The sequence below is a fragment of the Thamnophis elegans genome, chromosome 12, assembly GCF_009769535.1.
Source record: "Thamnophis elegans isolate rThaEle1 chromosome 12, rThaEle1.pri, whole genome shotgun sequence".
NCBI classification, from domain to species: Eukaryota; Metazoa; Chordata; class Lepidosauria; order Squamata; family Colubridae; genus Thamnophis; species Thamnophis elegans.
Genome location: NC_045552.1, coordinates 14,630,627 through 14,768,669, shown reverse-complemented (window position 1 = coordinate 14,768,669; position 138,043 = coordinate 14,630,627). Strand labels below are relative to the sequence as shown.

At 42.5% G+C, this 138,043-nt stretch overlaps 1 protein-coding gene across 1 annotated transcript; it reads left to right on the top strand.

The window, feature by feature from the left end:
* Positions 1-17,115: 17,115 nt before the first annotated feature.
* Positions 17,116-86,047, top strand: LOC116516210 (receptor-type tyrosine-protein phosphatase U-like). The gene is made up of 15 exons (XM_032228633.1): positions 17,116-17,240; positions 22,950-23,022; positions 26,743-26,819; positions 30,353-30,389; positions 31,131-31,228; positions 31,331-31,447; positions 43,418-43,572; positions 51,234-51,369; positions 53,056-53,205; positions 54,366-54,542; positions 58,293-58,433; positions 65,522-65,647; positions 69,626-69,783; positions 76,967-77,102; positions 83,912-86,047. Exons 1-15 carry the CDS (start codon positions 17,199-17,201, stop codon positions 83,972-83,974), a joined length of 1,686 nt encoding a protein of 561 aa, XP_032084524.1. The 5' UTR covers positions 17,116-17,198; the 3' UTR covers positions 83,975-86,047.
* Positions 86,048-138,043: the final 51,996 nt, after the last annotated feature.

Below are 138,043 nucleotides of genomic sequence, written 5' to 3'. Positions count from 1 at the left end.
GGGCCCACACAGAAGCTTGGGGAGGGGGGAAAAAGGGCCTCCTGGAAAGCATCCAGAGCCTGGGGAAGGCAAAAATCCCCCCCCCCCGCTGTGGCGCAAGAAGCTGACTAGGCCAGGGGCCATCAATCTGCGGCTCTGAAGCCGCATGTGGCTCTTTCCTCCCTCTTCTGCAGCTCCATTACTGGTTGGCACCACAATTTTGAGAGGAGCTTCTGGTGGGGGGAGAGAAGCACAGTGCGCCAGGAGAAGACTCTATGGCAAGGGGAGGGTTTTCCAGTTGTCTCCACAATTGATAGGGCTTTCAGTTATGACAGGTAGAGGAAAAAGTACACCGCGCTAGGAGGAGACTGTATGGTGGGGGAACTGAACTTCTGGTCAGCTCCAGAATTGAACAGGGGGCTTCCAGTTAGGACCTTTGTGGCTCCTGGTGTTTTCTTTTCTGTGGGAAACATAGTCCAAATGGCTCTTTGAGTGTTTAAGTTTGTCAACCCCTGGACTAGGCCATGCCCACCATGGCCACACCCACCCAGCAACTGAGCAGAGAACCCGTTGCTGAAATTTTTGAAGCCCACCCCTGGATGGGTGATTGTCACTGGGTAAGGAAAGGAAGGTAGCTCCTGTCTTGAACTGTCCTGCATTAAGTAGGGTGAACAAGCCTGCTGATATGTTACTGTAAATGACTAACTCCAGTGAGAATTAGGGGGTTACCTGGAACCCTTTGGCTCTGGTTACCTTGAGACAGGGGCCAGGAAATCTATCTTCTTTACCCTTTCTTGCTCATACATATCCAGGCTTTACACATACCAGGGTGGTTTTCTTCTTTCCATTGATAATCGAGGTGGTAAGGAAAAATGGATATGATTCTGAACTGTGTAGAGTGGTCTTAAGTAACAAATTGAGCCAAGTATACTTTAAAGCAGTGTTTTTAAAGCTGGCTGGGGAATTCCCGGAATTGAAGTCTATTCATCTTAAAGCTGGTGGAGAAACATTGCTTTAAAAGGTTACCTGAGCATACACAGTGAGTTTTGGCTTGCTCTATAGCAGCAGAGTTTACTTCAGGATACACCATTTGAATGCATAGGATCCTGCATTATATGCCCATAGGATTCTGATTCACTTTTACAGTCAATACAATTCAATTTCGCAGCTACTAAGATTGTTGGCCGAGCAGGTACAAAAATAGCCAGGGAAATGATTGGAACCTGGGAAACGGGCCCCTTGTCCGTCAACACCAATAGGAAGGCACAACATAAAGATGACCCATAGAATAGTCCAAAGCACATATTCCAGTAGAGGGAAGTTCCCTGAGGATGGACTCCAGCACAAGTCCAAAAGCTTGGAAAAGTAACCCCCCTCCCCGGTCCTGGTGACCCACCCAGATTGGAACTTGCAACATTTTCCTGGGACATGTATATTTGCCTTCATTCATGATAGTCAATATTCTTTGGAATTCTGGGTAATTTCTCCTGATTTGGGTAGCAGCCTGCAGCCAACCGGTATATGATATGAGGATCAAGATCTACCTATCTCTTCAGAGATGTAGAGTTTGCTTTCTGTGCATGCAAATCAGTGGTGGGTTTCAAAAAATTTTCAAACCTACTCTGTGGGTGTGGTCTCTTTGTGGGAGTGGCTTGCTGGCCATTTGACCTCGTGGGAGTGGCTTGACGGCCATGTGTTCTCTCTCTCTCTCTCTCTCTCTCCTTCCTTTTGTCTCTCTGTCCCTTTTTCCTTTTTTTCTTTCATCTCTCACTTTTCTTTCTTTTTTTCTTTTTTTTCTTTATTTATTTCTTCCTTTCTTTCTCTGTGAGTCTGTGTGTGTGTGTGTGTGTGTGTGTGTGTGTGTGTCAGTGGTGGGTTTCAAAAAATTTTGGAACCTTTTCTGTAGGTGTGGCCTGCTTTCTGGGTCCACTGGTGGAACCTCTTCTAACCGGTTCGGTAGATTTGACGAACTGGTTCTACCGAACTGGTGCGAACTGGTAGGAACCCACCTCTGATGCAAATGGGTAAAAACTGATCAAAATCTGGCCACAGGAGCAGCAGGGAAACTGAGCAAGTGCATAATTTATCCCTCAGTACCTTCCCTAAAATTGCAAATACGAGGTACATATAATTGAAATTAAAGAGCATGGAAAGAGATGGGATGTGAATGGAAAATGAATAGATTTTTCGAATGGCACTTTTGGATGAAGTTTTTCCCTTTTAATTCTAGAGTCTTTCCCTACAGGGTTAAGTAAATTATTTTGTTACTGAGATCAAACCTAGTGAATGCTGTAGGTTTATTTCCTCTTGGTACACACACAACTCACACTGTCTACCTTTTTCCTAAAAATAATATGTGCTATTTAACGTGGGCATGCTTAGCACCGTTTTTTCCTTGGTGGCATCACAGATGGATTTCATTTTGGCTGTATCTTTATTTAAATCATGAAATCATTTCTTAAAAATATAGTTAGGTAAAGTATTCGTAAGCCTGGGAATGAAATAGATAATCTTTATTATCTCACTGATTTTCTTGAGGAGAACAATTTGCATTATAATTGATATAATTCAGTTGCTCATTTGGTTAAAACTTCACAGTGTTTTCTGTCTTCCACTTAAAATCTAATTTGCATTAGGAATTGTGAGTAGGCATCGCATGTACTGTAAGACATATAAGACCAAAACAAATCCAATACCAACATCAGCAGGAATAACAAAAAGGGTACTAGTGTCACAGAATTATAAAATTGGAAGGGATTATTACAAGGATTGTCTAGTCCAATGTTTCCCAACCTTGGGACTTTAAAAAGTGTGGACTTCAACTCCCAGAATTATCTAGACAGCATGAGGTTAAGTCCACACATCTTAAAGTCCCCACTGGTTGGGCACACTGATCTAGTCCAATTCTTTGCACTGTGAGAAAAGAAAAGAAATACAGTGATACCATTCATGAGATGTGGCCATGCAGCATCTATAAAGATCTAGAAATTGGGAGCCTATAGCCTCTGGTAGTGTTCTGACCCAGCCTTAGCAGAAGCAAGAAACAGACTCCTTGTCATGAAAACCCCCTCTTTACTTACCTCTTGTGAATGAATTGTATTCACCCACCAAAAAGTCCAGGCAACAGTCCTTCAAGGAGTTAACTGCAGTACAGACCTTATCAGTTCCTTGCAATAATTGCAAGGCAGTGAGCTTCCAGCTGCAAATTAAGTTCTGGCAAGCAGTCTTTGTGGCACAAAACACCATGAACAAAATCTTCAGAAATATGAGCTGTTGTCTCCTACAATGACCATGCCCCTTTCCTTCTATTTATTCCCCAGCCAGGGAGGGGCCATTCAGCATGCATGTGTGCTTTGCTTCCAGTGTCAACTCCTTGTCCTCCATTGTTCTCCTCTCCTAACTGCTCTGCGCATATGCACATCTGGAACAGGCCCAAGCTGTTCTTCCTCATCACTCATCTCAAAGGCAGCTGCCTCTCCGGTGGCTGGGAAATGTTGGACAGCCCTGGCTATATCTGCGTCCGACACAGAACATCCATCAAAGCCTTCCCCAGACTCCAGCACTGGCCCAAGTTCCTCCCCAACCTCCTCATCATCTGAGCCTGCCGCCTGCTCTGCTGACAGCTGGTAGGCCACAACAGGTAGGAAGGGTAGGGTAGACTAGAGTAGGTAGAGAATGCCTGGAGATCATTATGAACTTAAATCTCTGGTCTGCAAGGCACATTCAATGCAAAACTCAAAATCTTCATGGAAAAGATTATGATGGAGCAAGGCTATTTGTATTCATGAGGATCTTTGTAAATCTGCTTCTTATTTCTGTGGCACTTTGACTTCTCTTTCTTTTTATGTTGTGGAACAGTCTGGGCACCAGAGAAAATGCTCTCTTGAACATTGTTCAGACTCTCCAAAGAGATCCATTTCCCCCTTCCTTTCTAATCTAATCTAGGATGCTAATACTACTTTTTTTCCCCAGAAATGACAGGGGTGAGGCCACATGTTTTCCTCACCTGCATTCTTACTTTTGCCATTTTTCTCCTGTAACCTCTTCAAATGGGTACTTTTAGGATGATACTTTTGGTGCTTACTGTTTTTTTTTTTTAAAGCAGAAACCAAGCTGATGATTTTAATATTGGAAATGCTGTTTGCAGAGTTGGTGTGATCTGGCCATCCATTCTTATCAAATGTTTGGCTTTTGGCCTGCACCCCCTGGAACATATTATAACCCTGGCTGGAAGATTTGGTTAACCTGGCATTCTCTCATGGATCCCCCAAGCTGTTTTCAACATGGTTTGCTTTAGCACCATACGACTGGTTGCATTCTGAAAAGCTTTCTGAAATGACTGACCCTTGCCTTAAGAAATAATAGTGGCCAAGAAAATTTAGCAACCATTCAATTTCAAAACAGGAGTCTTTACTGTGAATAGAATAGAATAACAGAGTTGGAAAGGACCTTGGAGGTCTTCTAGTCCAACCTCTTGCCTAGGACAAATGGTTATCCAACATCTTTTTAAAAACTTCCAGTGTTGGAGCTTTCACAACTTCTGGAGGCAAGTTGTTCCACTGATTAATTGTTCTAACGGTCAGGAAATTACTCCTTAGTTCTAGGTTGCTTCTCTCCTTGATTAGTTCCCATCCATTGCTTCTTGTCCTGCCCTCAGGTGCCTTGGAGAATAGTTTGACTCCTTCTTCTTTGTGGCAATCCCTGAAATATTGGAAGACTGCTATCATGTCTCCCCTACTCCTTCCTTTCATTAAACTAGATATACCCAATACTACTGTTCTTCATATGTTTTAGCCTCCAGTCACCTAATCATCTTTGTTGCTCTTCTCTGCACGCTTTCTAGAGTCTCCACATATTTTGGTACAGCATGGTCTCAAATCTCATCTATCATACCTTGCTTAGGAAATAAAATGTCACAATGCAGCTTGGAGCAAAGCATTGTGGGATAAGAGAAATCCCAGCGAGCCTTGGGAATGTCAATGTTTAGCAAAACAGATTTACGAGAAGTGGCTTATGGATAGTCCAGGAGGAAGTATCTACAGCTGATTATCTTATGCTAGCCCTTCACTTAAATGACTTATAGGATGTTTCTCTCCTGCTGCCTTCCCAGTGCCCCAAGCTTTGCTTTCTTTTTATCTACTCATAGTTTACTATTTGATGTCTGGAGTGGCTTTTTTTTTTTATGGTTTTGTACCATTTTGCTTCTTTTACTATGTGACAATGGGTGTTTGCATCAATCAGGTTTGCTGGGCAATTCTGCACCTCAGGTTACCAAGCTTCCTACCCCACCCTAGCAAACAATAATTTTTCCAATTGTTTCTGCCTGTCTAGTCTGTTAAGGCAGAGTGAGTGTACTCCAGATCCCCTCAAATGATGTCATCTTTTAACTGTTTCAATATTTGCATGTTCAAATGTTGCAAGTTGCTCAAAACCTTTAACAATAACTTTCCTTGGCTCACAAGCAGTGCTGGGATTCAGCCACTTTGCACCTATTCGGGAGAACCAATTGTTATTTTTCTCTGAACTGGTTGTTGGAAGAAATCTCATTTTGTGTTTTTTTCCACTTTAGAGAGCTAAAGGAACTAAAGCTAAAGGAAACATTCTGGTGTTGTTTCTAGCCTAATCTTTATTGACCTGCTTACAGAAACTGCCTCTCCAGTTAACCCTCATTACATTGTAACAGCTAAGGCAAAGTGCCCATTGATATGAGTGATGTTGAGTTGGCCACGCCCACCCAGTTACATGACCGCCGAGCCACACCTACCCAGCTGATCATTAGGGCAGAGAACGGGTTGTTAAATTATTTGAATCCCACCACTGCTCCCAAGTCAAGGAATGTAATTGTTGATCATGCTGAAAGTCATCTCTTTCCTTTGGCTAGGGCAGTGTTTTTCAACCACTGTGCCGCGGCACACTAGTGTGCCGTGACATAGTGTAAGGTGTGCCGTGGGAAAAACACCTGCCTATAGTCAATATAGGCACAGAGTTAAATTTTTAAAAGATTTTCTAATGGTGGTGTGCCTCGTGATTTTTTTCATGAAAAAAGTGTGCCTTTGCACAAAAAAGGTTGAAAAACACTGGGCTAGGGGTCCTGTTTAATGCTTATGCCACAACCTCTAGCCTCTCACATCACAATGCTCAGCAGTGAGGCTACTTTCCTAGCTGTAGGCTTACCTTAGTGGTTTTTCAGCAATGGCCTTTGAGATGTTACCAGTATTACAACTCTCATCTCTCATCTCTGGTCATGTTCACTGGGGGCTCTTAAGACTTCCACTTCATTAAGATTTGGTGAATCATAGGTTCCTCATTCAGACATCACATAAGGTGGTACGGTAATGCCTGCCATCCCAGTTGTCATGGGAGTCATCTATTGATCTGTTTGTCAATCACATTTATATTTGGCTAACTTCAGTCTTTGCAAGTTGCTTCCAGGGGACTGGTGATTGGAATCAGAGGTCATTTCTTCAACTGCTTCTTCTGGATTTCTTTCATGGTGTCTATTTTAAGCTCATCCCTTACTTTCCATCTCCTCTTCTTTCTTTTCATTCTTGTCTCTTTGCCCTTTGATCTTTGGATAGCAAAGATTCTCTAGCTTGACAAAGATGTGCCTTGCTAGACTCACTAATGCTTTCTATTCCTGCAGCTCTTATTCATACCTTTCACCTTTGTTTGTCCAATTTCTTATCAGTAAGGTGGTCTTGATAGAAGCTGGTCACAGTGGGGTTTTATTAATAAATAACTTTGAATGGCTTAACATACAAATCTTATGCAAATACAATTTTTAAAAAAATAAATAGAATAACATACTGTATCTTGAAGGCACAAATTGATTTTAAAAACAAAGAGAGTTCTAGATATATTCCTACATCTGTTTCTATATTCAACCATTTCTTTATTTGGCTGTCTTTTCAAATTTGGTCAGTTTGGGGACATAATACAAACAGTTCCCCAAAACTGGATTCTTCTTGGGTACTGTGGTATAAAACATTCTCCTTTTGGTTCTTAAATTAAGCTGATGAAAGAATCTTGTTAAACAAGGATGATGAAGAGTCTAGAGGCTAAATCCTACATTGAATGATTAAGGGAACTAGGTATGTCTAGTGATCGTTCAGTAGTTAAGATACTGAGCTTGTCGATCGGAAAGATCGGGAGTTCGGCGGTTCGAATCTCTAGTGCTGCGTAATGGAGTGAGCTCCCATTACTTGTCCCAGCTTCTGCCAACCTAGCAGTTCAAAAGCATGTAAAATGCAAGTAGAAAAATAGGGACCACCTTTGGTGGGAAGGGAACAGCATTCCATGCGCCTTTGGTGTTTAGTCATGCTAGCCACATGACCATGGAGACATCTTCAGACAGTGCTGGCTCTTTGGCTTTGAAATGGAGATGAGCATTGCCCCCTAGAGTCAGGAACGACTAGCACATATGTGCGAGGGGAACCTTTACCTTTAGCCTAATGAAGGCGGACTTGAGGGACTGTCAGAGAGAAAAGGGGATTAACTTGTTCCCCAAAGTACTAGAGGACAGGAAGAAGCATTGGGTGGAAGCTTGTTAAAGAGGGATCTAACTTGGAACTAAGGAGAAATTTTCTATCATGAGAGCAGGTGATCAGTGAAACAGCTTGCCTTTTGGATGCTCCATCATTGGAAGTTTTCAAGAAAAGATTGGACAATCATCTGTCCACCCTGAGTATCTCGGGAATAGGGCGGCATACAAATTGAATAAACTACAACTACAACTATGATATAAGGTCTCCTGCCTTGGGCAGGGACTGGACTAGAAGACCTCCAAGGTCCCTTCAATCTCTACAATTCTTTTTTTTTTCCCTAAGAGAAGAGAATTTTTGGGGAAAAAATCTCATGCCTAGAGTAGGAAGTTCTTGGATGCAGTAGGAACACAGAGCTGTGAGATCTGGATGGGAATGGTGGGTCTTTCATTACAGAATTCTCTTCCATTCTGCAACCTTGTGGGCTGTTGATACCTTCATTCAGTTCCAAAGCAGACATCAAATGGGGACTCCTCTCATGCACTTTTGTTCAGCTAGGAAAGACAGGGCAGCTAAGCAAGCTGCAGAGTGACAGAAAGTTATATGTATTCATCCATGACAGGGGTTGAAGCCCCTGTCACTTTCAAGAATAAAGAAATAAATTCATGAGGTGAATAAAATGGAAAAACAGAAGCACCTTCTTTTTTTCCCTTCACATGGGAAGAAAACTTTGAGAAATTTCATGAGAAAACTGTCAAGCGCCAGGGAAATTAGAAGATCCAGGCAGTTACAAGATTTATTGCAAGCTTAAGCTCTCTACAAGAATCTGAACTACTAACGGCCAAAGGAAATTGGAAGTAAATAAGAGTTAAAAGAATTCAAGGTGGGCTGCATTTTTAAATCTCTTGTGGGCCTGAAGAGATTCAACACTAATGACAGGTTTGACCCCTCCCTCAAACTCAGCCTGGTCATCTCCTACAACAACTTTATTTAGTTGCAGGATAGTGTTCTGACCTAGGCATCCCCAAAAAGCATGAGGGAGAGTCCTGGTCCCGACAAAATCCCTTTTATTAAATGAATGTGAATTTCTCTCATTTACATTCAGCAAATGCCTGGTAAACAGTCTTTCAAAGGAGTAATTATAACTACAGACCTTATCTATCTTGGAAAGCTGCCATGTGAATATTTTCCAAATGAGGTGCTGTGGAAGGAAGGACTGGGCACAGAGTCTCTGAGATTCATGGACAGATTTTCACACTCCTGAACTGACTCTAATGACCAAATGACCGAATTGTTTCCTGCAAAATCCCGCTCCCCTTTCACTCCTCTTTTATTTCCTATGGGAGGGGCCAATCACCTTCCACCTGTGACTTTACTCACAAGTCTACCATGATTTCTGAGTTGTTCTTTTCTTCTGGTAGCTCTGCGCATGCGCACACTGGAAACAGGCTCTAGCTGTTCACTGCTGTCTGGCTCTGTAGGCACCTGATCACTGCCAGACAGCCTCGGCCCTGCCTCTGCCTCTGTTGCAGAGCCCTCGCCTGAGTCTTCCCCAGCCTCCAGGACTGGCCCATGCTCCTCCCCAACCTCCTCACTGTCTGACTCTGCTGCCAGCTCCGCTGTCAACTGGCAGGCCGCAACAAATAGCTTCTTCACATCTCAGCTAATCTTTAACATTGAAGGCCCTATGCTACAGCCACAAGAAGTTGCCAGCTCCTCAAACAATAGCCTAGCTTTCCTGAGAATTGTGCCACTTAATTCTCTCCTAGGAGAGCAATTGCTGCCCCTTAAAGCAACAATAGGTCTTTTTGAGTAGATAGAAATAAAATAATAAAAAAAGAGGAAGGACCTTTCAAGAGAGCAGAATGAGCCAAATCAATCCCTGGGCCCGGTGTGTCGGCAGGAAAGCAGTCTATACATGCAACCGACATAACATTGAACGTGCGTGTCTAGTATTCCTCATGGACTGCTTTTCTGTAATTGACTTTTGACTGTGCCCTGAGCTCTCATGAGCCTTTTAAGATTTAACGAAGCAGAGCGTTCGCATTAGGCCGAGACTGGCAATTTCACACCCGCGCGTGCATTTCTGTGCTGATTTAGTTGTAAAGTAATTTATTTCTGTTCCCTAGTTTCAGCCATATGCTAATAACATCTGTTAGTGGAGCTTCAAGATGCTTCCTTGCTCACGTCTTCTCTCTGCAGACTACAAGATTAATATAGCTCCTGCCATTGTCTTGTGGATAATGGAAGCCCAGAGGGGGAATCTCCCTCTTTTATGGATCTACACAAGACTATTATTTTATGTTTGTGGCTGGGCCACGGTGAGGTTTTCATGGGTGTTTTTTTTTTTTTTTAAAAAAAAGCATGCTCTTAACCAGACCGGCAATTTCTCTATCTTGAGCATCTGAGAGCTTTCAGTCCAATTTCGCTGCGATTCATTTGTAATCTATTGAAGGCAGTGTGACAGCACCTGCTTTGCTTGGCAGAGAGTTTAATGTTAGTCTTGGGAAGCCTGTAGAGAAAGTAGTTTCTTGAAATGGTTGCCAGAACGGCTGTGGCCATTTTGCGCTGCGTGCTGGATTGGAAAGCAGAGGTGTGTCCCTAATTTTTATTTTTAAATGAGAATGGAAATTTAGATCTCGGCATATATATTTTTTGCTGCAGTAGTAAAGACTTGGCATGTGATAGGATGGAAATGATAATTTGCTCATACCATCTAACTTGCTTTGGATGGATGAATTCTGGGCCAAGTGCAATTTAATTTTCAAACTTCCTTATCAACTACTTATTAGATATCAGATACAATCATTTTCTGTGTTTCCCTGGAAATAAGTCAGGGTCTTATTTTCTTTTTACCCCTGAAATAAGCGCTTAGCCTTATTTTGAGGAGGTCTTATTATTTTGAGGTGCAGGAGGCAGCGAGCATGGTCACCTCATGGCTGCTGCTGTGTTGCTGTGTTTTCAGCGAGTGCTTATTTTGCGGGGAGGGCTTATTGTAGTGCATGTGTTCAAAATCCCGATTGGACTTATTATCCAGGTAGGTCATCTTATTTTCAGGTAATCAGGTATATCTTTTCGTTTACTGTGGAGAGTGTACAATATATTAGTGGTATCCAAGTTCGTTCTTTGCTTACTAAGATTTAGCCCAACATTTTTTTTAAAAAAAAGGATGATGTAGGTAATCAAAATTTGTATACCACTCAACTTTCAATTATTCCACATGCCATCATAAAAAATAAAGATGTTAGATCAGCCCAATGTTTGTTTGGAAGCTTCCCAAAAAATAAATTCATGAAAGTGGTACTGGAAAGATCTCACAATTAGAAATCTGCTCATTAGGCCACAAAGATGGAAACCCCTGACTTACTACATTTCCACCCAATAGATTTTGAGAGATCTAGGACAACTCTCCATGGCAAACTCACCACAGCTAACTTGCTGCAGCCAGCCCACCATCGCCAACTCACCACAGGGAAAACCTACTATGGGACAATTCAACATTGTATTAATTGTTTCATTCAGTTTTTTATTATTATTATTATTGGTGTCTATGTTTTTTTAAAAAAATATTGTAACTCTTGTATTTCTGGATTGACTTTCTTTATTCTGTTATAATTGGAGCCATGGTGGCACAGTGGTTAGAATGCAATATTACAGGCTAATTCTGCTAACTGCCAGGAGTTTGATCCTCACCAGGCTCAGTGTTGACTTAGCCTTCCAACCTTCCAAGGTCAGTAAAATGAGAACTTAGATTGTTGGGGAAAATATGCTGACTCTGAAAACCACTCAGAGAGTGCTGTAAAGCACCATGAAGTGGTATATAAGTCTAAGTGCTATTGCTATTGGCCAGGGTTCTGTTAAAATTAAGTTAACTTTCGTATTCGTTGAATTGCCCTGCAGTGAGTTTTCCTGCAGTGAACTGGTCCCAGGGAGCTGGCCATGGTGAATTAGCTGTAGTGAGCTGCCCCATTCCAGATTTTGAGAAGGTATATGTAGCTTTTTCAAGCAGAATTCAGCATTTCCATAATTATAATTGTTTGGTTTATTCTCATCTTCTGTATGGTTTGCTTTCTACAGTAACTATGCTTGATAATGCTCACTGCTCACAACCATAAAAATAAAAATATGGAAAACTTGTTGAGGGGTTCTTTTACCTGTAATTTTAATCTGATATTTTAATAGAAACCATGAAGCCTAAAGTCAGGAAAGAATTTCCTTTATGTTCTTCCTTCTTAACTGAGGCTCAGGATCAAATGGACAGATCGAAGAGACCTTGCCAATTGCTGAGAAAATGCTAGCAGCATGCTCTCAAATCAATCTGCAATTTGATTTATTCTTCTTTCAAAATCCAGATTGTTTAAACCATGGTTGAAGAGTCTGGCCTATGTATAACTCTAGAATAACTAGGATTCTGAAATATTGCACTCCCCTACATTATTAAATGAATTGGTATCCCTGCCAGGAATAAACCTAAATAATAATTATGTAAATCATTAATAACAGATGGTGATTGGAGTCTTTGAGAAGTGACTAGATTGATGGGTTTAGCTATTTCCCAAAATGTGCTTTGTGCTTAAATGTTGCCAGCCCACTGGCAAAGCCAGAGTGAATTTTGACAGGGCTTCCACTTTGGCTCCACAAGTCATGAGTGGAAGCCTGTTTCAAGTTTTTTTTCCCAGTCTTGGCTTGCTGTTTTACCTGCACCTGTAGGCCCTCTGCAAGCTTGCCCAGTCAAAACAGGAGCAGAATTGGACAGCATTCCCACTTTGCTTGGACAGGTCCAGTCAGCTTTAAGGGAACAAAATGGCAACCGACTGCCAACCCCCTGGGAGTTTTGACCAACTGAGGCTCTCCACACTAAGCCAAAATAGGTGGGCTCACACAACTAGTTTCGCTGCAAAAATCAACTCAATTATGCTTAGTAATAAATATGACTCAGGCTGACAAAAGGTATCCTGTTTCCCCGAAAATAAGACCTCCCCAGATAATAAGCCCAATTGGGCTTTTGAGTGCATGCGCTAAAATAAGCCCTGCCCCCCAAATAAGCCCTCCTTTAAAATATTGCAACACAACAGCAGCCATGAGGTGACCACACTCACCGCCTCCTGCACCTCAAAATAATAAGATCTCCCCAAAAATAAGGCCAAGTGCTTATTTCGGCGGTCAAAAGAAAATAGGACCATGTCTTATTTTCGGGGAAACACGGTAGTGCAACTATCTTTTCTATGTGTAGTGAAAGAAACACAGAGATCAGATAGGTTGCCGCTTATCTGACAGTGCCGTGGCTGTGGTTTTCCCCCCTATCTCCCAAAGTCTTCTCCACTCACACCATTGCAAATATCTTCTTGTGGCTGCTTCCAAGATTGGCAGAGGAAGCACCTGGGCTTTGCTTACCCCCGGACTTCCTCTGCACCCATTGTTCTGTGGCTCTATCTTCTGATCCTGGAAATCATAAGGAAAAAGACATGGGTTGAGGGATGGTGTTTCCAAGCAGATGTATCCACAGTGGACCTATAAGACTGAACCTCACAGCATTCATAAGATAACATATTGCTAAGGCAAGCAGTTCTAGGACTGCAATAGGCAGCGAAATAACACCTCTGCAAGAAATGAACAAAGCTGCCATACCGAGAGGTGTGCTAAAACAGAAACTGGAAGATTAGGAAAAATGTATACAACAGGAAGAGTATAACAGCAAGTATAATGATTGTGACAGGGACGCAATGGCTCAGTGGCTAAGATGTTGAGCTTATCGATCAGAAAGGTCGGTAGTTTGGCGGTTCGAATCCCTAGTGCCTCGTAATGGTGTGAGCTCCTGTTATTTGCCCAAGCTTCTGCCAACCTAGCAGTATGAAAGCATGTAAAAATGCAAGTAGAAAAATAGGAACTACCTTTGGGGGGAAGGTAACAGCGTTTCATGCATCTTCGGCATTTAGTCATGCCAACCACATGACCACAGAGATGTCTTTAGACAATGCTGGCTCTTTGGCTTTGAAACGGAGATGAGCACCACCCCCTAGAGTCAGGAATGACTAGCACGTATGTGCAAGGGGAACCTTTACTTTACTATAATGATTGTATTATCAAGATTAGGGCTATTAGAAAAAAATGATAGAGGATGAATTCTCAAATAATCTCCTGTGATCCTGAATAGAATTTCTAACTCTACGTAGATATTAAGGGTGAACATCTGCACCTCTTAGCAACGTACTGCATATCCCTCAACACTTCGGTGTCTCCTGATAAACATCTCAAGATTGCATTGCTGCACTTTGGTGATCAAAATCAGGTTTATCTCTTTGATATGCAGCATTTCTTTCCCAATAAATTGTCCTCCATTATAAAATTTTATTTTTATAAAGTTTTATCCAACACTGGAGGTTTTTAAGAAGCGATCGGACAACCATTTCTCTGAAATAGGATGGGGTTTCCTGCCTCAGCAGGGGGTTAGACTGGAAATCCTCCAAGGTCCCTTCCAACTCTGTTATTCTGTTAACTCTCTTCCAAGGAACCCCTAGTCACCTTTTGAACTCATCTATTATATCCCCCATCTTCTTCAATCATTTTTGCTTGGTCGGGTATCCTGGAAAATGAAGTCTTAAAATGGCTGCAGTTGGGAAAGGAATGGAATGGAATAGGAATAGAATTCTTTGTTGGCCAAGTGTGATTGTGTCCACACAAGGAATTTGTCTCTGGTACATAAGCTCTCAGTTTCCATAACAACAAGTGACAAATTATGACCGTAATCATAATATACAATCATCATAAATCATAAGATGCAAACTCAGTGATGATCATAGTTATTAGTTATGGTCATATGAATAAAAATTTCGATTGCACTGCGGTTGAGAAAAGCATTACCCCCAAGTGCAGTACCCCAGTTCACATCTTACCAAGCATCAGACTGTGGGTTTGGAAAGGATTCATGCACACGAAGTAACCGTATAACAGTTCCAAACTTTGCAAAAAGTCTCCTTCCCCCTTCACCATTTTTTTTAGTAAACTTACCTTCAGTCCTGGTCAGTGACCATAATTAAAATCCTTTGATGTGTATTTTGCTTTCTTTTATAATTCTTGACCCACTTTCACATTATGTTGAAGGAGGTTATCCTTTTCTAATTGGAGGTAGGAATTGGGCAGGCAGAACCAAGGAATTTACCTGCTTGGCATGATGAGAGCTTGTTCCTTTTTCAGAGTAATTGGTATAAAAGCCTAGAACTACTCAGAGAATTGTTAAGACAATTCCATTCAGGATGAGGAGGTCATATAGATGTCAGTAGCATCACATTATTGCCATTATAATAGTGATTGGGGCTTTATCCCAGAGGATAAATTGCTTTTATGGACAGCTCAGTTAATGTTCTGACATGACATTAAAATGTTATCTTGCTAATGCAAACATTTCTGCAAGCTTTTTCTGGGTGGACTAGAGGAGGAACTAAATGGACTTGCAGAATTTGGTGTTTTCCTCCAAAATGACCATAGTGTTTTGCAGTGATTTCATCTCTGTGAGGCCAAAATTTAAAACGGGACTAAGCAATCTGGAGTCCTCTGGAAATTTTTGAGTGATGTTGTTAGTTGGGAAGTCATGTCTGACCCAATCCGACCCCATGGAAAATGTTCCTCCAGGCCTTCCTATCCTCTACCATCCTTTGGAGTCCATTTAAGCTCACACCTACAGCTTCAGTGACTCTATCCAGCCACCTCATTCTCTGTTGTTCCCTTCTTCTTTTGCCCTCAATTGTTCCCAGCATTAGCTCTTCTCCAGTGAGTCCTTCCTTCTATTTAGGTGGCTAAAGTATTTGAGTTTCATCTTCAGGATCTGGCTTTCTAAAGAGCAGTCAGAATTGATCTCCTCTAGGACTGACCGGTTTGATTGCCTTGCAGTCCAAGGGATTCGCAGGAGTCTTCTCCAGCATCATCATAGTTCAAAGGCCTCAATTCTTTGGTGCTTAGCCTTTCTTATGGTCCAACTTTCACAGCCATCCATTGCAACTGGGAAAACCATAGCCTTGATTATACGCACTTTTGTTGGCAGGGTGATATCTCTGCTTTTTAGTATGCTGTCTAGATTTGCCATAGCTTTCCTCCCCAGGAGCAAGCATCTTTTAATTTCTTGGCTGTAGTCCCCATTTGCAGTGATCTTGGAGACCAGGAAAATAAAATCTGTCACTGCCTCCATTTCTTCCCCATCTATTTGCCAGGAATTGAGAGGGCTGAATGCCATGATCTTAGTTTTCTCAATGTTGAGTTTCAAGCCAACTTTTGCATTCTCCTTCTTCACCCGCATCAAGAGGCTCTTTAGTTCCTCTTCACTTTCTGCCATTAGAGTGCTATCATCTGCATAACTGAGGTTTTTGATATTTCTCCCTGCAATTTTATTTCCAACTTTTGAATGATATTTCCAGTCAATTCCAGAACAATCAAGGGTCAAAAATGCTGAGAGTGAAAGATAAAAAAAAATCCCTAAAGATTGTTTACTTCTAATATTTAAAAAAAGGCTTTCCAACTATGATATCACATTGATTCACTTGTTTGTACAATGCTAGAGGTGAATATTGATAGGAAAAAAAAACGTTGAATTCACATTCATTTTTTTCAAAATGCATCTATTAACTTCAACCTTACGGAGAAACAACTTTTCTAGAAATAAGTTGGATTGAATGACAAGTGTTACTTCCATCCTAGATCCTTGTAAGAAAATTCATTCACATACAGTGTGTTTGTCCCAACAGGCATATTTCTCATAACCAGGTTTTGCTCATTTAGAGGTTTTGTATATTCCCCTTTTGCTAATGTAGACATTTTTGTAAACACATTATACACAGTTCTTGTTGATAAAATGGCACTGCAAACTCTAGCAGCATGCTAATATTGATGAAAAGTTGCAGTCTGGTTAATGGACAAGTTTGGAAAATATGCATTGGTGGTTTAAACAGATTTCTCACTTATCAGTTCACCACTTCATAGATGGATTCTGACTGATGAAAAAGTAATTAAAAAATTATATGGATATTTATTAGAGGTTAAATTACAAGACGAACAAGTTAAAGAAACCATGATAGCTTGGGGGGAAAACTTTGGGCATGAGATTGATTTAGAGAAACAGCAGAAATTGTGGTCTCAAAATTATAAAATGACAATGTCAACTGCATATAGAGAAAATTTATATAAGATGTTTTACAGGTGGTATCTACCCCCAACGAGAATTGCAAGAATGTCCAAGAATAAATCAGAAAAGTGTTGGAAATGTCATCAGACACCAGGCTCATATTACCACATGTGGCGGACTTGTATTGAAGCTAAAAGATACTGAACTAAAATTCACATGTGGTTGGAGAAAATGATACACAAATACATAGATCTTAAACCAGATATTTTTTTTATTGGGAATTATACCAGAAATCTATAACAAACTTAAAATATTTGATTGTAAACATTTTAACAGCAGCTAGAATCGTATTTGCAAAAAACTGGAAAAATGAAACAATACCAAAAGAAAAAAAAATAGATGGATTGTGGTCGATTCCTGTTCTTCTGAGAATCTATTGCTTTGTGTTTATATGATGTTGTATTCTTTCTTTTCCAGGTGATCAACGTTCCAACATCGTCAACGAGTCCAGCAGCCTATTAGGGGGGTCCCCTCGAAGGCCGTGTGGACGCAAGGGCTCCCCCTATCACACTGGACAGCTTCACCCTGCTGTCCGAGTGGCTGATCTTCTCCAGCACATCAATCAAATGAAAACAGCAGAAGGGTACGGCTTCAAGCAAGAATATGAGGTGAGAAAAGACACAAAAGTAAGAAAGCTCACTCCCTCTGTCCATTCACTTCCCATGCATTCCACCTCATATAATGTAGATGGAATTTGGTTCAATTTAGGAAAAACATTTTTTTTAAAAAAAAACCGCTCCCCCCCCCCCCAATTCAATGGAAGGAAAATGGTTAGAATGGAAAAATATGAAAGAAGGTTTTTGACATGCTTGCAAGAATTAATAACATAGTATGTTGTAGAAAAGACGGGACATACAAGCCAGCTCTTCAGAGAAGGAAAAGTTTATTTGCGCAGGTTCATAGCAAAGAATAAATGGCCTGAACACTGAGTGAAATTCAGGAACTTCCTTACATAGTTTATCACTTCCAGCCAAAGCCATCTGTTAGTTTTGGAAACACCCCTCAAGATTTGCCCTTGAGTTACAGAAAGTATTTCTACAGGATGTCATAATACATGGGTCAGCTAACGGACATGCATAGCTCGTATTTTGAGGAACTAACAATATGTGTCTACCAAACAGATTAACAGCCAAGCCAGCAGATGGGCTAAAATATATGCTTCACTTCAGCATATTTCATGTGTAAACTTCCTTCTAATCTGTGTCTAACCGCACTATGTCCTAAAAGCAAACCTTGCAATTTCTATATGAACAATTGAAACTTAATATCATGAAACCCTAGTTTGGTTCAGGCTTGAGGCCTACTTCAGTTCAGCCTGCCACCTTAGTACGTTCTCTCTTGGGTGAAGCCTCCTTCTCTGTCATCTGCCTTTTCTGGAGAAATCTTCCTTTTGTTGGATTCTGTGTCCCACTGCTGACTTTGGAAAGGATACAAGCAGTCCAAAGCCACCGTGACATGATACCCAGAATATCTCATGGGTAGGATGAGGCCGAAAGGACATTGTGTCCTCCTGAAGCCACCATCACTGTCTCTTCTTCTGTATCCAGACAGAGGATTTTCTGCTACTCCATTTCAAGATGTTGTCACAAACTGCATTTCTTGGTTGCATAAAATTGCTGTCTTAACACCTTCTTCTCCAGGATTACTGGTCTGGGCTACTCTGACAAACCTGGGGTGGTTAAAATACAGTAATTGAAAAGCTGTTATGCATTTCCCAAACCAGTTGTTCGAAAAGCACTCAGAAATAAGAAACAGGGAATGAAACACATTATTTTCTTCCATTTTTACTCTGTTACTTTCAGCAGGAGGCGTTTCTATGATATCACACCAGCATCAATGGAACCTGCTTATGAAATAAAAGAATTTTTTTTTAAAAAAAACCTGGAATGCATATTTAAACATTATACTGTAAGGGTAAGAGGTGGTGATATCCAAAAGCCCAGGAATCCAGTCCGACCTCAACACTGGGAAGTGAATAGCCCAATGTTTTATTGAACGGAAAGTTTGTGTGGTGGTGGGGGAAAGGATCTAGATTTAAAACCTGGTGCAAACATTTCTAAAGGGTTTCGTTTATGCGTCTACCTTGTGGGCAATTAAGCAATAGACCTAGCTGTGTTGTGACAATGACCAAGAGCAGACAATCTTTGGTTTGACGGAAGTGCGACATATTTCCTCATTTTTCTACAAAGGTGTATGTTTCTCTTGTCTACCTTTTGGCTAATGAAGAGAGCCAGTTTGGTCTAGAGCCAGGATGGAGAACCTATGGCACCCATGCTACAGGTGGCACATGGAGCCCTCTCTGTGGGCATGTGAGCCCAGCACAGACGTCTCCCGCTGACCAGCTGATTTTCAGGTTTGCCCTGCAGGCGGGAAACATGTGCGCATACCTTTCTCCTCACTTTCTGCAGCCCATGCCTTCCCAGATCTCTGGAGATTCCCCCCAGCATTGTTTTGAGTTGAGAGGCTTTCCCCTCCTCTCAGTGCTGTTTTGGGATGGGAGGCCAAAAAGGGGGGGGGTGTTGTGTGTGCATGTGCAGAGCAAGCATGGGGGGTGGTCACACGTGTATGCGCATGGAGTGTGGGGTTTGCAGGGGTCACACCTGGATGTGCAGGGGGGTGGGGTGCGCTGGAGGGGCATTGAATTATAGGCATGGGGATGCATGTGTGCACCACAGCATGAGTGTGTGTATGGGTGTGTGTGTACTTTTGGCACCAGAGGAAAAAAAAGGTTAGCCATCACTGGTCTAGAGGTTAAGGCACCTGGCTAGAAGCCAGGTGACAGGGAGTTCTAATCCTGTCTTAGCCACCAAAGCCAACTGGGTCATCTTGGGCCAGTCACTCACTTTCTCTCAGTCTAACTCACCTCAAAAGCTCATTGGGAAAAATAGAAGGAGAAAGGTATGTTGGACATGTTTGCCACTTTCAGTTGGTGATTAGAAAAAAGAGAAAGGGAGAGGGAGGGAGGGAGGGAGAGAGAGAGAGGAAGGAAGGGAATGGAAGAAGGAAGGAAGGAAGGAAGGAAGGAAGACTCAGGGGATGTGGTAAAAACTGTAGTTCTTCAGTCATAAGGATGGGATGGTCTTCCAGAGGCTACTGCACTGCACTCCCATCATTCCTGTCTGTTACAGTAATTGTGCGGTTAAAGAAACCCAGTGCCACCAGGGAAAAGTCATTGTGAAAGAGTGATTGAAATTCCGCACATTGAAACTAAGTGGTAGTAGGTCATAACAGAGGCGTGCATTCTCCCTGACGCAGTTCCTTGTTGTGTGCCCTATGATTTAAATTTCAGATAAATGTCTTTCTCTGCTGCCCTCTTGCTCAGTCAGCTAGGTATCCCAGGGCACTGCCAGGGTTGAAGGGGATCCTGCGGAAGATGCCCCAGGAGCCAGCCTCATCTCTGTAACCATCAAGCATTCTGTGCCCTGGTTTCTCTACCCCACCCCCATTTGCCCTTCTAGCACATTTTCATTCCCTTTGATATAACAGGTAAAAAAACTTTGAACGTACCTGAGAGCTAAACTTTAGTTGTACTTGAAATCTTAATTTCTCCAGAGGGGCTCAAATAGTGGGAAGGAGACATCACAGTTCCTTGGTTAATTCCTCCAGGTTACGGGACTGTGGAACAATGCCCAAAGTTTCTCTCTTAATGGTACCCAGGGGAATAGCCAGTAATCACTGTGATCTCCTGTTGGTGTGCAACGTATTTTTCCTGTGGTACAGGCAATGAGAAGAGAATGGGATATTGGTTCCATTCTTATTTATTTTATAGAGGTCTCTCCTCTTTTTCTTTCTTTCTTTTTTAAAGAAAATCCTATTTTAGCAAGGCTTGATTAATTTTGGATAACTTCTCTTCCATTAAATCATTTCCAGGCAATTTTTGATACAGTGCTTATGTCTTGCGACATTCCTTCTGCAGTGGGGTGACATTTAACCAATTTAAATAGTGTGGGTTTGCTTTGGGAGATCAGTATATTTTTAACAGAGTGTCTTAATGTTGTCTTGGCCACTAACTGTAAGATGGTATTTGGATATTACTATCTCTGTTGGTACGGCTTGTTCCTATAATAGTCTAACACGGGGGTGTAATCCGCTTATCAAAGGCAAAAGGTTCGTAGAACTGGGCACAAATCACTTGGCCTTGCTTAACAATGGAAATTCTGGCTTATGAAATTCTGTTCATAAGTCAAGGACTCACTGTAGACCTCTGCAAAACGATTGTGCTTTGCTTTGCTCTGTGGAGGTGATACAGTTTACCTCCGCGGGTGCATGAGTGATGTAGGGGATAGCCTTCATACGTCATGTATGCAACAAAATTGGTTATTGATGTGTTTTGAAGGCATATTTTTGAGGTCCCACGTGCATGGCCAGGAATTGTGGAAGAGGCTTATGAGCATGTGCTGCACCAGTGCGAAAACTTTTCTGAGAGCACCAGGAGAGGCATTTCCGCTAAAAAGTAGCCTCTTCTGGAATCTGAAGATCTGTCGGAGCTCACTTTGCCTTTTAACACAGAGACCTGTGTCACTTGTAACGCAGCTTCAAGAAGGTCTTCTGATAAAAGCATCCTTGAGTGAAGTACCTGTTAGACTTAACACGCAGCAGTAAACCTCTGCTCTCCAAATTCTTCTTTACCCAACAACATGCATACAACATGTGCTCACTATCGTAACTGAGCTAAGCAGATTGCTTAATTGCCCACAAGTAGAAGCAGAAGCAAAAGAAGAAGGGGACAACAAGAGAATGAGGTGGCTGGATGGAGTCACCGAAGCAGTAGGTGTGAGCTTAAATGTACTCTGGGGGATGGTAAAGGACAGGAAGGTCTGGAGGAATGTTGTCGATGGGGTCGCGATGGGTTGGACACGACTTCTCAATTAACAATAGCAAGAAGCAGAACCCTAAAATGAAGTCCTTCGTAGATGTCTGCAGCAGAAATAAAGAACAAAAATAGCAGAATAGCAGGCTTGGAAGGGAACTTGGAGGTCTTCTAGTCCAACCCTCTGCTCAAGCAGGAAACCCTCTATCATTTCAGACAAATGATTGCCCAATCTGTTCTTAAAAACCTCCATTGATTGAGCATCCATGACTTCTGAAGACAAGCCATTCCACGGATTAATAATTCTAATTGTCAGGAAATTTCTCCTTAGTTCTAGGTTGCTTCTCTCCTTGATTAGTTTCCACCCATTGCTTCTTGTTCTGCCCTCAGGTGCTTTGGAGAATAGGTTGACCCTTCTCTTCTTTGTGGAAGCCCCTGAGATATTGGAAGACTGCTATCATGTCTCTCCTAGTCCTTCTTTTCATTAAACTGGACCTACCCAGTTCCTGCGACTGTTCTTCATATGTTTTCCTCTCCAGTCCTCTGATCATCTTTGTTGCTCTTCTCTGCACTCTTTCTAGAGTCTCAACTTTTTTTTTTAATATGCAATACTCTAAGTATGGTCTTACCAAGGTTATAGACTTGGGCCTTTTCCTCCACACCTTTCCTTCCATAAAAAAATGGGCTGTTCTCTTCCCAGCATTGAGATTGGGAGACATCTGCTACTGTAATATATAAAGATTAGCTGTGCTTCACGACCAAACTATGTGATCAGGCTATGCAGGAGAAATTCGGTTCACAATACGTTGCCTCAGTGGTGGTCGGTGACTGAAACACATAAGGGAATATCTCTCCCACTGTCTTGAGTCCAGAAGTAGTTCCATAAGTGGAAGGCATAGACATTTTGGTGAGGTACTGATGTTTAATACTGTAAGGAGTCCCAGAGCGCTCCTGAGTGAAGGAGTGCAACGTCTGCCAATTTGAACTGAGGTAACGGAATGTGAAGCAATTGGCAGTTGGCACAGAGTTCTTTTCAGGTGGGGTGGGGGAGTAGAACTCCTTAGCATCAGAGCGTGTTAATTACTGTAGAAGAAATACTAATGATCTGATGGCCATTTCGAAAAATCCTTTCTTGCAAGCACCTAGAAGCCAAGAGGAACATATATGGCAAATTTCAGGTTTGTAGGCTTTACAGTTCTGGAGATTTCGTGATGTGTGAGTGGTATTTGCCTTTTATATACAGTATATAGATTTGGTCTAACATGATGAATCCTTTGCAACTTTAGTTCTTAATAGCCGCCCTCTCTTTTGAAGCTGTGCATAGTCTGGATGTAGGCATGCAAGCATCAGTCTATCAAATGAACTCTACACTTGGTAACCAGTTTTGAATCAGTGTAATGATGCTAACCTCAAGAGAAACTATTGTTATCTGTACTGCTGGTGGAAATGCTGTGTGCTTATTCCTAAGGGTACTTGATGCACATAACATCTCTTCTCTTCCTCCTAGAGTTTCTTTGAAGGCTGGGATGCTTCAAAGAAGAAAGAAAAGACCAAAGGGAGACAAGATCACATGCCCACCTGTAAGTGGCTGAGACAAAAACCTTTCCTTAAAAGAAAGAAACAAAAGAAAGAAAATCAATAATCCTTTCTTTAATGCTAGGAGAGTTGAAATGCCCTGAAACTCTTCAGAGTTTCCACAGTATGGATTTGGTTTGAGTCTTACTCTGAATCTTGGCCTGTCAAATTTGCAGCAGCTAGATTTTGATCTGGTATTGATGCCATTTGCAAAAAACAATGACGTGAAAATATTAAAGTGAGTGTGGGACACTGGGATAGGATGGGGTGCCTATTTCCCAGTTTCCATCACAAGTATGAAAACACATGAAAAAAATGGCACAAATACATGGATATAAATAAGCAAAACATAGCCATAAATACATAAAAGGAGTACATATAAATGGGACAGTAGGACAGGGATGGTAGGCATGCTGGCGCGCTTATGCACGCCCCCTTAGGGACCTCTTAAGAAACGTGTAAGGTCCACGGTAGACAGCTTAAGGTAAAAGGTTTGGGGGTTAGAGAAACTGATTAGTTGGGTGTTCCACATGTTTAGTACTCTATTGCTGAAATCGTTTTTCCTGCAATCAAGATCAGAATGGATTACATTTAGTTTGTATCTATTGATAGCCCTTGTGTCATTGCAGTTGAAGTAAAAGTAGTCATTAACAGGAAGGACGTTGTGGCAGATTATTTTGCGCACTAAGCTCAGGTTGGAACATAGATGGCGTAGAGATTGATTATGATCTCCTTTCAATGAAACATGCTCTTTGTGGGCGCAGGTGGTTGAAGTCGCAGATTTCACTATACCATAGAGTCTCTTGCCCGAACTATGCATTCTAAGCCATGATTTATAAGTTAAGATGTTGTGCCATGGACCATACCACTCGGTTAAAGCAAACCATGGCTTAGCATGGTGTAACTCAGCTTGTGCAAGACAAAAAGAGACATCAAATGATGATAGCATTTGGTATTCAATGCATTTTTTTTAAAAAAAAAAAATTAAATGAGTAACCAGGGATATCCTCTCTCTCTGGGGACCGGAAGGATGAATGCAATTTATTGTGAATTTCTGCTATAAAATATCTCCTCCAGCAGCTGCTTTTTCATTGCCACGCTGGCTATTTTTATTGCTCCTAATTATAGCTGTCTATCTGCTGTTTTCCCAAATTGAAATTCCATGTTATCACAGAGGCAAAAAAAATGAGAGCAAAAGTGTTCAAAATGACTTAGGCAAAGCCAAGCACCAATTTTACTCCACTCCCTAGCCAGCATTTCTGGAAGAAAGGGCTAAAAAGGAGCAGATTGGCTGTTGACCTAATAGCACAAGGGGTATTTGTCTTTCTGCTGTGTGTAGGACAAAATGGCACATCTCATTTTGATACTGCCCTTCTCTTCCATTCTGCCACAGTCATAGTGCAGACTGGCATGCATCTACTCTCTCTCTCTGGGTGGGAGTATATATTCTTGGGGACATATGCTGCATTGCATCTCAGTTTGTGTTGCTCTGACAGTGAAGCATATGGATTTTGCAGAACACATTAGTGGGCGAGAGAAAGAGAGATTCTTCAGGATGAGAGAAACTGGCTGAAGGGGGTGTAACTGTAAGATCTGATGAAAGGTACATTACAGTAGAGCAGAAGCAAACACATCCTGTTCTCCTTACTCTTGCTGTGAGTCCAAGTATGACTGTTAGCTCAAAAGAGGCACTCCCTCTAAAGTCTATGGGGTGATTATGAAGTCTCTTAAAAGGAATCCTGCTGTGTCCTTAGCATTTGCAGCTTCAATGACTGATGCAACCAACTGGAGATCCTTAGGTTGCCAAATGTGACACCATTTAAAGAGGAGAAGCCATCACTTGGCTGGGGAGATCCCTCAAATTCTGCTGAAATATTAAGGTCTTTCTGAAAATATACTCAGTGCTAAGGGAAGGACTAGAGACGCAGTGGCTCAGTGCTAAGACGCTGAGCTTGTCTATCAGAAAGGTCAGCAGTTCAGCGGTTCGAATCCTTCGCACTGTGTAACGGAATGAGCTCCCGTTACTTGTCCCAGCTTCTGCCAACCTAGCAGTTGGAAAGCATGTGAAAACGCAAGTAGAAAAATAGGAACCACCTTTGGCAGTTACATTCCGTGCACCTTCAGTGTTTAGTCATGCGGGCCACATGACCACAGAGACGTCTTTGGACAGCGCTGGCTCTTTGGCTTTGAAATGGAGATGAACACCGCCCTCTAGAGTCAGGAACAACTAGCACATATGTGCAAGGGGAACCTTTACCTTTAAGAGAAGGACTATTGTGTGTGGATGATGATGATGATGATAATGAAACCCATGATGATATACGACTCAATAAAAATAAAGTATGTAACCCTAGATATAGATTATAGCCCAAATGTCAAGTAAAATAACATGTTTTTACTTGCTACCTAAGCCCTGATAAGATGGAAGCCAAGTCTGCAGAGATTCTCAGTCATCCAGGTCATGTTTGTTCCAAAGGTGCTTTTTCAGGAGGCATCTGGACTTTCTTGCTTTTTCTTTTGAAGATGTTGTGCTTCTCATCCAAGAAACTTCTTCAGCCCTGACAGGATAGTCCTTACATTCCCCATTATGCCACTATATACTTGGATGAGAAACAAATACATCTTCAAAAGAAAAAAACAAGAAAGGCCAGTTGCCTCCTGAAAAAGCACCTTTGGAATGGAAGCCAAATGTTGTGCCCTGGAAAAGTATTTGTGGTGGAATATAATCTGGATTCTCAGAAAGGGATGTTGCCTTCCAGAGGATCAAATTTAGATAATTTGGGTCAAGATAGCTCCTTCCCATAAGTTCTCATTAAAGATGCAAATAGTTGCTTTAAATTGGCAAGATATCTGCCTATACTTGAGGAACAATAAAGGACACTGCTTAGAAGTAACAGTGTCTGCCTTTCTTGTTTTTTGAAGCCTGACAGATATCAATCTATTAAAGAAATATATTTAAAGGGATTTCTACACCAAATTGCATGGATTAGCAAGTGACAAAGTGTGAGACTGCAAGTCAGATTAGAGTATTGTTGCAATTTTCCACAGTGGATTTTTGGAAGAACAGTTGAGTGGCAAGCCAACATTCACAAATCCTAGAAAATGTAAAAAGTGACTTTATTGCTGGAGTCTTTGAATCCCATCTCTCTGCTTAACTAGAATTTCTAGAAATTTATTGAATGGAGGAAGGGGAAACTATTTGAATTCGATATATGAGTATATAAAGATGTCTCAATGCTCTTCTGCCTATTTCCCCCCGAATGCCATCACTCTGCTAAACAACTAATTCCCACAACACTGTCAAACTATTTACTAAGACTGTATTACTATTACTATACTTCTCATCCTTCCTATTACCTATCTCCTCCCACTTATGACTATAACCACGTTGCTTGTATTTTTACAATTTATATTTTTTTGTTTGTTTCCTAGTATGATTTGAATTGCTTATTAGTAACCTATGACTATCACTAAGTGTTGCATTTTATTATTCTTGATTAATCTATTTTTCTTGTTTTTCCTTTTATGTACACTGAGAGCACCAAAGACAAATTCATTGTGTATCCAATCACACTTGGCCAATAAAGAATTCTGTTCCTGTTCCTATTCCTATTCCTATTCCTATTCCTATTCCTATGCCTATGCCTATGCCTATGCCTATGCCTATGCCTATGCCTATTCTATTCTATTCTATTCTAAACAGTCATATCTGATTTTCTTTCCAGATGACCGACACCGGGTTAAGCTCCATCCACTTCTTGGTGATCCCAATTCTGACTATATCAATGCCAACTACATTGATGTAAGTATGTCAGTTTCTCTTGTTTCTGTTATGCATTTTTTTTGCCTTAGAAACTTATTTGGTTGTTTGATACAGAAGGTTGTTTCCCTTTTGTTACACCCCAAGTCTCTGTTTCATATATGCATCCTTAGAAGTTCTTCTTCTCCTACTCCTTCCTCCTTTTCATGCTATATCTATTCCTGTTGACTTTTTGGAATCCTCTTTGGTTCATTCGCACAAGAATGAAATCTTTACAGGGCAGGAATAAATCAGAAGATTAAAAGTATATGCAGTATATAATTAAAACCATTCATGTGTCTCAAGGGATGAGCTTGTTTTCCAAAGCAACCCTTAGATTAACTTGGACTTCCCCGATGTTCTTCCTGATGAAAAAAATTAAAAAACACTAATAACTTTACTGAAATAATATCAACAACCACATCAAGTCACAGAAGCACATGGATGGAAACCCTGTGCCCCAGAATTAATGTTAGAAATTATTTGATTTTGGAAATAATGCTGTCACTAGAATAAGGGGAAAAAATGATTGATGAATGCCATCACTAGTCCAAAATATTGCAAAGTCCATGGATATTGGAAGGTTTTGTCAATGTTTGGGTATCTGAATTTGACGTATAATGACATTTGGGTTCAATATATAAACCCTTACCTTGTTATTCGATTTTATTAATTAATGTACCATAAATATTTGCTTCCCTGGATGCAATCCTTTTCTACTCTTTGATAGTGTTTTGCTGAACAAGTATTAAAATCCTGTCTGCTGACATCCAAGAGGGATGATGTTTTAGAAGTTCTCCGTTTTCAAAGGTCACATTGAGCGTTCACATTTCGGATTCAAAATGCAAATAGTCAAAAGGAGACAACGTTCAAAAGTACATTTTAAATGTTTCTGAATGGGAAAGTTCAATGAGTCATACTAAACCCATCACTCTTTCCTGTTGCGGCTGCTGCTCCTTCTCTACCCATCAGTGTTGCTCTTTAATGCACCCCCTTTACTAATGGGTCTATTCTTCCTTTGCTCTTGTCTGGCTAATCTGTCTGTCTCTGATTTCTTTTTCTCTCAAAACCTGTGGGCTTGCTAAGATTCGGATAAACCGAGAAGTAAGTATATGTCGTGTTCTTCTTTCTTTTCCCATTTCTCCTCCAGTCAAGATTACATAATTGTTCATTTTGGAGCAAAGGGATTTTCCTACCTCACCCTATCCCACCACAACCAATAGGATTTCATCATGTCTGTAATTCACATAGTGAATTACAGATTGTGGACGATAGTGTCAGGTATTTCTCCAAGCGCCGTCTGAAACCCCATTGGGTCCATTAGGCGCCTGGGGCGGAACCACCTAATTGGTTCCTCCTCCCTACAGTGGAGGATTGGCTTCCGAAAGTCAAGCCTCAGCAGGAAGTGATCAGACCATGACAAGGGCAAAGTTTTAATGCCCTTCAACTCTAGATCACATCTCCACTGCTCCGACAGAAATACAAGGTCAAGTGTGTGACCCGCTGAATGAGTCGAACCTCGAATTACTTGGGTCAAGTCCATGGCTGTCATGGAAGCCATGAACTCCTGCGCCCCATCAGAGCATTCACCAAGTGTAGGCAGGTTGAAATCCCCCAGAACCATAAGCCTGGGGAACTCTACCGCCAACTCGGCAACTGACTCGAGGAGCGAGGGGAGGGAATTGTGTGGCTTGCTAAGCAAATCCAGCTTCCCACCACTGATCGTGCTTGTTGGAAACCAGCTGAGAAGGCTGCAAATAACAATCACATCACCTTGGGACTCTGCAACCATCATATGCCAGTTACCAAGTGTCCAAATTTTGATCACGTGACACTAGGGAATGCTGTGACAGTCATGAATAGACCGTGAATGGAATGAATGAACCAGTCATAAGTCATTTTTTCCAGGACTGTTGTAACTCTGAACAGTTGCTAAGTGGAATGGTTGTAAAACAAGGACTAATTGTAATGACTTCTCTGTGTCATGCTGCTACATGCAGTGTTTTTGACCTGTGATTTGCTTCTGCTTTTAATTACTCATTCCAATGGCCTGTGTATTCTGGGATGAATGGGTACATTTCCCCGAGAGATGATTTGAGGTTCATTACCATACGTTGAAGCTCTGTGTCCAGTGGAGCCCAGCATGCATAATTGTGTTTGAAAATATTTGTTAGAGCAGGGGTACACAACTGTGGGTCAGAGATCGCATTTGGCATGACAGAGTAGTGGTCCCACTCATTAAAGTGGTGAGTTGATCCTGAATTATCATTATATACCCTATGAGTGAGATGGGTGGAATCTTATTTGATTAAAAAAAATGATATTGCTCCTTTCCATATAGCTAACACAATTACACCCCGACTGTATATTTAATCATTTCTCCCACTGTCACATTGCAAGTTGTTACTTAATAGTGAAGCTCTAGGAGGGGAAGGCTTATGCCCAGGATTTTTGGGTGGTTTCATACAGAGGCTCTAGAACAGGGGTATCAAACTCAAAGCCCGTGGGCCAGATCTGGGCTGGTTTTTTTTTTTTTTTGCTTAAATCCAGCCTGCAGGACTAGCCTGGAAATATCAAATGACCGACCCGTGGTGCCTCTGCTGGCTAAAACGAGCCATGTTTTTGGCCAGCAGAGTGCTGCTGGAGGCCAGGGAGGCTGAAAACAGGCTTCAAGACTCGTTTTCAGCCTGTTTTCTGCCTGGCAGTGTGCTGCAGGAGGCTGTTGAGGCTGAAAACTGGGCAGAGGGGTCCTGCATGGCTCCCCTGTCCCCTATTTTGGCCAGCAGGGTACTGCAAGTGGTGTCCATCCCATCCCCCCACCCCTCATGCTCCCCACCACCCTCCACCCCTGCTACTGGCCTGTGGAAGAGAACTACAATGCTGATCCGGTCCTTGAAGAAATCCAATTTGACATTCCTGGTCTAGAACCTCTGGTTACTCACCTCAGCCTAGAAATTGCTGTCCTAAGAAAGATGCCCGCGTTGCTTTCCTAACAGCAACCTGCATTTCCTTCCAGCTTTTCTAGGGTGAAGTTGATGAGGTATTTATTGGACCTCAGAGCAACCCATTCTGGCTGCATTAAATAGCTCTTGGCTGTAAGTGTGATGTCAGGAGGAGAAAGTGTCTACCTCTGTACAAAAGAGAAAGACAGATGGTTGCAAAGTAACTGCTAGGGGATACATATTGGATGCGAACAGCACAAACAATTATGAAGAGTGTACGTTGGGAAGACGGTTTGGAAATACCCATTCTGTGGTGGGACAGGGAGGCTACGAGTGATAGTTAGGGTTTGGAAGATGTTTTGGTTGAGCTACATTTCTTAAACCGAAATCAAATGGAACATTATCTTCCCTGCCTGTACCCCACCTTAAACGTGTGTAGAATTTGGAATAACTGTTGTAAGAAGAAAACAAGAGGTTTCAATTTTTAGAGTAGCAAACCTTGGGGTATATAGAAATGGATAAAACCAACTCCTTCCTTCCTTCCTTCCTTCCTTCCTTCCTTCCTTCCTATAATGCATTTTTTTTTCTTTACAGGGCTACCAAAGGTCTAACCACTTCATAGCCACGCAAGGTAAGACCTTCATACCTACTACTTGGATATGGCTTTTTAGCATGCTTTCTCCTTTTTCCCCCCTTTCCAATTATTTTTTACATATATGGAAAGGAGGCAGCACAAGAAGATGTGCTGAATACCAAGATGTTCCCAAAATATTTCATGTTCAAGCTTTTTCAGTGCGTTAGAAAATATTCCAAAACTGCTTTGAGATTATATATTGGGTAAAATAAGCCGTGGTGATGCAGTGGTTAGAATATAGCATTGCGGGGAAACTCTGCCCACAGTAAGGAGTTCGATCCTGGCTGTCTCAAGGTTGACTCAGTCTTCCATTCTTCTGAGGTCAGTAAAATGAGGGTCCAAATTGTTGAGGGCCATATGCTGACATCAGAGAGTGTTGTAAAGCATTTGGTGTGGTATATAAGTCTAAGTGCTTGGAGTGGTGCGGTGGACTAGAGGCGGAGCTCTCGCCTCACAATTAGGAGGCTGTGAGTTCAATCCTAAATGGAGGCACACATTTTTCTCTCTGGGCACAATGAGAATATATTTGCTGAACAAAACTCCATACTGGTGACAGGAAGAGTATCTGGCCATTAAACATTCCTCTAGCTTCATTCAGTTGCCCAGACTCCACCATGCAAGAGATTATGGGGTTGTTTAAAGATGATGATAAGTGCTATTGCTAAAATAACCATGGTATTTAAATAAGTCCTTTATCTCTGTTTCAACCTTTTTGGGGGATTTTTCTCTGTGCTCTAGGCCCCAAACAGGAGATGGTCTATGATTTTTGGCGGATGGTGTGGCAGGAACACTGTTCCAGCATAGTGATGATAACAAAGCTGGTAGAAGTGGGAAGGGTAAGTGATGGTTCTTGGTTTCCTCTTCACCAAGTGGCTTCAGATGATGCTTACCTCCTCCACGACATACTTAACCATAATCTGGTTTATTATTGCATGCAGGTTAAGTGCGCCAAGTATTGGCCAGATGACTCAGAGATGTATGGAGACATTAAAATTACCCAGATGAAATCAGAGACTCTGGCAGAATACGTGGTGAGGACATTCGGCATGGAAAGGGTAAGATTTGCTAGGATACCCCTCTGTCTATAAACGTGTTTTATTTTATCCATGTTAATATTTGGACATTTATTTAATTTATGTATAAGTTGTCAGGATTCCAAATAGCATCCAAAATTAAATCAGAGTCCAAGGCAAAGTATTGCTCAAAGTTCCAATTTATTAAGAGAGTCATGTTGGCACAACTGGGAAAACCCGAATCTGAAAGCTTCCCGGTTTTCCCCACCCAATTGAAAGTTCACAATCTTGCCCCCATATGCACAAGTCCATCACCTGGTCCAATCTTCCACTGCCATGCTGTCAGTTCCACCCATTCAGTTCTGGTCAGGTGCAGAGATGCAGAGACAAGGATGACCTTGGCTTTCTAGAAAGGAATTTTATTTTGGCTGCATAGCATTTAACTCCGCACAATCCCCCCTCCCATTTTCCCACAATAGAAAAGACATAGTGGAATAATAGAAAGTGTGGCAGGCCAAAGATCCAAAAGGAATATGGCTGCAGGCCTGTCATAGGTCTTATGTGGACTATCTCATACTGTATGACTCCAGGTAGCACATAATAATGTACTACATCAGGACTACTTCTTCCTTCTCTTATTTTATTCAAAAACACCAGTTTTAAAAATGAAACAAGCCCTGAAGTATGCTTGCCAGTGGGTAATTAATCATTTTAAAAAAATAGCATTAGTTTGGTAGAGAATTTGGAGTTTGAATATAAGGGATATATGATTTATGTGATGATTGAATATATAATCATAAATATGACTCCAAGTTGGTGCCCCTAAACCAGTATTTCTCAATCTTAGTAATTTTAAGTTGTATGGACTTCATCTCCCAGAATTCCTGCAATTGTATATAGGAATGACCTCGGGAGATGGGTGAAGAGACTAAGGGAGCAGTCAAATAAAAAGCAGTATATTCTGCAGCAGGAATTTGGGTGGGACAGGTGGCTCAATGTTCTGACATAGGCTTCCCAAAAGCACAAAGCCGACTCCTCATCCTGATAAAACCCCTTTTATTTAGTGTAAAGGGAATTCCGCTCCAGCAAAGTCCCGCTAACGGTCTTTCAAGAGATTTCACAAATATAGACCTTTATCAGGCTTGGAGAGCAGCCAGGCCAATATCTTCCAAACGCCACTCTGTAGCAGACAATACTTGGCAAGTCAGGAACAGATCTTCACCCTAATGAATTGAACTAATTGTCTCCTGCAAACTCCACTCCCCTTTTGCTCCTTGTTATTCCCTGTGCGAGGGGCCATTCACCATCCACCTGTGGCCTTACACCCAAGTCGATGCTTGTTCCTTAGCCGATCCCTTCTCCCGGCAGCTCTGTGCACACTGGGAACAGGCTCCAGTTGTTCTTCTGCCTCACTGATGTCAAACTCTGAAGGCAGCTGATAACTGTCAGACGGCCCTGGCCCCATCTCTGCCTCCAATGCAGAGGACTCGTCGAGCCTTCCCCAGACTCCAGGATTGGCCATGTTCCTCCCCAGTCTCCCCATTGTCTGAATCTGCTGCCAGATCCTCTGACTGCTGGCAGGCCACAACACTCAGAATAGACCCTCCCTAGTTTCTTGGGCTGTAAAAGCAATGGGCAGGGCTGCTATCAAACTAGCAAGATTTTGCATAGGTAGGGAATTCTGGGAACTTATATATCTTAAAGTTGCAGAGGTTGAGAAACATTGCTTATAAAGAACTTAAGCCCATGATTATGGCTTGGCATAAATGGCAACTACATGACACTTGGATATTGCAACCTTGTAAATATACAGCAATAGCCATAGTGCTTAGACTTATATCTTGCTTTACAGTGCTTTACAACCCCCTCTAAGTGGTTTACAGAGTCAACCTATTTCCCCAACAACAATCTGAGTCCTCATTTTCATTTCATTTTTTTTCTTTTTTTTTTTTTAATTTTATTAAAGCTTATAGGCCGCCCTTTTCCCTGAGGGGACTCAGGGCGGCTTACAAATCATGGGAAGGGGAGTGCAAGACAAAAAAACGTAAAACTGTGCGTGAATAATAAGAAAAGAAAATAACAATAAAACACAACTTTCATTCAACATTCGGGTGGGGCGGATTAGAATCTTATCCCCAGGCCTGACGGGATAGCCAGATCTTAAGGGCTGTGCGGAAGGTCTGGACGGTGGTGAGGGTACGAATCTCCAAGGGGAGATCGTTCCACAGGGTCGGAGCTGCTACTGAGAAGGCTCTCCTCCGCGTAGTCGCCAGTCGGCACTGACTGGCGGATGGAACTCGGAGGAGGCCTAATCTGTGCGATCTGATAGGTCGAAGGGAGGTAATCGGCAGGAGGCGGTCTCTCAAGTACGCAGATCCACTACCATGGAGAGATTTATGGATGGTAAGTAGCACCTTGAAGCGCACCCGGAGATCAACAGGTAGCCAGCGCAGCTCGCGGAGGATAGGTGTTATGTGGGCGAACCGTGGTGCGCCCACAATCACTCGCACGGCCGCATTCTGGACTAGCTGAAGTCGCCGGATGCTCTTCAAGGGCAGCCCCATGTAGAGCACGTTGCAGTATTCCAGCCTGGAGATCACAAGGGCTCGAGTGATTGTTGTGAGGGCCTCCCGGTTCAGGTAGGGTCGCAATTGGCGCACCAGGCGAACCTGGGCGAATGCCCCCCTGGTCACAGCCGATAAGTGATGGTCAAAAGTCAGCTGTGGGTCCAGGAGGACTCCCAAGTTGCGAACCCTATCTGAGGGGTGTAAAATTTGACCCCCCAGCCTGAGCGATGGAACACTGGCTAAATTATTGGGAGGGAAACACAACAGCCACTCGGTCTTGTCCGGGTTGAGTACCAGTTTGTTAGCACTCATCCAGTTCTTAACGGCCTCAAGGCCCCGGCTCATCACGTCCACCGCTTCATTGAGTTGGCACGGGGCGGACAGATACAACTGTGTGTCGTCCGCGTATTGGTGGTATTTTATCCCGTGCCTTCGAATGATCTCACCCAGCGGTTTCATGTAGATGTTAAATAGTAGGGGGGATAAGACCGAACCCTGCGGCACCCCATATGTTAGGGGCCTCGGGGACGATCTCTGCCCCCCCACTAACACCGACTGCGACCTGTCTGAGAGGTAGGAGGAGAACCACCATAAGACAGTGCCTCCCACCCCCACCTCCCACAGTCGTCGCAGAAGGATACCATGGTCGATGGTATCGAAAGCCGCCGAGAGGTCAAGGAGAACCAGGATGGATGCATGGCCTCCATCCCTGGCTCTCCAGAGATCATCGGTTTTACTCACCTTGGAGGGCTGAGTCAACCTTGAGCCTGATGAGATTCGAACTGCCAAATTGCAGGCAGCCGGGCAGGCAGCAGAAATAGCCTGCAGTACTGCACTCTAACCACGGCGCCACCACCACTCATACCATTAGTTTACTTAGCATAGTAGGCAAATTTTATGCCTGGTATACTGTACGTGGATAAAACTACAAGTAGAACAGAAAAGCATCTTAATAGACGAATAAGATTGTCAACACTCAGTTGGAGTTTGGTTCTAAGCCGTCCAGTGAAAAAAGTAGAACTCTCTTCTTAAAAAAAAAAATCACCCTGTATTTTTTTGTCTTTGTAGACTTCGAGTCAGCATTGCATCCATTCTCAAAAGAAAGAAATTGCAGGAGACAGGTGTTGATAATGCCTCTTTCCATTAATACACAATTTGTTTCCTGATATTGAATGTAATAGCCAAGGCTAGCTGTCAGGCAGGATCCCTAATTGAAAAGATGTCAAGCAAGGCTGCTTGTAAAACCCATCGTTGTTTAATACACCACACACAGAGACGTACATACATACATTCTTTATTTACAGATTTTGCCTCTTGCCAAACGTATTATCACCTACGTTGTCTAGCAGGACAACTGCTCCCTAATATTGCTTTTTTTTAATTTCCCAGACATAAGTGGACTGAGGAGAAGGTTAAGGGCTCTGGTTTCCTATTGTACAGAAGACCCCCCCGAATATGAATGAGTCTAATATGAAGGATGTAGTTTTGGCCAAGGGACTGATTAAACACAGGTGCCAGATTAACAGGCAGGCAATACAAATGAAACGAACGAATAGAACCAACGGGATTGTTATAAGTTTTGGGAGAACTGTTTCATGCCTTAGGATTGTGGAATTTGATCATGGAATTGGAGACTTCCATACTGCTTCAGCGCTAAAAGTTTGTAGTGCCATGGGCTTACTGCTGTTGCTGTATGGGGTTATGTTTATTAAAGAACCTACAGTAGTGATGGCTAATCTTTTTGTTGTTGTGTGCCAAAAGGGCACGTATGACAGAGCGCATGCGCGCACCCATACCCATAATGCAATGCACATGTGACACCCCCATGCCCCGCTCCTGCACATGTATGCATAATTCTCCCCTCCGCTCCCTCATTCCCTCGCACATGCATGCGAACCTCCATGCCCCGTTTTGAGCCTAGCAAGCCTCCCTGAAGCTTCCTGGGACCAAAAACTATGCTCCCCCCACCCCCTGAGCATGCACATGTGACTCCCCTACCCCCACACATGCACACAGAGAACCGAAAATAAGCCAGCAGGAGGCATGCGTTGGCAGAGCTGACCTGGAGTGATGGCTCATGTGCCCGCAGAGAGGGCACTGCATCCCACCCGTGGCACATGTGCCATAGGTTTGCAATCATGGACCTAGAGGTTGTCAAAATATTTCTCTCAATGCTCTATTCTTTCCCAAAATGTGTTGCAAACACCATACTTCACTTGGAAGCAGCACAGGCCTCTGGGAGGCTATAGTCTAGATTATAATGGTTTTTTTTTATCCCCTTAAATTAATATTTTTTAGCAGGAAACCTAGCCGCGCTTATTTTTCTGTTCATATGGGTGGCTTCTTGCTCTGAATATATTGGTAAGATTTGATCTCTTCCCTAGTTGCTTAGCATATCTGGGATTTAGCAAGGCTAGAGAAATGGATTGTGTTTGTTGATTTGATAAGTAACGCAGCCAGTTACTATCAGATTCCATCTCTTTTCCTCTAGGATCTCAGTGTTGATAAGCATACTACTTCCATTAGCTGGTTTTGATCTGTTGCTGATAGTAATGGAAGGGAGGCGTGTGTTTCCGAAACATACCAGTGAAAGGTTGCATCTTGGGTACTGATTAGAAGAGAATATTTGTAGTTCAGAGTTTAACTACATTATCCTTTGTAGTCTCTGTGCTTGTTTTCTTGCAGGCATTTCATTGCCAAACTAGTTAATCAATGCATTGATGGTGTTATCTAGTTTGGTAATGAAACATCTGCAAGAACACAACCAAGATCAGAGACTACAGCTGTCCTAAGCGTGTTTAATCGAGGAGAACCCATAATCCACTTTTTTCTATGGGACTGGAAATAGAGGACTTCTCTTATAGAACCTTGAGCTCTCAAAGTATGCTGGCGACTTCTATGTGTTTTATGCTGTTAGCAGAGAGACATATCCATCACACCTATAAGATTTGCTGTGTTTTGTGCTAAAGTGCGATCTTCAAAGACAACCAGATTGTCCGTTGCTGAATGCAATCAGTGGTTTGCGATCGTTCTTCTCCTTTTTTTTTCTTTGAATTCGGTTTTTAACTTTTATCCAGTCTATTTTATTTCCTGCCTTTTACATAGTGAATCTATACACTTTTGATAACACTAGTTTTGCGGCCGTAATAAAAAGAAATGAATGCGGTGTCAAAGGAACACGTTCTTTTTTTTCTTTTGGTGTATTCAAACTGTTGCTTGGAGATCTTGCACCAATCGTGTTCTTTCTCCAGACAGGGATCATTCAATTGTGGGCAAGCTGCCTTGACAAACCCTTCCCCTGGAAGGAACGGCAAGAGCCAAAAGCTTTAATGTAAAGGATTGCAAGAAGGGAAGGTTTAATGTAAAATAGACAGACTGTTTTTGGTTCAGTGAACACATTTGGAGTTTTGAAAGGCGGCCGTCTCTATTCTTATAAAAGGGCTATCATGAGACCCCTTTTTTGTTCACAGAATGACTTCCATGGTTAAATGTAGCAAGTCATTGACTGTCCATTTACCAGGGTATCTCAGTCAAATAGTAGAAACATGGTAGACTTACCTGGAATTGGAAGCTAAGTAGGTCAGATCAGGAATGTCAGCGTTCCAAATATCATCCAGAATTAAATCAGAGTCCAAGGCAGAGCTTTCCTCAAAGTTCCAATTTAATAAGAGAGACATGTTGGCACATCTGTGGAAAACCCGAATCTGAAAGCTTCCTGGGTTTTCCACCCAGTTGAAAGTTCAAGACCTTGCCCCCACACCCACAAGTTCATCACATCCTCTGCCACGCTGGCATTTCCACCCATCTAGTTCCGTTCAGGTGCAGTGGAGACAAAGGATGACCTTGGGCTTCTAGAAAGGAATGTTTTATTTTGACCACAACACATTCTACAATTCTACTCCTTACTATTCCCCCTCCCAATTACCCCACTAAGGAAACAGCATAAAAATAATAGAGAGTGTGGCAGGCCAAAGATCCTAAAAAGAATATGATTTCAGGCCTGACAAGGATAATATTTGGGTAGCAAACCACTAAGAGACCACTGGAAAATTCCATGGCTGTCAAAAAAACATTCCTAGAAAAATTCAGCCCTCTGATACCTTGGTTGGCAGGGCAATCTTGACAACATTATGGGCCCCAGCCAAAGCAGTGTACCGGGGCCCCTACAATAACTACTCACAGGAATAAAAATGTAAATGGTCAATGAAATTAAACCTATATTTGCATGTTAGTATTAATTTTAAAAAGGCAGTAAAATGTAATAAATATGTTGCTGTATTTATATGATACAAGGGGCTGTTGGAAGAAATGTCTTTCTGGGTTCAGTTCCAAGTGGGGAAAAAGACACTGGAAACATGGAGGCTGCTTGGAAAGATGGTTTTTAATGGTGGACAGGACCACGTGGCTTGAGTTCCTGAACACAAAAGGGGGGGGTCACATGCTTCCAGATGTTGGGTGAAGAAGAAAAAGAGCGAGAGATGCTGAAAGTTCCTGGTTTTATGCCCTCACTGGGCTTTGACCTTGAGCTTGTATTCAGACTCCCATGGGGCCATGCAGGAGCAGCTCTCTAGGTTGTACTTTGAGTCCAAGTTTGGTTGCCTTTCTGGCTGATGTAATTTTCCCAGGGGCCTTATGGTGAGTTTCTGTAGAAGGCTAATCCTGCCTTCTTTATGTAGAGTAGACTAGCTCAGGTTTTAATGGCTCATTGACAATAGTGAGTCTGTTTCCTACCTAAAACCATGTTTCTCCATTTCTTATCCAGAGAAATAAAATATTCTGCCTTTTCAATATTTTCCAGGATATTTCATTTTTCTAGGAGTGGGGTGGGTTTTAACTTCCTAAAGTGCATTGAAGGGTTGACATACACAGATTAGTATGGGGCCCCTATGCTCGTGGGGCCCATGGGCAAGTGCCCATCAGGCCCATGTGTTTTGGTTGAGTCCATAGAGACTAGGAGTTAAGCTATTTACCGTACTTTTCAGAGTTAAGTCACACTCCCCCCTCCCCAAAAGAGGGTAGAAATGTTGGTGTGTCTTATACATGGAATACGGGCATTTTTTGCCTCCCAAAACCCTGCCCCATGGGTCCGTTTTTGGCTAAAACGGAATACGGTTTGTGAGCCCAGCAGAGAGCTCCTGGGGCTGGAGAGAGCAAAAACCAGACACACAGAGGCCAAAAACATTTTTTTCTTTTTTTCTCTTTGAAATCTTGGTGCGTTTTATACTCCAGTGCGTTTTATAGTCTGAAAAAATATGGTAATCTTGGAAATCTTGCTTTTTTCAGGGATTTTGCGATATCCCCGAGATCAGCAAGATGTATTCTTCCTGTTCACCATCTCTTCAGGACAATTTAGGTCCGATTGAACCCCCCAGTAGCTAAAAGTACCGGCTGCAGTCTCAGAGCATCGAGACTGCACGTCTGTACCATGAAGACATTCAATCTTGGAAATCTTAACTTGGTGACAAAATTCTCAGTTTACTTGCTACTGCTGTTCCTTCTTCCTTCTCGCCTTTTGTTACTCTTTCTTGTTGTTTCAGGTGCGTTAAGCCTTTCCCATGGCTTTAACTCCACTTTCTTCTCTTTTATACATCCCAAGATGGTGAATAATCTGGTGATGGTCTTGAGACTGTATCAGTGGTGGGATTCAAATAATTTACCAACCAGTTCTCTGCCCTAATGGCCAGCTGGGTAGGCGGGGCTCAGTGGTCATGTGAGCATTTGGGCGTGGCCAAGTCAATGTCACTCAGGTCAATGAGCACTTCGCCTTAGTTGTTACAATGGTAATAAGGGTTAACTGGAGAGGCAGTTTCTGTAAGCAGGGCAATACAGATTAGGCTAGAAACAACACCAGAATGTTTCCTTCCTGCCTTCCTTACAAGATTATCCCTGTAAAGTGGGAAAAAACAAAATATTTCTTCCAACAACTAGTTCTCTGAACTGCTTAGAAAGTTACCAACTGGTTCTCCCGAATAGGTGCGAACTGGCTGAATCCCACCACTGGACTGTATGAAATGGCCCAGATCTTCTAACACACATTTTAATGCATTAACCTCTCATGTTGATCAGTTTCATGCCATCTGAGTCTTCTTGTACAGCTTTTAGAAACTCCGTCAAAGGTCATTGTCTTAGCAAATAATATTGTAGAGTACCCCTTTATTTACATGGACATTCTTGACGGATTAATTTGAGCCTAAGCACCATATTAATTGTACGGGGAATGGATAATCATTTTTTATCTTGTAGACAGAGGTCGCAAGGTTCAGGCAATTATTGAGCAATTGTAATTGCTCAACCTTGGGACAACCACAATGGTAATTTGCTCCCCCCTTCTCCTTAATCTGGAAAAAAATGTTAAATGACAACCTTGTTTCCAGCGAAGTACAAAAGAGCCTCAGGGATCTAGTTGCCTTGTTAACCATTCCAAGGTATTTACTGTAGTTTTTGGTAGAAGGAGACCTTAATCAGGGATCTGGGACTTTCCCATCAAAACTACTGAATCTAGTAATGAGGAAACCTGGAAATGGATAATCTTCTGAGCATATTAAATTTGCCTGACAGCAGCTCAGCAAGAATGCATTCTATCATAGTAATGATAAGTGATTTAGGATGCAATGCACAAAGCAGAACAGAGAGCACGACCTTCAATCCTGGAATAAGCCCATTTTTGTGATTAAAATTCATTCCTACTTGTATTTCTTGTTCCAGTTTTCCTCCGGTGACCTCAGAAGGGCCAACTTGGTTCCCTCCTTTGCTCTCAAATCCTCACTTCAATCTGGCAAACCAGATGAACCATCTCCCCCAATTTCCCTGTTTCTGTTTGAGAGAATAGAATAGAATAGAATTCAATTCTTAATTGGCCAAGTGCGATTGGATAGACAAGGAATTTGTTGCTGGTGCACAAGCTCTCAGTGTACATAAAGAAAAATAAAATAGAATACATTCATCAAGAATCATAAGACACAACACTTAGTGAAAGGCATAGGTTACTAATAAGCAATCAAATTACCAGGAAACAAATAAAACAATATAAATTTTAAAGATACAAGCAACATGGTTATAGTCATAAGTGGGAAGAGATAGAGAATAGGAAGGAAGAGAAGAATAATAGTAATGCAGTCTCAGTAGGTAATATGACAGTGTTGTGGGAATTAGTTATTTAGCAGAGTGATGGCATTTGGGAAAAAACTGTCCTTGTGTCTAGTTGTTCTGGTGTGCAGTGCCCTATAGAATCATTTTCTGGGTAAAAGCCCTCGTTTTGACTTGTGCAGTATACAGGTCTTCGATGGAAGGGAGGTTGGTAGCAGTGGTGGGTTGCAGGTGGTACACTCCGATACGGGCGTACCGGTGCCTGCCCGGAGCACCAAGTACTGTTCCATTCCAGTACTCAGGAGGGGCCACCCGCTCCTTACCTGTATTTGAGCTCTTCGGTGCTTCCGCACACGGAGTGTATGGTCCCTGCGCAATGCTCCGCCGAGCAGTTGCAGTGTTGTGGAGGCTCGTGGAGGCGTCGCAAGGCGTAAGGACGCATGCACGCATGTGTGCATTCATGTGGTAGATGCGGGCCCTGTTGCACCGTACCTGTTGCACCAGGATCCAAAACCCACCATTGGTTGGTAGCAATTGTTTTTTCTGCAGTTCTAATTATCCATTGAAGAACAATTATCCGTACCAGAAGAACACAACTATTTTCTGGATTGTGTTACACAAAGTGAAGGCATGACAACATTATATTCTTTCATTCTGCATTCAATGCAATAATGCACTGGTAATCTACTGCCTGTCATCACAAGTGAATTGTCGCCTCCATAATTATACTTGCCACAGGTGAAGCTGGAAAGCACCAGAAGGTTTCCTTTGCATCAACACCCAGGACTTCATTTGCCTTTGATAATTAAACAAGATCAATTTAGTTTAGAGTGTGTTCGACATTTTTTTTGAAGTAGTAGTTAACTTTGTTCACTGTGAATTTAATTTTATCTTCTGGTTTTAAAAACCTGGCAGTTCCAATCTGCTGGCTCCTGCTAAATTACTTTGCTTTCTGCTTGATTGTGAAAATTCCTCTGTAGTTGAGATAGATTTCCTTTTTCTTAATGGGCTTTGCCAAATAGGATCAAGGCAAGCTGTTTGTAGTGCGGTTTGAGCTAAGGTAAAGGTTCCCCTCGCACATGCATGCTAGTTGTTCCCAACTCTAGGTGGCAGTACTCCTCTCCATTTCAAAGCCAAAGAGCCAGTGCTGTCCAAAGATGTCTCCGTGGTCATGTGGCCAGCATGACTAAATGCCAAAGGTGCACAGAACGCTGTTACCTTCCCACCAAAGTATTTTTCTACTTGCATTTTTACATGTTTTCGAACTGCTCAGTAGGCAGAAGTTGGGACAAGTAAGGGAAGCTCATGACGTTACGTGGTGCTAGGGATTCGAACCGCCAAACTGCCGACCTTTCTGATCTATAAGCTCAGCGTCTTAGCCACTGAGCCACCTTAGTTTGATTTTATACTGGTATAAATTGGAAGAGGAGGATGACTGGAATATTCCAATTTAAGGAGGAGATGGTTCAGAGATGCAGTTTGGTGTACTGATGAAAGCCTTAGACAAGAAACTGGGATGTTGTGTGAATTTTACTCACAATTCTAGGAACCCTGGTGGCACAGTGGTTGGAATGTAGTATTGCAGACTAATTCTGTTGGCTGCCAGGAGTTCAATCCTGACCAGCTCAAGGTTGTCTCAGCCTTCCTTCCGAGGTCAGTAAAACAAGAACCCAGATTGTTGGGGTCAATATGCTGACTCTGAAACACACTTAGAGAAGACTGTAAAGCACTATGAAGCTTTAAGTGCTATTGCTATTGCTACTCCTGGGTGCAAAACTACCTGTGTCAATACCTCTCTCTCAGCCCTAGGAAACAGAGGAAGGAAGGAAGGAAAGAAGGAAGGAAAGAAGGAAGGAAAGTGGGGCAAGTCAACTAATAGCTGTTTCAGCATCAACAGTGCAGATAGTTTGATTCTATTAAGAACACTGCATGCTCTCTGTGTGTGTGTCTCTTTCTGTCTCTCTCTCTGTCTTCTCTTTCCACCTCTAACTCTGTCTCTCTCTGTCTCTCTCTGTCATCTTCTTCTTCTTCTTCTTCTTCTTCTTCTTCTTCTTCGGCTTCTTCTTCTTCGTCTTCCTCTTCGTCTTCTTCCTCTTCTTCCTCTTCTTCTCTCTGTCTCTCTCTTTCCCCCTCCGAGTCAGTCTTGATTCCTGGCAAACACATGGGTAATTATTAGACATAATTATCTGGGCAACATTTTCAGAAGTGGTTTGCTATTGTTTTGTTCTTAGGGCCGAGAAACTGACCCAAGGTTACATGTCTGGAGTTATGCCTAAGGCAGGTCTAGAACTCCCAGTATCTTTGTCTGGTGCCAGACAACATATAAGATTGTCCTCTATTTCACTCTCATTACTTGCAGAGGGGCTATTCAGCAAGGCACGAAGTAAAGCAGTTCCACTTCACGTCATGGCCAGAACACGGGGTACCCTACCACGCCACGGGTCTGCTGGCATTTATTCGCAGAGTCAAAGCTTCTACACCTCCTGATGCAGGACCCATAGTTATTCACTGCAGGTATGTCCAAAAAACATAGTTGTTAATTTTGTGGTTGGTTGTTTTGGTCCAAAAAAAAGACAGAGATTTTCATCACAGAATGTGGGAAAATGCACATTTTAATCGGGTTATGTGAAAAGTTATAGTCAGAAAATAGCCTTATTATGAGCAGGATCACAATGCCATGCTTTTAATGGGAGAAAAGTGTGACAAGCCACTAATCTCAAATTTCTCCAATGCATTATCGGGCATCACTGAATGGAGTCTACTCTCGTTCATCATCCCGATTCCAAAAATTATTAAAAAATTCCACCAACCCCAAAAACAGTATCATGCATTTGAAAGATTAATATGGAAGATGCAATGGCTAGTTCTCTTTTTTTTATATGACACATTTTTGTTTTGTTTTTATGTTGAAGTCTCTCTGTATGCACACAATTCCTAGTTGGAACAAGAGCCATGGGAAAAGTTATTGAGGTCTTCCCTTAGGGGTCAGTAGTAGTGTGGGAAACAGGAAAAGTCTAATCTATGGGAAAGATAATCCGACAATGAAATGTCACTTAGTAAACAACCCACTGTATTATTAAACATTTGCAAAAAAAAAATATCTTCCCAAATACCTAATGGTGTTGAATTGAATACTTAGTAGTAATTATTAGAAAAGTGTTATCCATGAAAGAAATACAGTTGTTGTCCTCTCCTGTAAAAGATCAAAGCAAAATTTGAGTCCACCCCATTGCCATAGATTCAAAGAGTGGAAGGGACCTTGGAGGTCTTCTAGTCCTGCCCCTGCTGAAGCAGAAAACCTTACACCATTTCGGACAAATGGTTGTCCAATCTCTCCTTGGAAATCTCAGTGATAGAGCCCCAACCACTTCTAGAGGCAAGTTATTCCATGATTAATTGTCCTAACTAGCAGGAAATTTCTCCTTAGAGCCACTGTGGCGCAGTGGTTAGAGTGCAATAGGCAGGCTACCTCTGCAGATCACTGGCTACCAGCCATTTGGCAGTTCGAATCTCACCAGGCTCAAGGTTGACTCAGCCTTCCATCCTTCCGAGGTCGGTAAATTGAGGACCCAGAATGTTGGGGGCAGTAAGCTGACTCTGTAAACCGCTTAGACAGGGCTGTAAAGCACTGTGAAGCGATATATAAGTCTAAGTGCTAAGTGTTACTGCTATAGTTCCAGATTATTATTTAGTTGAACATTATAGCCACCTCAAGAAAAACTATTTTCTCATCAAATTGGATTTGTTTGAAGTATTTCCAAATCCTTTCCCTATTACCTGATTTTGTAGATGGCAAAGGATAATATAAATTCATTGCTTTTTTGGGGGTAGAAGTCTGTGCTGTATATAAATAATTATAAAAAACTATCATCCAGAAAAATAAGACGAAGAGCTAGCTATCGTTTTCATGCTTTTCAGCTAAAATAAATAACCCACTGTATTCAAACCTGAAAAGATATTCAGTGGAATTAGTATTGGATTTTCAGTCTATTTGGGCACTACAGTCTCTCTCTGATATGCAAAGGTACAGTTTATGTGGTACCTTGCTCAGTAGTGGTAACTGTGAGAGGGATCTTGGAGTCCTAGTAGACAACCATTTAAATATGAGCCAGCAGTGTGCAGCAGCTGCCAAAAAAGCCAACACAGTTCTAGGCTGCATAAACAGAGGGATAGAATCAAGATCACGTGAAGTGTTAATACCACTTTATAATGCTTGATAAGGCCACACTTGGAATACTGCATCCAATTTTGGTCACCACAATGTAGAAAAGATGTGGAGACTCTAGAAAGAGTGCAGAGAAGAACAACAAAGATGATTAGGGGACTGGAGGCTAAAACATATAAAAAATGGTTGCTGGAACTGGGTATGTCTAAAGAAGGACCAGGGGAGACATGATAGCAGTGTTCCAATATGTCAGGGGTTGCCACAAAGAAGAGGGAGTCAAACTATTCTCCAAAGCACTTGAGGGTAGAACAAGAAGCAATCGGTGGAAACTAATCAAGGAGAGAAGCAACTTAGAACTAAGGAGAGATTTCCTGATACTTAGAACAATTAATCAGTTTAACAACTTGCCTCCAGAAGTTGTGAATGCTCCAACACTAGAGGTTTTTAAGAAGATGTTGGATAACCATTTGTCTGAAGTGGTGTAGGATTTCCTGCCTGAGCAGAGGGTTGGGCTAGAAGACCTCCAAGGTCCCTTCCAACTCTGTAATTCTATTTCTATATTAAGAAATTAATATCTATCATATATCCAATTCTCATTGGATCAAAATTTGGAAAAAGTAGAGGCAATTTCTTTCCCTTCATCCTTCCCCTCTCTTCCCATTTCTTGATCACCCAGATTTCAAACATGAGGATAAATATGATCAAGGAATGGGAAGATGGACAGTTTTATAGGATTAGAAGATGGATTATTGAAACTCACTTTACTTCCTCTGAATATGTTTTGCAGAAGAAGTTGTTGCAAGTTCTAACTTAGTTTCGAATGAATGAAAGAATTATAAAAAAATATATTCTTAAGCTCATGAACTTGTACCCTGAAGAACATTAGCAATGCTAATGTGATTTAGAATCAAAGGAAGTTCTCCAATATTATATAAAACTCTTATATAAATTATAAGAGGCTCTCTCGGAAATCTTAAAGTATGAGAAAAGGGCTTAGAACTCTTTGCTAAATTATTTTAAATGTATTTTGACAGGTCATCATGAATACATGATGAAAACAATTGATAGATGGTTCTAACCCCCCACCAAATTGTACTCTATTAACCATGGTCTTTCTAAATTGTGTTAGAGATGTTTTAATCTAGCTGGAACATCTGCAATGGCATTGTCCATTTACATATGAATTTTAATAGAACATTTTTGAGGACGTGGGGCAGAGGAGAGCAAAACAAACAAACAAAAAACAGTACAGGCAATCTTCGACCGACAACCAAAATTGAGCTCAAAATTTCTGTCGTTAAGTGAGACATTTGTTAAGTGTGTTTTGCTCCATTTTCTAACATTTTTTGCCACAATTGTTAAGTGAATAACTGAAAATATTAAGTTAGTGACATGGTTGTTAAGTGAATCTGGCTTTCTCATTGATTGTGCTTATCAGACGGTCGCAAAAGGGGATCATGTGACTCTGGGACACTGCAATTGTCATAAATATGAGTCAGTCGCCAAGCACCTGAATTTTGGTCATTCGACCACAAGGGATGCCGCAAAGGTTGTAACTGAAAAATGATCACAAGCCACTTTTTTCACTGTCGTAACTTTGAACGGTCACTAAATGAACTGTTGTAAGTTGAGGACTATCTGTGATGGTCCGTTCTACCCAGGACATATAATGTGGTGCAGTGGTGGGTTCCAGATCCCAGTGCAACTGGTACGGTGCAACGGGGCCTGGTGTCCACCACATGAACGTGCGCAGCACATGCACGCATACATCCTTACCTCCTGCGATGCCTCTGCAATGCTCCAGCTCCTCAGCGGAGCACCACACAGCTGCTGTACTTCAGCGTGTGCAGAAGCGCCAAAGAGCTCAAATACAGGTTAGGATGGTGGACGGGTGGGTGCGCCCTCCAGCATCATACCGGAACAGTACCTGGTGCGCCCGAACTTCTTCTGTAGGTGTGGCCTGCTTTGTGGGAGTGGCTTGCCAGCCATATGACTGAGTGGGAGTGGCTTGCGGGCCATGTGACTGGGTGGGAGGGCTTGCCAGCCAAATGACTGGGTGGGCGTGGCCAACTTGTAAAATGTGGTGAAACACACTTAACGCTCTTTCTTAGCAACCAAAATGTTGGCTCAGAAACTCTGGCATTTGAAGCACACAAGTCTTAAAGCTGTCAAGTTACAAGACCCTTGTACCCCTAACCCTTTAGAAAAAAAAACCCAGGGGTGTTCAAACTTGACAGCCTTAAGACTTGTGGACTTCAACTCTGAGAATTCCTCCTCTCGCTCCTCATCTAGATGATGTGTGGTCGGGCGGGAGGAGGGAGCTGGAACCGGTTCTAAATGGCACTGTAGATTTGTGGAACCTCTTCTATAGAAGAGGTTAGAACGGGCAGGAACCCATCCCTACTCCCCGGCCTCCAACAGCACACTCCCTCTCACTCTTCCTCCCCTGTTTATGGCCGTCAAAAGCCTGCGGAAGACCGTGGAGGCCGAAAACAGGCCGTGGTGTCTGTCTGTGTGTGTGTGTGTGTGTGTGCACGTCCGTGTGTGTGTGTGCACATCCGTGTGTGTGTGTGTGTGTGTGTATACCGCCCTCCCGCAACCCGTTTTGGTCAGCAGAGGCCCTGTGGGTGGCTCCTTTGATATTTCCAGGCCGGCCCCAGGGGCCAGATTTAAGCACCCCATGGGCTGGATCTGGCCCACGGGCCTTTAGTTTGACATCCCTGGTGTAGAAAATAGGATTGAATTAAAAAAAAATTAAGAGACAAGCAACAATCCATTAATTCAAAATCGAAGGAGCAATCCATTAATTCAAAATTATATTGTGAATACTTTTATGTAAATTTTATTTATATTTGATCCCGTTTTTAAGTTACAACAGCAAAGTATTCCCAGTTGCCTCCATCTGTGCAAATATCTTTTTATAGGCACATTTTGTCTCACTATTTGAGATGACAAATGTCTTTCTCCATCCTCCCAAAATACACAGGAATTTATTTATGTATTGCTTTTGTGTATTTCGCTTTCCGGTTTTTAAAATGTGCCATATTTTGTTATCAGTCGTGGAATTAAAATAAAAGCTTTTTTTTTTCAAAAAAAAAGAGAAAACAAACAGTTACATCTGCAGTACATTCTTGGAAATGTGCTTCTCCTTTGAATTAAATGTCAAAGAACAAGCACATCCTAATCAAATGAGAATAAAAAAGTAGTATGGTGCGAGGAAGGCAGGGTAATATTTCAACACAAGAGTAGTTTTGCTCTTGTAGAGTAGCAGTGTCTCCTCCTTCTGGGTCTTTTTGTGCGGGTCGGAGGGGGCAGAAATTCTGAGTTGGGGTCTGCTTCGACCTCCTGGTGTGAGGCTTTGGGCGAAGGCTAGAGGAAAATGCTGCTCGTGGTGAAGAGCCAGAAGGCCTCGTTCCAGTGGGACTGCATCATGGCCTGGAACTGGCTGACCATCTCAGCCTGCTGAACCTCCAGGTGCCGGTACCTGGCCTTGCACTCCCACAGGTCTTCCCTCTGCTTGGAAAGCCTATGCTTGTAGTCCTCAGTGAGGTGCTTTCTATCCAGCATGCCTACCGTCCCTGTCCTAATGTGCCCTTGTATTTCATGTATTCATAATTATGTTTATACTCATATCTGTTATCTAATACATGCTTGACAAAATAGATAGAAAGAAAGAGAGGGAGGGAGGGAGGGAGGGAGAGAGAGAGAGAGAGAGAGAGAGAGAGAGAGAGAGAGAGAGAGAGAGAATATCTTGTCAAGAAAAGGGTCTTAACCAGATAGTCGCCATGAATCAAAACTGATTCAAAGGGAAGGAAGGAAGGAAGGAAGGAAGGAAGGAAGGAAGGAAGGAAGGAAGGAATAAAAATAAATAATGCTAGGGGCAAGAAAAGGCAAGGGGACACCATCTCATCTGCTTTTCAAAATCTGCTTGCAGAGCAACACTTCCTACCATACGCACAATGTGGAATCTCTGCTTTCTAAATGTGCCTCCGGGCTTCGTCCGTGTATGATTTGGCTACATGGTGCTTTCTGGGCCAGATAACAAGAATGAAGCGATGAATGAAAGCAGGGGAATTTCCTCCCAGTATGAAACACAGACACTTTTTTATTTTGGCGTCCAATTGCTTCATCAGTATTCATTCATCAGGGACAACGAGAATAATTAGTTTCCTCAGCATGCAATCACCGAGAATCACAGCAAGTGATTCATCAGCCCCAGAAATTAGTATATTGGAGGGTTTTAAAGCAACCCTGGAAAGTGGGGGGGGGGGGCAGAAGGGCTTCTGTTGTGCTGCAGTTGGACTTTTGCTAATGACTTTGAGGGGTGGGGCTTCTAACCAGAGAAGCTGGGGTCACCATATGCTACAGGTGAGTTTCCTTTAAGAGAGAGCAAGGGGTTTTTAAGTAGCTTTGCAGCAGATTCTTTTTTTTTAAAAAAAAAACTCTTAACAGATGTGATTTGTTCCATACGTAAAAGCCAAAGATCTGTTCTAGCCTGGAGTTGTTTTATGCGGGGGATAAAACTTCTGTTTGCTGTGTGTGTGGAGAAAGAAATATTGGTCGGGCTCATCACCACATACTGTAGAATCAAGGATCAAGGGTATTTCAGTGGCTTGAGGATATTTTTACAGCTGGACAGCTCCTTGTCTGGAGAGACAATGGGAGAAGAATATCAGCATTGGGCCAAAACGTATGGGACCATTCCCCATAGTAAAGATCATCAAACCAGTCATGGTGCAATTGAAATTGCCCCAACTGCTAGGGAAGATACATCTGGTATTCCATAGTAGCTTCTTGAAACCCATGGTCGAATCAACCCTGAAGCCACTACCCCAGTAGCCCCCAGACCCGGTGGTCATAGGGGGCCAAATCCATATGAGGTGCAGCGAATCATCAATTTGAGGTGGCACAGGAGACAACTCCAATACTTAATCAGGGACAGGGTCCACATAAGGGGTAGCAGCCTCATTCTCTGCAGCCAGCTATCTTCAGCTCTTGTCTTTCCCAATAGGAAAACCTAGAGCTGAATCTTCATTCTCATCAATGATGAAATTCCACAATAAATCTCTGAGCAGAACAACTGAATGGAGAGTCCTCCGAATTTGCTCCAGGAAATATATGCAATGGGAAGAGCGGTGTTCACATAGAGAATGACAAGAGGCCAATGATGAAATAGTTGTTATAGCAATAGCACTTAGACTTGCACTATATTGCCAAAGGTATTCGCTCACCCATGCAAATAATCAGAATCAGGTGTTCCAATCACTTCCATGGCCACAGGGGTATAAAATCTAGTACCTAGGCATGCAGACTGTTTTGACAAACATTTGTGAAAGGATGGGTCGCTCTCAGGAGCTCAGTGAATTCCAGTGTGGAACTGTGATAGGATGCCACCTGTGCAACAAATCCTGTCGTGACATTTCCTCGCTCCTAAATATTCCACAGTCAACTGTCAGCTGTATTATAAAAACGTGGAAGTGTTTGGGAAGGACAGCAACTCAGCCACGAAGTGGTAGGCCACTTAAACCCATCCAACATCAGTGTGTGACTTCAAAATTCGCTTCTGGAAGAATGGTCAAAAATTCCCATAATTCCCTGAACCTTGTGGACAGCCTTCCTAGAAGAGTTGAAGCTGTTATAGCTGCAAAGGGTGGACTGACATCATATTGAACCCTATGGATTAGGAATGGAATGTCACTTACAGTAAGTTCATATGCAAGTAAAGGCAGGTGATCGAATACTTTTGGCAATTTAGTGTATATACTGCTTTACAGTGCTTTACAACCCTCTATAAGTAGTTTTACAGAATTGGCATATTAGCCCCAACAATCTGGGTCCTCATTTTACCCACCTCGGAAGGATGGAAGGCTGAGTCCACCTTGAGCCTGGTGAGATTTGAACTGCCGATTGCAGTCAGCTGGCAGTCAGAAACAAATCTAGAAACTTTCCCACATTTAATACCCAGTTCTGACAATTTCTTCTTTTCTCACGCTTCCTCAAACCTCTGCAGCGCTGGCACTGGACGGACTGGTTGCTACATTGTCCTGGATGTGATGCTGGATATGGCTGAGTGTGAAGGAGTTGTAGACATTTACAATTGTGTGAAGACTCTGTGCTCACGGAGAATCAACATGATTCAGACTGAAGTGAGTTTTTCAGGATGGGGTAGGGTAAAGGGCATTGTTCCAGGTAAGTTTGTCTGTGGAAGAAGCACTTTTGGGGCAAGTTTGAAAGACTCCTTTGTGGTTGGTATGTGATCCTTTGTGGCACAATCAAAACAACTGGATTCCATATTATTTTGGCAACAATGTTTTACTGTGTAGAATTTTGGTACAAGAGCATTACAGCTGGATCTTCTGTACATAAAAAAAATGGCGCTCTGTGTGTGTGTATGTTATGGAATGCCTCGAGCAATTTCAACCAAATTTAGTACACAGATGGAAACAAATACTGTGGGGATTAGACACCCCTAATGCCCCACGAGTTGTGTGTTCTGTTAAGATACAGCCTGTTGTGCCTTAAAATAGCTTCTACTGTACTATCGTAAAATGGCTTCTACTGTACAGCCGAGTGGAATTGACATGGTAACGGGTTCACAGTACTCCACAAGGGGGCTCCCTTTGGTAAGAGGGAAAATCTAACATTAGAAATTACATTTGGTCCAGACATTTCCACCTATAAATACCTGGGCAACATCGGGTTATCGGCTAGTAATGAAATAAAATTCTGTCCTGTCAAGATCTTTCATTTGCTTTATATTGGCTACTATTTTAGTTCAGGTAGCATTGCATTTTTACTACATAGCTAGACCAGTTATTATTATTTTATCATTATTTATTTTTAATTAATAAATACATACATAAATTATTATTATTATTTAGTGTATGATGAGAACATGGCAGAAGAGAAGTAAACATATACACACAATCCAAGTAATTATATACAAAACCTCTACAGTGGCCTCATGACTTGGTGTTCAATTCAGCTATCAGGCGATCACCTCTGGTGTTGCTTTGTGCTGATCTTCTAGGGAACGAGAGAACACACATAGGGGAAAATCTTGCACAATGCTTTTAATAGTTTGCACATCAGCAGCACAGCATGTTAAGCCCGTGTTTCTCAGCTTTAGCAATTTTAAAATATGTGGACTTCAACTCCCAGAATTTCCCAGGCTTCTGAATTCGAGAAGTTAAAAGTCCACACATCTTAAAGTTGCCAAGGTTGAGAAACACTGAAATAGACAAGGGACTTATAAGTTCTGATGAGGACCGTTCCCAATTTTATCTGGAGATATTTTGGATCTTTTATCCTATGTAAAATCTGTCACTGCTATAAATGCCTCTATATCCTAATCAGCCACGTCTCAAAAGCAGAAGAAGCTGGTATGGTCCAGATTAACCAAAAACAAGTGCTGTGTTCACATGATATGTCATTCCCAAATAAACATTCTATTTAAAATGGGCTAGGATAGTGGTCCAGCTTTGAAACATAGACACCCCCTCCCAAAGGGCATTTTAATGATTAAGAGGATTCGATGGTCAGAAGAGAAGTACGCCTTATATCTCCAGTTTGCTTGTTCTTATACTGTTCATAGAATCATAGGATTGAAAGAAGCCTTGGAGATCTTCTAGGATGGTCCCAAATGATTTTTTGGGAAGGAAACACAATCAGAATTGCAATCAGAATTGGTTTCAGGATTGTCCAGCCCAGTTCCAACTGCGAATTTCAAGTCTGCTTTGAGCCATTTTGATCTTTTGATTGAGAAGTGACATGCAAATGATGCATTTCCGATGTTCTTAACAAGTCTTCATTTTTTTTCATTCCTATTAAAGGAGCAATATATCTTCATCCATGACGCCATATTGGAAGCTTGTCTCTGTGGAGAGACCAGCATTCCCATCAGTGAGTTCAGACCTACATACAAAGAGATGGTTAGGATAGATCCACAGAGCAATTCATCTCAGCTGCGGGAGGAATTTCAGGTGAGTAATTGAAAACTGGAGGTTTTCTTGAAACCTGGGCTCTTGACCATGTTCCTATGTTCCCATTAGCATAATTCCAAATAACAGTTACAGTGAAATAAATGAGAGAAGAGTTATAGGAAAATAACAGTGAGAGAAGGTTATGTTTGCATTGTGTATCCTCCAGAAGCATCTAGTTCAGGGGTCTGCAACTTTGGCCACTTTATGACCTGTAGACTTCAACTCCCAGAATTCCTCATGGCTGGCTGAGGAATTCTGGGAGCTGAAATCCACAAGTCGTAATGTGGCAAGGTTGGAGATACCTGATGAGAAACCAAATGCTGGGTTGAGACAAGCCTTGGCTTGATACAGCAGGCTTGTTCTTACGTTCAACCCTGGAAGACACATCCTTGTGTTTTGAATTACAGCTTTTCCTGGAGCACATAGCAATTGAATGATTTTCTTCTTTTAAAATAAAGAGTGTATTCATTTGGATTTTTATCCTGTCTTCATTACTTTATAAGTAACTCAAGGCAGCAAGCATTTTATTTATTCATTTGTATCCTGATTGTATTATTTTTATAAATAACTCAAGGTAGCAAACATATCCAACACATCTTTCTCCTCTTATTTTCTGCACAACAACCCTGTGAAGTGGGCTTGCCTGAGAGTGACTAGCCCAGGTCCCCAACTGGCTTTAATGCCTAAGGCAGGACTAGAACTCACAGATCCTGCTAATTGTCCCAAAGTCGTCCAGATGGCTTCCATGCCTAAGGCGGGACTAGAACTCACAGACTCCTGCTAATTGGCCCCAAGTCGTCTAGATGGCTTCCATGCCTAAGGCAGGACTAGAACTCACAGTCTTCTGGTGATTGGCCCAAAGTCATCCAACCGGCTTTCATGCCTAAGGCGGGACTAGAACTCACAGTCTTCTGGTGATTGGCCCAAAGTCATCCAACCGGCTTTCATGCCTAAAGCGGGACTAGAGCTCACATTCTCCTGATGATTGGCCCAAAGCCACCCAGATGGGTTTTATGCCTAAAGTGGGATTAGAACTCACAGTCTCCCAGTTTCTAGGCAGCCTCTTAATCTTAGTCTTAAGTGGATATCTTAAGTGGTGCTAAATTTCACCTGCCAATAAGATTATAAAATGCTGCCTAATCTGGTTTCTTCGTGTCCAGCAGACTCTGAATTCTGTAACACCCCACCTGGATGTGGAGGAGTGCAGCATTGCCCTTCTACCACGCAATCGCGAAAAAAATCGGAGTATGGATGTGCTGCCTCCAGACCGGTGCCTCCCTTTTTTGATCTCCATGGATGGAGACAGCAACAACTACATCAACGCGGCCTTAACTGATGTGAGTTCATCTCTTGGATGGCGGCAGTGATGGGATTCAATGTTTTACTGCAGGTTCTGTGGGCGTGGCTTTGTCGGCCTGGCAGGAGAAGGATACTGCAAAATCCCCATTCCCTCCCCACCCCACTTACCTGCTTTCCAGCTCCGTTCTCCTGTTCAGGGCAACAAAAGAAGATCAGCTGGGAGGCAGCAGGGGCGGGGCCAGCCTATTTGCCCATTCTCTGAACTGCTCAAAATTTCCACTACCGAACCGGTCAGAACTGGCTGAATACCACCTTTGGATGGCAGGAATTTGGTGGGAAAGTCATTGGCCAATCCCATCTGCATTTCCTACACTAACGTTAAGTTTGTAAAGTTAGGTTCCAAAATTGGATGCGAGAAAACAAAATCCCAAGAAGTTAGAAAAGGTTTGGGAGGCAAAGTTTTAGGATCAAATATATAAAACGCTCAAAGCTTTAAATAAGGTTTGGGAAAATCACTATGAAACTTCTATCAGGAGAAAAAAAAGTCAACTGTAATCTACTTGCCCTTGTTCGCCAATTTAGGCTCTTCTCCTCAACATCACATTTTCTCAGTTTAGCTACAGTTGATTAAGTGCTGCCACCTAGCTAGATAATTTGGGTTTTTTTCTTAATTGAAATGAAATTGACTATTGATCAGTACCTCTCTGAACCTCACTAGTTGATAGAATTTGATAGTCTCCTATCAAATTGATAGTTGTTGTGTCTTCTGTATGGGTGAATGATGATTTGATATTTAGCACTTAGATCCAAACATTCTTATAGTTGGTTTCCTGGTTAATTCTGTATGTCTCTGAGCCTTGATGCTGTACGATAGAATCCAGCCCTTGTACCTCATTTTAATTTAATCTATCGGACAAACTGTGTCTCTTTTAGTCTCACACATCTCAACACACACAGCTCCACACATCTTACAGTTTCCAAGCTTGATAAACACCGCTGTAGCTCAGTGGTGTCCAACCTAGGCAACTTTAAGACCACAAGACCACCTTCTGGACCTCAACTCCCAGAATACCCCAGCCACCCATGCTGGCTGAGGAATTCTGGGAGTTGAAGTCCGCGAGTCTTAAAGTTGCCAAGGTTGGACACTGTTCTGACCTGGGCTTCCCAACAGCATGAAGTAAACTCCTTGTTCCGACAAAAAACCCTTTTATTAATTGACTGTGAATTCTGCTCATTCACATCCAGCAAAGTCTTTCAAGGGGGAGGACTTATGGTCACAGACCTTATCTGGCTTGGAGAGCTGCCAGGCTGATATCTGCAAAACTTGGAAAGGAGTCTCAGAGAGTCATGAACCAATTAAGCGAACTAGTTGTCTCCTGCAAACTCCACATCCCTTTCACTCCTCTTTTACTGACTTGGATTTGCTTACCTCTGTATCATGGTCACTTAGTGCTGGTTATCACATAATATTAGATAGAGATACAGTTTTTCACCAAACAAACTGACTCGCTGTTTGTATTCAATGTGAACGCTGGAAGGTGACAAATCCATTTGTTCTGACCTAGGCTTCCCAAGAGCATGAAGGAACTTCTTTTCCCAACAAAAAAACCCTTTATTAATTGACTGTGATTAATTTTCTGCTCCTTCACATCCAGCAAAGTCTTCCAAGAGAGGATTTACAGTCACGGATTTTATCTGGCTTGGAGAGCTGCCAGGCTGATATCTGCAAAACTTGGCAAGGAATCTGAGAGTCAAATAATTGTCTCCTGAAAACTCCACTCCCCTTTTGCTCCTCTTTTATTTCCTCTGGGAGGAGCCATTCACCGTCCACCTGTGGCCTTACTCCCAGGTCAATCCTTGTTCTTTAGCTGTTCCCTTCATCTGGCAACTCTGTGCATGCGCACACTGGGAACAGGCTCCAGCTGTTCGTCTGCCTCACTGATGTCTGACTCTGAAGGCAGCTGATAACTGGCATACTGTCCTAGCTCCCCCTTTGCCTCCCACACAGAGCCCTCATCAGAGCCTTCCAGAGACTCCAGGACTGGCCCCCATTTCTCCCCAACCTCCTCACTGTCCAAATCTGCTGCCAGCTCCATTGGCCACTGGCAGGCCACAACAGAGACCCCTGATCTAGATATTGCAGAATTACAGTTCCAGCATCTGCTGCTGTTGGAGCTGCTGGCACTTACAATGTGGCACATAGAGAAACATTGGAAGCACCTTTAAATTAATTCAAAACATTGTCTCATACAGTCACGTGTCAGCGATGCCGCATGTGCTTTCCTTTGGCTTCCTCTTGAGTTAGAAAGTTCTGATTACATCATCACCTCCACCAAAACCCCGGTAGATTGCACTCTGTCTAGACAATATGATTGAGTTGCGTTATTTTATGCCAGTGTGTCATGCAAACAAACGGTACGCTAGCTTCCGGGTAAGGGTAGGGCCAAAGAAAGCTACATTGCCTGAAATAATCAATCACATCTTTCAATTAACCAAGGAAATGGCAGCTAGCTAGGAAGAACGGGAACAATCACTTTGAAAGCCTGCCACCATGTAACTGCTCCAAAGGAAAATGAATTGTCAAGAGTGAAAAGTTTCATCTGTATTTTTTTTTCCTACTTCTTTTCTTTCACCATCATAGAAATGAAATGATTTGATTGGGATTTGACTTAGGCTGACTCAGTGAAGGAAGGCCGTCCTTCAGTCTACCTTAGAACCTGATTTCTTCTACCTTTGTTCCTTTAAAAAGAGTATTTTCAAAAAGCATTTGAGCAGAGGGCAACTATTCCATTCATGGGTACTTTTGTTGTTGTTAGTTGTGAAGTCATCTCCGACCCATCATGACCCCATGGGCAACGTTCCTCCAGGCCTTCCTGTACTGTACCATCCTCTGGAGTCCATTTAAGCTCATGCCTGCTGCTTTGGTGACTCCATCCAGCCACCTCATTCTCTGTCGTCCCCTTCTTCTTTTGCCCTCAATCTTTCCCAGCATTAGGCTCTTCTAAAGTGAGTTCTTCCTTCTCATCAGGTGGCCAAGGTATTTGAGTTTCCTCTTCAGGATCTGGCCTTCTAAAGAGCAGTCAGGGTTGAGCTCCTCTAGGACTGACCGGTTTGATTGCCTTGCAGTCCAAGGGACTCGCAGGAGTCTTCTCCAACACCATAGTTCAAAGGCCTCAGTTCTTTGGTGCTAAGCCTTTCTAGTTCTCAGCCAACTATACCTTAAATGATGTACATCTTCTCAATTTTTACTTTAAGATAAAGATACACTACACCAGGGTGTCTCAACTCTGGCAGCTTTAAGATATGTGGACTTCATCTGGCTGAGCAATTTTGGAAGTTGTAGTCCTCTGGTCTTAAAGTTGCCAAGGTTAGAAATCCTGATCTAAATATTTGCTCCCTCCTTCGTCATCTAAAATACTTTTTGTTCCATGCTTTTAACCAACTATGTTGCAATTGTGATTGGAGAGCAGACTTCCTGGAAGAATGACCTTGTCAGATTAGGTAAGGTTCATCTTAACGCCAGCCTAAAATTTTTAAAAAAGAGAGAACCAAGAGCAGATAATGTGCTTCTCCCTCCCTTTGAATGTGGTATTAAAGGATTGAGATGATTGGTATTAAGAGATTGAGATATATTGCTAGTAAAATTTTACTTCACCCAGAATTCTGAGAGTTGAAGTCCACCCATCCTAAAGTAGGAGAGGTTGAGAAACACGACAATACCCATTGAATAATTGTTTCAGTTTTTGGTTTCCTACCTGCTTTTACCAATCTCTTTTGTTCTCCTCTAGAGCTACACCAAGAATGCTGCTTTCATTGTAACCTTGCACCCCCTACAAAACACCACAACAGATTTCTGGAGGTTGGTATATGACTATGGGTGCACCTCCATCATTATGCTAAACCAGCTCAACCAGTCCAATTCTGCCTGGGTAAGTGAGAGAGACCCACTTGTCGTATGACCATCTCTATTGCACTACTAATTTTGTTCCAGGTCTATAAAGCGTTGCCCCAGGAACAGGGGGACCCATATTCAAGATCTCCCTTCGGGCGTAAAACCTCTCTGATAATTTGGGATCACTCACTCTTAGTTCAACCTATCCCACATTTGCCTCAGCTTCTGCAGTTTGAAAGCATGTTATATGTGAGTCAGGGGTGGGTTCTGGCAGTCACTATTGCCGGTTCGCTGTTGGACGTGCAGCGTGCATGCACATTTGATGTGCACTGCACTCACATTGCAGTTCAATAAAAATTGCTCTGCACATGCGCAGAAGCAAAAAAAACAACAAGGTGGCCCAGGGGAACTGGTTTGGGGGTGTGGCAGGCCTGGGTTGCTGCCGATTCCAGCGACCGAGGCTACCAAACCACTACTGGTTCAGCTGAACCAGTCTGAACCAGTAGAAATCCACCACTGGTAAGTAGATTAGATAAGTAGATAGGTGAGTAGATAAATAGTGCACTTCAAGGTCCTACTTACCACCTATAAAGCGCTCCATGGTAGTGGATCTGACTATTTGAGAGACCGCCTCCTGCCAATTAGCTCCCTGCGTCCCATCAGATCGCACAGAGTAGGCCTCCTCCGAATTCCATCCGCCAGTCAGTGCCGACTGGCGACTACGCGGAGGAGAGCCTTCTCAGTTGCAGCTCCGACATTATGGAACACCCTCCCCGTGGAGATCCGTACCCTCACCACAGTCCAGGCCTTCCGCACAGCCCTGAAGACCTGGCTATCCCGTCAGGCCTGGGGATAGGATTACTCTCACCCCGCCCGAATGTTGAATGAATGTTGTGTTTTTATGGATAATTTTCTTTTATTCACGATTTTTTTTTTCCTTTAAGTCTTGTCTTGCACCCCCTTCCCCTCACTATTGTAAGCCGCCCTGAGTCCCTCCAGGGAAAAGGGCGGCATATAAATTCTTAATAAAATCTAAAATCTAAATCTAAAATAGGTATCACTTCAGTGGGAAGACATACCAGTGCTTTGTGTGGATGGTTAGAATCCTGCTGGTGCTGGACCTTCCTACTTGCAATGCCTGTTTTGTGAGGCCACTTTAGTGGAGGGAGAGGATCCCAGATGCTGCTGCTCATCTTTCTATCTAGTGCAGAATAGCACGCCTCCTGTGGCAAACCTTGGTAAGCGCATAAGCATAAAGCCAAACAGGGCTAGCGGTCTTAGGCAGCCAAACTACTACACTGCATTAGCTTTGTTGTCTCTTGGCTAATGTCACATCGCTGTATGCTAAATAAATAAATGAATCAACCTACCCCACAGAGTTATTCCCGTGGGACAAGTACTGAGAAGAAACTTACGTACACTACTTTGAGTTCCTGGAGAAAAGGCAGAAATCTAAATAATAAATATGGCGACTGAGCAGGTACTCTGAGTTCTTTGCCCTGAGCAAAAAAGAAAAAAAGATGGGATGAAATAATCAAATGATAAGTAGGATTGGAAGAGCAATTAAGAGTGTTCTCCAACTTAACCATGTTAAGGTAGGAAGTCCTGGACTCTCCAGCCAAACTTATATCAGTTTACATTTCCTTCACTGGTTCTGTGGGTGTGGCTTTGTGGGCATGACATGGCTTTGTGGGTGTGGCTTTGTGGCCGTGGCAGGGGAAAGATACTGCAACATTCCCATTCCCTCCCCACTCCTGGGGGAAGGTTATTGAAAAATCCCCATTCCCTCCCCACTCCACTAACCTGGTTTCCAGCTCCGTTCTCCTGTTCAGGGCAACAAAAGAAGATCAACTGGGAGGGTGGGAGGCAGTGAGGGTGGGGCCAGCCTATTTGCCAGTTCTTTGAACTACTCAGAATTTCCTCTACCGGTTCCTTAGAACCTGTCAAAACTGGCTGAATACCACCTCTGCTTTCCTTGATTGTTTGGGGTGCAAAACCTGCCATCTAAACTCCCCATTCTGTGACCCAAGGTCCCTTCAAAGTAATTTTAAAAACTGGTTGCCATTTTTTCTTTCTCCCTCCCCCCACCCAAACTTTTGTTTAGATTTTGGGTCTTTTATAGGCAGAAGGCTTGAAACAGCATAGGCGTAAGACTATTTCTTTCTCTACTCCTTAAATAGCTAAGAATGGAGTCTGGCTTGAACAATTTTTGGAATATGGCCATCCACATGCTGAGCAGATGCTGCTGCTGCCCTCCAGCCAGTGGAAGTTGTGCATTCAGTGGCAAAGAACAGTCACAGCCAGTCACTCTAGATTTATTGCTTTGAAAGAAAAGAGGGAAGTGGGCAAAGCACAGCCAGCCATTGGCTACCATTGAGATCATTTTGTAGGCGCACAGCTGAAGGGTATTTGGCCATTGTAAGTCAGCTGAAGAGGCCTTGCTGACCTGCTTCCCTGATCATTATGGTTTGCTAAATAAATCACAGATGATTGGGTTTGCACAGTGGACTGAGATGGAAGCTGGCAACTAAATGACCAGGGAAGACCATTCTGGGAGATCATTCAATCAATGGGTGGAAGGACTGCTGCCAGAAACACATGCATGCTTTTAAGTGACATTAGGTGGCATCATGCAACCTCCTCCAACCTGGTGCCTTCCGGTATGTAGGTAGATAAACTATAGATCCCCCCCAAATCTAAGTCCATAGAATGTTTATGCTTCCCTTTGTCATGCTGGAGCCCTTGAACATCAACTCATGTCTATGCCTTCTGAGAAGTTCTTAAAGTTGATGCTTAAGGGCTCCAGATAAAAGCAGGCATAAACTTCCTATGGATTTAATTTTGGGAACTTATGGTTTAGAATAGAATAGGATTCTTTATTGGCCAAGTGTGATTAGACACACAAGGAATTTGTCTTTGGTGCATATGCTCTCAGTGTATATAAAGAAAAATCAAATATAATACATTCATCAAGAATTATAAGATACAACACTCAGTGATAGGCATAGGTTACTAATAAGCAATCAAATTATTTTGTGACTCCATCCCGCCACCTTATTCTCTGTTGCCCCCTTCTTCTTTTGCCCTCAATCTTTCCCAGCATTAGACTCTTCTAAAGTGAGTCCTTCCATCTCATAAGGTGGACAAAGTATTTGAGTTTCATCCTCAGGATCTGGCCTTCTAAAGATCAGTCAGGGTTGATCTCCTCTAGGACTGACCGGTTTGATCGTCTTGCAGTCCAAGGGACTCGCAGGAGTCTTCTCCCGCACCATAGTTCAAATCATACTAAGAAACAAATAAAACAATATAAATTGTAAATATACAAGCAGCATGGTTATAATCATAAATGGGAAGAGATAGCTACTAGGAAGGATGAGAAGAATAATAGCAATACAGTCTTTGTAAATTATTTGACAGTGTTGGGGGAATTAGTTGTTTAGCAGAGAGATGGCATTCGGGTGGAAAACTGTCCTTGTGTCGTCTTGTTCTTCTTACGTATTTAGATAATGTATTTAGGTTATGTATTTAGATCGTCAAACTGTAGAGCATTTGGGAAGTTTTGAGTCTCCCTCCCTAAACCTCCAAAGCACTCTTGTTGGGTTCATGGCAGTTTTAAGAACCCATTACAAGCCCATAATGTTAATTTGCTTGATTTTTTTTGAAAAGCACAACATTAATACTGTAGACTCTTAATGGACACCTTCATTAAATGGATGATTTTATGAGTCAAGATCAGACACTTCCAGGGCCAATGACCCAACTTATTGTCGTACTATGGATACTGAATCAGGGAGGCAAATGAATTAAAGGACCACCCTTGGAGTCAGGATGAGTGTTCTTTTGTCAGTCTTGCTGGCTGAGTTAAAGGGGACCACTGCGTGCTCAATAAACAGGAGAGGAAAATAAACATTCGTCTCAGTGCTACCATATCAGGAGGTCTAGTAATACTGCAGGGCCAAAGGGAGTTTATTCAGGAGTGAAATTAACTCGGGAAGCAATTGACACAAAGGGAAATCCAAGCAGTGAACTCTGTTGCAACAGGGCGATCTAAGGATTGGGGCAGCTTTATTGGAAAAGAGAAGAGAGGCAGAACTATTTTCATCCTACATAAGAAACTTATCTGGTTCTTCTCTGGTCTTCGTAATCAGAGTTGTGCAGCACATTTTAACCAAGTCAGTTGAAAAAAGTTTCCGTCTGTGTCTGTACAGCACGCTAGGTTTGGTTATTTTTTTAACTTTGGTGTGCATTTTGGCAACTTAACGCATTCTGCGAGTTCAGCCTTTTGGATGAGTTTATGATTCAGATCCAGGAAATGGGCTGATTAAAACAGACGAACTATATGGACATTGTGCAAACATACTTTAGATCCACCCTATCAGATCCCCATGCTTCCCACTATGTACAGTACGGTGGCTCAGTGGCTAAGACGCTAAGTTTGTCAATCAGAAAGATTGGCAGTTTGGTGGTTAGAATCCCTAGTGCTGCATAATGGAGTGAGCTTCCATTACTTGTCCCACCTTCTGCCAACCTAGCAGTTCAAAAGCATGTAAAAATGCAAGTAGAAAAATAGGGACCACCTTTGGTGGGAAGTAATAGCGTTCCATGCGCCTTCAGCGTTTAGTCATGCTGGCCACATGACCACAGAGACGTCTTCTGACAGCGCTGGCTCTTTGGCTTTAAACGGAGATGTGCACTGCCCCCTAGAGTCGGGAGTGACTAGCGCATATGTGCGAGGTGAACCTTTACCTTTATCTTATCTTATTCTGCTCATCACTTTGGACACCTGCTTCTTTAGAGATGTGTGCCTAGTGCTGTTTCAGCCTCATTTTAAACGTTTACTCCAGTCAGTAAATCTGCAAGCGACTTTGGGAAGGCAGTTTGGAGGACATCTCCCTCATTTGAATCATGTCTTGCAGGAAGAAGTTGCAGTACCCAAATGATGGCTCTAAATTTGCATAGGATTGCGATTGCAAAGAGTGATAGTTTTCATTAATAATTGACTACAGGTAGTCCTTGACCATTTCCGTTACTAAGTGAGACATTGGTTCAGTGACTTTTCCCCCACTGTACGACCTTTCTTGCCACAGTTGTTAAGTGAGTCTGGTTTTTCATTGAGTTTGCTTGCCAGAAGGTCACAAAAAGGGATCACGTGACCCTGGACCATTGCCACTGTCGTAAATATGAGTCAGCTGCCAAAGGTCTGAATTTTGATCACGTGAACGTGGGGATGCTGCCACAGTTGTAAGTGTGAAAAACAGTCATAAGTCATTTTTAGTGCCGTTGCAACTTTGAACGGTCACTAAATGAACTGTTGTAAGTTGAGGACTACCTGTATTCTTTAAATGCACTTGCTATCCAGTGCAACCTGAATTGTTAGATGGCCCGAATGTTGTGTTGAAAGTGCAGTGACAAACACCGTAGTTTTTGTGTTGATATTTACATCCTGGTAGTTGTCATAGGCAATGAAGTTGGTGGGACAGGAGTAGCAGTTTTCATGCTGGAGAGAGAACCATTCTGTCCATGGAGATCAGATGCCTCCCCAGAACGATCAGGAAAAGAGGCAAACATCCATTGGCTCCAAAGAACAGGAGGGAAAATCCTTGAATTACTACCTGGGAACAAGGATCTTTATTTATTTGTTTGTTTGTCAAACGTACAAGATAGCAGGTATAAGTATGAGCATGGACATGAACAAAGGAAATGAATACAAATAGATGGTAGGGACGCTGGTGCACTTATGCACGCCCCCTTTATGGACCTCTTAGGAATGGGATGAGGTTCCCAGTAGACAGTTTAAGGTTGAAGCTGTGAGGGTTTGAGGATGTAACAACAGAATCAGGTAGAGCATTCCAGGCGTTGACCACTCTGTTGCTGAAGTCATATTTTCTGCAATCAAGTTTGGAGCAATTTACCTTGAGTTTGTATCGATGGTTTGCCCATGTATTATTGTGGTTGAAGCTGAAGTAATCATTGACAGGTAGGACATTGTAGGAGACAATTTTGTGTACTGTGCTTAGGTTGGACCACAGGTGGTGCAGTTCCTGAGTGTCCAAGCCCAAAATTTTGAGCCTGGTGGCATGAGGGATTCTATTGTGAGCAGAGGAGTACTCTTCTCATGAAATACTTCTTGACCCACTCAATAATATTAATGTCTGACAGGCAGTGTGGATTTCAGGCAGACAAGCTGTATTCGAGAATTGGTCTGGCAAAGGTTTTGCATGCTCTAGTTAGGAGTACAATGTTACAGGAGAAGAATCCTTGAATTAGAACTTGGGGGAAAAGGATCTTTATAATGGTTGTGACTTCTTGTTTAGTGCGGTGGACCAATTTTCTCTTGCTGGGTCATACCTATTCTCAATAAAAGGTTATATGTTTACAGGGATAAGATTTACAACTGAACTTGGTCTGAAAACAATCTCATTCATAACGCCCCAAGTAGACAATGCATCAGTTTGGCTGTGCCAGATGAATGAATATCAAGAGTCCTTCCTATCAGTCATCATTCCCTGCCACTTTAATGCCAAGCGATATTAAAACCTTGTCCTGATGTATCCTAGGTGGAATTGGCTGAAAACAAACCTTGATTGAAGGGGATGTTGATAACATTGAATTGCTTCCCTGTGAGAGAGAGCGAGAGAGAGAAAAAACCAACAGATGAGATTTATTCATTTAGAGAAAGAGGGACTAGAAGTGGGTGTGTGCAGGAAGGAGTGATGGGTTTTACAATTGCACATAAAAGCAAAATACCATAAGCGTTGCTCGATTCCACAGCACAGAAATTCCACAGTGCAGGGATTATTCTTTGTTAGGAGAATCACAAAGTAAAATAACCAAAGTGCATTAAATGTGGAGGCAAACTTTGGAGGTTTAGGGAAGGAGAGAGAAGAAACATTTAATGGGGGAAGGGAAGGGAGAACAGCAAAGTTTAATCCACTGAAGCGTGCATCAACTTTTCCCTTCAACCTTAAAATTCTGAATCTGCCCTTCTACCTTTGCTCTCCCTGGTTGAGTTTGCACAATATATTAACTCCAAGTCAAATGCATCACTTTATGGCTTATTAGGTAAGTAAATCTATCTCTACAGTGCAAAGTATTCATTGCCATTGTTGGTTCCTCTCTTTTTAGCCTTGTTTACAATATTGGCCAGAACCAGGTCTCCAGCAATATGGGCCCATGCAGGTGGAATATATATCTCGGTCAAGTGATGAAGATGTTGTAGCCCGTCTTTTCCGGGTGCAGAACATAACACGGGTGAGTTTGCTCTAAACATCTGCACTGTTTTTTTAATTAAATCAATGCCTCCCTCCCTCCCTCCCTTCCTTGCTTCCTTGCTTCCTTCCTTCCTCCCTCCCTCCATCCCTCCATCCATCCATCTATCCCTTACTCACTCACTCACTCATTCACTCACTCCCTTCCTTCCTCCCTCCCTCCCTTCCTTCTTCCCTCCCTCCCTCCCTCCCTCCCTTTCTTTCTGAAAAACTTGACCTGAAAGGAATGGAAAGGGGAAAAGGGGTTGCACTGTGATCATTTGGGGCAGAGACATCTTCGGACAGCGCTGGCTCTTTGGCTTAGAAACAGAGATGAGCACCGCCCCCTAGAGTTGGGAACAACTAGCACCCATGTGTGGGGGTGCTAGTCTTAGAAATCTTAGAAAGGAAAACTCAGGTGGAAATCTCACTGCAGTTTGCTCAGAAACTGGTAGCTAGTTGTCCCTTTTTCAATATAGTGTCTCTCCTGTCCCAGGTCATTACAGTGGCATTAATAATGCCACCCACGGAGAGTCAATCTGAAAACCCGCTTTGAGCCTCCTAGGATTTTCATCCTTTCCACTGATTTTGTACTGAGCTTTCTATCCAGTGCTGTTAAATTCCAGGCTCGCTTAGCTAAGGGCGGGTAATTCCCCCTCATTCCATTCCATACTAACTACATTATATTGCAAATCTACCCATATTATGAAAGTATTACAGGGCCTCATTTCCTTATCCCTGCTTCCCTTCTCTTTCCCTTTCAATCTCTCTCTCTTTTATTATTATTATTATGATGCGGTGAATACCAAATGAATGCAAGCAGCCAACAGTCATTGACTGCCAGGAGATAGATAGCTGGCCGGCTGGCTGGCTGCAATATACGGTAGTAGAGATATGCATACTTCACAACTATGGTTGGAAGGAGTTATATGGATTTTTGGGAGTGCAAATGCAGTAGTGCTACAAAAGAGTTGTGCTTTTCTGGATTTTGTACATCAGTAAGTGCCTCTTCCAAATCATTTTTGAAACAAGTGTAGCTCTAATACAGGTAGTCCTTGACTTACAATAGGACCACAATCTCCATTGCTAAGTGTTGTGGCCCGCCAGCAGCCAGCAAAACTGGCAGCAGATTTGGACAGTGAGGAGGTTGGGGAGGAACATGGGCCAGTCCTGGAGTCTGGGGAAGGCTCTGATGAGGGCTCGGTGTCGGAGGCAGAGAGGGGGCCAGGACCATCTGACAGTTATCAGCTGCCTTCAGAGTCAGACATCAATGAGGCAGACGAACAGCTGGAGCCTGTTCCCAGTGTGTGCATGTGCAGAGTTGCCAGGCAAAGGGAACAGCTAAGGAACAGGGGTCGAATTGGGAGTAAGGCCACTGGTGGATGGTGAATAAGTAACTTTTTTCAGTTGCTTTGTAACTTTTGAATGTAACTAAACAAGTGATTGTCTGTGTACAAGTTGGAGGTAATACCTCGACTTCACTTAGTGAACGCTCAAAGTTACAACAGCACTGAAAAAAGTGAGTTATGACAATTTTCCATACTTATGACCCTTGCAAACATTCTCCTGGTCATGTGATCAAAATTCAGAGGCTTCGCAACTGACTCATATTTATGACCATCGGCAGTGTCCCAGGGTCATGTGATCATGTCTTTTGATGTTCTGACAAGTGATATCAATGGGGAAGCCAGATTCACTTAATAACCATGTTATTAACTTAAGAACTGCAGTGATTCACTTAACAACTGTGGCAAGAAAAGTCATAAAACGGGGCTAAATTTACTTAACAAACATTTCACTTAACAACAGAAATGTTGGGCTCAATTGTAGTCATAAGTCAAAGACTTTCTGTATTCAGGAATAAGTCCAAAGAAACAGTAACTCAGAACCAAATAAGAACAACTCATTTGTCAGAATATTCATGACTGGCAGAGACATGGTAACAAGGTCAGCCAATGAATAGGGTTTAGTAACAAGGTCAGCCAATGGGAGCTGAAACAGCTTGGAGCCTCAGTGTGGTTTAGCCCTGCAGTTCTGAGTGCTGTGCTGAGAATTGAAACTGAAACTTTTCTGTCTGCTCTGAACTGAAACAATCTCTCCTCTACCACATTGGAAGAATCTGCTGTTGGTATTGTACATTTATTCTTGTGTTATTATGTATATAAAGAAGTTAATGAATCCTGCTGAATCAGTTATCCATGTGTGCTTTCTGGATGTGATTTCTACTGCAAACTCTGACATCATTTCATTCTTCTATGCCCCATGAAATGTCCCATGCCTCTCAGATGATTTATAGATGATGTTCTAAAGTCCATTCTGGAATGAATACATTAACAGTTTTAATTTACTCCACCTCATTTAAATTTTATCAACATGTAGCATCATCAGAAACACAAAGAATCTTGATATGCTTGTATACTTGGTTGGTTAGGTATGCATTAGATCTAGAGGATTTTGTTCCTCTCCCCAGTTAAAGAGTTGAAAAATGTTGAGCGGTATTGTCTGAGTAGAATTGCCTGTGATTCATGTTGTACTAAGTAGGTAATTCCCTATTTTCATGAATCACAGACTCCATGCTATAAAATAATATAAGCCAGTGGTTAGCAACTACTGCATTGAGGCCCAACAATGAGTCATATTGTAAATGAAGTTGGGTACAACGAGGAGAACCTCAATTTAATGAAAGTGTAGAATTTTAGGAGAGAAGTTCAGCTGGTGTAGGTTTATCTCATTTTGAAGTGAAGTAATATTATTGCTGTCTGAAAAGACCTTCCCCCTCAATAAGAGTTTGTCCTAGTTATGCAATGATTGAAAACCAGCTCTCTCGCCTGTTTCTATGCCCATATCTCCATGAGACGTTCCTTATGTCATCTCCAGCATGTATGTGCATGATGGCCGGATGATTTTCAGCCTTCCAGAGGGCGTGGGGAGCTCGTCTTCATTCTCCCCAGGCTTCAGGAAAGCCTCCAGAGCCTGTGGAGGGTGAAAAATGGGCCCAATGGTCCTACTAGACGTTCGGAGTTTCAGTGAGCCCTGCACGCATGTGCGGGGGGAGGTCATTGCATTATGGGTGGGGTCACACACACGTGCACTATCGCGCACATGCGGCCTTTTGGCACCCAAGCAGAAAAACGTTCACCATCACTGCCCTAGAACAATATTTCCTGATCACGAACTCTTCCCAGAATTCTGTTATTTTTCATGATTTCTAAGAATTCTGGGAGTTGAAGTCCCATGCATCCCTGGGAAACACTGAGCAAGAATATGGGCAATCAATCTCCAGGGAGTTTTTGAACGGCATTCTGAAGAGTTTATTCTAAAAGCAAACAACTGAATACAATAGAAACAAAAATCAATAAATTTGATGTAATTTCTTAAGACTGAACCTAAATCTGGCTAATAAGGTTAGTCTTTTATTATGCATATTCCACCTTAATAAAATTTGCCATTTGAATAGGTTTTTGGAGCTAAATTCAAAGATTTGGGGAGCTGTGAATGGTTTAGTGCAGGGTTTCCCAAAACTTGGGACTTTAACACACATGGACTTCAACTCCCAGGGGAATTTGTTTGTTTGTTTGTTTGTTTGTCAAACATGTAAAGATAATAAGTATAGGTATGGACATAAACATGAACAAAGGAAGTAAATACAGATAAATGGGGACAGTAAGACGGATGTAGGCACACTGGTGCGCTTATGCACATCCCCTTTATGGACCTCTTAGGAATGGGGTGAGGTCCACGGTAGACAGTTTGAGATTGAAGATTGAATTCTATGAGTTGAAGTCCACCCATCTTAAAGTTGCCAACATTGAGCAACTCAGGCTTAGTGTATTTTCATCCTAGAAGAAAAAGCAAGGAGATGGACAGCTGATATCACCTATCAGATTCCAAGTTGTGCTTCATCCTGGAGAACAGCTGATTCAAGACTTCTGGTTTTAGCAAACTCTTGACAGGAAGAGAACTAATAACAGGACTTTTTTAGTTACAGGAAGGACACTTGATGGTCCAGCACTTTCAGTACCTGCGGTGGTCAGCCTACAGAGATGTTCCAGATTCGAAAAAGTCTTTCCTGAATTTATTAGCCCAAGTAGAGAAGTGGCAAGGAGAGAGCGGCAATGGCAGGACCATTGTCCATTGTTTGTAAGTATTCTTTGGATTAAGTGGGAAAAGACCGATGGAGAATCAATGTTCCTCAAGTAAGGGAGGTGGTATTCTTATCTCCAAATCAATTCCACACTATTGTTTGTCTTGCGTTCTGACCTAGGCTTCCCCAAAAAGCACGAAGCAGATTCCTGGTCCCAACAAAATCCCTTTTATTAAATGAATGTGACTTTCTCTCATTCACATTCAGCAAAGGCCTGGTAAACAGTCTTTCAAAGGTGAAGTTATGACCACAGACCTTATATAGCTTGGAAAGCTGCCATGTAAATATTTTCCAAACGCAGTGCTGTTCAAGGAAAGACTTGGCACAGAGTCTCTGAGAGTCACGGACAGATCTTCACACTCCTGAAACAAACAAACAAACAAATAAACAAATTGCAAAAGCCCACTCCCCTTTCGCTCCTCTTTTATTTCCTATGGGAGGAGCCATTCACCATCCACCTGTGGCTTTACTCCCAAGCCAACCCTGATTTCTTAGCTGTTCTTTTCTTCTGGCAGCTCTGCGCATGGGGACACTGGGAACAGGATGCAGCTGTTCCTCTGCCTCATTGCTGTTTAGCTCCAAACGCAGCTGAGAACTGCCAGACTATCTTGGCCCCATCTCTGCCTCTGATGCAGAGCCCTTGTCCAAGCCTTCCCCAGCCTCCAGGAGTAGCCCATGTTCCTCCACAACCTCTTCACTATCTGACTCTGCTGCCAGCTCTGCTGGCAGGTCTGTTAGCAACACAACTCACATAGAATTATGGGGTTTTATGGACTGGAATTCTTCATAGCCAGAGAGTCTACATGGAAATAGTTGAAATAACACTGTAGGTAAATGTCCTTTTGCAAATCCAGTGCCTTTAGTTTCTAATATCAAGATGAAGATCTGTCAATACTGTAAGCCCTACTGTGAACTTACTATTATATCCTGGTCAATAAGAAGAAATTAATCTTAAGACTCTTGATTTATGTATAATGACAACTATGGTTTAAATAAGCATGGATGCTTATACAAGGAAGAATGGAAGAGGAGCAGGGCAAAGACAGCACAGTCTTATGCTGCATAGAATTAAGATCAAGTGAAGTCTTAGAAAACTTTATAATCCCTTGGTAAATTCACATTTGGAATATTGCCTCCAGTTTCGGTCACCATAATATAAAAAAAGATGTTGAGACTCTGGAAAGAGTACAGAGAAGAGCAACAAAGATGATTAAGAGGCTAAAACATACAAAGAATGGTTGCAGAAATTGGGTATGTCCATTGAAAAGAAGGACTAGGGGTGACATGATAGCATGTCATATTTGACACAAAGAAGAGAGGGTCAACCTATTTCCCAAAGCACCAGAGAGTAAGACAAGAAACAATGAATGGAAACTAAGCAAGGACAGAACTAACCTAAAAATAAGGAAAACATTCTCAACAGTGAGACCAGTACACAAGAAACCAGTGGAATGGCTTGCGTTCAGAAGTTGTGGGTGCTCCATAATAGTATAACCTTCATTGTCATTGTACAAAATAAATACAATGAAATTGGTTGTATCCCTGGAGGCTTTTAAGAAGAGATTGGATAGCCACTTGTCTGAAAAGGTATCAGGTTTCCTGCCTGAACAGGGGTTGGACTAGAAGACATCCAAGGTACTTTCCAACTGTTATTCTGTTAAACAGATTGCATGGGCCTAAGGGATGTTCTTGAAAGCTATAGTTTAATGATCCAGGTTTGTTAGATCTAACCCAGGGGTCAGCAACCCGCGGCTTTGGAGCCGCATGTGGCTCTTTCATCCTTCTGCTGTGACTCCCTGTCACTAGTCAGCTCCATAATTGATAGGACTTTTAGTTAGTACAGGTAGAGGAAAAAAGATGCAGCACTAGGAGACTCAATGGTGGGGGGAACCGGACTTCCAGTTGGCTCCAGAATTGAACAGGGGGCTTCTGGTTAGGACCTTTGTGACTCTTTGAGGGTTTAAGGCTGCCGACCCCTGGTCTAACCAGACCACAGAATCTTGTGTCCTGTACAAGTGTTCATTAAGCACATCGGTGCAATTAAATTGAGAGGAAATGTAGTCCTATGCCTCGAACGCTTTTTCCTCAGTATCCCTACTCACCCCATTAACTAAACATTTCACAAGTTCTGCCAAGAAATCTGAAAAACTTCTCTAAGTCCCAGGGATAATGCAATGTGCAAAAAATAAAATAAAATAAACCACAGGTTGTAGCTTCATCTAAGTAAACAGCTGCAGCCAGGGATTAAAAGCAGCCAAAACTGATTTCAAAAGGTATCTGCGGAAAAAAACTCAATCACTGTGTTGCTCTTCAGCTGTTGATTTTTGGTTGAACAACATCCACACTCCAAGAGAACAAGCAGGCTTCCAAGTTGACAAGGGCATCCAGCAGCGAAACAGCCAAATTAAGGTTGTGTATTAGTCTAAAGATAATTTGGCAGCATGTCTGCAAATTCCAGAGGGTAAGGAATTGAAGAAAAGGAGGAGAGAATAGGGGGCTTTGGCTCACAAACAGCCATCTTGTATACATCTGGCTAATTTGATTATATCAAGTGTGAAAGATTTATTAGCTCTGAAGGGAATCCATGCCCAGAAGAATTTACAGCGCAAGCTGGCAACATGCCCATACACTGCTGGGAGAGAAACTAATTTTGCTTGGGTCACACCAGTTTACAGAAAGCCAAACAGGTGCTTGAGTTAGGAGCACTTGAAGCGGCTTAATCTTATACTTGGAGTTTGAGACAGTGACAATCTCACGCACAGGTGTTTGGTTTGATTGATTTGGGAGTTGTCATTTCTAAATGCCCATCTTTCCCCCCCCCTTCAAAATAACATTCTGGAATAGAAAAGCTGAGTGATCAGATCCAGGAAAAAAGACAACAGACTTTCCCTGTTGAGATTAGCTTCAATATTGGACCAAATGCAATAGCAGTAGAGCAAGAGAGAGAGAGGCTGGCCAAAATGTTCCCTGACCTGTTTTCCGGCTCAGAAAACAGCCGTCAAAGAGTTTAGCTAGTCTTGTTACAAGAAGAAAAAAGATAAAAAAAACCTACTGCCACCTTCACTTGCAACAGCCTTCCCCAAATCTAGAGATTCCAGATATGTGGAATTTAACTCCCAGAATTCCTAGCAAAGGTCTTGCTGGCTGGTGGATTCTCAGATTTGATAACCAAAAAATCTGAAGCATGCCTAGTTTGGAAATGATCGCATTAAATACAGGTAGTCCTCATCTTACGACCACCATTGCGCCCAAAATTTATGTTGCTAAGTGAGAAATTTGTTACGTATAGTATAGCCTTTATTGTTACTGTACATCATGTATACAACGAAATCGGTTTTAGCCTCACTGCAGTCCATGCCAAAAAATACATAAATAGTATAAAGAATAAACCCTGTTAGGAATATAATCTAACGGTTGGGTTGGCAATATATAAATCATGTAACAATGCTGTACCTGTTTCTTTAAATCATACTGTAAAATGTGATTGGTTGCTGTTTCCTCAATTGGCCATAAAAGGGAGCCAGAATGACTGTTAGCTCTCTGTTTGCTAGATGCTGGGCTGATCTGATCTGAGTGTTTTGGAAGCTGGCTGTTAGAAAGTGCTGTGAGCTATTTTGCAACTGCTAGCAAACTTTGAGTACCAGACTATTCGTATGATTATGGACTATGTTATTTGGATTATCCCTTAACTGAAAGACATTGATGACTGACTGTCTTATCCGTGTATGACTTGGACTGTTTGATGGACTCTGATACCTCTATTTCCACGAAAGTAAAAGCCTATTTAAACTGCAGTGTCTCTATATGCCGGTTTGTGTGTTCTCCAACACAACTCTCACAACGCTTCTCTGAATGCACTCGCTCTCCCAACAGGGAGCTTACCTACCAAACCCTATGCAAGTAATTAGAGGGGGGGGGGTGGAGAAAGAAAGAAAAAGAAAAAAACTAGTCATACATTTCCACGCATATGTGGAGTGATTGTGGTGAGTTAAGTGGGTTTTGTCCCATTTTACAACTTTTCTTGCCACATTACTTAAGTGAATCACTGCAGCTGTTAAATTAGTGACACAGCTGTTCCTTGAATCTAATTTCCCCATTGACTTTGCTTGTCAGAAGGTTGCAAAGGCTGATCACATAACCCAAATAGTCATAAATGTGAGACAGTGTCAAGCATCCAAATGTAAATCACATGATCCTGGAGATGCTCCAACGGGTCGTAAGTGCGAAAAATATTCGTATGTTCACTTTTTTCAGTGCCGCTGTAACATTAAATGGTCACTAAGTGAACTGTTTGTAAGTTGAAGACGACCCGTAATAACAGCCGTGCCTCAAACCCAAACGTGAGATCCCAAAACTTGTGTATGGAATATCCCAAAGAGTCTTTTGTTATTTGAAGATGGTTTCCATCCTATCCACTTAAAATAGGTGAAAATTTCAGCCCGGTACAAATAATAATACAATGTTGGCATTTATGCAATACTTTTCCTCGAAGGTTAATATGCTGCGTGACCACAACTGTGTAATAGTGCTTGCAGCTATTATCTTCATTAACAAGTTGCTCACCGTTTCGTAGTATAACTGTTCCCTTTCCCTCTGTTTTTTATTATTATTATTATCTTTAAACTCCTGTGTGTTTAAGCACTCAATTGAAGCTTGCTCAGCAATTTAATCTCTTACTAAGGGTTATTTCTCAGCTATTGACACCAGCCATCATATTTTATCAGAAACAGGCAGTCTAGGGCCGTGATGGCGAGCCTATGGCACGCGTACCAGAGGTGGCATGCAGTCTTCTGACCGAGGATTCCTGGTAAAGCATAAATCACACGCTTAGTCCCCAAAACCCTCTTTTATTTAAACGGCTGTGAATTATGGTCATTCACAGCCCTTAATGATTCACAAACAGTCGGTGAAGAGTCGGACATATGTCTGCTACAGTCTTTCAAGGTAATGCTGATAAGCACCCACCTTTATCTCCCTTGAAACGCTGCCAGAGATCTAATTGCCTATTGGTTTTGTAAGGCCAAACAGAGCACAGAGTCAAACAGGAGCTTCTCAGAATTTGAACCGACCAGAAAGAACAAAGTTGCTTCCTGCAAAGGCTGACGCCTGTTTACTCCTCTTTTATGTCTTATGGGAGGGGCCAATCACCTCCAAGCCTTACTCCTGAGTTGCTGCTTTTTTCTTAGCAGTTCTTGCTTTTTAGCAGCTCTGCGCATGCGCACACTGAGAACAGGCTCACAATTGTTCTTCTGCCTTGCTGATGTCAGGCTCCATAGGCTCCGGAGGCAGCACATCACTACCAGATGGCCTTGGCCCCCTCTCTGCCTGCAACGCAGAGCTCTCGTCCGAGCCTTCCCCAGACTCCAGGACTGGCCCATGCTGCTCCAAAACCTCCTCACTGTCCGACTCTGCTGCCAGCTCCACAGGCCACCGGCAGACCACAACACGCAGATCCCACTCTGTGGTCATGGGCACTGTTGCCCCAGCTCAGCCAGCTGGTTGTCAGATTTCTGACGTGTGCACCTGCCAGTTAGTCATCGGGTTTCCGAGGCGTTCTGGCGCTCACATGCATGCGCCTTCCAATTTGGGCACCCTGTGGCTAAAATGTTCGCCATCACTGGTCTAGTGTCTCTTTGTTTTCAAAATGGCTATGTTGAAAGCTTAACCGAGTTATGCCTCACCCGGAAAGAAACACATCGTTTGCTGAAAAAGTGTGCAATCCGACGGTCTAATTCTGCCTCTTGTGGGAATCATAAGAATAAGTATGAAACTAATTTCCCGTTCATTACCAGTTCATTTCCATGCCAGTTCATTATTATTCCTCTTGACTTGAGCAAAACAAAATGGACAAGAGATTGCTTGTGCAGCTTTTGCTTATTTACTAGATTTATAGCCTAGCCTGTCTTAACTGTAAATAACTTGCATGGGGATTAAGAGAAAAATGCCAAATACAAAAAAGAAAAAAGAAATGATTGCTTTTAAAAAAAAGTTCAAAGCATAACTCCAGCCACACCGAGTAGAAAGTCATCAGTTAAACCAATTAATATCTAAGATGAAGAGATATATCTTGCTGCTTTTTCTAAAAGACAGCAAGGATTGATTGTAATTCCTGTGGGTTTTTCACACTTTGAAGACAATAATAAAGCAGCAGGTCCTTCACTGTTCGCTGAACAAAAGTCTCTGTAAGCTGACCAGCATTTGACTAAGCACCATTTTACAAATGGTGTAAATGTTTGAGAGTCCTTTGTTTAAAGCTTCCAAATGACATGGTTTTCAAGGATCAGATAAACCATAGTAAATGTGACGCAAAAATGCCATGAATTCTGCATCTTATTGTTGTGACCCACCAGCGGCCAGTGAGAAGGTTGGAGAGGAACCTGGGGGTTGAAGAAAGCTCAGACGAGGTCTCTGTGTCAGACGCAGAGAGGGAGTTAGACAGCAGTGAGGCAGAAGAACAGCTGGAGCCTCTTCCCAGTGTGCACATGTGCAGAGCTGCTGGAAGACAAGAACAACTAAGAAAGCAGGGTCGACTTAAGAGTAAAGCCACAACTTGGAGGTGATTTATTTATTTATTTATTTATTTAACTTGTATGCCACCCACTCTCGGAAGACTCAGAGGAGTCCTCCCAGAGGAAACAAAAGAGGAACAAACAGGGAGTGGGCTTTTGCAGGAGACAATTTGTTCATTGGGTCTGGAAAGTTCTGTTTATGATTATAAGAGCCTCTGTGTCAAGTTTTGCTTTGCCCGGAGTTTGGAAACTAGTTATCTGACAGTTCTCTAAACAAGATAAGGTGCGTGTGGATGAACATTCCTCTGAAAGACTGTTTGCTAAAGCCTTGCTGACTGTGAATGAAAGGAATTCACAGTCGTGTAAATAAAAGAGGTTCTGCCAGGTACAAGACTTTGCTTCTTGCTCTCTAAGGAATCCTGGGTCAGAACATTTATCTCAAGTTAGAACATTTCAGCGAGGGATAACTACATGTGTCCTGTGAGTAGCATCAACCCATCTTTTAATTTTGTGATTGTACAATGGTATGGAAAAACTGGACATGTATATCTTTGCTTGGGGTTATTTGGTGTTCTCTCTCTAATGCTAGGCTAAATAGTGACTACCGCTTCACAGTTCTTCTTGGACTTCTTTTAGCTGTATTCTTCATGTGTCTAATTTCTTTCTGTAGGAACGGAGGTGGACGGAGTGGTACCTTCTGCGCCTGCACCATGATCCTGGAGATGATCAGGTGTCACAAGCTGGTGGATGTTTTCTTTGCCGCAAAGACCCTTCGCAACTATAAGCCAAATATGGTCGAGACCTTTGTAAGTAACGAGTAGCATTGATCTGACCTATTTCTTCTAAAGAGTGCTCTGGTATTTCTTCAAGAAATTATGGAACTTGCTCCCATAAAAGGTGGCAGTGACTTACAAAAACTGAAGGTGGATCAAAAGAAGGTCCATACTCAGAAGCTTATACCAATTACTGTGAACCTTTGATATGGAAATTCTGTGGAATCATCACAGCTGGTAGAATTCAGCATGCTACTAAATGAGAATAAAACAGTAGAAATTTTCATTCATGACATGCTTAGAAATGTCTGGGAAGAAATTGGTTGCCCTTATGAAGAAAAATAAAACTACTATAGATGGAGATTTACTCTGATCCCTAGTGCCAGGTGGTATAAGCTTCTTGGTTTGATGAAATGGTAGGCAACTGGTTTTCCCATTTGTGCTTTGCGAATTCTGCAATGAAAATAGATTCTTAGTATGCCACATTCACACACACAAACACGCACAAACACACACACATGTATATACATAGATACAGGGGTGGGCTTCAAAAATTGCAGCAACGGGTTCTCTGCCCCATGGCTGGGTGGGTGTGGCCATGGTGGGCATGGCCTAGTCGGGCTCCTGCACCATGGGGGGAGGGGGGAATTTATTGCAATCTCCAGGCTCCAGAGGTCTTCCTCGAGCCTCCGGGAGGGCAAAAACTGGTTCCCCTGGCCTCCAGATGCCCTCTGGAGGCTGGAAACAGGCCCATTTCCCCCCTTCCCCATGCCTTCGTGCAGGCCTTGTACTTACCTAGCATGATGAAGGAGCTGCGTGGAAACTCTTGGGAGGGGAGGGACGGGGTGGGAGGGAGTGGCATTTAGGGGTTCACCGAACTGGGCAGAATCCTAGCTAGAGGATCTCCCGAACCCGTGCGGAACCCCAGCAGCCCACACCTGGTGTGTGTGTGTATGTGTGTGTATGCACCCTGTTTTCCACTGTCTCAGGAGTTTGCCTAAATTCATGTTCATTGCATTGGTGGATCTATGTAACCATATCATCTTCTGCTGCATCCATCTTCTTCTGTCCTTAACCTTTCCCAACATCAGGGTTTTTCCCAAGGAGTCTTCTCTTCTCGTTTGGTGGTCAAAGTATTTGAACTTTAGCTTCAGTATTTGTCCTTCCAAAAAACATTCAGGGTTGATTGGCTGGCCACATTATAATATCATTAAACCAAATCAGAATGGAAGAGGGAAGTGATACATGCCTGTTTAATCAGATCAGGCGGCATAACTGCATATACAATAAATATCTCAGAGGAAATGTTTTCTCTCTGTATCCATGTCTTCCCTCCCTCTACAAACATAATATAGATATTATGTATGTTATGATGAATAGAAATAGAATAGAATAACAGGGTTGGAAGGGATCTTGGGGGTCTTCTACTCCAACCCCTGCTTAGGCAGGAAACCTTATACCATTTTAGACACATGGTTATCCAATCTATTCCAGTGTTGGAGCATTCACAACTTCTGGAGGCAAGTTGTTCCACTGATTAATTGTTCTAAATGTCAGGAAATTTCTCCTTAGTTCTAAGTTGCTTCTCTCCTTGATTAGTTTCCACCCATTGCTTCTTGTTCTACCCCCAGGTGCTTTGGAGAATAGTTTGACTCCCTTCTTTGTGGTAGCCCCTGAGATATTGGAACACTGCTATCATATCACCCCTAGACCTTCTTTTCATCAAACTAGACATACCCAACAGCCTCAGAACTACATCTCCCAGCAGCCTCAGCTAGCATGGTCAATGGGGGAAGGATGCTGGTTATAGGTTCAGCAATATTGGACAGATTTTATATTCTGTAGAAGAAAGAAAGGCATGCCGTAAACATTGCTTCAGAGAGGAAATACAAGATTTGGATTTTGAATGATGCATTATGAAATTTCTCTCTTGCGAAATGAAATGCCTGTAGAGGCTGCTCTGATAGCATTAGAGAGAGAGAATAATTCATTTGAGCAAGATAAAGGATGGAATTAAGCCAAGGCAATTTAAAAAAAAAAGTTAACTGGCATGGAGTTGGGTAACCTATTGGGCTAAATTGCAAGGTATTAGGATATGCAAACTAGTGTTTTCAACCAGAACTCAATCTTCCACCAACTTCTATTGAACCTGCAAAATCTGATTCCTGAGACTCAGCTTAATGATCTCACCACAGGAGTAAACGAGAGTGTTGCTATTAGTAGAGCTTCACTGAGTTGCGCCTGTTAAAAGATCTGGCCCCCGCATGCATCCTTCTCTGATGCTGGAATTTTATTTCTCTACATTACTTATTTCTCTACATTATATAAAAAAAGAGGATTCCCCCCCCCCCAAATCCAAAAGTATTATGTCGTTAATCTCTTTGATCTCTTCCTTTCTGACGTCCACCCACAGATGAAGCTTTGGTGTTTTTGCTTCACAGGTTATCAACAAACTAATTGAATTTGCAAAAGTCTGCTGCTCCCACCATATGGAGTTTCTGCATTTATTTAATTATACATATGGAGGGACGTGGTGGCTCAGTGGCTAAGATGCTGACCTTGTCAATCAGAAGGTTAGCAGTTCGGCGGTTTGAATCCCTAGTGCCGCATAATGGAGTGAGCTCCCATTACTTGTCCCAACCTAGCAATTCGAAAGCATGTAAAAAAAAAATGCAAGTAGAAAAATAGGAACCACCTTTGATGGGAAGGTAACAGCATTCCGTGCACTGCAATGTGCTCTACATGGGGCTGCCCTTGAAGAGCATCCGGCGACTTCAGCTAGTCCAGAACGCTGCCGCGCGAGTGATTGTGGGTGCACCTCGGTTCGCCCACATAACACCCATCCTCCGCGAGCTGCGCTGGCTACCTGTTGATCTCCGGGTGCGCTTCAAGGTGCTACTTGTCATGCATAAAGCTCTCCATGGTAGTGGATCTGCGTACTTGAGAGACCGCCTCCTGCCAATTACCTCCCTGCGACCAATTAGATCGCATAGATTAGGCCTCCTCCGAGTACCATCTGCCAGTCAGTGTCGACTGGCAACCACACGGAGGAGAGCCTTTTCAGTAGCAGCTCCGACCCTTTGGAACGATCTCCCCGTGGAGATTCGTACCCTCACCACCGTCCAGACCTTCCGCACAGCCCTTAAGACCTGGCTAGCCCGTCAGGCCTGGGGATAAAGATAATCTGCCCCCACCCGAATGATGAATGAATGTTGTTTACTATTTTTACTTTTATGTACTGTCTTGTGTCTATTGTCTGTACCCTCCTTCCCCATTTTATGTAAGCCGCCCTGAGTCCCCTCAGGGAAAAGGGCGGCCTATAAATACTAATAAATACTCAAATATTCAATATAAATACCTTCGGCATTTAATCATGCTGGCCACATGACCACAGAGATGCTTTTGGACAGTGCTGGCTCTTCGGCTTTGAAATGGAGATGAGCACCGCCCCCTAGAGTCAGGAACGACTAGCACATGTGCTAGGGAAACCTTTACCTTTTATGATTTCTGTAGCCACCTATCTCATTTGATTGATTCTGGGTAGCTTGAAAAACAACCCAATAAAACTGGCCGACACCCAAGATTAAACTGTTAACCCCACTCATCATCAGTAGTAGTAGAACCCATCTATCCCCTGACTCAAATGCCTAGAAAATAGCCAGGACTTCAGTGCCATACAACTCTCTGTGAGGGATGCTGTTCTACCTAAGTTCTACCCAACTCCAATGTTGTTTAATAGAAGGGACCTTCAATGACCTAATGGTTATGACATTGGCTTGCCAATTAAGAAGACCCAATTATTGCATGATGGAGTGATCTCCCATTCTTGCCCCAGCTCCTGCCAGCCCAGCAGTTCAAAAACATGCAAGTGTAAGTAGATAAATAGGTATCACTTTGGTGGGAAGGTAACAGCATTCCGTGCACCTCGGTGTATAGTCATGCTGGCCACATAACCATGGAACCATCTTTGGACAATGCTGGCTCCCTCAGCTAGGAAGCAGAGATGAGCACTGCCCCCTAGGGTTGGACATGACAGGGGAAATCTTTACTCCCCCCCCCCCCACAACTTCTATATTAAATCTGGTGGGGTAGGCAGAAGCCATACAATAAATCTGTGGATCATTACTCAGTAAGCAATCACACCTGGAAATATTTTTTCAACCAGTTGACATTAAAGGCACCGGATTACAAACTGGAAGAAGAATCTTGTGTTTTAGGAACAAAGGCAGAGCTGTGTGACCTTCAGCCAGTCACTCTCTCTCTGCCCTAGGAAGCAGGCAATGGCAAACCATTTCCAGAGTCAAGGTTCAAGAGTCAGGATTACCTCAAAGGGATGTCCACACACACAAACTGGTAGAGTGTGTATCAGATTATAGTTAGTGCTTAGAGTGTGTATAGGACTGTAGCTAGTGCTGTTATACTTTTCTAGCTTCTTTGAGTAGAAAGGATAATGGGAATTAGGTTATTATTTATTCCTTCATTTATACTTTGTTTTTTCCCCCAAGTAGGTCAGAATAGCATAAGTATTCCCCCCCCCCTGATTTAAACCTCACAACTATTCTGTTGAATAAAACAGGACACAAAAGGCCTGAGGTTAGATTGGAGGTAGAAGATCTGCCAGCCTCACTTTCTACAAGTTTCCAATTCTTTTTTATTTTAATAAAGATAAACCTGCTACATTAAACTGGTTTCTACATCCGTTTGCATATATTAGTGTAGGCTTCCTTCTATTACCCAATTTTGCATATTGTCTTACCTAACATACTTTCTCTTGCTTGGTGTGAGAAATGAGTGCGTTTTACACGAGCTGCATTATAAAATTCAGAGAAGTGTGAAAATGAAAAGATAATTGTGTCCCGACCCGTATAATAGTTTGTGAATTGTGAGTTCTCTTGTAACATGTTATGGAACATTGAATATCTTTCTTCTATACTTCTGGGTTAGACGTATCTCAACACAACTATCCCTGTGTTTATTCAGTGATTATTTCATTCTTGGTCTTAAATTCAGAGGGTCCAAGACCATGATTTTGTAATGTTTTCCTAACTGGAATAATATCAGGGATGCAGTGACTCAGTGGCTAAGATGCTTAGCTTGTCGATCAGAAGGTGGGCAGGTCCACAGTTTGAATCCCTAGCGCCGCATAATGGAGTGAGCTCCTATTACTTGTCCCAGCTTCTGCCAACCTAGCAGTTTGAAAGCATGTAAAAAATGCAAGTAGAAAAATAGGGGCCACCTTTGGTGGGAAGGTAACAGCATTCTGTGTGCCTTCAGCATTTAGTCATGTGTTCACATGACCATGGAGACATCTTCAGACAGCGCTGGCTCTTTGGCTTTGAAACAGAGATGGGCACCACCCCCTAGAGTCAGGAATGACTAGCACATATGTGCGAGGGGAATCTTTACCTTTTTTTAACTGGAATAATGCCGTACTTTTTGAACTATTTATTTTTCTTCCCCTACCAATCATTCTGAGATATGATTAGATTTTAAATAGGATTCATGGCATCTTTAGATCATTTTGCGCAATAGACCTTTTTTTTAGAATTTACAGGGAGTAGCTTAATCAGTTGTACTGTAGATCTTTGTCACAATTACCTTATCACCGGAACTCTTTTGCTATAACTTAATTCTTCCTAGACAGGAACTCATTATTTTCAGAACTTAGTTGCCACAGCTGAAAACAGCTGCCCTGTTTTTTTTTAAAAAAACAAGACTTTCATGAAATGGTTGCTCCTATATAATTTATATATTTATATTTAATATAAATTATATAATTTATATGTTTATAGTATATATTAAAATGGTTACGCCTATATAAGGGTGCCTCAGTGGCTAAGGCGCTGAGCTTGTCAATCAGGAAGGTCAGCAGTTCAGTGGGTCAAATCCCTGGCACCGTGTAATGGAGTGAGCTCCCGTTACTTGTCCCAGCTTCTGCCAACCTAGCAGTTCAAAAGCACGTAAAAAATGCAAGTAGAAAAAATAGGAACCACCTTTTTGGTGGGAAGGTAACAGCCTTCCGTGCACCTTCGGCATTTAGTCATGGCGGCCACATGACCATGGAGACATCTTCGGACAGTGCTGGCTCTTTGGCTTTGAAACGGAAATGAGCACCACCCCCTAGAGTCAGGAATGATTAGCACAAATGTTGAAGGGGAACTTTTACCTTTACCTATATAATTTAGGCTTTTTGAGAAGTAGGTAGTAAGTCCCCTCCCTTTCAGACTGTAAAAACCAAGGCCATCTTTTGCATCAACCAAAGACTTTTGTTAGGGGTGACCAATTTTTCAGGCCTCTGGTGTCATTATGCTATCTTATTTTACTAGGCTGTAGATGTTGAAAAATATTGGCAAGTTCATCCCAAGTTGACATGTAACAGTGTTGAAATCTCACATGAGGTTTCAGCTCCCCACTTTTTTAAAAATCATATTTAATTTGGCTCAGTGGCTAAGACACTGAGCTGATCAGAAAGGTTGGCAGTTCAACAGTTCGAATCCCTAGTGGCACATAACAGAGTGAGCTCCCGTTACTTGTCCCAGCTTCTGCCAACCTAGAAATTCTAAAGCATGAAAAAAATGCAAATAGAAAAATAGGGATCACCTTTCATGGGAAGGTAACAGCATTCCATGCGCCTTCAGCACTTAGTCATGCGGGCCACATGACCATGGAATTGTCATCAGACAGCGCTGGCTCTTCGGCTTTGAAATGGGGTTGAGCACCGCCCCCTAGAGTTGGAAACAACTAGCACATATGGGCGAGGGGAATCTTTACCTGTACCTTACAATATCTTTACAGGATAAAGTTTGCATGCACTCACTCTCTTGTTTTCTTTTCCCTTAAAGGAGCAGTACCACTTCTGCTACGATGTAGCCCTGGAATATCTGGATTCACTAGAGACCAGATAGCATCTTGTCCAAGCATCCCAAAGGCAAGTGTTTGTATTGGGTTTGGGCAAACCTGCATTTTGCACCCAGATTTTTTTTTGAATTAGAATGAGTGAGTGAGAGAGAAAACAAAGCAATGCAATGGAATAAAAATGAAAAAAAAAGAGGCAAGATACAAGGACTATGTTGTTCATTCTCTACCTTCATTTTTGTTCCTATCCTCCTCCTCCTCCTGCTTCTCCAGTTGCCAGCAGAGCAGAGCCTATACAAACTCAACCCATGTACACAGTGTTGTGCATATGCCAGCCATGAGTTTGATACCTGCGTGTCATTTCTATGTATATGGATACTGGTGTGCGGAACGGGCATCCCCGGTGGGTCTCCTTGTGACCGCTAAGACTCATCGGCTGGAAAGAACCCAGCACTACACAGACAGCAGACAACAAGCAAAATCCAGCCTCTGTCAACACGGCCACAGGAGATTGGAAGAAGCAATGGGATTCCTTCTGAAAGCTAAGATGCTTTCTGGGCAAAAGGGAAAAAAAAAAGAGCCTCAATCAGCTTGCAGTTGGTCATTCTTTGGGAAAGCAACGTGGGACTCAAAAGCTCATTGGACTTGTACAGTTTTCATTCTGTCTTTATAGCCACCTCTTTCGTGTCTCCAAATGAGTGCCTGCCTCCAAAGAGAGTCTGTAAATTTTCCATGTGGCAGGAAAACTGCTGTTAAAAACAGAACAAAACCCCGTCATCTAAGTGGAAGGAAGCACCCGTGCCTCTTTCTTTCCAATTGAGGTGTTCAGATATTCTTCATAACCACCGTAACTGTACACCTGGGTGTTTTGTTCCAAACAAGCTATGGAAGAGCCTTACTTAGACCATAGAATCTAGGATTGGAAAAGACCTCGGAGGTCTTCTGGTCCAACCCTCTGCTCAAGGCATGAGACCTTATACCATCTCACTCAAACGGTTGTCCAGTCAATGTTTGAAAACCTCCAGTGACGGAGCACCCACTCCTCCAGGAAGCAAGCTATTCCATTGATTAATTGTTCTCACTGTCAGAAAATGCTCAGAATAATGGTGCCTGCAGCCTGCTGACCCTGTCAGGCATCTTTCCAGGCAGGGGGTACCTAACCATAAAACTTCCTCAATAGTGTAACCCCTTCGACAACTTTGCCACAAGAACTCACGCACAGATGCAGACTTCATAGATTACCAACAAGCATGTAAGCCAGAAGAGAATCAGTTCATAAGAGTGATTCAGCAAAGGGGCATGAGTGAGAAAGGGAAAGGTCCTATCAATCCAGATAATTCTGTTTTAGAGTCAAGTGTCGACTTTCCTGTGTGTGCTGGTGGCGGTTTTGGAATGAAAACGCAATGACAAATAGCTGTTTTCAGCACCTATGACTAATGTGGTGAGAAGACATTTATGCTTTGGAAAGGTGAGCTGGTTGGGTTTGCTGGAATAGGTAGCTTTATATTGCCTTTGCGCAGTTTGGCTTGGAGTCAGAATTTACAGGAGTTAGTGCTCAAAGATGCCAGCATAAGTATATGAAGGATGGGCATGTATGTTTTTATAAGAATCCAAGACCTTGGATCTCATTTCTTTCTTTTGCTCCATCAGCCAAGCTAATCAGATTATTTCTACGTCTCCCACTCTTGGTGCAAGGTTCTGTTGAGATAATTAATACAGGAGTTTTTAATGCAGAATAGCATTAGAGGAGGGGATGTGCTCTGCATGAAAATTGAGGCCCGCCATTCATTTATTTAAAGAGCCCACAGACACTCCAGATAGACTTAGCAAAATTTTTGCCAAATGTGGAGGACCAGCCTATTCAAAACGTTTGGCCATTTCACTTAAAAAGCCCAAAGCCTCCAATTTTCAGGCAACAGGATGCAGACAAGTACATGTGCAAAAGTTTAAAAAACAATGCAGACTTGTTAATGTGCCTTTGTATCCTTTATGACAGGGGTCAGCAACCTGTGGCTCTGGAGCCGCATGCGTTTCATCCCTCTGTCACCGGCCAGCTCCACAATTGATCGGGCTTTCGGTTAGGACAGGTAGAGGGCTCTATGGTGGGGGGAACCGGACTTCCGGTCGGCTTCAGAATTGAATGGGGGGTTTCTGGTTAGGACCTTTGTGGCTCTTTGAGTGTTTAAGGTTGCCAACCCCTGTTTTATGAAATACATCACACTGAATGGTCTTCAGCTGGAGCCACAGTAAAGAAGTAAACAGCATCAAAGTGGCAGTTGTCATTCAAGTGATTGAAGCCCTTCCTCTTTTTGGTGCACGAGAGACATAAAACACATTTTAAAAAAGAGAGAGGAGTTTCAGGTGCCTAGTGGTACCCATTATTTTGATCCCCTTCCTCATGAAACCTCTGGATTTCAGGCCATGAATCTTGGTGGGGTTTTTTTCCCGAATTACTTTTAGTCTTGTCAACAAAGAGCATTAGTCACCGTGTTGATAGATGCATTAAAGGAAGAAGATTCTTCTCAGTCAGGATATTGATTGAATTAGCCAAGGGAAAGATCCATTGGTTCTCAGAACAGATATAAAGTTGATGCATTTCTTCTGGGGGGAAATGTGGGGAAAGAAGCATAAATATGAACGGAAACTCAGTCCAATACTTTTAGGAATGACATGGCAGCTTACATTATTCCATGAATCTACCAGCTTGTATTTTCTGGATTGTTTTGCCCAAATGTCACATCTCGGGACTTTGGGGGAAGGAGAGAAAGGAAAGCCCATGGCAATCAGTGAGACCTCCTATTTTGGATGCAGTCTTTTCCTTTTTGGGGGAGGAGAAAGTGGGGGGGGGGATTTAAAGCTTTTTCTTCCACAGTGAATTCTGGGGCGAGTGAAGTGACGCCTCTCCAGAAGTAGCAGCTAAATATAGTAGGGCAAAGAGATATGGAAACATTCAGAAGGAAGATGAATGTATATAATAACATAAAATGTTCATAAATGTAATCCCAAATGGGTGATTGGACAGAAAGTTCTTTGCAAGAGCTAAGTTGAGAAACATCTTAAAATGTTTTAATCAATTCTTAAGCAAGAATTCATTAAAATTGATTTTTAAAATGATTTTTTTTAAAAAAAAGACTAGATTTTGCTTCCAACTGGTATGGTGCCTCTTAGGATACTTAAGAGATTATTTTTCAAGTACTCCAAAAAGTTTGAGAAGTCAATCCTAGATATTTGTAGCTAAGCACAATAATAATAATAATAATAATAATAATAATAATAATAATAATAATAATAATAATAGTGTATATGTGTGTGTGTGTGTGTGTGTGTGTGTGTGTGTGTGTGTGTGATGTCTCTTGTTACCTATCACAAGGTCAGAGGCAAGTAGGTAAGTCAAGCATTGTTAGATGCTACACGTTTCATCACTTTATACTACTTGTGTATGAAGTCAGTGTGGAAAAGGAAGAATGGAATTGGCTCAGTATAGTTAAGAGACAATCATCAGAGGCCCAGGTGTAACATGTAGTTGTGCCAGATTCAAGTAAATGAGCAGAATGGAGTTACCAAAAGGTATAACAGATGGGAACCTGAGGCTGAAACAGAAGGACTGTTCTTTTTCTCTTCTTTTCTCCTGTGGATGTGGATGTGCATGTGAAGATGAAGATTGATGAATGGGACTAGCAATGTGTATCGTCTTGTGTTTAAAGCAAAGACAGATGCCTCGTGTGCTTTTGCAGAGTTTGTACTGCTAGAGTATTAAAAAGGCCAAGCCTGGAGTACAGTTTCATAGAAGTGCAGAATATGGGAGCTTGGAGAAATATCGTGCTTGTGGGAAGTCACATTTTTCATTGTGAAAATAAGAGAAGAAAAACAAGAAGTTCTAGCTTTAAAGATTGGTGAACTTTAAATGGTGTACTTGGAAATATCTTTGAAGTTGAAGACCACATATCTTAAAAGTTGCCAAGGTTGAGAAATGTTGGTTTAGAAGCTTCCCTCTAAGTGAGCTCTTGGGATTTTCTCAATAACAGTGGTACTTTGGTATTCAACAGCTTCGAAACTCACCAAATTTGGTACTCAGAACCAAACAGAACAGAATAGCAGAGTTGGAAGGGACCTTGGAGATTTCCTATTCCAATTCCCTGCTCAAGCAGGAGAACCTATACAATTTCAGACAAATAGCTGTCTAATCTCTTCTTTAAAGCTTCAGCGTTGGAGCATTCACAACTTCTGGAGGCGAGTTGTTCTACTGCTTAATTGTTCTAAATGTCAGAAAATTTCTCCTTACTTCTAGGTTGCTTCTCTCCTTGATTAATTTGATGCATTTTGGTGCAAAAATGTTCTCCCGGTACTTGTACTTTCTTTAGTATTTGGCCATCTGCAAAAAGAAGAAGGGGATGATTGCAGAGGGTGGACAGGAAGTTGGACATGCTGGGAAGGTCAACATAATAGAAAAAAGGATAGGCATTAAGTTTTTCCCAGCCAAAACAAAGGTCATGTGGTAAGTCACATGATTTATTTGGCATTTGTGCCACCTTGTCCTACCACCCAGAACCAATTGACATTGAATACCACGGTACCATTGTAATGGGATGCAGTTCTAAGTAGAGAGACCCTCTTTTTGGTGGGGTTGATGCTAATGCTAATACCTTTAATAGGTTTGAAGAGGCAGGCTTTGATGCAATTCTCGTGTATCATATTCTCGCACAAGCACAAAGCCAAAGGCACCAGCCTGAAGATGATGAGTGTGACCTCGTTGAAAGGTCGCCAAGGCTGAATAACCTGCGTGCTGCTTATTTTCAAGATATGTATCTATTTGTAGGTGGTAGAGCAAGGGAGGCCACTTAAAGAATGGTTATCTTCTTTTACAATTTCCCTACAGCCAGTCAGTTTTGAGCATAACATTCCCCAGCTTTGCAACCTTCAGATACGTTGGCATCAGAGGTGGGTTCCTACCGGTTCGCACCAGTTTGGTAGAACTGGTTTGTCAAATCTACTGAACCGGTAAGAAGAAGTTCCACCAGTGGACCTGGAAAGCAGGCCACACCTACAGAAGAGGTTCCAAAATTTTTTGAAACCCACCACTGGTTGGCATTTACAGTGCCTAAAATTCTGACTGCTGGTTGTAAGCAGTGGTGGGATCCTCCCGGTTTAACAACCAGTTCAATGATCATGCTATTTTGCTTCACTCGCACCCCCTGTGCCTGATGTGTACTGCACGTGCGTGCAAAGTTTGAAAAAAAATCTTCACTTTCAGGTTTCTTCGGAGGAGTAACACAGCTGATTCGCGTGGCAATTTGCTCTACCGCGCAAATCGGACAGCACTGGGTTTTTGGCTTTGAAACGTAGATGGGCACCACCTCCTAGAGTCAGGAACAACTAGCACATATCTGTGAGGGGAACCTTTATAAAGATATTTGATTTGGGTTAGATGGTATAGAAGGTTGTGATGGCTCAGCAATTAAAGACACTGAGTTTGACAGCTGGAAAGCTGACAGCCTGCGCTCAAGACCTGAGTGCCACACAACAGGGTGAGCTCTTGTTGCTTGGCCCAGCTCCTCCCCATTTAGCACTTCAAAACAATGCATATGTGAGTAGATAAATAGGTACCACTTCAGTAAGAGTGCCCTCTGAATCTCAGCTTATAGTCATGCTGGCCACATGACCACAGCAATGGTCTTCGGACAACACTGGCTCCCTCGGCTAAGAAATGGAGATGAGCACTGCCCCCTACAGTCAGATACAACTGGACAGGGAAAAACTTTATCTTTACCTAGGTTATATATAGATATCCTGCAGCAGAAGACTGGTGACTGTCTCACATTTGGCGATAAAGAACACTGCTGATATCGTTTTGATGATCAATGTCCCTGATTCTCTCTTGTGCTATTGATTTGGCCTTCTCCAGGGTTAATTGGTATAAATATTCAGGAGAGAGGTCAAAACTACAAAGTTTTGCTGTACAGAAATGGTGCCAATGAGATTGGCATCTGCCTGACAACAGCAGAGGCATCAAGTCTGTAGGGCCAAACATACTCTGGTGTCTCTTCAGCTGGTATAAATCTTTTCACCTTTGAAAGGCATTTAAAAAACAACAACCCACCAATGAAATAACCAGCTGAATAGTCTAATGATCGACTTATCTATTGTGCAAGAACTGATCTACACTGTAGAAGTACTTAACTTTATAAATGGGATATGGTCCAACACAGAAAGAGAGGCGCTCATTTCACTTGTGAGTCTATTTTAAAAGCTCCTCTTTATGTTATTGCTCATACTCAGAATACTGACATTATTCCATGGGTAAGATATTGGGTTTTTTGAACACAGAATCTGTTGCTTTCATTATCGCATCATCTGAGCTGCTATTTTGAGAGGTGTTAGCAGAGCTTACATTTCCTGACTCAAAAATACATACTTGTTTAGAAGCAAGAGCTTCTAAACAAGTCACTTCTTCCCCGGTGGCTTCACTTGAAGTCTTGGGGAGAATATTCCAGTCCTCAAATTCACCTTTTCTACACGCACCCCGATTTTAGCATGGAGAGGCTGATGGGATGAAGGCAGGAGATCTCTGTAGCTGTTCCAATCAAAACTGTTCTATAAGTTCCAGTATAAAAGATTGAGGAAATTGTGGTTCTTCCTTATATACATTATTTGACACCATTTCCCATTATCCCTGGCCAGCACGGCCCATGATGGTAAAGATGTGTTCCCATCCTCTGCTGCATTTTCCTAAATGGCAAAGTGGCACATCCACAAAGGAATTATTTATGGTTCAGTTGCTAATGCCATTAGAATTTTTTTCCAGATGGATGTCACCAAATTTAGTCAAGTAATGATATGAAGATTGATTGGGAATGAGATGGGTCTACGGATATATTCGTTTGACCCATTGCCTTGAAACAAACAATTCTGCATAGAGGAGGAAATAGTTCTAAAAGGGAAACACACACTTTGTTTTAAAGAATACTAGCTGATAACCTGGCGTTGCCCAGATATTTATTTATCCCAATCCTGAATTAGATAGGAATGGTGATGTCAAGTGGCAACATAAGTGCAAAATGGGCTGTCCTTGTTTCTTCCATGAACGTCACCGCAATTCCTGTAGAGGCGATGGCAAGAGCAACTTCTCCCTAAGCCCTGATTTTGGTAACAATTAAATTAATTAAAAATGTTTTCCCTGTGCCCCCAGAAGCGTAATTTCTAATGTTGGATTTCCCCTCTTATCAGAGGGAGCCCCCTTGTGGAGTACTATGAAGCTGTTATCATGGCAACTCCACTGTGCTGTACAGTAGAAGCCATTTTAAGGCAGTACAGTAGGGGCCATTTTAAGGCACAACAGGCTGTATCTTAAGAGAACACACACACTGAAGGGTGTTAGGGATGACCAGCATAACTCTGGAATGCTCAAGGCATTCCAGAGTTATGCTGGAGATCTTTCTCTCTCTCTCACACACACACACACAGCCATTTTTATATACAGTATATAGATGAGTAAGGCTACTTTGCAAGAACCATTCTTGTTTCTTCAGATATTATCAGGAAAATACCTCTTTTAAGAAAGCAGCTGCCACCTGCATGCATATACACACACTCTGTATTATCCATTATGCTCAAGTTTTCTTGCACTTTAGGGAAAAAAACATGTTTCAAATATTTAAGTGTACCTATTAGAACGTCAGTCCCTCAGCTGGAAATGATAGATGTGTATAAGAAGGTGGAGAGAGATCCTCTATGAATGTAGTCACATAGCAGAAGAAATTAGAGTTTTCCTGTTTGGAAACTATCCAGAGTACAAGACACGAGAGAGTTTGGGATTTGGAAATACACCAGATAAATAATGCAGACCCTGGTCAACACATTTTAAGAGAGGCATTGACCAAATGAAGATGATGTTCACCACAATGAAGTAGGGTTTTGAAAAGTCCTGTGAGGAATGATTGAAAAAATTGCCTACATTTAGCCTGAAGGGGGGACAAAAAAAAGAAGAGAGATCAAGAGGAAAAAAAGGGACATATGCTGCACTTAGATGCCTCCCAAATAATAAAGACTAAATTGTAGACTATAAAAGATATGACAGATAAAACCTCAGTTCTATGAATGGCTACCTTACAAAACACAGATCAGCTTTACCGCCAATGAGGCTGAATGACAAGGAAGCAGATTTGGGAAGAAATTTCCTGAGGGATATAGCAATAACAATAACACTTAAGAATTATATACTGTTCCTTAATGTTTTACGGCACTCCCTGGGCAGTTTACAAGGTCAGCATATTGCCCCCCCCCCAACAATCTGGGTTCTCATTTTACCAACCTTGGCAGCATGGAAGGCTGGATCAACCTTGAGCCCATCAGAATTGAATTCCAGACTGTGGGCAGTGTGAAGGGAAATATTTGCCTGCAGTACTGCATTCTAAAGGGACGCGGTGGCTCAGTGGCTAAGACATTGAGCTTGTCAATCAGAAAGGTCGGCAGTTCAGTGGTTTGAATCCCTAGTGCCACATAACATAGTGAGCTCCCGTTACTTGTCCCAGTTTCTGCCAGTTTGAAAGCATGTAAAAATGCAAGTAGAAAAATAGGAACCACCTTTGGTGGGAAGGTAACAGCATTCTGTGCGCCTTTGGTGTTTGAAACAGCTTTGAAACAGAGATGAGCACATATATATGAGGGGAACCTTTACCATACTGCATTCTAACCACTGTGCCAGGAGGGCACCTATGAGATTTCTCAAGAATGTATGGTTTCAAAGGCCATTTATGGCTTAAAGGAGGGAATGTATGGGCATTTTTCAAGAATGTTGCAGCACAGGAAAAGGGACTGTTAGGTGATCCTCTCTGACTCAAAATGATTTGAAGATGCACTGTCATCCAGATGTTATCATATCAAATGGGGAAAACTCCATCTTAAATGTGAGATTGTTTGCAAATTCCAACTCAACACACCTGCCCTAGAGAATAAAGCAGGGGCCTCCAACCTTCCAATTTTAAAACCCCCCAGCCTTCAATTCCCAGAATTCCTGAGCCAGACATGCTGGCTGGGGAATTCTGGGAATTGAAGTCCACAAATCTTATTGGATAGGGTGCACACAGAAATGGTGCTCACCCATTTACACATCTAAAGAACCCAATTGTGTTTCCATCTTAAGAGAACAACTAATCATGGCCACAATGTTTTAAAGATTTTCTGACCTCTTCTTGTTCCATCTTAATGGAACTGATCTTTCCAAATTCCTGTATGAAACGGCTCGATCTGCCCTTCTTTAAATATTGTATAAAAAGCAGAGCTTGGCTTTCTGTTAGCTATCACACTTCACCAAATGTTAAACAACACTGTTTATGAAATTTAAATGTGTATTTTGAAGGAAAATGTACATTTTAAATCTATTTTGAAAAGAAACGTGTATTTAAGTACATATTTTGAGAAGAGTTTTTTAATAGAAAAAGCCCTGCAAATCAGTAGATACGTGGAATATAGGATCCTAAATATAAAAAAAAAATTGTGAAATTGGCATGAAAATGGAAATAAAAGACTGTCCATTCCTATTGACTCTGTGCTAGTAATGGGATAAAGTATTACTCCTTCTTTAAGTAATTTGTTGATTTGCTTCATTCATAAATTATCACTGATGAAAGAAATCGATTTAATTGGAGCAGGTACCAGGTGATTCTGTTAGGCTGATATAACCTGTGAAAATGCAGGGGGTGGGAAGAACTTCCAGGGATGAGTAAAACATGGAACTGATTTTGTCTGTGAATATAAATGTCAAATGCCTTCATTTTCCGTGAATCGGTTGCTGTATCTCATCGTTCTGTCACCTTGTATTTCCTAAGCGGTATCCGTTGGTTCTACTGCAGTGTGAAAACTCAAATGTTTCTTTCATTCTTAAGGAAAAGTTCAAAAGTCAAAATATTTACATTCCAAATCAGGTTCGTTTTGCAGGACATTTAATTTTTCAAAAAGTGTTTTCCCACCCCCTCCCTCAACAAGGGCAAGCGTTTTAAAAAAAAAAAAAGATCCAAAGTGCTCTCAAAAGCATCAACTCTTCACCTTCCTTTCTCCAAAATGCTCATCTTGTTTATAAATGTGTACAGAGATCTTTGTATATAGAGATAAACACTATCCATATTAATAACCGTGTACATATTTATCAGTGTTACAAATTCCATGGTGCTCCCCCTTCCTTTTTATTAAGAAGTCAGTGAAATAAAGCATTTTCAACTGAAGACAAGTGCCACCAAAATGTTATCCTTTTGGGGTCTGTGTTTGGTTCACTTTGGCTTTCATGAACACTTGGAAGAAGCTCCATGTAGCAGATGGGTTAAATATTGACTTGTGTCTTTTGGCCCTATTTTGGGGCAAGCTCTGTATCAGCCACTAGAAATGCCTTATGAGCAAAGTTACTTGTTCCATCAACCTTGAGAGGTGAAGAAGAGAGAGAAGTCCATAATAGGAAACAGGGTTCCGTAGGAGATGCCAATTTTCCCTTCCCATCATCTCTGGGGCAGTATGTTCTTTTTTTCTTTCTTTTGTTGAACTTTCAAGGCAATGTTTGAAAAATAAAATAAAATACATGTTTGGAAACGACCATGCCTTTTGATTGTCTTCCACTCCATGATGCATTAAGGCAAGACTTCTTGTGATAGTGCCGAATAGCAGTAGACTTATATACCGCTTCATAGGGCTTTCAGCCCTCTCTAAGCGGTTTACAGAAAGTCAGCATATTGTCCCCAACAATCCGGGTCCTCATTTTACCCACCTCGGAAGGATGGAAGGCTGAGTCAACCCTGAGCCGGTGAGATTTGAACCGCTGAACTGCTGATCTAGCAGTAGCCTGCAGTGCTGCATTTAACCACTGTGCCACCTCGGCATCCTTTGTCTAGGGAGATTCTCAGCCATCCATGCCATGATTGTCCCACAAAGGTGCTTTTTCAAAAGGCAACTGGACTTTTGTTTTTCCTTGAAGAAGACGTTTCGCTTTTCATCCAAGAAGCTTCTTCAGTTCAGCTCATAGCAATAGCAATAGCAGTTAGACTTATATACCGCTTCATAGGGCTTTCAGCCCTCTCTAAGCGGTTTACAGAGTCAGCATATCGCCCCCAACAACAATCCGGGTCCTCATTTTACCCACCTCGGAAGGATGGAAGGCTGAGTTAACCTTGAGCCGGTGAGATTAGAACCGCTGAACTGCAGATAACAGTCAGCTGTAGTGGCCTTCAGTACTGCACCCTAACCACTGCACCACCTCGGCTCATGAACTGAAGGAGCTTCTTGGATGAGAAGTGAAATGTCTTCAAGGAAAGCCAAAGTCCAGTTGCCTTTTGGAGAGAAAAAAAAAAGCACCTTTGGGATTGCCAAATCCTTTGCTGTTACAATTCCATGGAAATAGTTATGGATTAAAGATGTTATATGGAGGACTATGTATCTAATTCACACAGATGGATAATAAGCCATGGAAACTCCCACACATGAACCTGAATTTTGAATCATTGAAAATACCGAGTTGATATCATCCTCTAGCTTTTGTACGTTTATATCACTGCATCAAAATAATCCCTTAGTTACACTCTTAGCATTTTCACTCCACAAAATAGCAATAGCAATAGCAATAGCAGTTAGACTTATATACCGCTTCATAGGGCTTTCAGCCCTCTCTAAGCGGTTTACAGAGTCAGCATATCGCCCCCACAGTCTGGGTCCTCATTTCACCCACCTCGGAAGGATGGAAGGCTGAGTCAACCCTGAGCCGGTGAGATTTGAACCGCTGAACTGCTGAACTAGCAGTCAGCTGAAGTGGCCTGCAGTACTGCACTCTACCCACTGCGCCACCTCGGCTCTTATTATAGTTTCTTTCCACTGCTACTTTATTAACATTGGTATTATTTTAAGGGAGTGTTTTATATTGCAATAAATACTGTAATAACAAATATCATGTACTTTTCGAGATTTACACTGTGCTTTTTCAAACAAAACTTAACAAGCTGGTGTTACTTAATTAAAATACCGGAAAGCTTGTTACCTAAATTCACATATAGGTAGTCCTTGAGTTACAACAGTTTGTATAGTGACTGTACAAAATTACAACAGCACAGAAAAAAGTGATTTAAGACCATTTTTCACAGTTACAACTTTTGCATGGGCATGTTATCAAAATTCAGACACTTGACATCTGACTCATATTTATGACGGTTGCCATCTCCTGGCAAGCTGTGCTGGCTGGGGGATTCTGGGAGTTGAAGTCCACAGGACTTAAAGTCGCCAAGGTTGAGAAACACTGGGTTATACAATCATCTTTTGCAACCTGACAAGCAAAGTCAACAAGGAAGCCAGATTCAGTTAACAACGGAGGGACTAATTTAACAACTGCAGGGGTTCACTTAACAACTGTGGCAAGAAAGGTTGTGAAATGGGGCCAAGTTCACTTAGCAAATGTCTCACTAAGCAACATCAATCTTGGACTCAATTGTGGTCGTAAGTCAAGCATTACCTGTAATAGGCCAACTATGGGAGATCTCAAAATCAGAAAAAAAAGCCAAAATAACACTCATAGTATACTACCACTAACCATAAAACTCACTGTGGAATTGCTTGGGAGAATGTAATGATCTTTGTCGGATACAAGATTAACTTTGTGAGAGACCTGAATTTTGTTCACATTCAACACAGATGTTGATTAACTAGGTGATTTCAGAGGAGACAAATTTTAGGTAGTTCACAGAGAAGGGCTGTATGCTAAGCCACAGCTCAACATAAGCAGAGGTGGGATTCAGCTGTTTCGGATCAGTTCGGACGAACCAGGTGTTAATTTTAATCTAGTTCACCAAACCGGTACTTCTGATAACTGACTGGCTCCGTCCCACCTCTTCCTCCTCCCAGGTGTTTCCACGTGGTCCATTCATCATGCCAGGTAAGTGCAGGGCCCGCACGGAGGCTCTGGGAGGGTGAAAAATCTGCTTCCCGGAAGTCCGGAAACTGACCTGTTTCCAGCCTCTGAAGCCAAGGGGAGACCATTTTTGCCCTCCTGGATGCTGAAGGAAAGGCTCCAGAAACTGGGGAGGGTGAAAAAGAGCTTCCCGGAAGCATGCGCAAAGCACATGGTCAGCAAACCGGTTGTTACACCAGTTGAATCCCACCACTGAGCATAAAAGGAAAATCACTCCTAGATGACATCTAGTCACAATCATCACTGTCCCCAGCATCAATCAATCTCGTGCTATTTAATATTAGAACACCAAGGTTTTAACTAAGTTGCCTAATAAGTAGGATTTTATTTGATGCAAGAGACTGTGAGTAGGTTGGAAAAATCACTAGATATAAACAACTAAGGAAGGGACAGCAGCTTAATTTGGAGCCTCCCTCTTAAAGGGAATCTCAGTAAGTCCAGGAAGAAGAGATTTAAATCATTCATTCATTCATTCATCCATCCATTCATTCATTTTGGGTAGCTACCCATCTCAATCAATGACTCTAGACAGCTTACAATTAAAAAAATACAAATATATATATATATATATATATATATATATATATATATATATATATATATGTGTGTGTGTGTGTGTGTGTGTGTGTGTGTGTGTGTGTGTGTGTGTGTCTGTGTGTGTGTCTGTGTGTGTGTCTGTGTCTGTGTCTGTGTCTGTGTCTGTGTCTGTGTCTGTGTCTGTGTCTGTGTCTTATGTCTGGTGTGTCTGTGTCTGTGTGTGTATGTGTGTGTTGTATTTGTGCTGATAAATAAATAAAGGGAGACTAGTAGAGATCTATTTCAAGCTATTTAGCTCTCATCAGCTAGCCATACCCTTACTGGGATTCTAACCTGGGCTGTATTACATATTAGGCAGATGTGTTAACCACTAAGCCACAAAGTTCTCCTCCTTTATCAGCTGAGCCAGGGAAATAGGTATGTAATTAGTGTCACAACCCCTGGTATGCCCAAATATGGGAGGAAGCTTACTGCTTCCATTCTCTGTCTATCGGCTCGTCACAAGAGACCATCCAGACAGAAACCCAATATTTTTACTGTTGCCTTTGTTACATTTGTGTTGTATTTGTGCTGATAAATAAATATTATATATATATATATATATATAATAAAATGATTAAAAACATTTAATTATGGTGGGACTCCACCATAATTACCTTGACAGTAAAATGGCTGTAGTTTCCCAAAGTACATTTCGTGATTCTGTCCCTTATTTAATTCTTGCATTAAAACCCCTTGCTGAAATGGTTATGATTCTTGCTTCCTTCATCATGCACAGCACTTGGCACGAAGTAAAGCTACATTAAAAATGCAGGCTAGAGTAATTCATTTCAACAAAATGTATATGGAAAAAGCATATATTATGCAAAGTCAACCTGAAAGTTATTGATTGTAATTCATTCCATTAAAATGTCATAATAGGATGTCATTATCCTGCTCTTCTTCCCACAGGATCCACAAGCATAAAAGAAGTAAAATATATTTTTCATTGTTTTTTTTATTTATGAAGACCTATAGAATCAGCAACTGAGAAACTACATTGCAGCATTCTTGCTGTAGAAATGAACTCGAGGCAACACAACACGATTTCCTTATTCTGCAAAAGGAGTGTTAACACAGGGTCCTTGTTGCTTTCTGAGTTGGTGATTTTGTTGCAATGATGTCAGTGCACTGATGATCTTACCTAGTTTGGCAATGAAACATCTAAAAAAATCCACTAAGCTTAGAGTGCACCAAGGAATCCACCATTCAACCCTGAGTTATAAATACTCTCTTCTATCGCGGTTTTAGGGTGTTTGCATCTGCACATTCATATATGCTGGTTAAAATAAATCAATTAGTCCTATAAGCAAACTTTTATCTTCAATTGGAAGTAATTTCTCAGATTGCCTGCAACCATACCGGTTTTCTAAGAAATTGGCTAGTGCAAAGTAGTTTGCAAGTTCATGCCATGGATTTTGAATGAAGTTTCAAAGATCTTGTCTTGAAGCTGATGCAGTAGAACCTGTGGTCATGAATGCTTCTCACCACAACCAACTCGGGTTTTGACCAAAAAATTCATTTTTTTTTTCATGGCCGATTTCTCCTTCCGCACCTTTTTTTTTTTTTTGGTAAGTGCCAAATATCCAAAATTAGGTTCAGGTCAGGACCAAATCGGTTTGCGACCAAAGTTATGGAACGAATCATAGTTATGATCAGAGGTTCTACTGTACGGTGGTATTTGACAAATGGAAGGGAAATCAGAAGATCCAGGCAGTTCAAATGGGTATAAAGATTTCTTAAATTATTAAGCTCTCTACAATAATCTGACCGACCTAATGGTCAAAGCAAATTGGTGGTAGATAAGTCAATGGAATTCAAAGTAGGCTGGACTTAGATGTCTTGTGGACATGAAGTGACTCATGACTGATGACACATTTGACCCCTCCCTCAGGCTCAGCCAGGTCATCTTCTACAGTGCTCTTCTGTTACAATCTCGAGTTGTTATGCATCCTTTCAAAGCCAACACTTAAGCAAACAAGAAAAGAGCCTCCGGTTGTCCCCCTGGGCCTACTAAAAGACCATGATAGAGACAAAGATAGAGACATAAGAACAGATTTAAAACCTCGCCTAGAAAACCTGCCATTCTCAACAGGTTACGAGAGTGCTTAAGTGGGAGAGCTTGCCAACGTTTGCCTGAGGTGATTCATTCATCACAGAGCAAGCCTTCAGCCTAATGTGTTGCAATATTAAAGACTTCCTTTAAAAGTTGAACCTTAATTTAATGGAAGGACACGGCAAAATAAAACTTTTTTAAAAACACTCTAATTGAGTCATCAAGGCTGTTTAAAAATCTTTAATTAGGTTTGGTGAAGGGTGTGATAATTAAATGTTGCCAATAAATAATAAAAAGAGAATAATGCAAATTAAACTCCGGAGCTCTGTTTATAGAGGAATTAATTGAGCCTGTTGTCCTTTGTGGGAACGTGTGCCTATCTAGGTGTCTGGGGAAAACGGTATTCTTGTCTTCCCCTCTAACCATATTCATTGGATATAAGCTGTCCATGGATATGGATAGAAGAGTCACATCCATAGGGAGCTTCATGGTAGGTGTGACATAAATAAGTGTTTTCACACTTGCATTTAAAATCTGTTGTTAAACAAACACATACCCTGCCAGATTATTAGATTTTTAAAAAGAACAAATTCCAAACAAATTCTCAGTGCAATATGTTAGCCAATATAAAACTCAAGCTTTCATTGTTCTTAATGGATGTGGGGGGGGGGAGTGATGGATGTATATATAAGGTTAAACTTGGTACCCATCCCTTCTAATCAATGAAACCAAAATAAAATGGACATTAAGCCAAATATATGAGTGGAGCAACAAGTAGTTTTAGCCTGCAAACATTTCAAAAGGAAGAGAAAACTGATAGGAGAGTGGTAGGGAATGGAAACATTTCGTGCATTAGAACTTGCAAAGAACTCCGATCTTTTGAGGTTTGCCTTGAATGTCTCATGGCAAATTGTATTTTCCTATGTGTAGATGGATGAAGAGGCAGGATTTTCAGATGGACAAATGATTGGGTCCTTCATTTCTTTGAGAGATGCTGATGGCATTATGTTTTATTCCCTGGTTTTGCTGAATGCTACCCATGAGGAAGCAGTTTTGAACAACATTCTAATCTAAAGAAGACTTTGTAGAGCACCGATCCTCAAACTACGGCCCGCGGGCCAGATACGGCCCACTAATGCAAAGTATCTGGCCTGCAGAGTGGTGGGATTCAGCACCACTCCCCGCCCTGCCCCTCACCGTCAGCCTTATCTTCCAGTGAGCATGTCATAGAGCAAATGAGACTTTCAACCTGAGTATTATGAGTCAGCCTGTTGGATTGGATACAACCTCAGCTACAGCTACAGTTGAAAAATGGGGATGGGTTGGAGCTAGAAGCTGAAGGTTGCTTCTTGGTGGTTGTTGTGGCAAGACATGAGCTTAATGGTACTTGGTGGAAACAGATGGTATCTGTCCAGTTAGAGGAAAGGATTTGGCTTTTGCCTAGCTACCTTAGCAAATCAAGGTTGATTGATGTCGGTGATCATGCAAGCAAATAGCGAATCCAAGCAGAAAATAGCCTGCCTCTTTGTCAGGAGTCAATGGGACTAAAATTAGTGATGCTTACTTCTGATTAAAGCTAAGGCCAGTGATCTGTGAATTTGCTAGGAACACTTTGAAAAGTTTTTTTTTTCTATATTAGTTAGAGAGCTGGACAAGAGGCATTGCAAATCATTTAAGAATTTTCTGCTCCAAGCACATGGAACAAAACTTTGTTTCCTGTACTTATGGATGGATGGGGAAAAAAAGCAGTGCAGGAATCCTCTACTTACAACCACAATTGAGACCTAGATTTCTGTTAAGTGAGACAGCTGTTAAGTGAACTTTGCCTCATTTTACCACTTTTCCTGCCCCCGTTGCCAAGTAAATGACTGCAGTTATTAAATTAGTAACGCAGTTGTTAAGTGAATCCGGCTTCCCCATTGATTTTGCTAGCCAGGAGGTCACAGAAAGTGATCACGTGACTCTGAGCACTGCAATCATAAATCGGTCATAAATAGGACTCAGTTGCCAAGCATCTGAATTTGAATCACATGACCATGGGGATGCTACAGTGGTCTTAAGTGTGAAAAATGGTGGTAAGTCACTTTTATTCAGTGTAACTTTGAATGGTCACCAAATGGAACTGTTGTAAAGTACTTGTAGTTTAAGAGAAAAGGCATGGTTTAAATGCCAAATGTTACTTTCTCCCAGTTGTTAAAACAATGTTCATTGGTATAACAATTGGATCTACAGCTACTCCTAGAAGTAGAACTAGGTAAAGGTAAAGGTTCCCCTTATACATATGTGCTAGTCGTTCCCGATTCTAGGGGGTGGTGCTCATCTCTGTTTCTAAGCTGAAGAGCCAGCGCTGTCCAAAGATGTCTCCATGGTCACGTGGCTGGAATGACTAAATGACGAAGGTGCACGGAATAGCAATAGCAATAGCAGTAGACTTATATACCGCTTCATAGGGCTTTCAGCCCTCTCTAAGCGGTTTACAGAGAGTCAGCATATTGCCCCCAACAATCTGGGTCCTCATTTTACCCACCTCGGAAGGATAGAAGGCTGAGTCAACCCTGAGTTGGTGAGATTTGAACCGCTGAACTGCTGATCTAGCAGTAGCCTGCAGTGCTGCATTTAACCACTGTGCCACCTTGGCTCACGGAACACTATAACCTTCCCACCAAAGTGGTCTCTATTTTTCTACTTGCATTTTTTAAGTGCTTTTGAACTGCTAGGTTGGCAGAAGCTGGGACAAGTAACGGGAACTCACTCCATTACGCAGCGCTAGGGATTCGAACTGTTGACCTTCTGATCAACAAGCTCAGCGTCTTAGCCACTGAACCACCACTTAGTAGAACTAAGCCACCATTAAAAGGATATGAAACATGGAAGCCCTTGGATTTTAGCCCTTAATATATAACACAAAACTGATATCTTATTCACTTCATTGTAGTTTGCTTCCAAGAACAACTTATAAAAAGCATTCTTTTTTTAAAAAAAAGAAAAAAAAATGCTTGAGTCAAATAAGTGCTATTATTTCTAACTGAAATCAATGGGGCTTATTTCTTATTAGATATGTATGCAGTTGCTCATTAACTTCCGCTGGAATCAATAGGACATATTGGCCAATACATATGGATAGGATCAAGCCGTAATTTTAAAAACTTTTTAAAATATGTCTGTCTTGGGTGCTAAATTTAAAATTAAACGCATTCCCTATGGAAGCCATGAATCTACTGAAGCTCAGTTTTATAAATAGCAGGAAGCTACATCTTTTAACCATCCTAGCAACCTCAACTTAAAGCTAAATGCATAATTTGTTGCAAATTAAACATAATGGGACTTGAATAATTATGTTGACTTTTGGAAGTACTTACAGATAAATACATGATTAGATATTTTGTCTACTGCAAAGGAATATTTATTTTGAAATATTAAAAAACACCATTGTACCCCCCACCCTCCCATTGATGGAACTGTTTGGATAGGGGTGTAAGAAGTTAATGAAATAGGCATTTGATGAAAATTACTGGGTTTGAAATGGAAAGAATGACATCTCTGCTAGCTGCACTTAAGTAGATGCTGGAGGAAGATGTTTGTGGATTCAAAGGTTGCGTCTCGCTTGGGAGCCTCATCATTTGTCTTCTGAAAATGGATTCCCTGGTCTGCCTCCCACTTCCCTTCCATTCTTCATCCAAACCTGCTTTTATCATGCCAGTTTTGGGACAATCCATCTAAAATCTGCAACTCACCAACACACTCATAAGAACCAAGCTGTACAGGGGTAGAGCATAAATCCCAATATTATTAAGGTTCATCACACAGCCAGCTAGGTATTTAAAACACAGGATTATAGAGTGGGAAGAAAGCTCAGAGGTCTTTTTGTCCAACCCCCTGCCCAAGGCAAGAGACCTTACACCTGTGAGGCAGTGGTGGGATTCAGCCAGTTCACACCTATTTGGGAGAACTGGTTGGTAACTTTCTAAGTAGTTCAGAGAACCGGTTGTTGGAAGAAACCTCCTTTTGTTTTTCCCCCCACTTTACAGGGCTAATCCTGTAAGGAAGGCAGGAAGGAAACATTCTGGTGATGTTCCTAGCCTAATCTTTATTGCCCTGCTTACAGAAACTGCCTCTCCAGTTAACCCTTATTACATTGTAACAGCTAAGGCGAAGCATCCATCAGCCTGAGTGAGCTTGAGTTGGCCATGCCCACCCAGTCACATGAGCACTGAGCCCATCTACCCAGATTGTCATTAGGGCAGAGAACCAGTTATTAAATTATTTGAATCCCACCACTGCCGTGATGGCAAAACTATGGCATGTGTGCCACAAGTGGTATGCAGAGCCCTCTCTGTGGGCACACGAACCATTACCCCAGGTCAGCTTCACTATGCATGTGTGCGCCTCCTGCTGCCCAGCTGATTTTTGGGTCTCTGCCATGCATCCATGGAGAGTGGGGCATGCACGCATGTGAGTGGGGCAGGGGGGGCATGGTCCCCCACATGTCCCATTTTTGCTCCCGGGAGGCTTCAGGGAGGGTTATGTGCAGTGGTGGGTTTCAAATTTTTTTGGAACCTCTTCTGTAGGTGTGGCCTGCTTTGTGGGAGTGGCTTGCCAGCCTTGTGACTGGGTGGGAGTGGCTTGCCAGCCTTGTGACTGGGTGGGATTGGCTTGCCAGCCTTGTGACTGGGTGGGAGTGGCTTGTCAGCCATGTGACTGGGTGGGAATGGCTTGGCAGTCATGTGACCGGGTGGGAGTGGCCGAGACGATGTCACTGAATTCTTTGCCCCAATGGATGATCTACAAAAAGATATAAAAAAGGGAATTTATTATTTTGTATACTTGCTACTTAAATAAGATTAAAATAAGTACACAAAACAATAAAAGAGCTACTTACAGAAGAAAGATGACTGTCCTTGCCAGTCTTCAATATCACTGACTCCAATGAATGGCCTGCACAAAGAAGAGACCCAGAAATGAACTCTTTCATTGCAGGCACTGCATTGGGATGAAACCAGCACACAAAACAATAGAAAAGGAAGATGACTGTCCTTTTGTGTGTCGAAGTCGCCCACTGACCACGTTGCTCCAATGAATGGCCTGCACAAAGAGATACAGAAAGGAAGACTTTCATTGCTTACACTACTATATTAAGCATGGGGGTTGCATGCACCTGCAGGGGGAGCACACATGCGCAGGGTGTGCGGGGTGTGTGTCGCACATACATTGCATTTGCACGCTTTCGGCACGTGACGACAAAAAGTTTAGCCATCGGTGCCTTGTATCATCCCCGTCAAATAGTTGTTCAATTTATTTTTGAAGACCTCCCGTGATGGATCCTCCACAACTCCTGGAGCCAAGCTATTCCATTAATTAAATGTACTCACTGTCAGAAAATATCTCCTTATTTTTAGGATGACTGTCTCTTTAACAAAGCTTCCTCTATTACTTCTCCTCCTTTTTTGAAGCCCAGCCTTTACTTTAAATCTCTAGCGACTCCAGTCTAGTCCTTTAAATGGTGAAAATATAACAATAAGCCAATGTACCATTCAATTGCTCTTTCAAGAACCCCCAGGCTTCCACCTTCCAGGTTTTTTAAAGCTAAAATGGAGCAAAGGTTCTGGTAGCACAGATAAATACTATCATTTCCTTTTTAAAAAGTTTAAAATCCATTCCTAACTCCCGTTCAATTATTGTGCCAGCTGCTACTATGAAGATTTTTAAATACATGTTTTAAAAATTGGAGAATACTCTCATAATCTACAGCTTTCTCTACTCTTTTTTCCCCTCTGAACCTTATTTAAATTTCCTACACACAAACACAAACACACACACACATACACTTTTCTATGTTATATATTTAGCATATATAGGAGTTTAGCAGAGGAGACAATAAAAACAATAGAAAATCTGAAAACCCATATGCTCACAATGAATGGAGTTTGATATGCAATTTTCCTCAATGCCTGGTTGTTGTTTTTTTTAGCGGTGCCTACTATTAACATACGCTTTTTAGAAAATTCAAGGTATCCGAATACATCTTCCCTTAAAATAGAGGCATCCAAATGGTGATACGGCTCTTGCAAATATATACTGGGTAAGTGAGAATTTTGAAGCACAGAAGAATGGATATTAGTGGATTATAGAATTCAGAATTACAGAGGTGGATGGGACCTTGGAGGTCTTCTAGTCCAAACTCTGCATAAGCAGGAGATCTTATGTGATTCTCGACAAATACCTGCCAAATCTCTTCTTAAAAACCTCCAGTGAAGGAGCACCTACAACTTCTGGAGGCACTGATGGGAAATCTCTCCTTAATTCTAGGTTGGATCTCTGATAAGCTTTCATCTGTTACTTCTTGCTTGCCCTCAGGTGCTTTGGAGAATAGTTCAGCCACCTTGTCTCTGTGATAGTTCCTCAAATTTTGGAAGAATGCTATCATGTTACCCCCTAGCCTAGTCCTTCTCTTTGTTAGACTAGACATAACCAGTTCCCACAATTGTTTATCATACGCTTTAGCCTTCTGTCCCCTAATCATTTTTGTTGCTCCCTGCATTCTTTCTAGGGTCTCACCATCTTTTTTTGGGGTCATGGTAATAAAAATGGGATGATTCACTGGAACATGCCCACTGGAACATATTCATGCTGTTGATAAAAGAGCTGTGGTGGCACAGTGATTAAGATACAGTATTGTAGGCTGAATCTGCCCACAGCCAGGAGTATGATCCTGACCAACTCAAGATTGACTCAACCTTCGATCCTTCCAAGGTTGGTAAAATGAGGATCCAGATCCTTGGGGGCAATATACTGACTCTGTAAAGAAGGGTGTCAAACTCAATTTCATCTGTGTCTGACCTCTGTGGGGGGGATGTGGAATGGGTGTGGCCAGGGTGGGCATGGCCAGCTTGAGGTCACTCATATCAGGGGAGCCTGTGGTGGCCCAACTGCTCTACCAGAGGAAACAGGCTCCCGAGCTCCATTTTTCACTGCAACAGCCTCCTGCAACCCTCTGCCAGCCAAAATGGAGCTTGGTGGGGTCACATGCGACCCTCCTGAGCTCCATTTTTTGCTGGCAGAGGCACCACGAACCATTCCTTTGCTGTTTCCAGCGTGGTCCCGTGACCCAGATCTAACCACCCCATGGGCCGGAACTGGCCCCCGGGCCTTGAGGTGGACACCCCTGCTGTAAACCACTTAGAGATGGCTATAAAACATGATGAAATAGTATATAAATCTAACTGCTATTGCTAGCAGTAACGTGCTAATTTGCTAACATGACTTCCATGTTAATCTTTTTTTTTAAAGAGCTATGTTTCTTCAAAATCAAAATCAACAGGTTCATTGGCCACCCTGATTCCCCTCCTCCCAGTAGTAGTACCAAGTCCCCCCAAAATGAGGAAATTACATCAGATTACATGAAGTGATGTTCATTTCTAAGGAAAGGAGATGGCGCACCTCTTTGATAAACTGAAAGTAGCTATATTGCTAACCCTTCTTTTAGAGCACGGGTGTCAAACTCAATCACATCACATGTTGTCACGTGCCATTTTTTGCCTTTGCGGGTCGGGTGTGACTTACATGTGATGCATCTGTCCCACAAGCTTGCCAGTTTGACACCTCTGTATTAAAGCAAAGTTTCCCAACTCCTTGCAACTTCCAGATGTTCAGAATTCAACAGTCGGAATGTTTAGTAATGACCATGCGGGCTGGGGATTTTTTGGGAATTTGAAGTCCACACATCTGGAATTTGCTAAGGATCAAAAACACTGTTCCTACATTATATCTATCATAGCCCAAATAGAAGAAACCATAATAAAAAAACAAACAATGTTCAACTAATAGGGTCTTGAAACTATGAAATCAGGATAGAATTTGGCTGGGTTTCACATGACATGAACCTAGAACTATGCCACCTACGGTGTGACCTAAACGTAGTACACAAAATTATCTGCTACAACGTCCTACCTGTCAATGACTACTTCAGCTTCAACCGCAATAATACATGAGCAAACAATAGATACAAACTCAAGGTAAACCGCTCCAAATTTGATTGCAGAAAATACGACTTCAGCAACAGAGTGGCCAATGCCTGGAATGCACTACCTGACTCTGTTGTTACATCCACAAACCTCCATAATTTTAACCTAAGACTGTCCACTGTTGACCTTACCCCATTCCTAAGAGGTCTGTAAGGGGCATGCCTACAATCCCTGTTCTACTGTCTCCATTTATTCATACCCATTTACTGTGTTCATATTTATGTTTATACTTATACCGGTTGTCTTTTACATGTTTGACTAAAACAAACAAACAAACAAACAAACAAACAAACAAACAAACAAACTTGATCTGATTGCTGAATTAACCAATTCTGAAAGGTTATATAGCCCAGTGAATGGGTCTTAGGTTCATAACAATATGTGAAACCCCAACATAACTCAGCAACATTAAAACTAAACAACTTTAGCATGTTGTGCAAATGCAACTTGCCTCTTTGGAAGTGACCTCTTAAGCATGTTGTGTGAACACAGCCCATTATGTCAGAAGGGATCTAGTTCTCACCAGGAACCAGGTGAACTAAGTTGTCAAACACAGAATAAGATAGAGAAGGCAGATACAGCAATAATGAATTACTTGGTCTGCCGTTAAAATCTGGTGCGCCCGATAAATCATATCTATTAAATAAGTACTGCAGTGACATGATTTCAGCGGCTTCCGTTTTAATGAATTTATTTGTCTCATTTTTTTATCTCCCTTCTTGATCCCTCTTTTTCTTTCTCTATTTGCAAGTAATTGGAAGAGTCCAGAGAACATTTTTCACGATGATAAAACAGGATGAGAAAAGTCTTTGCAGATCATCCCGTAGCTTCAATGGATAAATGTAGAGCAAAAGTCAAATCAAAAGACCTAATTGGCCTTTAAGATTGTAGGAGCAGGGAAGAAATTGAAGACAAAAAAAAAGTCTTTTTTGAAAGAAGGAATGGTTTCCAGACTCAGATTACTTTTTTTAAATGTACCATCATTCCAAAGAGAACATTGTGGGGGGGAGAATAATACTGATGTATTTCAATTAAGCTTCCCTATTATAAAAACAGCCCTGTCCATGTCTGTGAGGTAGGTCTTTGCACCTCATAAAACTAGTCAAATGTGATTTTTTTGGGTCAGAAAAATGTGGTCTATCTCAAAATTGTCTCTCTATGTTTGAGCCTTAGGCTTTCAGAATGACAATAGAGACCCTGTTTACAATTTCGCTCTATAGGGCTTCCATCAGGATGGAGATACCAAGAATCTTTTTTTTAAAAAATAATAATAATGAACCTATTATTATAGAATGTCCTTGCTTAGAAAGAGCACTTGACTTTCTCTCTTGCTATTCGGAGATGGAACTTATTTGCTTGAATTTGCTTTTCCTTCTCTTAGGGTTTTAACCGAATTGAATTGAGTTGAATTTATTATATTTCTATGCCGCCCTTTTCCCCGAAGGGGACTCAGGGTGGCTCACAACCCAAGTCAAGGGTGGGGGGGTACAAATAAGGAATAAAAAAGACAAACAAAACAATACCACAATTTAAAAGCACACAACAACCATACCATTCGAGGGGGGACAAAAGCTCAGTAGCCCCAGGCCTGTCAGAACAGCCAGGTTTTAAGGGCTTTGCGGAAGGCCTGGAGGGGGGTGAGGGTTCGAATCTCCATGGGGAGCTCGTTCCAGAGGGCCGGAGCAGCCACAGAGAAGGCCCTCCTCTGGGTGGTCGCCAGTCGGCATTGGCCAGCAGATGGAATTCGGAGGAGGCCTAATCTGTGGGATCTAATTGGTCTATTGGAGGTAATTGGCAGCAGGCGGTCTCTCAAGTAACTTCCACAGTTAGACACAGCTGGCAAAAAATTTCAGTATACATAACTGTTTTCACTCATGTAATGATGAAAGAAATTGAGCAGGTTTTGGACACACATATAAAAGAAAAGAACATCATAGCAATAGCAACAGCAAAAGCACTTACCCTCTCTAAGTAGTTTACGGAGTCAGCCTACTGCCCCCAGAATCTGGCTCCTAATTTTACCAACCTCTGAAGGATGGAAGGCTGAGTCAACCTTCAGCTTGGTGAGATTCGAGCTGCCAAATTGCAGGCAGCCAGCAATCAGCAGAAGTAGCCTGCAGTTCTGCACTCTAACCACTGCACTATCACGGCTTATTATAATGGTATATGGAAATTAGGTAGGAGGAAGAGCTGCATATGAGACAATCCGCTTATATAGGTAGTCCTCAACTTGAGAGCACAATTGAGTCCAAAATTTCTGTTGCTAAGTGAAACATTTGTTGGGTGACTTTTGCCCCATTTTCTGACCTTTTTTGCCACCGTTGTAAAGCAAATCACTGCAGTTGATTTCTAGTTTTTCCCTTTCTAGTTTTCTGGAGCGTAAAAAGGAAAGGATACATTCTGTCTTGCAAGTTTTAGTTAATATAATCCTACAATAAAAACAGAGCTATAAAAACTTCTGGTTGTGCTACTTGTCTGGACAACCTTGCAGAGTTAAGACATATACCTACAGTATAATAGCTTTCACAATCAGGAGATTTCTCCTTATTTTAACTTTGAATCTCTTTCTGTATAGCTTCTATCCACTAGTCTTACCCTCTGGTGCTCTGGAGAATAAGCCCACATCCTTTGCCCTGTAACTTCCCTTAAAACAGGGATGTCCAACTTTGGCAACTTTAAGACCTGTGTACCACAACTCCCAGAATTCCTCAGTCAGCATGGGAGTTGAATGGCTGGCTGGGGAATTTTGGGAGTTGAAGTCCACAAGTCTTTGGACAGCCCTGCCATAAGGCATTGGAAGTTTGATTTTGTGTTTCATTTTCTTCTCTGGACTCAGTGCATTGAGTTCCTTCAAGTGCTTCTTACATGATGTAGCCTACAAGCCTTTAGCATCCTTGTCACTCTTCTCTGCACCCCTTCCAATGTTCTTTTGTAGTGTCTGCTGTTAATTGCCAGGGTTCTAGACCTACATCAAGAGAAAGGAAAGAAGGAAGCTTTGATTTTCATGATTTAAGGACCTCTGTGAATCCTTGATAGTCGATGGTATGAAAGAGGCCATGAAAGTAGGGGATAGGATTTGATTTAGTCTGGTTTTAAATTAACTGGGAAGTTACTCCATGAGATTTAAAAGAGAGAAAAAACAGTTTATGCACTTTAAGTAAAGGCACAAATGAGGTTGGGTAAGATAATTTGTGCAGGAAAGCATAAACACATGCCTATATCCGTGCACATAACTAGATGGATTATCCTGACAGAAGGAACCTGTTTCAATGCTGCTTTTTAAAAGCTTGCAAATAGCAGTCGGTGGAAAAGGCTACCCATCTTTTAAGATGCTTTCCACAAAAAATTTAGAAAGATCAAACCAGCCTTGAACTGATCTGATGGGAGCTTCACCCATTACCAGGAGCTTCAACTTGTAGCATCAGAGGAAACTTCACAGCCTTTTCCCCTCAACTCCCACTGCTAGGGGAAAGAATAAGGAGTAAATCTCTGCTGAATGACAGCAAGGATTAAGAGAAGAGTGAATGAACATAATAGGACAAAGTGGGTCACCTCTAACAATACCACTGCATTGGTTTTGCAAAATAATTAATATACAATGGGGAGGGGGGCATATTTTCCATCAATAACACCACGAGGGTGGGATGATTCTCTGTACCATATTTGAAGCTGGAGCCGGTTGCATTTGGATCAGTCACTAAAAATGCAAAGCACTCTCTTCATTAAGCAGCACCAATCCATCTACCTCTTCCTGCGCACAGAGGTATAAAGTGCCACAACATCCCTTTGGGAGTCTAATTCCCCAATAACATCTTAAGAGTTCACCTTAGCTAACCTCATTCTGCACCATTCTTCTCACCAAGTAGGCAAAGCCACAAGCAAGAGAGGGATGGAAAGTTTAGAACAGGAGGGAGACTTTGTTCAAACCAGGCACTAGAAGATTACGCCTGGCTGGAACATTTCTTAATTGGAGAAGCATGGACCTGGTTATAATCTCATTTATTTTACTGCCCAGCATAATATAGGAGGGGATTGTATGTATGTATGTATATGTGTGTGTGTTTGTGTGTGTGTGTGTGTGTGTGTATGTGTATGTGTATGTGTATATATATCAGAGGTGGGTTCCTACCAGTTCGCACCTATTCGGTAGAACCGGTTCATCAAATCTACCGAACCAGTTAGAAGAGGTTCCACCAGTGGACCCGGAAAGCAGGCCACACCTACAGAAGAGGTTCCAAAATTTTTTGAAACCCACCACTGATATGTATGTATGTATGTATGTATGTATGTATGTATGTATGTATGTATGTATTTATTTAGTGTCACAACCCCTGGTATGCCCAAATATGGGAGGAAGCATACTGCTTCCTTTCTCTGTCTATCGGCTCATCTCAAGAGACCATCCAGACAGAAAGCCATTATTTTTACTGTTGCCTTTGTTACATTTGTGTACACAAATGTACAGAAAAAGGAAGCAGTATGCTTCCTCCCATATTTGGGCATACCAGGGGTTGTGACACTAAATACATACCTATTTCCATGGCTCAGCTGATAAAGGAACACACACACACACACACACACACACACAAATATACAAATAACTAGCCCAGTGAGGGCGAACCTTTTTGGCATCGAGAAACCAGAGAACATGCATGCGTGTGCGTATGGAGTGCCAGAGACTCAAAGACCAGTTGGCCAGTATGCATGCATGCCCTGGCCGCTGGTGTTTGCAAATACCGGAGCCCTGGAAACCCGAAGGCCAGGTGTGCATGTGTGCATCGGAAACCAGAAGAACAGCTGGTGATGGCGCACATGCCCAGAGAGAGGGCTCTGTGTGCCACCTCTGGAACACATGCCATAGGTTCACCATCACACACTAGCTGATAACCCGGCATTGCCTGGGTATTTATTTATAGGGGGGAAATGTCCACACCAAGCGTAATTTCTAATGTTGGATTTTCCCCCTTACTAGAGGGAGCCCCCTTGTGGAGTACTGTGAAGCCGTCACTATGGCAACTCCACAGCACTGTACAATAGAAGCCATTTAAAAGCACAACAGGCTGCATCTTAACAGAACACACACCCTGAGGGGTGTTAGGAGTGTCTTTCCCCCACAGCATTTTCCTCCAGAGAGAAATTCATCTGTGTACCAAGCTTGGTAGAAATTGCTCGCGGCGGTCCAGAGTTATGCTGGAACATACACACACACACACAGAGCCGTTTTTATGTATATAGATTAAAAGCCTTGCTGCAACATCTCTTAACATATGGAGCTTTTGTAGACAGGTTTCTCTAGCATATTGTTAACATAAATCTCTCCTGAAAATATATTTCTACAGTAAATCTCCCAAACAGCTGGAATCATAAAGAAGGACTATAGTTGACAGGTAAGAGAAGGTACGTTAGCTCAATGCCTGCTGTTCTGGACCTGTCCAAGTGGCTTCCTGACAATAAAGCAGAACTGCCTTTTTCCAGGATAATTTTTTTCCAGCCTGGATTACAATCCCCATGGTTCACAACCAGCAGCAGCTCTGAAAAATACAAATCCAGGTTGGCTTGATTCTTTTGCATGTAAAATTAAATATTGTATTCCCTTTATTATTCTGTACTGGTAGATTTGTTCTCAATTACAGTGAATATGGGGACATTCTGTTTTGAGCAATTTACACCCTGAAAGAGTTAAAAAAACCTCATTAACCTACCAATCCAGGTCATGGACAGGAAAAAAAAAAGAAACTTCCCCAAATCCCAGAAAATCAAATCCTCAGGAGCCAATCAGAAGATTCGGTTTCCTCTTTTAGGTGGTTTTTTAGAAAAGGGAGGGCAGTTTTCAGTTTGCTTGCTCTTCTGGAGTTTGTTTTCCTCTTCTTGGAGACTGGAGAGAAGCCAAGGTAGGACCAAAAGTTTATCAATTATGGGTTTTTTTGAATCAAGTAAAATGGATAGCATAAATGAAGCTGGTTGAATGATAGTTTGTTTTACTTTAGGGATTGAGAACTGGGCTGTGAGGTTTGTTATAGTGTGTGTTTATTAGAGATCTTGGGCTTCTCAGCTGAGGGAACAGCTGAATGTGATTACATTCTTCAGATAGTAATTGTGCAATCCTTCTCCTTCCCCCCCAACTTTCTCTTAGATATCTGATTTTGCCTCTAGCTATATCCCTGCCTCAGAATGAGCAATGCTGGTTCATTAAGATCTAGAATTCTTAATAAACCAGTGATGTACATTTCGCTGCAGGGAGGTAAGCTTTAGCACAGGGTTTCTTAACTGTAGCAACTTGAAGTTGTGTGGATTTCAACTCCCAGAATTCCCCAGCCAGCATACTGGCTGGGGAATTCTGGGAGTTGAAGTCCACACAACTTTTAAGTTGAGAAAAACTGTGCCATGTTTCTCAATCTTAGCAACCTGAAGATTGAAGTGGACTTCAACTCCCAGAATTCATGAGGGCTACAATTTTGCTACCAAGGCTGTGATGGTGAACCTTTTCAGCACCGCGCCTGCGCTCGTCTGGGCCGCAAACCGGAAGAGGAACTGCCCAGGAGGCATGTGCACGCTAGGAAATGAACTTCCGGTTTCCTGCATGCACATGCACATTGGCCAGTTAGTCTTCCGGTTACTGGTGCGCATGTGCATGCGAAGATCAGCTGGCCACGGAGGAAAACAGAAAACCAACTCTTCCAGTTTCTGGCACTGCCGCAAGCAGGAAGGCCAGCTGATCATCATGCACACATGCATGCCAGAAACCTAAAAGAGGAATAGACGATGCCGTGTGTCAGGCGACATGGCTCTGCATGCCACTTTGGGCATGCGTGCCTAGGTTCGCCATCACGGTACTAAGGGATCATCCTTATGGGTATATTTTTCCTTTCCATGGAGAAATCCAGATAGTTTTTTTCACTGGCTTCTCTTTTTACAAACTTGGTTGAGATTTGAAAGGCTTTAGTAAACAAGCATGTGTGTGTATCATGTTGTTTTAGGTAAGGGTTTTTTTTCCTCCTGCAGAATTGTACCTATTGTAAAGGTGTATGCCACTTGTCATTGGCAGTTGCATCTCAAATTGTTGCAGAGATAAAATGGTTCCTTTATGTGTGGAATAAATCATACAAAGTTAACTTTGAATTAAGGAGATGCCTAAAGAGGCTCGGAGTGAATGTGTTTTTATTGGGTTACTTGTATGTTATCGAGTATTTTTATGCCTTTGATTATAGAGCTTTCAGGGGATAAGATTGATTCTTTTAAGTTAATAGGCTTCCCATTGAGATTGTATGGATTTTTCCCCACACACTACTTAGCCCCCCATTCATTGACTGCGGAGAAACTGCATTAGCAGCTTTGCTTTTCACTGCGTTTTTCATGTTATTTTAGGAGCTGTTCTTTATCAATCAAGTATTTATCTGAACGCAGCAGCAATAGATTCTGAATAATTATGTGGCTATTTATTCTTAGCAACTAAGAGCTTGCCTGTCCTTAAAGCTTCCGTTGCGTGCGAACGACAATGGTGGTGCCTAGATTATATTGCACAAATTTGGTTTGTCTAGTCTAGTGAAAAGAAGTGTTTCAATATCCGAGGGGCTGCCACAAAGAAGAGGGGGTCAACCTATTTTCCAAAGAACAAGAGAGCAAACCATGAAACATTGGATGGAAACTAAGCAAGGAGAGAACTAACCTAGAAATAAGGAAGAATTTCCTGACAGTGAGAACAATAAGCAATAAACCAGAGGAACGGCTTGCCTTCAGAAGTTCTGAGTCCTCCATCACTGGAGGCTTTTATGAAGAGATTGGATAGCCACTTGTCTGAAAAGGTATCAGGTTTCCTGCCTGAACAGGGTTTAGACTAGAAGACCTCCAAGGTCCCTTCCAACCAGGGGTGGGTTTCTCACCCCGTTCCAACCGGATCGGTTGGAACGAGGCCGGCGGCGTCGTGGGTGCACACACGTGGCGCGTGCATGCGTACTAGCGTCTGCGCGATGCTCCAGCTGCTCCTGGAGGATCGCGCAGGCGTTCTGCGCATGCGTGGAAAGCGCAGAATTCGTAAAAACCGGGTAAGGAGCGGGCGCGGGTGTGCGGGCGCGCGCGGGCACGTGGGGGGCTTTCGCTGTTCCCGGAAGTTACTTACTTCCGGGTTCGGCGACCAACCGGATCGCAGGGACCGGTGCGAACCGGTCGAAACCCACCCCTGCTTCCAACTATGTCAATCTGAAATTCTGAATTTTTCTTATTTTTTTCCTTTGATTTGGTTGCAACTCTTCTTGTGTTTCACATTCTTATTATATTCCCATTTGTTTTACCTCCCACACATTTTTCCGTGTTCTGGCTTCTATTTCTTTGGATCCAAAATTCATTCAGTATGCCACATAACTTGAAATATATCCTTTTAATTGTGGTGGTTTTCTTTTAGTAGTTCACAATGTTCTTCTGTGAAAGACTGTTTCTTTAACATTTGGAGCTTTCTAGTCAAGTTTTAGTCAACTTCCCTAGCATTCAGAAAACTCTACATGAAAAAAAAAACATGCGTATCCAGCCATGTTCTCATTTTTTATTTTACATAATTGCAACCTCATCTAGGTGTCTTCAGATTGCCACCATATGGTGCCCTGGCACTAACATCTCTGCAAGTATTTTAGTTTGGCAAAGGCCACGTAAGCAAGAATTGTTCATGGGTGCTGCAAAGGTAGAACGTAATATGATGGAAACACAACACAGCAATCTGTTTAACAGGATTCTATGCTTGCAAATTGCGTCTCTCAGAATTATAGAGATGAGTTGTGGATGCCAGCTGATTATCTGAAAGGAAAGGAAAAATTGCTGTATGCAGTTAATGCTCTTCATCTTTTACAATTCTATTTGGCAATTTACCTCCCTTTTCTTTCTGTAGTTTAGGGTACCGATATTTTGGGGGTGAGCATGAAATGAAGATAGTTGGTATGGGTACCAGGAATTGCATCACAAATGTTGAGTAAGGATAATGTCAACTCTGAAGTGCACCTGGCTGAAGCCATCTTTTGCTTCCTCATGGTTGCTATGAACCCTGAGAGGGGGAAGGGAGCGTAGATAGACTGGCTAACAGTCAAAACAAACATTTTTTTCTTGTGGGAACCAAGGTCATCTCAACAGGTGGCAGTTGAAGGAGGAGAGGAGTGATCAAGCAGCCTGCAAGCTACTTTCACTGGACAATGTGATTGGTGATATCTGGGAGGGGGAAATATTTGCTCTTTTAAAAGTTCCATGGGAACTCTTAGAGTTGGTTTTCACCGGCTATGCCGATATGATGTATCCAATAAACATTTTCTTTGAGGAATCTACCTCCCTTGGGGGTTCCTCTTTTGGTGGATGCATTTCTCGGAACACTGACAGATAAATTGTGGAAGCAGGATGGGCCAGAACAAAAATTAAATCCAACATACTTAAAATTAAAGTATAAACAATTGCATACGCTCAATTAATTAGTCACAATGTATTTATTGCAGCACATTAATAAATGCAAGGCAACTTTGGGAGAGTCCTTTGGACAAACACTCAAAGAAATACTGGGAATCTCTGATAGACTATAATAAAGATGTACAGTTTCTCCCACTATTTGGTGAAGCACTCAACAATAGCTGTAGTTTATCAGTTGAACTAATCTGAAAAAAAAAAAATTCTTCTGTCTACCAGGATGGTATTCATACAATGAATGAGGGTGGATCAATCCTTGAAAAACTGGTTTAAAGATACATGCAAGTCTAATAGATTTAGTGGGATTAGGTTGGAATGTAAATAATCTATATTAAAGCTGCTGCTGTGCCTGAGATTTTTGTATCAATCTTAGCAATGCGTTGTCGTCTTGGTTTAGCTCCGAACTGAAATTCGCTAACTGCAGAGGAGGATAGAGATAACCTTGATGAAGGAGTACAAGAACAGTTGCATAAACATCAATTTAGCCCTGAAAGACGGGCGAGAATAAGGAAGAAACACAGGGTTGTCCCCATCTAGATTCTCTTTGCTATTGAGTGTGTGGGAAAATAAATTCTCTCAGGCTTTCAAGATTATGTTATTATACCCTACAACAATAGAGTTCCAGTGGTACTCTTGTCTTAACCTGAAGAGCTGACATTATTGTAAAATGTTCTGTTTTTCAGAAAAAATGACCTAGGTGTGCCCAGAAGTGCTGAGCCCTCTGTGATTTCCCAAATGTTTACATAATAGTTTCCCAACAGCTGGGAGCATATACTGTGTTTCTCCAAAAACAAGACAAGGTCTTATTTTCTTTTGACCTCTGAAATAAGCACTTGACCTTATTTTTGGGGAGTCTTATTATTTTTGAGGTGCAGGAGGTGGTGAGTGTGGTCAACTCATGGCTGCTGCTGTGTTGCAATATTTTCAGGGAGGGTTTATTTTCAGGGGAGGGCTTATTTTAGCTCATGCGCTCAAAAGCCCGATTGGGCTTATTATCCAGGGAGGTCTTATTTTCAGGGAAACAGAGTAATTTCCTAGTGTTGGAAAAATGTCTTTCTGGGTTCAGTTCCAAGTGGGGAAAAAGACACGGGATGCATGGAAGTTGCTTGGAAAGAAAGTTTATTGATGAACAGGATCAGATGCCTTGAAGATCTTGGGCGAAGAAAAAGGGAAGAGATGCTGAGACTCCCTGAGTTTTATGCCCTCTCTGGGCTTTTAAATTTGAGCTTGTATTCTGATTGGTTGTCAGACTCCCATGGGGCTATGCAGGGGCAACTCTGTAGGCTGTCCTGAGTCCCAAGCTTGGTTGAGCTGTTGCTGGGTGATGTAATCTTCCCAGGTGCCATGTGGTGAGAGGGGTAGAGGGCTAATCCTATCATGTCCTGAGGGCCATGTCTTAATGGCAGCCGAGGTGGCGCAGTGGTTAAATGCAGCACTGCAGGCTACTTCAGCTGACTGCAGTTCTGCAGTTTGGCTGTTCAAATCTCACCGGCTCAGGGTTGACTCAGCCTTCCATCCTTCCGAGGTGGGTAAAATGAGGACCCGGATTGTTGTTGGGGGCAATATGCTGACTCTGTAAACCGCTTAGAGAGGGCTGAAAGCCCTATGAAGTGGTATATAAGTCTAACTTCTATTGCTATTGCTATAATCCCATCACCCTGGAGCTGAAAGGGGTTGATCTTTGTTATGTAGAATAAACTGGTTCAGGCCTTATAGGTCCATTGACAAAGGTGGGGGAGCCGAGCTTCTGCCTCCCTTTTAGGGGAAATATTCTGTCTTTTTAATATTTTCTAAAATATATCATTCCTCTAGGAGGGGGGTTGATGCTAACATCCTACACTAGGAACCTTCAAAGCTTGGTAGCAATGTTATGTGTCCTGAAACCTGGTCTCCTTGGTGAGCTGGAATAACTTAGAAGGAAAATGTTCTTCTAAGGATTAGAAGCTTGAAAAGTTCACTTAACTAAAAAAAATCCTCCAATATCGCAGCAATATATGGATATGGATAATGGGGAACACCCTTCTTATTGCCATCAGACTTTCTCAAGGTATGTTAGAGGAGGTGGGATATTTTGGCTGATATTCAGAGAGAGAAGCAAAGGGGAAAAGTCAGTGTTTTGGTACAAGTGGGAGAAAATAGTGATGACATTGATTCTTTTCTCTCTTCCTTTCCCATGAGAGGCAAAAGAAATCTACGGATATCTTCCTCACATCCATTAGGTTTTCTCCTCCCATCTCTCACTTTTAAAATACTTTAAAATAGTTCCTCTCTCTTTGTCTCCCTCTTCTTGAATGCCTCAGTGCCAAAGGACAATCTTCACCATTATCTTTATTAACAAGAATGCCTTTGAACCAGAGGTGGTATTCAGCTGGTTCTGACTGGTTCTGGTGAACCGGTAGCAGAAATTTTGAGTAGTTTGGAGAACTGGCAAATACCACTTCTGGCTGGCCCCGCCCCTGATCTATTCGCTGCCTCAGGAATCCCAGCTGATTGGTTGGGTCTTCTTTTGCTGTCCTGCACAGGAACTGAAAAGCAGGTTAATGGGGTGGGGAGGGTATCTTTCCCCTGTCATGTGCACCAAGTTACGCCCACCAAGCCACACCATGCCCACCAAGCCATGCCCACAGAACTGGCAATAATTTTTTTGAATCCCACCACTGCTCTGAACCCCATATGAGTCATTAAGCATTCTTCTGTTTTTTTTAAAAAAAAAACCCTACCTTGTTGGTAAGTGGGACTATTATCCTTTCTAGGAAAGGTAAGCTAAGTTTTGATCACAGGAAGAGAAGGTGATGGGAAGCAAACTTTTATCTATTTGTCTTCTGATTAATAGTTTTGTGGAAGAAGTGGCCTCTTTTAAAACAGATGTCTCTTCTGTAGCTTGACATGTTCTCAACGTTTCAAAGGGACACTCCATCCATCAAACTGTAATTCTCTTTTTTCCTCCTTTTTTTGGCAATATATAACAGTCTGCAAATATACATGCTTTCCCTCTCTCAATTTTAAGCAAGAGAGATGACTACGGCTGAAAATATACCTGGCTTAAAGTCAGCCAGTGAATGAGATTTGTGGCTGGTCTGGTATTTGAACCTAGGCCAGGGATTTTTTGTATTTGTATTTGTATTTATTGGACATTTATAGGCTGCCCTTTTCCCTGAGGGGACTCAGGGCGGCTTACAATCAAAAAGGAAAGGGAGTGTAGGACAATACAAAAGAAATGTGAACAAAAATAAATTAAACAGTAAAACTCAACATTCACTCAGCATTCGGGAGGGGCGAAAGTAGACTTATCCCCAGGCCTGACGGGCTAGCCAGTTCTTGAGGGCTGTGCGGAAGGCCTGGACGGTGGTGAGGGTACGAATCTCCACGGGGAGATTGTTCCATAGTGTCGGAGCCGCAACAGAGAAGGCTCTCCTCCGAGTAGTCGCCAGTTGGCACTGACTGGCGGATGGAATACGGAGGAGGCCAACTCTATGCGATCTGATGGGACGCAGGGAGGTAATTGGCAGAAGGCGGTCTCTCAAATAGCCAGATCCACTACCATGGAGCGCTTTATAGGTGGTGAGTAGGACCTTGAAGTGCACCCGGAGATCGACAGGTAGCCAGTGCAGCTCACGGAGGATCGGTGTTATGTGGGCGAACCGTGGTGCACCCACGATCACTCGCGTGGCCGCATTCTGGACTAGCTGAAGTCTCCGGATGCTCTTCAAGGGCAGCCCCATGTAGAGCACATTACAGTATTCCAGCCTGGAGATCACAAGGGCTCGAGTGACTGCTGTGAGGGCCTCCCGATTCAGGTAGGGCCGCAACTGGCGCACCAGGCGAACCTGGGCAAATGCCCCCCTGGTCACAGCTGAGAGATGGTGGTCAAAAGTCAGCTGTGGGTCCAGGAGGACTCCCAAGTTGCGGGCCTTTTCTGAGGGGTGTAAGTTTTGTCCCCCCAGCCTGAGTGATGGTATGTTGGTCAAATTTTTGGGAGGAAAACACAACAGCCACTCGGTCTTGTCTGGGTTGAGTATCAGCTTGTTTGCTCTCATCCAGTCTTTAACGGCTTCTAGACCCCGGTTCATCACGTCCACCGCTTCATTGAGTTGGCACGGGGCGGACAGATACAACTGTGTATTGTCCGCATATTGGTGGTATTTTATCCCGTGCCTTCGGATGATCTCGCCCAGCGGTTTCATGTAAATGTTAAATAGTAGGGGGGATAGGACCGACCCCTGCGGCACCCCATAAGTTAGGGGCCTCAGGGACAATCTCTGCCCCCCCACCAACACCGACTGCGACCTGTCCGAGAGATAGGAGGAGAACCAGTGCAAAACAGTGCCGCCCACCCCTATCTCCCGCAGTCGTCGCAGAAGGATACCATGGTCGATGGTATCGAAAGCCGCTGAGAGGTCCAGGAGAACTAGGATGGAAGCATGGCCTCCATCCCTAGCTCTCCAGAGATCATCGGTCAATGCGACCAAAGCGGTTTCTGTGCTGTAACCGGGTCTGAAGCCAGACTGGAAGGGGTCAAGATAGTTATAGGGATCGGCAACCTTAAACACTCAATGAGCCACAAAGGTCCTAACCAGAAGCCCCCTGTTCAATTCTGGGGCTGACCAGAAGTCCCGTTCCCCCATCATAGAGTCTCCTCCTAGTGCGATATCCTTTTTCCTCTACCTGTCCTAACTGAAAGCCCCATCAAATGTGGAGCCAACTGGCTACAGGAAGTCACAACAGAGGCATGAAAGAGCCACATGGGGCTCCAGAGCTGTGGGTTGCTGACCCCTGACTTAGGTCTTTGGTATCGTAGTCTAGCTTTTTAATCAACATGGCTCTTGCATTGCAAACTAAGGATACATTTCTCTCTCTCTGCTCCCGTTATTATACTGGTTCTGACTATTCCTTGTATCGTTACAGTTGATCAGCATTAATTAATGTGCCTATATGTTAAGGGCATGGCTTTTTAGGCAGCCCATGTTTTCCACTCATCGCCGTCTGAAGCCTAAAGTGCCAGTGACAGAACGGGAGTCAAATGCCACTTTCTCGGTTCATGGTCTGTTTGCCTCACTCGGGGCTTCAGAGGTATATCATTTGGGAGGATGTGTTTGTCAGCTTGTTGATGGTGGAATTTATATGATGGAGGCAAGGTTAGGGGGAAAAAAAGTTACGATGTACAGTAGTTTCATGTAGTGTAGGATGCTGTATTTCCCATGCATGTTGAAAAAGATGAAACCCAAGATCTGGATCTCAGATCAAGCTTGCTTGTGGTATCCACAAGATTCCACAAGATCTCTCCACATTGTCTACATCAGGAGTGTCAAACTCAAGGCCCATAGGCTGGATCCAGCTTGTGTGGTGCTTAGATCTGGGTCATGAAGCCACCCTGGAAACAGTGAAGAACTGGCCCACATTGCCTCTGTCAGTGAAAATGGAGCTCAGGAGGGCCATGTGCGGCTCCCCTGGGCTCTGTTTTTGGCCACAACGACCTCCTGCAGCCTTATGCCAATGTGCACCCTTCCTGAGCTCTGTTTTCTCTGGCAGAGGACTGCAGGAAGTTCCCCCCAGCCATGTCCGGGCCACCACAGGTGCCCCAAACATGAATGATGTTGAACTGGCCATGCCCACACTGGCCATGCCCACACTGGCCACGCCCACACCTAGTTTGACACCCCTAGTCTACATTCTCTGGAATGGATCTGTAGATGATGTGTAGAGATCTTGTAGAATCCCCTATGCAGGATCCTCAAGAAAATTCCATCACCCCTCTTAGTTCATTCCATGTCAAAGAGTGCTCTGTTTGATCTGAATCAGCCTTTTAAAGTTACCACCTATTGTCAATGACTCATGGGGAAAGACATTGAAGGCTGTTTCTCAACATGTGTGTTTTCATATTGGCCATGCCCACCCAGTCACATGACCACCAAGCCACTCCCACCAAGTCATATGACTGCCAAGCCACTCCCATAAAACAGGCCATACCTACAGAAGAGGTTCTAAAATTTTTTGAAACCCATCACTGAATGGTGTGCGTATGTATGTATGTATGTATGTATGTATGTATGTATGTATGTATGTATGTATATATGTATGTATGTATATATGTATATATATATTTGTTTTCTGAGGTTTTTGCGGGTGTTAGTATGTAGGTCTTTGGTTATTTGGGTTTTCTCCCGCGTAAAATTGGAAGTGTCTTGGCGACGTTTCGACGAAGTCTCATTCGTCATCTTCAGGCTTCGTGCTTCGTGTGCCGAGATCTCACATTGCTCCTGGAAGCACGAAGCCTGAAGATGACGAATGAGACTTCATCGAAACGTCGCCAAGACATTTCCAATTTTACACGAGAGAAAACCCGAATAACCAAAGTCCTATACATACATACATACATACATACATACATACATACATACATACATATACACGTATGTACATACATACATACATACATACATACATACATACATACATACACACAATACATTTAAATGGTATTGCTATTGCTGTACTTGACCATTTCCCTACACTGGTTTATCAATTTTGTAGTTATTGTTTAGTAGCCCTGCCTAGGGTTAGAGTTAGGGTGGTTCATAAACTATTTGACCCAATTACCCTTTTTCTCATTCTCAAATTTGTAATTAAGCATCTCCTACTAGGGAAAAACAACAGCTTCTGATGTTTTACATGGGTATTTCACCAATGGCAGTCCCCCAACTGGACCCTAAACTCAAAATAAGCAATTACAATTTGCTTCATTGTCTCCAGGATATTTCCAATTTATTCTCAAGGAGATAATTGCCCCCCATTTTAAAAACCATAGCTCTATTGACAATAATTCCACAGCCTAGCTTCCAAATATTGAAAATATATTTCCACAGCAGCATTTGGCTAGCTTCAGTTGAACCCTACAGAAATTAATGTTGATTCTATCAAAGGAAGCTTGCTAGATGCTGCCTTAAAAAACATACATAAAATATAGGCCTTGTAAGCGGGATTTCATTTTCATTACTTCTCATTCTAGGAAAAGCAAACAACCAAACACTGATTTTTCTACAAAGGATTTGTACACGTTATGCTTCCTTCGTCATCTACTTTCCAGGTTGCAATTTGGAGATACCCAGTGGTGGGATGTTGCACCTAGTCGGGAGAACCGGTTGTTAACTTTCTAAGCAGTTCAGAGAACTGGTTGTTGGAAGAAATCTCATTTTGTTTTTTTCCCCACTTTACAGGGATAATCCTGTAAGGAAGGCAGGAAGGAAACATAATGATGTTGTTTGTAGCCTAATTTTTATTGCTGACACCTGCTTACCAAAACTGCCTCTCCGGTTAACCCTTATTACATTGTCACAGCTAAGGCGAAGCGCCCATCGACCTGAGTGACCTTGAGTTGGCCAAGCCCACCCAGTCACATGACCACCGAGCCACACCTACCCAGCTGGTCATTAGAGCAGAGAACCAGTTGTTAAATTATTTGAATCCCACCACTGGAGATACCCTCATTCAATCGAGAGTTTGCAGCGGGGTGGGAATTAAATATTTATCAAATTTGACATGTTGCTAGTTGCAGAGGGGGTAACCCAAACAAACTATGAAAGAATCCTTTTGCTACAGCTAACTAGTTGTCAGAAATGAACATACACTTGGAGCATCAGTGTGGGTAGTTTAAATAACGGCGGAGATGTTTCAAAGAGGTCTTATTCTTTGCCTTTAGAACAGGGGTGTCCAACCTTGCCAGCTTTAATATTTGTGGACTTCAACTCCCAGAATTCCACAATTAGTATGGCTGGCTGGGGAATTCTGGGGGTTGAAGTAAATAACTTTTAAAATTGCCAAGGTTGGACCCCCCCCCCCCCCGCTTTAGAGAGAGAACTCCTTTGGCTACGTAGACTTTGAACAGTTCCCATCTCACTGTAAGGAAAATGTAAATGGCTGTGAAGTTTTGAACTGAACAAACAGCAGCCAGGGGTGGGATTCAGCTGGTTCAGACCAGTTTGTGTGAACCCATTGTTAATTTTAATTTGGTTCGCCAAACTGATAGTTACAAGGACCAGCTAACCAAACCCACTCCACCCCTCCCAGGAGTCTCTACATGGCCCATTCATTATGCCAGGTAAGGGCAGGGCCCGCATGGAGGCTCTGGGAGGATGAAAAACAGGCCTACCGTAAGTCCATTTCCAGCCTCTGGAGGGTCGCTGGAGCCCGGAGGTTGCCATTTTCGCCCTCCCAGAGGCTCAAGGAAAGCCTCTGGAGCCTGGGAAGGGTGAAAATACCCCCCCCCTGCTGCCATGGTGCAGGAAGATGACTAGGCCACACTCCATGGCCACGCCCACCCAGCAACTGGGCAGAGAACCAGTTGCTAACATTTTTCAATCCCACCCCTGACAGCAGCTCAGGTTAAATTTAGGAGAGGAAGTCTGGTCTCTGGCCAAGATTTTTGTGAATGCTTTTCTGGGATGGGTCTAACTCAGGGGTGAGTTGTTGCCATCATTACTGCTGGTTCGCAACCCTCACGCAATGTGTGTGTGTGCCAGATGTGCACTGTGCTCGTATGCGATGTTCAATGTAAATAGCTCTGCGTGCATGCGCAGAACAAGTTACAGTGAACTGAACATGTGGAGTCACTAAAATTCGAAATGGCGGCACCCAAGCGACAGCAAGGGAATCGATTTGGGGGCCGGTTCTGCGACCCAGGCCTGAATTCTACTACCGGTTCGGCCGATAGACCCATCTCTGGAGCCGGGCGGCGGTGAACAGGTGCTCATATGGCTTGGCAATACCCCTAAGGTCAGTGAATGGCGCTGTGCCTGGCTGCAAAGGGGGTTTGCTGGGTGGCTGCTTGTGAGCGTGGTTGCTTCATGGCTGTTGTGTTGTGATGTTGCAGCAGCGCAACACAGCCATTCGCCCATGAGGCTGTGCCCGGCTCTTTGTGTACCTGAGAGACCGCCTCCTGCCGATTACCTCCCTCAGACCGATAAGATCTCACAGGTTAGGTCTCCTCCGGATTCCATCTGCCAGCCAATGTCGGCTGGCGACTCCCCGGGGGAGAGCCTTCTCTGTTGCAGCTCCAGCCCTCTGGAATGACCTCCCCGTGGAGATCCGGACCCTTACTACCCTCCTGGCCTTCCGCAAAGCCACCAAGTCCTGGCTGCTCCAGCAGGCCGGGGGGCTTGTGAAACACCCAGCCCCACGGAAATTGTGAATGTTGCGCCTTTTTTTAAAAAGTGTTTCTTGTCTATTTATCCCCTTTCCCTTGTCTGTTGTGAGCCGCCCGGAGTCCTCTGGGAGTGGGCGGCATACAAGACAAATAAAATGAAATGAAATGAAAATGAAATTTGGAAGCCCGCTCTCAAGAGAGCAGCCGCCCGGCAACCCCAAAACAATAAACCCTCCCCCCATAATAAAGCCCAAGCCATATTTTGTAGGTAAAAAGAAAATAAGACCCTGTCCTATTTCTGGGGAAACACAGTATATAAAAATGCTTCAGTGTTGAAGTGTTGAAAAGGGTTATTATGAGGACGTTGCAAGTCATTAAAACAACTTTATATTAACCTATTAATTTGTGTGAATGAGCTGTAGCTCAGGAGTCTAGAAATTCTTGTCAATGCCAGGAAAGACTTGGAAAGACCCCAGATCTCTTCATCGTTGAAAATCACTGTTGGGGGTAGACAAGATGGAATGATATGGGTCATGATCTAACTCCGTTATAAAACAGCTTCCTGTGCTTATGTGTGATGATGACATGTCTCAAAAGCTTTGTGTTTTGTTTTTTTTTAAATCCTGCTTTCTGAGACTGAAAGGGATCAATGGACAAAGCAACATTATTTTGATGGACCTCTTACTAAAAGCTTTAAGAACCTTGTTGACTGGGGTCGCCTCCCATTGTATCTGTTGGACTGTTGCCCAGAGATGTGTCTCCACTGGGAGCTCTTTTTGTCATTCTCCTCATTTCTGAGAAGCTTTGGAGGGCAAACAACAAAACAAAAAAAGGGTTTGCAAGGTTAAGACATTTGGCATCTCGATGTATCATAAAAGGTTCGTGGCAATTTTCAGCGATGGCACCAAAATGTTTTTCAGAGAGTAGGAAGGGAGCAGAATGCAATATGAGAGGCTTGAATGAAAGAGGAGAGCTCTCATATTGTTTCTGATTTAATCCCCAAGCAGCATCAAAGATTTGTATAGTCATCTGACAGGTTGTTCACCACAGGAACTCTGAAAGTTAGCTGTCTCTGGAACTGTATCACCAGACTCTTTCCACTGAGAAATCAACATGGGACCCTGGCTTGAAAAAAAGACGGCCAGATGTTCACTAATATATAAGAATCACTCTAGAATAGAGTTTTGATGTGAAGGTAACCTTATTTTGCCAGCATCGCACATCCAAAGGGAGAGCCATAGAAGGAATATTCTGAGTATTAAGATATATTCCTACTATCTTCTCCTATGGGTTTCTTACGTTTTAGCAATTGTTGTTTGTAACATGTGATTAATGATTGTAATTTATGATATATGACCAATTACTTGCTGCTTATATGTATACTGTGAGCTTAGGCATCGTAGACAAATTCCTTGTGTGTCCAATCATACTTGGACACTAAAGACCAGTAAATAATTCATATTCTATTCTATTCTATTCTATTTTCTAACCCTACCCTACCCCACCTTACCCTACCCAACCCTACCCCACCCCTTGCTATTGCTATTGCTATTGCTATTGCTGTTGCTACTCTACTCTACTCTACTCTACTCTACTCTACTCTACTCTACTCTACTCTACTCTACTCCACTCCACTCCACTCCACTCCACTCCACTCCACTCCACTCCACTCCACTCCACTCCACTCCTATTTTGTTTTGGCTATAAACCCTCATTTAACTATGTTCCCCACTCCCTATTCACTCTTCGCACTGTGGCAACCCTGATGCCCCCCAAATGGTCCCAGCCAGGTTCACTTCAGACTTGACACCTGGTTGTGCTCATTCAGCCAGTTAAGAATACATCTAAGAGGTGTCTCATCTATGCCCTAATTGACCCTTTTATTTATAACGATATCGTGAGAAACATTGCTGATGTCAGGATACCCCATGTCCATTGCATTTCCTCAGCCTATTAAGGTCAGTAACTCTTTAAAAAAATAAGGAGGTCAGATTAGCTCAGGGAGATGTGGCTATGCTGTTCCTTTTGAATTGATATGATGTTGACATCTGATTGAAGGGATGTCAAGACTTGTGTGTGAATTGGATTAAAGTGAGGGAGATGTGTGCAGAATCAGCCTCACTCTCTCCCCAGATTCCGTTTTGCTCCAATAGCAGGACAAGAGTCAAGACAGTTGGAGATGGTCTGGGCGCAGTGGTTGACCAGGGTGTCTTCCATGTCTTGCCGTGCTCTTAGCATACCACATCACTTTCAGATACCGCCTTCATGACCGTTGTCCTATTCTAGTAGGTTTCATCCACTCAATCCACTGGAATTTGTCTTCACATACTCGGGATAGACAAGTCTCTATCTCACTGAAGGTCAATGACCCAACGGCTCCTCTCAACCTGGTTTGGCTAACCTGTTGAAGCTGTTGCCAGGGGTGTGGCTGATGTGCGTATTACAATGACTAGGAGCCACAGGTGAGAGCTGAGTGACAGGTGGGGACCAAAGGTGGATGAGCTGCCCCAAAGCTGCCCTAAAATGAGCTGCCCTAAAAGGACACGACATGCCCCTACACCAGAGGTGCTACCCCTCCCTGAATGCCCCATACACCCCTGAATTCAGGGTTGAAATGCTATCAGTTTGCGCAAACCAGCAGGGACAATTATTGTTGGTTCTGCGAACTCAGCTGTGAGCCACGATTGTTGGAAGCTTTTTTCTCCTTTGTAAAGCATTTTAAATGGGTGGGCATGGCCAACTTTTTTCATGTTTAAAGCATTTTTACTACCTATTTGCCCAAACCGGTAATAAAAAATGCTTTTAAACAAAAGTGGGCTAAAAAAGCTTCTGACAATCACACGGCACAGCTGAACCTTTTTCTCCCACTTCTTAAAGCATTTTTTTTACTACCGGTTTGGGCAAATAGGTAGTAAAAATGCTTTAAAAATGAAAAAAAGTTGGCCACGCCCACCTAGTCACATGGCCCCATCAAGTCACGCCCACTAAGTCACTCCCAGAGAACTGGTGGCAATTTTTTTTTACATTTCACCACTGCCTGAATTGATATACCAATGCTCACAAATCAGAGGTGGGTTCCTACCAGTTCGCACCTATTCGGTAGAACCAGTTCGTCAAATCTACCAAACCAGTTAGAAGAGGTTCCACCAGTGGACCCAGAAAGCAGGCCACACCTACAGAAGAGGTTTCCACCACTGACACACCAGGGGTGGGTTTCTCGCCCCGTTCCAACCGGTTCGGTGGAACGGGGCCGGCGGCGTCCTCGTGCATGCGTGCGGTGCACGCATGCGTAATAGCGTCTGTGCGATGCTCCAGCTGCTCCTGGAGGATCGCGCAGGCACTGTATGCGTCCTGCGCATGCATGGAAGCGCAGAACTCATCAAAACCGGGTAAGGAGCGCGGGCGGGCGGGTGGGCCCTTCATCATTCCCGGAAGTTACTTACCTCCGGGTTCGCCGACCAACCGGTTCGCAGGGACTGCCGCGAACCGGTTGAAACCCAACCCTGTGACACACACACACATACACACACACACACAGAGACTGACAGACTAACAGACTGACACAGAGAGAGAGAGAAAGAGAAAGGAAGAAATAAATAAAGAAAAAAAGAAAAAAAGAAAGAAAAAGAGTGAGAGAGAGATGAAAGAAAAAAAGAAAAAAGGGACAGAGAGACAAAAGGAGAGAGAGAGAGAGAGAGAGAGAGAGAGAGAACACATGGCCAGCAAGCCACTCCCACAAAGGAGGCCACACCCACAGAGTAGGTTCCAAAAATGTTTGAAACCCACCACTGTCACAAATACATTGTTTAATAATCTGCTCAAGGACTTTGACCAGTCCAGACATGAAGCTGATAAACTGGTAAATTCCGGGGACCTTCTTTTTCCATTTTTGGAAGATAGAAACAATATTTGTTTTTCCTCCAGTATTTTTGGAATTTTGCCCGTTCTCCGGGAGTTCTCAAAGGTTATAATTAGCACGTCTGCAACCACTTTGCTAGTTCATTCTGAGGTTTAGGATGTAATTCTTTGAAAATTTGCATTCATTTAAATCAGCCTGGTAGGCTTTATCCTTTCTTTGTCTTTTCTTGTGCTGTAGCACCTCCTTCCACTAGTGGTAAAACAATGCCCAGCTAAGGCTCATTTCCATTCCAAGAAACGATTGGCATAAAATATGAGTTAAGACGTTGTACTGCCTACCCCTTTACCTGTTACTTATTCATGCCTTTCTCTCCGCATTGTTTTGAAAGATGGATACTTCTTGAAATTCTGTCCTTGTTTCTTTTCCACGTCTTCACTCAAAAGTCTGTTCTGGCTCATTTCTCCATCAACTATTAAAACTTATGCTGCCTTTTTTGCACATCAGCAAAGAGCGGTAAGTGCCTTAGAATGGCTTAGAGTATTAGACCATTCAAGGTGTACAGTTTCTGCTTCACTATCTGCATAAAATGTACCTGAAACCACTTAACATTTCCATAGAAAGAGACACTTGTCACTTTGTTTATATTGGAGTAGATTACGGTAAATTATCCTTTTGAATTAAGTAGCGAAAGGAAGAAAAGGTGTGTTGGTTCTCTGTAACATTGCCATGCATTCCCCCCTTCCCTCTTTTTCCTTTCTTTCTTTCTTTCTTTCTTTCTTTCTTTCTTTCTTTCTTTCTTTCTTTTGTTCATTCATTATTTCTTTTTTTCTCTTTCTTTCTCTCTCTCTGTTTTTCTTTCTTTCTTCCTTCTCTCTCTCTCTCTTTTCTTTTTCTTTCATAGAAGAGAAGAGTTGAGTTGGAAGGGATCTTGGAGATCTTCTAGTCCAACCCCCTGCTTAGGCAGGAAACCCTATGCCACTTCAGACAAATGGTTATCTAATCTCCTTTAATAACTTCCAGTTTTGGAGCATTCACAACTTCTGGAGGCAAGTTGTTCCACTGATTAATTGTTCTGTCAGGAAATTTCCCCTTAGTTCTAAGTTTCCTTCCTTCCTTCCTTCCTTCCTTCCTTCCTTCCTTCCTTCCTTCCTTCCTTCCTTCCTCCCTTCCCTTCCCTTCCCTTCCCTTCCGCTCTTCCCTTCCCTTTGAATCAGTTTTGATTCATGGCTAAGTCCCTGAAATTTTCTTGACAAGATATTTATGTATTTGTTTATTTATTTATTTATTTTGTCAAGCATGAATTAGATAACAGATATAGGTATAGACATGATTATGAATACATAAAATGAATACAAATACAAGGGAATATTAGGACAGGGACGGTAGGCACGCTGGTGTGCTTATGCACGCCCCTTAAAGACCTCTTAGGAATGGGGTGAGGTCAACACTAGACAGTCTAAGGTTAAAACCACTTTTGAAAACCACTTTTGAAAGTGGTTTGCCCTTGCCTCCTTCCGAGGGCTGAGAAAATGGGACTGGCCCAAGTCACTCAGTTGGCTTTGTGCCTAAGGCAGTTATGATCTCTCGGTTTCATCCCTGCTGCTTTAACCATTACACCAGACCGCCTTTCCCCTGTAACATTAGAAGATGCTTATTTGTTCCAATGATGGCAAATGATGCCATTCAGAAAACTGCACTAAATGGCTAAAATACATGGAAATCTATTAACCTTTCCATGTGTCTGCTTTGTAGCTCATACATACCATCATAAAGAGGCACTTAGTTGTTTTCTACAATGGAATGAATTAAAGTCTCATTTTTAATGTCTTCTTGATTTGGGCAGTAAAAAAAAAGGGAAAACATTGGAGTAGGAATAAAGACTCCGTCTCTTTAAAAGCTCTGTGCGGTGCGAAACACAGAATAAAAATGATCCCTCAAGACTTCAGCAATCCGTTTGGCCTACTGCTTGCATTCCCTACAGCCTTCAGCCCCATTCCTGTTGGCTTTGAAAAATGTCACCCTGTCTATTGACTGTTTTTCCTTTCACCTGCCGGCTGGCTTGATATGATAAAGGCAGAGAATTGAGAAAGCCTCTCTGTTTTTATTTTGATTTGTTTTCTTGCGTTTATTGTTTCCTCTTCCTGGTGAGTTCATTGCTTTGCTGATAAACTCTTGTTTTTACATCTGGATAGATTCTCTTCTCTCCAAATGTCACATAATTATTTATTAGCTCAACATATGCCGTCTCTATATTAGAAGGAGCTGGGAAAAATTCCAAGAGTTTCTTTCTGCAAAAAATAGGACACCTTTTTTTATTTTTTTGGCTGGAGAGAGTGAAGAACAGAGGACCTCGGCCCAAGAGGGTTAATTTATTCTCAGGAAATAAACGGTGTCAATAAAAATACACAGAAGGGCTTAAATGGAGAGAGAGAAGTTGATTAATATGGAAGCACAGCTCTTTCTTTTCAGGAAATGCAATTAGCATAGCATGCATCTGTTTAATAACTCAATTGATCACCATTGGTGATTGGGAATGCTATATGGATGACTACAGATAGTCCTCAATGTTTAACCACAACTGAGCCCAAAATTTTCATTGTTATACAACAGGGGGTTCAAACTCAAGGCCCGGAGGCTGGATCTGGCCCATGGGATGTTTGGATCTGGCCCACGGGATCGCCCTGGAAACAGCAAAGGACTGGCCCACGGTGCCTCTGCCAGCGAAAACCGCATGTGGCTCTCCCGAAATCCATTTTCACTGTGCAGAAGGTTGCAGGAGGCCGTTGCAGACGAAAACTGAGCTCGGGAGCCCATTTCCTCTGACAGATCACTTGGGCACCACAGGTGCCCCCCAAGACGAGTTGTTGCAGGAAATTAAGGGACTCAGATATCAGAATCAAAAGAAGTTGCTTTATTGGTACCAATGGTTCAGAGCAAGTTTAAGGCAAAGCAGCCATTTGACATCTGAACAACAACTTATAGAAAAAAGAGCCTTCATATATTTTTCAAAAGCAGCAGAACACGTGAATATAACATGCTAGTGCTGATGTGTTTGTAGTTTCTGTTACTACATTTCTTGCTTAACTTGTTCCATTAAGTTCTTGTGGCTAGCTTGTCCTTCTTGAGCCATATGTGTGAACTGTAGCTGAACCTGCAGTTTTGGCTTTTAACATTTCCTGTTTTCGTACACTTCTCAAAAGCAGATCTTTATTTCTTCTTTCTGCCATATCTTACTTTTCTATTTTAATTTACTTTATATCCTGCCTTAGAGTGACATTGAGCTGGCCATGCCCATCAGCCACTCCGGCTCCCCGAGGTCAAACACAACCCTGATGCGGCCCTCAATGAAATGGAGTTTGACACCCCTGCTATATAAGATAGCTGTTAATTTCGCCCCATTTTGTGATCGTTCTTGCCACAATTGCTAAGTGAATTCCTTCAATCATGAAATTAGTCATGCAGTGGTTGAGTAAATCTGGCTTCCCTGTTGACTTTGCTGCAACAGTCACTTTTCTTAGTGCTGTTGTAACTTCAAAGGCCATTAAACAAATGGTTGCAAGTTGAGGACTCCCCTGTAATTATACAGTGTGAGAGGCTTTGGCGGAAGTATGCGAGAACCATCAACGTAAGCATAGAGTGCCGAGACATTCTTTAACTCCTAGGAAGGAAGCTGCAATTTGGAAGTGACTCAGGTTCCTCCCTAATTCACTGGGGTTGCTCACTCTTGCATTGGGGTTGAAAGGATTAGCCAGTGACATCACCATTGCCCAGGGGATACCCAGTTGAGGCTGCTTTCATGTTCCCGTTAAATTGTCCACCAAAAAATTGTACTTGTCTATCTACTTGTGGCCGCCCACTTTCAAACTGCTGGTTTGGTAGGAGCGAGAGCGAGTGAATTTACCCCATCGTGTGGCAGTGGTTGGGTCTCGAACACAAGTCTGCCGATTGTCAGCCATGCATCCTAGCCATGTGAGCCACTGTGCTTCACTGGGTTATAAGAGGGAGGTGTAAAGCACAATCAAGTATATCCCAATAAAATCAATTTTCAGTCTTCTGTCTGGAGTTGATTTCTCTGATCTGGACCAACTAGTGAGTCTGACATCAATCTTGCACACCTCATTGTGCTTTTACCTTCCTTCATTTTTAAATCTCAGAGAATCAGGGAAGAGCCTACCTGAGTGACTTCTGAGTATTATCTTGCTTCTCAAGACTTACAGAACGTTAAACCCTTTTTTACTTACATACAGGTTTCTTTTTTTAGGATCATCTCCTTCATGCTCTACAATAATAGTCTGGCAGAGAAGGAATTAACTCTCCATCTTCCATTTTAAGACTAGGTTTCTGAGCTCATCACAGAAGATGAAAATATCCTGGGTTCATTTCCAACACCAAAGTATAGAAAGGAGACTGTTATCTTGGTGGCCAGAAGGAGGAAGGGGTTATCTACAGCTGGGCCTTTCCCAATTCAAGCTCCTTCCCCCTCCCTTTTCTGTTTCAGCAGATGTGGCCCCAATCCGCCCTTGCAGACGAGCAGTGGTTTTCCCAGAGAAAAAGAAAGGTTGCTCTAACCCAGTGATGGCAAACCTTTTTGCCACTGAGTGCCAAAAAGGGGGCGCGTGTGCACATGCGCTCATTGGGGCCGCAACCCAGAAGAGGAGCTTCCCAGGGGGCAGGTGTGGGTTGGAAAATGAACTTCTGTTTTTTTTTTGGCGCATGCATGCGCACCGGCCAGCTAGGCTTTTGCATACTGGCGCGCATGCACACGTGTGAAAATCAGCTGACCAGTGTGAATGCTTCCGCTGGAAAATGGAAGATCAGCTCTTCCAGTTTCTGGCATGGCTGCACGCATAAAGGCCCGCTGATCATTGCGCGTACATGCATGCCAGAAACCCAGAAGAGGAAAGAACGCCACTGCAAGTACCAGGAGACATGGGTCCACATGTCCCTTCGGGCATGCGTGCCATAGGTTTGCCCTCATGGCTTTAGCCAATAGGCTTTCCAGCTTCTTTCTCAGTCCTGCTAAGAGAATTGGGCCAGGTGTAGAGACCACGTTCATATAACGGGAAAAAGGCTAGCATGAACCACAGTTCTGTGTATGGCATTCATAGCCGAACTTTGAGAGAAACATATTGGAAAGGGGAAAAAAGCCATTTACCTGTCCACAGGATCCTCAGTGCAGTATATAATTTAAAGCTATGCAGAATACAAACTTGTAATGAAACCAGAAACAAAGCATTCATTTGAAAACCTGTATTATGATCCATCAAAGCTCTGGTGAAGGCGTGCAATTTTTTATTAGGGATTATACTTTCCTAGGTGAGAATTCTGTAATCACAGTGCAGTTTTGTGTCATGTACCTATCAATCTAGCTTGTCTTCACGATGTGACGCTCAACAGGGCCCTTGCATATCATAAAATGTGGGAGTTAGAAGAGGATCCATAGGGCATTTTAGTTCCATCACAGTGATGAGCAATACCTTTCAAATATCTTGGCTTCATGCCATTCAAAAGTTTGGAGCGGAAAAGCGAGATTCTGAAAGAACTTGGCAAACATAGGAATCTGCTCTCTAAGCAGGGGTGGGCTGCTCCTGGGTTCAGGAGAACCTGTAGCTAACGTTATGGCTGGTTTGGAGAACCTCCAAATCCCACCTCTGCCTGGCCTCGCCCACTATGCCCCTCCCCTCCCTCCCCTCCCCTCCCATCCTAAGAGTCTCCACACACCCTGTTTTGGATGCGAGGTAAGTTCAGGGCCCACCTGGAGGCTCGGGGAGGGGGAAAAACAGGCTTCCTGGAGCCCTGGAGAGGCAGTTTTCGCCCTCCCAGAGGCTCGAAGAAAGCCTCCGGAACCTGGGGAAGCAGAACCCCATCCCCTGGTGCAGGAGACTGACTAGGCCACACCCACCATGGCCACACCCACCCAGCAACCAGGCAGATAATTCGTTGCTGAAATCTTTGAAGCCCACCCCTGTCTCTAAGACATGCCCCAGGCCGTATTGCCTGCTGCTTTTCTACAAATTTAGTTCCCAAAATCTTGCCAAGGGTAACTCCATATTAATCATGTCCCAATAGTCTAAGGAGAGAGAATTATAGTTTCAAAGGAATAAAACAGAGGAATTATGAGTTAAGTAAGATGTATAATTTCTTCATTATTTCCACAGTTTAGGGATGAGTGGACTTCCTTATGTATTCAAAAAGTATTTATGAGGCTCAAGATCTGGTAGTTTATGAGGCTGTACTAAATGGGGGATATTGAGAATAAAGTATTCTGTATTCTCGTTGGAACCTTCTACTCATGCATATAGAACACATGCATGAGTTTATGGGAGAGAGGATTCTTTCAGGTTTTTAAGAAAACCACATTAACTCCTCATCAACATTTTTCTTCCTTAGAGTAGTAGGTAGCCCTGCAGTTGACAGTAGACAATTCGTAGGGAGACCACGAAAAAAGATTCCAGGGGTTGTGTGTTCCCTTTATCTTAGCTTGCATTTCTTGGATTAGACTAACTGTTGGTTTGATTCATTAAAAAAAGCAAAGAAAATGAAGAATTAAGGGCATTTTGTAGGAGAACAGCAGGCAGAGCTGAGGGGCAGAGTTAAGTGCACCATCACCTTAGAATCAGTACATTCCCACAAACAATCGAAGTCCAACCCATCCTGAATTAGGTGCAAAGGATTAGGACCATACATTAATTTGCAGTTCTAATATTTATTGCTCAAGCCTATAGAAAAGTATCTACTCAAGTAGACTTCAACACTAAACTGGTGCCAGATAAGGGTCAGCAGAAATCAAGAGGGAGTGAACTTGGACCATTTGTGGGAACAAAACGACTCATCTGATGATGCACTTAACTCCACCAGCTCAGCCTGCTCATCTCCTACACATTTGCACTCTTCTTCTCTCCTCCCCCCTTCATTTGGCAATTCTAAACTATCATCAATTGATTCATCAGTCGTGTTGACAGTGTGGCTAATCAATGGGCTTAGAAATGTTGCTTCCGTTTTACTTTATGGTTATGAAACTTGTATTATTTTCTTTCATATGTTTCGCTATGATGAGCCATGGCCTTAAGAAAGCAGAAATGTTCACTAAAAAGTAGACTGTATGAAATAATTGTGGGGTTGGCCAGAGAAGAACATGCATTTCACTAATGAACCTGATTTGGCACTTGAATCAACCCATACATGGAATTAGCTTGATTTTTTCTTCACTCCAATTCCAGTTGTGTCAGATCAACAGTCTGAATCAAACTCAAGGTGGGAATTGAATCAAAGCCAATTTGCCCCTCCATTATTGGAAGGCATGTTCAAATAAGACTGTGATTAGATTAGCCTTTTAATGGAATATGCACCTGCAGAAGCAGAGGGGAAGGATTGACCAATTCAGACTTTCCCAGGAAGAGACCTGGATTGAGAGATTGCGCAGTCCCAAGATGGAGAGGAAAGTGGGGGACGAAGAGGTTCAGGGCAGCCACACTCTAGAATCTCTCAGGATATACTGAGTAGCTTAGAAAATTATAGCTTTAGTTTGGCAAGATTCTATCTATCAACGGTAAAGGTTCTCCTCATACATATGTGCTAGTCGGTCCTGACTCTAGGGGGCGGTGCTCATCTCCGTTTCAAAGCTGAAGAGACAGCGCTGTCCGAAGATGTCTCCGTAATCATGTGGCTGGCATGACTCAATGTTGAAGACACACGGGACGCTGTTCTCTTCCCACCAAAGGTGGTCCCTATTTTTCTACTTGCTTTTTTACATGCTTTCTAACTGCTAGCTTGGCAGAAGTTGGGTCAAGTAACAGGAGCTCACTCCAATATGTGGCGCTAGGGATTTGAACCGCTGAACTGCCAACCTTCTGATCTGTTTATTAGGTGTAGGCAAATGAAGGACTTGGTTTGATTGGATTTCACTATCTCATCTTTGACGTGGGCCTGACAAGCTTCCATATGCTGTGTTGTCTGAACCATCCGCTGATAAAGACAGAAAGCCTCGTTCTGAGCATCTGGTATGCAGGAGACGTGCCCTGCAGGATGGTACTCGAACTGAGTTGTTTCCGGCTTCTTTCTACTCTAAGGCCAGGCACATATTTAAAGTTTATAAAACA

What these genes read in the sequence shown, in the direction of transcription:
- LOC116516210 (XM_032228633.1), top strand. Translation starts at nt 17,199, where the DNA reads ATGAAAACAGCAGAAGGGTACGGCTTCAAGCAAGAATATGAG. An exon ending in TCAATGCCAACTACATTGAT is followed by an intron (nt 26,820 to 30,352) that starts GTAAGTATGTCA and finishes TTTTCTTTACAG; the next exon opens with GGCTACCAAAGGTCTAACCA. An exon ending in AGGACCATTGTCCATTGTTT is followed by an intron (nt 69,784 to 76,966) that starts GTAAGTATTCTT and finishes TTCTTTCTGTAG; the next exon opens with GAACGGAGGTGGACGGAGTG.